This window comes from Nannobrachium achirus (assembly GCF_963921795.1).
Source record: "Nannobrachium achirus genome assembly, chromosome: 6".
NCBI classification, from domain to species: domain Eukaryota; kingdom Metazoa; phylum Chordata; class Actinopteri; order Myctophiformes; family Myctophidae; genus Nannobrachium; species Nannobrachium achirus.
In genome coordinates, this window is record NC_137815.1 from 63,857,537 (window position 1) to 63,992,897 (window position 135,361).

The 135,361-nt window shown below is 42.0% G+C and overlaps 4 protein-coding genes across 8 annotated transcripts in view; 3 read left to right on the forward strand and 1 right to left on the reverse strand.

The window, feature by feature from the left end:
- Positions 1-4,324: 4,324 nt before the first annotated feature.
- Positions 4,325-7,569, forward strand: LOC308287244 (E3 ubiquitin-protein ligase TRIM35-like; the record flags this gene model as incomplete). Its single annotated transcript, XM_080728360.1, has 2 exons — positions 4,325-5,591; positions 7,550-7,569. 2 exons carry the CDS (start codon positions 4,325-4,327, stop codon positions 7,567-7,569), a joined length of 1,287 nt encoding a protein of 428 aa, XP_080584486.1.
- dennd6a (DENN/MADD domain containing 6A) lies at positions 6,834-24,463 on the reverse strand. Its single transcript, XM_080727774.1, has 19 exons — positions 24,211-24,463; positions 23,671-23,709; positions 23,339-23,381; positions 21,828-21,940; positions 21,106-21,186; positions 20,862-20,967; positions 20,557-20,636; positions 20,356-20,415; positions 19,823-19,878; positions 17,753-17,875; positions 17,013-17,108; positions 16,722-16,816; positions 16,427-16,492; positions 16,214-16,278; positions 15,238-15,327; positions 13,697-13,860; positions 12,981-13,083; positions 12,548-12,622; positions 6,834-10,065 (listed from the first exon to the last, which is right to left on the reverse strand). Exons 1-19 carry the CDS (start codon positions 24,454-24,456, stop codon positions 9,934-9,936), a joined length of 1,833 nt encoding a protein of 610 aa, XP_080583900.1. The 5' UTR covers positions 24,457-24,463; the 3' UTR covers positions 6,834-9,933.
- A 6,786-nt stretch (positions 24,464-31,249) lies between these two features.
- slmapa (sarcolemma associated protein a) lies at positions 31,250-91,249 on the forward strand. 3 transcript variants are annotated; one of them, XM_080729176.1, is made up of 27 exons: positions 31,250-31,381; positions 31,609-32,981; positions 43,713-43,860; positions 44,046-44,118; positions 51,081-51,117; positions 52,154-52,216; positions 53,127-53,222; positions 53,537-53,608; positions 54,839-54,979; positions 56,415-56,552; positions 67,063-67,231; positions 68,124-68,174; positions 69,113-69,220; positions 70,067-70,129; positions 72,890-72,949; positions 73,561-73,641; positions 75,633-75,713; positions 76,347-76,406; positions 77,121-77,246; positions 77,509-77,583; positions 78,430-78,530; positions 78,938-79,142; positions 80,661-80,778; positions 82,789-82,960; positions 83,477-83,608; positions 84,838-84,925; positions 88,603-91,249. In XM_080729176.1, exons 2-26 carry the CDS (start codon positions 32,784-32,786, stop codon positions 84,919-84,921), a joined length of 2,652 nt encoding a protein of 883 aa, XP_080585302.1. In that variant the 5' UTR covers positions 31,250-31,381; positions 31,609-32,783; the 3' UTR covers positions 84,922-84,925; positions 88,603-91,249. The 3 variants fall into 3 exon arrangements, with proteins under 3 accessions (XP_080585302.1, XP_080585303.1, XP_080585304.1); XM_080729177.1 differs by lacking the exon at positions 69,113-69,220; XM_080729178.1 differs by lacking the exons at positions 31,250-31,381; positions 31,609-32,981; positions 43,713-43,860; positions 44,046-44,118 and adding an exon at positions 48,966-49,173.
- Positions 91,250-96,106: 4,857 nt separating this feature from the next.
- The window catches only part of flnba (filamin B a), a 101,782-nt gene continuing 62,527 nt past the window's right edge, over positions 96,107-135,361 (forward strand). For all 3 annotated transcript variants that reach the window (XM_080727674.1, XM_080727675.1, XM_080727676.1), the window contains exons 1-8: positions 96,107-96,522; positions 126,457-126,566; positions 127,230-127,365; positions 128,696-128,793; positions 130,044-130,191; positions 132,605-132,723; positions 133,278-133,352; positions 135,014-135,176. In XM_080727674.1, coding sequence (XP_080583800.1) covers positions 96,231-96,522; positions 126,457-126,566; positions 127,230-127,365; positions 128,696-128,793; positions 130,044-130,191; positions 132,605-132,723; positions 133,278-133,352; positions 135,014-135,176 — 1,141 coding nt within the window. In that variant the 5' untranslated portion in view covers positions 96,107-96,230. The remainder of the gene's footprint in view (positions 96,523-126,456; positions 126,567-127,229; positions 127,366-128,695; positions 128,794-130,043; positions 130,192-132,604; positions 132,724-133,277; positions 133,353-135,013; positions 135,177-135,361) is intronic.

The following is a 135,361-nucleotide window of genomic DNA, read 5'->3' on the forward strand; positions in this document are numbered from 1 at the left end:
GCTCTCAACGCATTGTGCTGCGAGAGCTTGTAGATCAGCTATTTTCGGAGTTGCACAACCCAGCACTCTTTAGCTAGTGGAGATGTGGTGTAACGACATGATTCGTAAATAAATTTGTTCAACTCAAAATGCTGTGTTCAAGTTCAGGAGACTTCGGAAAAAAGTAATACACCTGAATGCTGAGTTGTTTCCAATAATTGGTGTTAATAAAATGTTGCCTTGGCTCCCAGTGTGGCTATGCACCTTATTGTCTCTTTAAGATCCTTCTGCCGTGGGCCGGCAGAAGACTTAGGTGTGCGTAGCATTCCAGTGCACATCCTCATCATCCATCTACTACTACAATTCTTTGTTATCCTATGTTAAGGCCCAACAATACTATCCTGTTCAGAAATATTAAGGCCATGTTATTTAATGTTAAAGCAATTTTACTGTTGCTGTTTTTCCTGGGTAATTGTTTAATCAATCAGTAAAGTTCAGTACTCACTAATAGGTAGGTTAAAACACAGTTTGCTTTGACACATGAAGATATGGTCATCTGGTGTGACACTAAGTCATCTGGTGTGACATTCCAAATAGTGAGAAATCATACCTTTATTAATGATGAAACCGAAAAAATGTGTATGGTTTACATAGAAAATAGTATCAGGAAGAGTCACAAATATTTGTGTAATTTTAAAGAAAGTTTTTGTCAGAATAAAATTAAAATATGTTGAAAGATCGACAACATGGGCCTCACACAGAGTGTTGATTATGAAAAAAATATACAGATTCAATTAATTTTCACAAAACTATAGTGGATCACAGGTTAGTTATGATAAAGGACTTTGATAAAGTGAGTAACTTAAGAAAGGTGTACTCCATTTTCATTTTATGAACAATTATTGTCATGTCACACCAGATGACGGTTTTAGGCACAAGTACAACAAACTGCTCAATAAAGTCTGATTCCAATAAAATATATAAAAACAAAATGTGTTTCCATAAAGTTGAGAGTGAGTAGAACAAAAGTAAATAATTTTTATGCCTGCTATTTAAAGTTTTTTTAAAAACATGTTTTTTGGGGCGTCACGTCACTGACCCACATGCAAACTCCGCCTCCATACCTGTTTCTATCATTCCTGATTACAGTATAGTTGGCAATTTCAATGCTAGCATCCGTAAACGAGTCATCAAGTTTAGTTTCAGAGAAGGATAAAATCTTTGCCTTACCGTCATGAAACATTCCCTTAATTAACTCCAGCTTTTTGGGATTCAAGCTATTGATGTTTACTTGATTTGGCCACTGTGGGTATTTGCAGTGAGCAGATTATGGTAGATCTTTTATCCTGGCTAGTAGACCTAATTTCCTAGAATCAGTTGAAAAACTAAATAATAAAATGTTGTCCAACCTGAGTGTATTTTTTCCCTAGATTTACTAGACTAAACTTCCGGGCTCCAGTAACAGGCAACCCGTTGCTTCGCAGCTCGACTTTCTGGTCGTCTGTCAGTAGAGGCCGGCCTGGCATATGGATGTTGTTGTTCATGGAGCCCTCCGTGCAGGCTGCAACGACAGCCTCCGGTGGTTGAGCTCTTCAAGGTATATAATAGGCGGCGACTGCAGCTTCATTCCCTTTTATCATACTTTTTTTATATATATATTTTTTTTACGTGGCTTTGGCACTTTTAATTGAGAAAATAGATAATGCTACTCTAATCAGCCTAAAGCTTTCGGCTATTACTTCCAAGAAGTTCCTTGTGGTTTGCTAGTTGTGTTTCAAAATCAACATCATCAGATCATCAAAATCGGTGATTAAGAAATCTGAAGAAAAGAAAACAAGGTCTATTGCCTGAAATCATCAATTTCATGACAATGGGTCCCCCTAGTGTACAAAAGGCAATCCTACAGAAAGCAAATGGCTCTGTGCTTTGCATTGTGTCAAATAAAGCAGATTCTATTGATATATTCTATACAGGAGGAAAATACCCAGGAAAAGAAATCTGCTTTAAGTAGGATGTGAGGGGTCTAACTAGGGGTGTGTCATGATGCTGAATCCATTACAAGCATTTGTTTTGCAAAAAAAAAAAAAAAACATTCCTTGGGCTATCATGGCCAAAGAAAAAGCCCACAAAATGGTGAAAAGTGATGACTCATCACTTTTCATCACTAAACCATTGTTTTCTCGGGCCATTTATAGCCCAAGGAATGCTCTTTGTGCAAAACAAATGCTTGCATTGGATTCAGCATCGTGACAAACCCCTAGTTAGACCCCTTACATCCTACTTAAATACCCAGAAAAAAAAAAGTTTTTCGAAAAGTCGATGGGAGCCCAACTTGATTTGGCCTCTGTGGCGACCCCGAAGGTCGCCGACTCGGGCGCCCTAGCTAAATTATTAGAGCATGCCCTGGGCTACATCTGTGCAAAATTTGGCGCTTTTAGACTAATATAGCGCATATCCCTAACGCCCCTGACTAGTTAGGCTACAGGCATGAAACCGCTCCATTTTCATTGAAATCAGAGGTTTGACTGCTTGAATTGACCTGGATTCTGAAGAATTTAAATGAGGGACTCACAGATTTGATACTGATGTTGGATACACTGCAGACTGGTTCAAGGGAAGGGAAACGGAAAAGGTATGTTTTACTGGTTCTGATTCAAATCTGCTGCTGAGCCAATCAGACTAAGCTATGGGAAAATGAACCAGTCGGCCTACAGGAAACAGTGTGCCATCTTCTGGAAACCCGAAAGTGTCCTGTCTCTCCCTGGGTTATAGTGTCATAGTATCCTTGAGCAAGACACTCCTAAGCAAGACAACTCCTAACTGCTCCCATGTGAGAAAGTTTTTGCCTTGCTCCTCTGGCATTGTTAGGTGAATGTGTAATGCTCATTATAGTGCTTAGGATAAGGCCCTATAACTACACATTTTACCATCTGGATCGCAGAGTATTTGCTGAATATCATCTCTCCTGTCTCCCTTACTCCCCAAAAATAGCTGAATATCATCTCTCCTGTCTCCCTTACTCCCCAAAAATAACTTAAATTTTTTGTTTTTAATGGTATTTTATGCTTAGTTGGTGATGTTTCCATGTTCTACTTGAGTTAGAGGGACAAGTGAAGCGAAGTGTACTAACTGGCTAGCCTCGCAAGCCATCCCGAGCTACGTCATCACCAATGTGCTTCCTTTCTCGAGTCTGGCTGTTGCGAGGCTACTAACTGGCTCCACCCCCAATATGAAGTTCATTATTGTACTATCTACACATCCTCTATCTACTCATAACTAACTATAGAATACATCACTGCACCCTCATGCTTATTACCTTATGACATATTCACACTATTAAAATACTGCAATATGATTGTTTTATTTTATACTTGAAAATGAAATAAATGTCCAGTGCATGTGTGATTTTAGAACAGTTGCATCGCACGAAAACAGTGTTTTCTAAACATATCATGTTATTTATATCATCACAACAACTTAACTCTGGGACTGGTGGCGGTTTAATGTGTGTGTGTGGATATGTGTTGGATATAACAGAAGTTTTATTAAACCACAAGGTGTGAGGTAGACTATGAGCCCTGCAGCGAAACCCAAGTGTGATTAAATGCAATAAAACAGTGATAAAATGCAATAAAAAAGTATTTTCTGCACGACAAAGGACAAGGTCCATACAATAATCAATGAAATGGGTGTGATTTTAGTGGACAGTACCATGTTTGTCTTCATTAAATCCAGTCAGGGTCTCACACTAGGTTATGGTTAACATCTTAGATGTCATGTACAGTATCAGAGAGCTACAGGGGTTTTTGAATTGACAGATTTGTGTTAAGATGGAAACAGGAAAATAGGGAATTAAGAGACATGAGAAAAAGAGTGAAGTAGTAGACAGATAAAAAGACACACTAGCAGGGAATGAGAAAAAGGCAGATATGAGTTAGGGAAAGATTAATAATTCACCGCTTAACTAATCTAATCATCTGATTGCCATACAGAGATTCCGAGAACAAAGCTTCGCCCCACCCCGATACCTGAGTCATCTGAGAGAAACAGGAAACAGAAAGGTTAATCTTTAATACCTCACAGGCGACACACACAGACGCAAAGCAAGAGATTCACCTTGTCAGAGTCAGACTAACACAAAACTTTCACCAAGGAAGGATAAACTGTTTTTTCAGCTACAGGAGGGAACTTAATCTTCTGCTGTTGACTCCGTCAGCTGAAGGAGACATTTACAAACCACAGAAACCAGGATTCAAAGTGAACTTTAGGTGACTTTCTAAAGGAGGGGCTGTTACCAGGACCGACTGGATGCATTACTGCTACATTCTATGTAGCATCACTCAAGATGGCTTCCCTATTGTCTTTTTCAGAAGAGGAGTTTTCCTGTCCTGTGTGCTGTGATGTCTTTAAACAGCCAGTTGTCCTGACATGTAGCCACAGCTTCTGTAAGGCCTGTCTGCAGAAATGGTGGACAGAGAAGAAAATAAAGGAATGTCCTGTTTGTAGGGAGATATCAACAATAGAACCGGCCATAAACCTGGCTCTGAAAAACCTGTGTGAGACCTTCTTACAGGAGAGAAGTCGGGGAGATGTAGAAAGCGAGGGAGCTTCGACAGGATCTGAGGATGTTTGCAATCTGCACGCTGAGAAGCTCAAACTCTTCTGTGTGGAAGATCAACAGCCAGTCTGTGTCGTGTGTCGCGTTTCTAAAAATCACACCGGCCACAGATTCAGACCCATCAACGAAGCTGCACTGGATCACAAGGAGGACGTTCAGAAATCACTGAAGCTCTTACGGGAGAAGCTGGTGGTCTTTAATACAGTGAAAACAAACTGGGAACAAACAGGAGAACACGTTAAGGTCCAGGCACAGCACACTGAGCAACAGATCAATAAACTGTTTAAGAGGATTCGTCACTTTCTTCAAGAGGAAGAGGAGAACAGGGTCAATGCGCTGAGGGAGGAAGAGAAGCAGAAGAGTCAGATGATAAAGGATAAGATTGATCAACTGACCAAAGATATAGGAACCCTTTCACATACGATCGAAGCCTTAGATGAGGAGCTGAGAGCTGAACACGTCCCATTCCTGCACAACTACAAGGCCACAGTGAAGAGAGTCCAGCTCACTCCACAGGGCTCACAGCCGGTCTCAGGAGGAGCACTGATAGACGTGACCAAACACCTGGGGAATCTGACGTTGGGCGTCTGGGAAAGGATGAAAGACATTGTCTCCTACACTCCTGTGATTCTGGACCCCAACACCGCCCATCCAGTATACGTCCTGTCTGATGATCTGACCACTATCAGACGTGGAGAGAGACGACTGCTTCCTGACAATCCAGAGAGATTTGACCACTACGGAAACGTCTTGGGTTCTGAGGGCTTTGACTCAGGGACTCACAGGTGGGACGTTGAGGTGGGAGACAACACAGAGTGGGAACTGGGCGTGTTAGCCAAGTCGTACCCAAGGAAGGGAGACCGAGGGGGTCCGTACTGGAGAATAGAGTTGTACCAAGGCATGTACACGGCAGAATCCTTACTGGGACCAGCCACTGATCTCTCAGTGAAGCAGAGCCCCCGGAGGATCAGAGTCCAGCTGGACTGGAGCAGAGGTCAGCTGTCGTTCTGCGATTCTGATACTCGCACACACATACACACCTTCACACACACTTTCACTGACAAACTGTTTCCATACATGTACACTGCTTGTACTTCTCCACTGAAGATATTACCAGGGAAGGTCTCTGCAATTCCGGAATAGCACAATGTTGATGATTGAATGGTTGATAAGATCCATTACTAACAGTAGTTCTTGTTATGTATAGAATACAGTATAATATAGCATATACTGTATGTAATTTGGCAGAAATGGGTTTATTTTGTATAACCAGTGTGTCATATCTATGTTTATTTGAAATATAACATGACTTGGGTTTTTTTCTTTTCTTTTTGCTATTACTGTAAGTGTCATATTCTATAAATAAAGAAATCAATCAAATGTAAGACCAAATTGTAAATTGCAAATTTTTGGCTTTCAAACTTCTTTCTAATTAAAATATATCTTTAACCCTTGGACAACTTTGCTAAAGAAAAAAAGGATACATTTTGAGCGATAGTGATTGTACTGTGTATCATCATCATGATCATTAATTTAAAATGTGTAACATAAAAATACTACATGTGCATGCCATATAAGAACAACAGGGATAAGAAAGCGACAGTATATTTAGTTATATTCTTTGTTGTGCTCAACATGAAAGTCTAGGCCTAGGGTGTCAAATAAATGACATAAGGTGTGCTGTGAGGTAAACTATGATCTCAGCAGGAAGTCCAAGTGTGTTCAAATGCAATAAAACAATCTTCCTTTGCTCTACAAAGGAGCAAGTCCATACAATAATCAATGCAATGGATGTCGTTTGTCTTCCTTAACTCTGGCATTACTATCTCGAAAGATTTAAAAAAAATCCACTTTAACCAAGACAAAATATGCTACTTTGTTAAATCCTTCAATCACCCAAATGTGTTTGTCAATCATAGTATAGCAGCAGTAACAATAGGAGCAACAATAGGTATCTAGGTTATAGTAGTAGCAGTACATAGTGTTATCCCTCCACGATCTCACAGGCTCACACCGTATACTGTAGTTCAAAGAATAGAAGTAGAATCTAGACGACATTTCCATATCTTGTGTTTAATTCGACACCCATTGACATAGTAAAATAATTATAGTACATCATTGGATCTGGGTCACAATTTCCTTTCATAATATTATGTACAAAATCATTGTTAGTAGAGTGGAATATGAGAATAGCCCTCCATATAAAATTCAAACCCGTTACAATAAGGAGGATTTTTACAAATATAAAACTTAAGATGGTTGCTCAACAACCAGAAAATGTCATACGTTTTACAACCGGTAGAACTTTCCCCAAAATGTTTCCAAATGAATTATGAGACATAATCTGAAATGTGATGGTTTCATCCATAAAATGATCTGAAATCTTGTCTTTTGTTAAGTAAATTAAACGGTAAAAACACCAGAAACCTTTACTATATATAATCTATCATTTAATTTATATGTAATTGTCACTTCAACATTTTTTACTTTACTTAATACTTGAATTTAACTATTAACTTGTTATTGCTTTCAGTAATTAGTAGTATTTCTGACTTGTGCAAACTAGTTTGGGAGTTTTGCTGAGTGAGTCTTTGTGAGGTAATGTTTGTTCACATTTTCTTTTCTTTTTCACTCAACTCTGTGACTTTGATAAACGTTCAATATAAGTATTGTCATTGACACGGTCTATACTGCTGTGCTTTCTGATCTCAAGGCAACAGGCATCACACAAAGGTGCACAATGGTATGGTCATTGTTAAATATTCTATGACGTTTTCCAGGTGACCAAATGAACCCTTTAAGCTCGTCACCCATTTCAGGAGCTCAATCCATATTTTGACAAACATGCTTGCTAAAGTCTATGCATGAAGAGGAAAAGTCTTTGCGGTCTTTGGTTGTATTGCCATTTTCTTGTAGTGTTCTCTGTAATGCTTAATGTGTACTCTTGCTCAGCAAAAATAGTACATCCGTGACACGGACACCGCTGTACGACAAAGTATAAATCAGTTTTAAGGCACCGCCATCTTATGAAGCCAGACCGTTATATAATGCATCGCTGTCTGTGGAGGATAAGCCAACACTGTGCCACCTGCAGCAGTGGTCACCAGTTGTTGGACATGGAGGACCAAGGATATGCAGGTATTTATTCTAAGCAAAACCCCACGCCACCACTTAAGCTCTATTCAAAAATGTTCAAATAAGATCATAAAATATTTTCCCCCTAAAGTAGCCAAACTACAGGCTCACGATCTTGTAGATCAGTTCTTTTTGCCTGACACTCGCAAAATAGGGTGGACAGGGTTAATGTGGTTTACACAGTTTGATTCCTAAACATCTAACCAAGTTAGTCTACCTTGAAGACGGGATGTTGCCAAGATATGACAGTACATAAATCAAGAAGTAAAACCCTTTTATATAAAGAAAGAAATGTGTAACGTTCCTTCATTTGACTTAGTTTGCATCTTTTCAATGGGAGTTGAATCAAATGACATAATCTAGCAGCCAGTTTTCATTCAGAGGTCCCATTCTATTTTATTCTAAGAATCCTGCTTGCAGAACCACAGAGTCATGATAAAATGTCTTAAATTGTGGAACCTTATTTTACCCGTCCATATATTGGAATAGCCAAATCTCTAATAAAATGCTCTAGACCAAAATACAATGCTGACAAAGCCCAAGACCGTTTTTAACAGAATCCATCAAGTCAGGGTAAGTCAGTGCTTATAGATTGCAGTAAAATAAATCATCAACTATTAAATAGATTGAGATTTTGAAGATGTTTTCAGTGGTCAACTACATTCATCACTTTAGGATGGATGAAAAAAAAAAACAAGATTAGCTACTGTGTCAATATTGTTAAAATACATTTCTATATAAAGAATCCTAACATTTTGTATGTTAGTGCATTATTTCCTGTCTCCCTCAGAGTTCAAAGTACCAGTTATCTTGTACAGTATAAGTGGAGTTATAGAGAACAGCATATCATTTGGTTACCTGTACATGTGTACACTCGAGTTAAAAAAAGGATGGACTGACTGTGTACTGCATACAGTGGTGACCATGTTGTGCATTGATCCTGCATTAGTACAGTATACTGTATCACCACTGCTGTCAATTCATAGTTGAACATTGTTGTCAGAGTAGATCATCAGTCAGTCTTGTAGTTATTGGAAATCACAAGTTAACTGGAACATTTCGGGACATCATTTCTAACATTTGTCGCATCCGTTATTGCCTGTTGTGATAGGACACAGTAAGATCACCTGACTTAAATGCCCAGGATCCTGAGAACAGCTGGATATCAGCCAATAGGGTAGCCACAAACTTCTAACAGGGTAAAATACATGAAATTAATTGAAAGGGTGATATTGCCAGGATAGTAGGTAGAGCTGGTGCTTAATGGTGTTTCGAGTTCAATAAGTCCAACAGGCAATACTTATTGTACATTGATAAAAGCACTTCTTGGTCCAGACATTCAACAAAAGGTTTATGTTGCATGTGTGTGAGCTGAAATAATGGTGGTGGTAGTTGTAGTATGCACGCAGGTGCGGTGAAGTGCACTTCTTAAAGAAAACCAAACCTAATAATTTAAACCAGGTCCACTGAGTTTAGTTCAGCTGGACTGGAGCTGCCCTCTCGTCAAGTTCAAAGTAAAAAAATAAATTAATTTAAAAACCTTTTTTTTTTTTTTTTTTTTTTTTTAAGAGTTAAAGGTCAAGGGTCAGAGCCAAGGGGTCTACTTGTGTGGCTAAAAACAAAAAGAATGTACAACTAAAATACTGTGGTTGTCCATGGCGACACATGGACCTCTGCTGGTCTAGGGTAAGATCCCAGTCTTCCCTCCCGTTTATCTCCTACACAGTGTCTCTCTCTCTCTCTCTCTCACCTTTTTTTAACTGCATGTCTTTTACAGTTTCCCTCTCAGCTCAAAATACAAAAGGTGATTAAACGGTCCACTGTCCTTTGAAACCGTTTGGACCTTGATTAAAACGGAATATCAATCAGGTTCTTAATTATTGACCGATCTTCGAATGCTGTCCCACTGTCAGTAGCCCCGGTGTAAAGTTATTAATGCTATGCTGAAATACCAGACGATAGGCTCCATCCACATGACAAACAGAGTGACGCATTCTGCATAACACTGGAGAAGAAACCCTGACGCTGGGTTATCCTGGGATCCAGTTTGGAGATGTCGCACCAAATGTGGAGCCAAATTGGGTCGCCAAAGGAACAAGGCCCGTTGAGATACGTTTCATCTCATAATGCGGACTACAGTCAGTTCAGACCCATGAACCATGAAAGGAGTGCTGGTCTACCAGGGGTCCAGGGTTCAGGGGTCATGGTGTGGGTGGTTTGTGCAGAATGCCCTGTAGGTCCTCGGGTAAGGCCTGGATGACCGCCTGGATGTGAGCCTGCAGCTTGGCCAGTGTCCCTGGTTGCACCGGGAGCTGTTCCCTCTCTGCCTGGCTCTGGAGACACAACAATACTCATATTAACAGACTGTCCATCATCTTTCCATGTTTGATTCTATTGTGTTATATTGCAGGGGTCTTCAACGTTTCAGGCCAAGGACCCCTTAGTTGAGAGAGAGATGAAGCAGGGACCCCTACAACCTCATCATAGATTCCATATAGTTTCATTGTTTGACCACAGAATCATCAGTATATTTTGGATTCATGTCAATTTGTGTTTTCAGATATTTAACCACTTGAACCGTCAATACTTAATAAACTTGACCTTTCACTCTGTACTTAGTCTGCTCTTTTTCCCCTATACACCAAGCCGAAAATAGCCGATCTACCAGCTCACAACGCCTCGCGCTGTGAGCTTGTAGATCTGCTATTTTTGGCTTAAGTTCTCAGGATATGGACACTAGGGTTCAAGTGTTTAATATAAAAAAGGAAAAAAACAAACAAAAAAAAAACGTTCTATCACTTGGAGGACCCACTGTAGTAACTCTGAGGACCCGCTAGGGCATTCACGAATAGTGATTTTTTGAATTCGAATTATTCGACCTCAAAGTATTCGAATAGTCGGAATTCGACGGGAATTATATATATATTTTTTCATCCAATAAAAACGAGCCATTCTCGGCCTCTCAATCATTGATGCGCTGTTTCAAGTCTTGAACACAACATGCGAGTGAGGGTTAACCACTGGAGGCGGGACAGACCTGAAGGTTAGTGAAATACGATTGGCTATTGACCGTGGCATTTACAAATGAGCCGCGACCTGATTGGACTAAGCGACCAGCAAGTATGGGTGCGCTCAGTGCTTCCCCTGGAACAGTACATTTGACAGCTGTATAGTTTGCCTGCATCACAGCGCAACAGTTTCTAATCAGTTTCTCTTTCATGCTCTAAAATAAAAAGACTTTAACCCAGCGGTTCACATTACCAAACAGTTTAGCCCGTGACCCAAAATAGAAATTAGACAATCGCCCAGGACCCAAACTAGTGAAAACAGCAGATCTACAAGCTCACAACGCCGCGGCTCGCACCGTGAGCTGGTGGAAATAATAATAAAAAATGACTGTTCAAACAAATCTATAATCAGCAACAGGCAGTTAGGGTCGATCCATACCGTTATAATTTCGGTTCGGGAGGACGCCCCGACCCGAAATTATTTAGGTTCGGGGGAAGTTCATTCATACTTTATTAACGGCTAGTGCCCAAGTCGCTTGTAAATATTGGAGGTCCGTGGCATGACGATGTTTGTGGCCGATGAATGAGCATTGCAGGGCGGATACTAGCTCTGGTCCATCGCGTCGGAGCGATGCGGGAGGTGACGCGATGGACCAGAGCTAGGCGGATACATAATTCTGACTACACTGAATGACTGGAGGTCCAGTGAGTAGCAGCTCCAGCAGGCAGCAGCACCAGCGGGCCGGGGTCTCTTCTCTCTCACTCACACTCACAAACGCTCGGCTCGAGCTCTGTCAAAAACATTTAATCTACAAGCTCACATTATAGACGTGCCGCCTCCCTTGCTGCATGTCATCACGCAGTCACAACTCGTCGTGGAAAAGGAAAACATATCAACACGGAACACTAGCAATTAGCAAAGTTGTGTTTAAGCTCCTCTTTTCTCTTTAAAGCGGTCGGCGACGCGTTAGCAGCGATTAACCTCGCCTACCAGGCTTTCTCCCGCAGCAATACACGCAGCAAAGGCGCGCGTGTGTGTGTGTGTGTGTGTGTGTGTGTGTGTCGCGCGCGCGCCTCCCAGTCCAGCAGCTGAATATGTATCCGCTCTCTGATGCCCAATACACGGCCACACAAGCATTTGGAAGTCGGCGTGTCTCCCACTCAAACGACGTCTGTTTCCTTGGATTCACAGCCGAGAATATGAACGTGAAGCCGGGATGAATGAATGAGAAGACACCGCTGAGTACCGAAATTAAGTCGGGAGGTCACAACATCAGCAAGCATCATGACATCAGTATATAGACTGCACCAATTCATCCACCAGGGGCATTGACAAATCATCTTTTATGACTTCCTATCTAGCCAAGCTGTATGAACCATGAATAAACAATAATAATGATAATAATTTAAAAAAAAAAAAAAAAAAAAAAAAAAAGAGTAAAAAAAATATTTTAAAAAAATAAGCGATTTTCGAATTCAGTTTACCAAGTCGAATAGTGACGTTAGTATTCGAATATTCGAATATTCGGTGAATGCCCTAGGACCCGCTAGGGGTCCCGGACCCCCTGTTGAAGACCCATGTTCTATTGCATTTCCATTGGGTTCCCGTTGTGTTTCTACTGTTGGCTCTATCGTGCCTCCATTGGGTTTCTGTTGTTGTTTCTACTGTTGGCTCCATCGTGCCTCCATTGGGTTTCTGTTGTTGTTTCTACTGTTGGCTCTATCGTGCCTCCATTGGGTTTCTGTTGTGTTTAACTGGTGTTTCTGTAGAGTTTCTATTGAGTAGAATGCAGAGGTTCATACTGACCAGTTTGTCCTTGAGTTTCAGCACCAGGTCCACTGTCTCTACTTCTGTATGTCTCTGTACCCTCTGCTGCAAGTCCTGCACACACACGAGCACACAATATTTTATAACTCTGTACATGAAGTGATACCACTATCATCCATTCTGTTGTACTGCATTCATCTAAACATTTCTTCATCCTGCCGTCTTTTTAGGATTAGGGTTTACTTATGGGTCTGCAGGTGTCGCACTTCGAGTAAATAAAATAATGTCCGTCTGGTGGACATACGTACAGTACATTATTTTCTGGACAAAATGTGTCTTTTACACAAAGGCTGGGGTTCCGTCATTTCTCTTTCTTCCTCTTCATCCCTCCCTCTAATCCCCTTTTCTCATTTCTCCTTCACCCCTCACCCTCCCTTCCTGGGAGAGGAATGTCATCTCTCTCTCTCCTCACCTCTTCACAGAGGGCCTCCAGATGTAATGCCTCTAATTTTTGAGTCATTTCTCTCCGTCTGTTTCTGAACCAGCCATCAAAGTTAGGAGACTTCAGGAATTGCCTGTGCACATACGAGAACACACACACACACACACACACACACACACACACACACACACACACACACACACACACACACACACACACACACACACACACACACACACACACACACACACACACACACACACACACACACACACACACACACACACACACACACACGTGTTCTTCAATAATAGCAGCGTTTCTGTGTGGTGATGACTGAATGGGACAGATTGGTGGTAGCATTCCTTCTGACAGACAGCTATAGCTAGATGCAGACCACAGGATGACTTGAGTTTTAAATGTGTTTGTTGTTACATATTACAAAATACAACTGTAGAAAGATTATAGGCAGTGACATTCTTGCTTCCTCAACAATGTGGATAGTACAATTAAATGAAATAAGATAAAATAAGGTCATGAGGTAATAAAAATACAATATTTTAGGAATAAAAATAGCAATACAACTAGCCATATATCAATAATCCTGTACAGTAGTATACTACATAATAGTTTTGGGGAAAATGCCAATTGTCCCAAACTCCTGAAAGATTGCTGCCATTTGTTTCAAAAAGCTTTATACCCTTTTATGCTTTATATGCGTGCGTGGCGTGCGTGCGTGCACCTACCTGTACAGTCCTATCCAGTCTCCCTTCAGTCTAGATGTGAGTTGTGGTCCAGCTTTCTCCAGAGTTTTCATGAAGTCTTCCTGTTTGAAGGCTCTGATTTGAGGAGGACTCTTCCATGGACAGATACTCTTCTGGAGGGGCATCAGACTGGCTACATACCGTTCCTACACATACACAGATCAGACATTTTACATTTTCAAAGGGCCTACCATTGGTGCTTCAGTGGGAAGTCCAAGCCTTGTCATGGAGAAAAGGGGTGCCTTGTGTCCGACATTTGTAGCTGGTACAAAATCTACAATACAAGTAGAGCTGGCTTTAACGGCAGCTACAAAACGACCATAGAAGCAACTTTGCTGCTATGGTCAGGGCAAGCAGAGAGCTAGTGGCAAGGATACATTTAATTGTGCAAGTACTGCGTTCGGCTGCATATGTATGTATGTATGTATGTAGGTAGGTAGCTGTGTGTGTTTGAGCCCATAGCCCAATCAGGGACCAGCATTTCTGGCAAAGTCATCATTCACAGCCAATGGGGGACCAGCATTCCTGGTGATGCCAGTGGTGATGTAAGGCTAAGCAGAGTTTGGTATATAAGAGCATTCCTTGTAATCATATTAACAGCCAATGAGGCCAGCAGAGTGCACCTCATGGCGCACTTTGATGGCTCACAAGTAGGCCACGTATGCCCTACTTGTGCACAAGACGTAAGTTGGCACATCGACAGAGTGCAGTTGTAGTTGTATAGCATTATCCTGGTTAACATAACTAGCACTGCCTGGTAAGGTTATCCATATCCATGCAGTAGTGCTTATTTGTTACAAACCTGACAACCCCGATTGAAACCTCAAGTGTCATCATGCACAGTTATTCATTTATTTATTTAAATCCCGGTGGTCCCGAATGTTTGGTCCAACTCTGGTCCATTCACATTCAGTCAGACCACTCTGTGCTATTGGCTACATTTGGCTGAGGTTGAATGGTCAAGTCAGTGGCTTTTCGTTCCCCCGCCACAAGATGGCATCATGGCACAATGATGCCATCTAATCTTTGACTCCATCCAACCTGGGAAACATGTTGAGCGGTGCCAGCCACTCCAACACTAGACCGAGTGTGTATGTCTGTCTGTCATTATCAGTAAAGCCTCAACAGCTGCAATAGCACTGGGTGAAGTGTTTGAAGTGATACTGTGTAGTGTGTACTATGGTACTCCCAATGGGTGGGATCATTTTAACAACTTAAAAAACCCTATAAGTTGACTGAATTCTTATAGGCCATTATAGTAAATTGAAGTTACAAAAATTCTGTGCTTCTCGACTAAACCCTGAAATGATCCCATTCGATCATTACTGATGAATGAACATTTTGGACACCAAGAAGCTCATGATTAAGACATTTAAAAAGTAGGTACATTTGTGTGAAAGGGGCATTTTTGGCTTCTGTGTGCTTTGCAGATGCAGAGTAGTATGAGAATTATAGCATGTTATTATCACTCAATACCAGTTTCAGCAATAGTACAGTGTGTGAGATTGTTCAACGGTTGTTACCAGCGGGATGATGAAGCTCTGAGTCAGTTCCAGGAAGTAACGTCTGAGAATTGCATTCTGGGCTGCTGAGGGCCTCTTCTGCTGCACACCCTGATAAAGAGATAATCAATCTATGATCCTAAAAGACATTTCAGACCTCCCAAAACAACAAGTTAGGTTGATCCACAAGTTCCACCCCGACTCATTTTAGGCTCAGAGTGGAGCAGAGAGTGTTGTTTATGAAAATGTGTATGGTCCACAGGATTCTAATAAAATAGACCAGGTCAACCTGGTTGTGCCAGACCCCCTGTCTGTCATCATCATTTATGACATCATGCCTTTTGTAGGCATGTCATCATCATGTCATCATCATATATACCCTTTATATAGAAAAGGGACAGACCGACATTTGCTTATGTAGGCCTACCCATTTCATGGGTCTGGCAAATAGGCACCCAAGTACGTATGCAAATACTTTATTGGGGTTTATGATCTACAACTAGGGGTGGCGCCACTAATTATTTTCCATGCAAAGTTAAAAGTGGTTTTGTCACATGGAATGTGTTGCCTATGGTCACAAAATGTATTGGAAATACTACTAGCTTTAAAAATCTATTAGAAATACACACTGTCCTGATTCTTTTAAACTAAATTCTATGCATTTTATACATGAGCTGTCAGGCTTTATTGTGAAATCCTTTGTTATGTACGCTTGCTGTCAATAAATCAATCCCAAATATTCAATAAATAGTATAAATATAATAGAAAACCATTACAATGATCAATAACATATTAATGTTAACAACCACCTCAATATAGGTGATACCAAAACATTTAGCAGGTATTACTTTTGCCCAATGGAAAACCAAAAAAGGCGAGTAGAGTCGAGTTAAGCCGGTTATGGTACCTAGTCCTATATCCATCCAGTTATAGCATGGCTAATGCTAACAATAGAAGGAACACTGTATGTGCGTGACTGTAGGAGATAAGATTGTACCTTCTGAAGCTGTTTGATAATTTCCTCATCTTTGTTCAGGAAGGGTTTATACGCAGTGTACACACCTAGAATAACACACACACACACACACACACACACACACGCACACACACACAAAACTGTGGGGTTGGTATTTGGTACTGGCCAAAGACCGACATATTAGAGCAACCAGGAAGGAAAGAGACAGACAGAAAAACAGCAGTAGAGTGATACCTGGTTTAGAGTCGAGAGTCTTCAAGTTTTTAAGTTTCTTTACTTTCATCTGCTTGGTCACCTCTCCTAACAGACAGACAGGTAGATACAGATAGAGGAAGACAGAAAATAGATAAACTCCGACTATTAACTAATTTCAACTTCTACAATATTACAAATACAGGTATTACTCTTGTATTACTACTATTGTTATTACTGCTACAAATACTTAACAATTATTACTGTACAACTACAAATAATAAAACTACTGTACTAAAAGTGATGATAATAATATAACAACAACAGAAATGTCTACCTGTTTGCGTCATGTCTCCATTGCGTATGATGTGTGGCCAATGCTGGAGGGTTTTAGCAAAGAATGGATTGGTCACCCCTAGAATAACGGATGGACTGATAGCCAGAGATAGAGAGAGAGAGAATGAGCGAAAGGGAAAAGGGGAGAATGATGAGAGAGGGAAAGAATGAGGGAAGAAGGGAGAAAGTGAAAAAATATACACGTACAGTATATGAATTGTTTAATAAAATGCATGATTTTCCAGTGGAATCGCCATTTATAATATGGTTGTAAGGTGTGTTTGTTACTTACGGTGCCTGCGTTCTGGTTGTATATTCTTTAAACTCACTATCATGGATGGTGAAGTACGGTCTGAAATCACTACAGTACCTCAGAGGAGATATGCAGCTGCGCACACACACACACACACACACACACACACACACACACACACACACACACACACACACACACACACACACACACACACACACACACACACACACACACACACACACACACACACACACACACACACACACACACACACACACACACACACAGTATTACTACATATAATGTATTGCTTTCATTATTGTGTTGGTGCATAGAATAACAAACAGTCACATACTCACTGAAGCTAGACTACACTGTATGTGTCTCTGGTCCAACCTGGATTAACTCTTGTCTATATGTATCCATTCTCTCGAGACAGAGTCTGATAGCTTACGCGTCTGAGGGACAAACCGAGTGGGCGTTCCCTTTTCTTTGACGATGGCTAGCCAGATTCATATGTATCAGGTCCAAGTCAAACCTAGACTAATATGTATCAGGTCCAAACTAGACTAACTCTGTCTATATGTCTCTGGTACAACCTAGACTAACTGTGTTTGTCTCTGTAACTTGCTTGTTCACAATTGCTTTTATCTGATGAAGGCTTGCACCAATCCTCAACTAGCACTGAGCTCATCATCTCAGTTTTCCCTTATGACTCTGGTGCAACCTGGATTAACTCTGTGTGTCTGCTTCTGACCACACCCCCTCCTGCTCACCTGATCAATGCCAGCACAGTATCTGAGGACTCTGCCGGTGATGGCGCCATGACGACAAGCGCCTCCCCTAGCAACACCAGCTCCCACAACATCTGGATGTGGAAGAAGACTGGACAGAAACATCTGGACGCACACAGAACATATGACAGCATAAATGTCTCTCAGTGACCTTCATGAAAATGTTCCAGTACAGATAAAACACAACAGAAAGGAATTTATGAAAGAAGACAATATTTACTTTATTATATACAAATGTTGTATATCTGGTGTTGTTTTACTATGCTAGAATCCAAAGAGAGATTTGGTTGTCATGGCAGCCACAACACAGTCAGACTGCAGAGGGTAGCAAACTAAAGTTATAATGGAACCATTGAGCTGTGTTCAACACCACCAAAAAAAAAAAGAAAAAGAAAAAAAAGTACTATGAGAAACGGCACAGCTTGTCTGGACATGTACACTTTTTTACGTTATGTCAGAGTGGCAAACCCATAGACATATAAAGGTAGACGCCTCCTCCGCTCTGGAGCGCTGGTAAAAGAGGACTGGCAAGCTTCCGGGAATTCTGAAGGACGCTTCCTTGTGCGTCACAGAATGGGATGCTCGGTAGGCCAATCAGATGCGGGACTCCCTCTTTCCCCCTGCAGGGGGCGTGCCTTGGAGTGCCTTCCACAGTTCCACAGTTACGCACTTCCGCCAGTCCTGTTTTACCAGTCCGCCAATGAACTGCAGCAGCGGATGAAGCATCTAGCTTTTTATATCAGTGGGAAAACCCATTCTGTTAACTCTCCTACTGCCAGATTATTTATTTATTTATTGGGTCTGGTGCCATCAAAAAGCGGCTTACCTTTGCGACGTTATAGTAGATAGACAGACAGACATTTATTTATTTATTTTTATTTTTTTTGGTTGTGCAATAGTGCACTTTGGTCTGCCAGGCAGCAGAGGGCGGCGTCATGCGAGAATGAATGTGAATTTGCCTGTTATGTGTTGAAGAAGAAGAAGACCAGTCACTGGCCCCAGAGCCTTACAGCCAGAGGAAATCAACAAGGAAGTGAATTGTTCTCCGTTGATCTAACGCATAATGGATTTTTTACACCATCACCGCGGAAAATGTGTTTACAGTAGGCGGCCGCGCGACCCCTCATCAGCTTACAGTCATCAGACGAACGAACCGAACGAGCGCCGTATTGGCGGAGAGGTCTTGCGAAATCGGGCGAACGTGAACGTTCAAAGCGTTGGGAGAGTTAAGAGTGGTTCCCCTGACATCACAGTGACATCAGAGCATGATGTCAGAGCAGCAAACCCATAGACCGTAAAAATGTGTACACGTCTACACGTCCAGACAGACGGACATGGACAAGCTGTGACGTTTCATATAGTAAACTGCGACCTTCGGTCACAATAATACTACTATACTACTGTTACTGCTACATCCATTACTCATGGTACTAATACTATTATAATACTATTAATGGTACATATAGACAGTCACAGAAATTAAAGGGAAACGTGAATAAATGAGTTGAGGAACGTGCTAATGCTTCCAAACAGGTGTACTGTACTGCATATACTTAAGTAATTAACGCCCTATCATGATCTGTGGTATGTATAGTTTGGACTTTTGAGCAAAGTAAGCAGACCCAGTTGACTGCGATTTTTTAATCAAGATGGTCAAGAGTAAGTAAATAAAAGTGTTCACTATTGGGGCATGGATGGCAGGAGCTTCAGTCACAAAGACTTGCTGTAGTTTCAAAAAAGAACAGTGACTAAACTAACTTCTGCATTTTGATCTAAGGGAAAGTCATCAGTAAATAGGGATGTGTAAACTGTGGTCGAAAGTGGACATTTGATGACCGTGATGCTTGTGTATTTATAGTAAGGTGTAAGGAGGGAAAAAAAGAGGAGCAACTCTTCCTCAGGTGACTGAGGAGTCAATGCAGGATGCAAATGTTAAAAAACCTTCTTGTGTCATGTGAACAAACAAACACCTCTTGTGAGAAAGACCAAGGTCCAGCCTGGCCAACATGAATTAAAACGTCATATTGAAGAGTTGTATTAAACAGGTCTCACCTGAACAGATCGACCTCATGGATGGTAGGAAGGACGATAGACACCAAGCTATCAGTCTGGAAGAGGAGAGGACATTGTCACTCAAATAATTGCGATTAACGATTTAATTGCGTTTCTGTCATTGACAATTACATTGCTGTTTGGCTTGTAGGCTTTGAAGTTGCACACGGCAGATATGACACATAACCTAAATATACAAAGAAATTTACATATTTGACAACTTTATACTTCCACACTATTTCCACTACTTTTTGATAGTGTTTGAAACTATATTAACATTTCTCAACATGGAAATGATTAAGACGATTATACAAAATAATTGCGATTACCTCAAATAATTACGACTAGACGATTATGTAATAATTTTGACAGTCCTAGACATTGACAAATAACTTTTACAATATCTCGGTGTGTGTGTGTGTGTGTGTGTGTGTGTGTGTGTGTGTGTGTGTATTTGATATATTTACCTAAGTGGACATGAGTAAATATTTCAAGGGCTTGTGCATGTCTGTGTGCATGCATGTTGTAATCACCTGTGAAGACTGGACTAGTTGTGATGTTCCTGGTTTATCGTAACAAGTTGGGGTTCGAATCTGCAAATACAAAGCCCAACACATGACATCAACCATCAGTAACACACCGATTACAGTAACCCTCTTTGATGTCCAGCTGTCTATCTCAGATAATATCAAGTGTGAGAGTGCATGAGAGAGAGCGTGAGTGTTGAGTGTTACCTTGATAACTATGCCCATTATGGGAAGGGTTAGGACACGACCAGGATGGGGCATTGGCCAACGGTCAATGTCGTTACAGGCTGTCAATCACAAACCACAACGACCAATCAGCAACAATCTAAACAACCAAATAAATACCAATAGTTTTCGAACACATGTATTAGAAGACAGACAGTCACTGACAGACGGGAAAAAGAGACAGAAGGGAAGACAGACATACAGGTAGAAAGGTAGAAGGGACAAAGAGAGAAGGACAGACTGGCTTTTACGCACGCACGCACACACACACACACACACACACTGACCAGCCTCTAGGCAGGGTTCGAGCTTCTCAAAGTATTCTGGAGCCATGATCTTCAACAGACAGTGGAAGAATGTCACATAGGGCAACCGACTTATCAACACCAGAGACTAATGGAGAGAGAGAGAGAGAGAGAGGAGAGATGGTACCACTATAGTTACTTGTTTCAGTGTTCAATTCAAGATTATTATTATTCATGATAATATTTAACGTTTAAGGCCGTTTGACAATATTTCATAATCACCAACCTTTTGGAAGTATCCTCTTTTCAGAGTCTTGTCTCTCACTTGACGAAAATACACATACCCATAGTAATAGCCCTGGTCTCTCTGGAACACATACACACACACCTCATCATCATCATTGCAGCAGCATGCATTTTATGTTTTTTAGTCTTTATAGACTTTCCAAGGTACCTAGGTGTCTGTATTAAAAGGCTGCAAGCCTGGTACGATGACACACTGATCTTTTTGGGACGGGGCAATCAGGGTTGTCTCCCATACAACCCTGATTGGCCAACCCTTGAAGCTGGTTGAGGAAATAGAATCTCAATGCATCGGTTCCAGACTGTACTACAACACCACTACCACCAGGGGGTGTTGTTGTGTTCGGTACTCAAGCTAATTTTGTGAACAGAAATCATTCATTTCTCAGAAACTTTACAGCAGACTAAGTACAGAGTGAAAGGCCAAGTTTATTAATTATGACCGTTCAAGTGGTTAGATATTTGAAAACTTACATTAACATGAATCCAAAATACACTGATGATTGTGCTGTCAAACAATGAAACTATATAGAATCTATGAAAAGGCTGTGGGGGTCGCTGCTTAATCTCTCTCTCAACTAAGTGGTCCCTGGCCTGAAAACGTTGAAGACCCCTGGTTGAATGTAATGCACATTGAAAGCGTTTTGGATAAAGGCGCTATATAAATGCACCATGTATGTGTGTAGGTGTGTTGTGGGCGCTGACCTTCAGACAGACAGGTGCGTCTCTGTCGGTGGTGTCCAGGAAGCAGCCCAGGGAAGACTTCCTGTTGGAACCCTGGCGGAAACGGAAGCAGAACTGCGTGTCTCCCAGGCACCCTGGAACACACCACCACATTGAAAAACTGAGTAATAGTGTTTAGAACACATTAATACTTATGTCATACTAATTTGCAACACATCAAATGTTTCTGTTCATATGAACCCAATAACCTGAGAAATGTTTTCATGTGTCAATTTAACTGTGTGTGTGTGTGTGTGTGTGTGTGTGTGTGTGTGTGTGTGTGTGTGTGTGTGTGTGTGTGTGTGTGTGTGTGTGTAAACAAGGTCAAGAGGGCTGGATTCAACAAAATGCTATGTCCAAACAGGAAGGGGAAGCAGAGGAAACGGGCAACTGAGTCATCAATCAGCCGTCACCTCAATGTGACCTGGACATTTCCACAACACATACTCACACACATTCTAGCAGTCTCTCATACTCTCTCTCACTCACACTCTCTCACACACACACACACACACACACACACACACACACACACACTTCGTTTTGGGAAGAGAGTCTGGGATTTCAGGAAGAGCTTTCATTTCTGGGGGGCGGGCAAAAGCCTAGTGACGCGAGCCCCAAACCACATGCCCCAAGCATACAACCCTGATTGGCCAACCCTTGAAGCTGGTTGAGGAAATAGAATCTCAATGGATCGGTTCCAGACTGTACTACAACACCACTACCACCAGGGGGTGTTGTTGTGTTCGGTCTGGTTTATTAACCAGGCAACTGTCATACATGACGGAACACAATCTTCTGTTGTGGTTGTGTTGAAAGTGATACAGTAACACTATGCGTCTGCGATTGTGTGCATATTCATGAGGTTGTATGTGAGGGAGTGTATCTGTGTAACGTATGAGTATGTCTGTGTGTCAGTGAGGTGTGTGTGTAAGAAGAAAGTGAAAGCCAAGATAAGAAAATAAAGTAACACCTCCAGCCTAGCTCAATGCATTCTCATTCTCTAAAACACAAGTCAGTCTAAACTGACTTGTATCACTGATGTAAACAGACAGGGTGTGACATATCAGCTAATAGAGAGAAAGAGAGTTTGTGTAACACAATATGCACTGTTAAGGTGAGTTCAGAGTGTCAGACCGAAGTATATTTTATCTTTCTAGTCGCCTGAATCACTTCACTTTGGTTCCTAGGTGACAAAAGTGACGTGTTCTTTCAGCTACATGGACGAGCGTAACTTGAAACTTGCAGTCTCCCAGACGAGACCATCTGCTGAGGAAGTACAGGTCCTAAGGTCTCACGAGAACTCACAAGGTAGATTTTATTGCTTCACATCTTAATGTTTACAGTTGAATGTAACTTGAATTTTAATATTCAAAAATATTCTAATTTTTCATTTACAACACTGGTAAGAGGTAGCCAAGTAAACAACCTAGGTAAGAGGTCCAACCAGCTTAACACTGTAGAAATAAAGAAAGATTAAATAAGGAACTCACCTGAATTAGAGTCAGGAAAGGATAGATAGCAGATACTCGTTTTCTGGAAAGAAAGTTTCCAAGTTGTTACAACATTCGTAATAACAAGCTCACGACACAATTCTGGACACAATGCGACACACAGTACAACATAACATAGCTTGCTGAACACTATTATCAGAATTGTATTACAGCGTCATGAGTGCATATATTTGTATATTTTGAAAGTGGGAAGCCATATCGAAAACAAACATGCATTGCATACAGATAAATGGGGACTTGCCCATAAGTCCTACATAAATAAGCCACCTAAGTAGCATTGTTCCAGTATGACTTCCAGTCGGTTAACTCACCTCTTTCTCTGACAGTTTTGAATGATGTGGATAGATAACCTATAAAAACAAAACAGTATACGTTTATCACTTGAACTCTGCAAGCCTACAAGAGTAACTACAGCTAGCTTAAATTACATCAGATCGTTGTGGAACGTCGACTTTAAATGACCCCAGACCATCCAAAACACAAGACAAAGAAAAGTAATCCCCCCCCCCCCTCCCCCTCCCCCCAAATACAACTCCTGGTCAACCACATATAACAGCTTAGAATTCCATCAGGTTCCATTTGTATACTGTCAAGAGTTAAGGGGAGACCTTGAAATGTTAAAGTTTGAGAACCACTGGCCTACAGCACTGCAACATTCGTTAGATTAGCCTCTATCAACACAAAGTTAGTGTAAGCCTTAAATGTCTTTCTCCCTCGCCTAAAAAAAAGTTAAGTTCACGTTTAATTCGCTTTTAGTGACATGTGCAATCTCACAATATTTAAGGGATCATTTATTTAATCGCTGCATCAGAGAGCATGTTTTGTTATGGTTGGAAGTGGAAGTGATCTACCTCCACAGCCTGGCCCAGCTCCAGGTCGAAGCCGACCACACAGATGCAGTGCACCCATGCAGAGAAGCGGTCCCAGGGCAGGAAGACGGGCTCCTCGGGCTCGTCGTCCGCGCCTCCAGGCCCGCCCGGCAGCGTCATCTCCTCGGCCGGAGAGATGCTGCTGCCGCCGTCCTGGTCCTGCTCGTCCGTTAGGTCCTCCGACTCCTCCACTTGTTCAACAAGTTCCTCTGGGCCCTGCAGAGCCATGGCGACGACTGGACCGACGACCCTTTTCTGGAACTTTGAGCCGTTCCTGTCTAAACTTGCGGCGTTGTGTTGGTAGTTCGACGTCCGTGGTTTTGAAGAACAATGTAAGGTAGAATTGGTTATGGACGCTGGTCGAGGTTAGCGGGTTAGCTCACTGCTAGCAGCACAGCACAGCAGCAAGCGAAGCAAGAAGACTCACGTCGCACGCAGTGATGGTACGTAGTTGTGTGCGGCGTGATGGCGTTTTAATGAGTAATGACGCAGCCACGCAGGATTCTCGGCGCGCGCGTGTGTGTGCGCGCGCGCGTGCGTGCGTGCGTGTGCGTGTGTGCGCGCGCGCGCGCGCGCGTGTGTGTGTGTGTGTGTGTGTGTGTGTGTGTGTGTGTGTGTGTGTGTGGAAAGTATGATCTGAATCATTTCCAGATAACTGTAAGGAAATAAGAAAAGAAAGTGGTGTGGTATAGCCTATTGCCTTGGCCTTACCAAATCCACACATCCACCACCACCACCAAAATGTGGCAATATCTTTTAATTGCATAATTATACAGAGCATCACGGTCACAAATAACATTGTGACAAAAGCTTGTGTGAAGTTATGCAGTGCCAGTGATGTAGTTATCAGAAGAATAAACTCTAATAAAATATCTGCATAAGGAAACCATACTTTGACTGTATTCATTGTCATTTCAAAGAACACAGTGAATAAACAAGGTTGCCATGAACCATGAACAGTATACATTATTCAACTTTTATTATTGACTCATTTACGGTTCTTATTTTTAAAAGAGACTAATATGGGAGAACAATGATATATTATTTATAGGACTGCAGTGGTTAGTCCCTTTTGGGCAGAGTGTGACTTTATATGTTTGGTCATTTTATCCTCTAATCAGGCTTTATTTAGATATTTGATATTAATTTTATCAGACATGCCCCCTTCCTATATAAACCCATTTCAAACTCTATTTTAACCATGATAAAGTCAATGAAAAAAATGTACTTTTTTTTCCTGGTGACTTCTGATGCCCTCCTAATACGTGAGCTGTTTTTCAAAGTTAAATATCCCTTTAAGTGGTTTATTGATTTGTATGAGACAGTAGCCTGCCTAGGTACTGTCTCATACAATTTGCAATCTTGAAATTATTTAGCAATCCTACTAATAAAGGAGCAAACTCACGCTCTAACGCTCTAACGCTCATGCTTATCTACGTTTATCTATTCACTCGCTTCAGCAACTGATCCCAAAGTTCACATGGTATTAGCCATTAGCATTATACCAACGGTGACGGAGCCCGAATTTAATTTCTCCCAAATTAAAGCTGTTTATTAGCGTTTTCTACTGTCTGTTGCCAGGGTTACGGTCCGTTCCTCCAGGCCATGGGATCTGTAGCCCCACACACACACACACACATCTCCCTCTCTCACAGTTAGGAATGTGCATTCTCTCTCTCTCTCTCTCTCTCTCTCTCTCTCTCTCTCTCTCTCTCTCTCTCACGCTTTCACCAGGTGCATTTGATGTGTGTCTCATCTTCCAACGGGTATGAAAAAAAAGGACAATTATTTGTATCCATCATAAATATACACTCCTCCATGAGCTGCTCCTTACATTATGATGCTCCCACATATTCTCACGCACGCACCAGTTACAGTAACTTTCCCCACAACCCACACTCTGCACATATTTTGGAGCACATATCGTCGAACGGGTAAGGTCTAGTATAATAGAATATACACATAGCAGAATGGAAGATATTGCACATTAACAGTTAGATTTTATTTTAAAAACATTAAGTTAGGCTATACACATCAAGCTCTTTGTACTCACTACTCAGCAAATGTGAGTGTGTATTTCCTCCCAGCACTTTGTCTAGCATAGTGAGACACAGGCAACGCAGGCAAACATAACAACTGTTATTAACAACTCACGGCATTGCTGCTGTACAGATGGTACTAAGACTCTTCCCATATCAAGCTGGGACCCATTGTGTGTTTTGTAAGCCACTCATCACCACCAAAATATATTTTGACTGCACTAGAAATAGGCAAGAGCAAGACATGCTCGACCCACACAAGCCACAAGCACGGTATGTCCATGGCCTGTTACGAATAGAATACAACTATAGCTTTTGCTTAATTAATAACTTATCTCCTCACATCATTTCACTTGATTTCATGACACTAAAAGGGTAATGCAGCAGTTCTTATTGAGTCAGTGCCCCCTATTTTTCTATGGATGTTATCAGAGCTGATAGGAAAGGAGCTGGAGCAGCTGCCTTATTTAATGATCTATTCCATTATATCAGCCTGGCAAAAGTGCAAGCCAACCCATCGTTTGGATATTATTATTTAAGATATTGGGGTTTTCTGCCTTTACTGGATAGTAGCTGACAGTTGAGAATGACATGCAGGAAACAGGGAGAGAGAGAGACAGGGACAGTGACACGCAGCAAAGGTCAAAGGCTACTATTTTGCCCATCTATTTACAGGACACGGGCCACCCAAATACTTGACTGAATTATTTACAGTATATTATTTACTTGTGACTTTGATGTTCATTTAGATGAAGTAACAATAACCCTTTACCATTTTTGACACTTTTAGACTGTCAGCATGGGAAAAGGCCCAACAATTGGGCACACCTTAGATTTGATTATGACAAAAGATAAGATTGTTAGTTTTTTACAATTGACCTAGCCATATCTGATCCTTTCTGTTTACTCTAATATGTCTATTACTTCGGACATCCAAACTAGATCATCATCTGATCTTCTCATATCACACACCCAATACCACACATTCTGCTTTCATTACATTATACATTTTCACTCCCACACACACACTGACACACATACAGTACACTCTCCTCTCACACACATATTTGCACTCTCACACACACATATTCTCCTCTCAGAATCAGAATAAACTTTATTGTCACATCACAGGTTTACAGACACACACACGCGCGCGCGCGCGCGTGTGCGCGCGCGCACACACACACACACACACACACACACACACACACACACACACACACACACACACACACACACACACACACACACACACTTTATTTGGTTCCACAAATTACATTTCATAAACAGGGAAACAAATATATCAGGGTTAATCAATACTGAGCACTTATGGGTACACATAGCACCGCCTTCTCCACACTACTAAGCTGGCAATAATAGCTGAGACAGAGCAGTACTTAACACTTGTTTGGCTCTTGTCTTTGTCAAGCCAGCAATCTGCAGGCCTCTTGTGGTCCATTAATGTACATGTCCACACACACACACACACACACACACACACACACACACACACACACACACACACACACACACACACACACACACACACACACATACATTACAGCTTAAGAACTCAATGTTAAGTAGGCTAATTATTGAATAATTGATAATAATAATTAATTGAGGCTTAAGTAACGATTAACTGATGAAAACCATGACCTGGAGGCTCCCCTGAGACCACCGGGCCTATCCATGTGAGCCAGTCCAACTTGGGAGACCCCAGTCAGCCTAACACAAAGCAACGCACGCGCACCACATGGATGTTTTGGAGCAGCTACAGAGCGACTCTCCTTGCTACTCCTTCTCTGAGAAGTACTACTACTCACCTGGGCATTGAAGCCACCAAAAAAAACAGATCTACAAACTGTGTGGCCCACTGGCCCTTAACTAATGACATATTAACTTTGATTAGTGACTTCATCATTTAATAATTAACAGCAATTAATTAGTGTTTGAGTTCATCATTATGCCTTAATTACATTACTTTGCCCATTACGACAAAGTGTTACACTACCACTCATTGGGCATTGATTTGTTTGTATAAGGCAAACTTTATACAATAAAAGCTTTCAGGAAAAAAAGGCCAGTGCATATTTCACAGTGACACCTGAAATAATCTTTGTGTGTAGACCTAATAAATAATTCACTGAATAGAGGAGATCATATTCTGGATTATAGCCTACTATTGTTTATTATTAGTAATTATCATGATTTTGAAAAATTCCGGTTGGTTGCTATTATTATGGCATGTGGTGTGGGTGAAGAGGCAGCTGAACGCAGTGGCAGTGCTCCAGTGGTACGCCGGAATTGTCAACCTAGTGAATTCCATGACTCGAGAGGTCACTGTTTTACTGTTGCAATATGTGCGATAACGGCAGAAGCCGGTTTTCCACAGGCCCAACTCCACACCACTCCACACCACAGAACACCTTACATGGCTGGTGTTTGAGGTTAGTCAGTCAGGTCACTGTGAGTGTGAGGGGGTGACTTGTGGTAAAATGAATAGTTCCCCAGTTAGGCAGGTTTTTCTATTCTATTTTCCTCAACATTCATCTAAAGCAGGGGTCTTCAATGTTATACAGTAACAGGCCAATGGCCGTGGCCCCAATAAGCTGAGAGAGATGAAGCAGGGGACCCCAACATTGTATAACATTGTGTTGCAGATTAAACTCATATTCATGGATAGCTTCATAGACTTGTTTGAAAGCGCTATCAATGTTGTGTCAATTTTTGTTGATTTCAGATATTTGCACTTCTATAATTACTGACAAACACTATATCAAAATGTGGAAATGACCTCAAAACTAACCTTACATCCTGTCCTTAAACATAGTTTAACTCCTTGAACACCTTAGTTGAATCCTCTGCCCCCCACTGACCGCCACACATCCTTTCTCTGTAAATATACCTGTGATTCTACTGAGCTTTATGCCACTATGTTTTGTATTGTACAGTAGGCCTATTGTATTATTGTCTCCACCAGCCGAAGGCAGGGGGAGAGTATGTTTTCGCCCCTGTCCATCTGTCCGTCCGTCCGTCCGTGCGTCCGTCCTCCAAGTTTGTTACCAGCTAATCTCCGGCACCGTTGGCCCGGTCGCTGCCAAAATGAGCACACACACTCCCTGGATGCAAATTCAGAACCTCTGCCCCACATTTTTCAAATGGCCATGTTCTAGCGCCACCATGAGGCCAATGTTTGCAAAACACATTTCTGTACACTACTCCTACAGATTTTGTCAAAAAATCACACAAATCAGTACACAGTATCTCTACAGTCATATGATCAAGACAGATCTGTCCCATATTAAATATTCCATCCTGATTGGCTAAGATTGGCCTCCAAACTTTGCAGGATTGATCCGTTTGAACAAAATGCCTCAAATCAAACACAGCGTGCAATTGTAATGAAATTGTGCACGCACATGCACATTCGCAAAAGGCCAAGGAAGAAATTACACTACAAAATGTTCAAATCAGCCTCATGGTGGCGCCATGAAAGGTCTAAGATTGGTGAAGAACACATGCTACCCTTTTTACATTTGCCTTTTATAGCACCACCAGGACGCCTGGCCTGGTGGAGACCTGTGCTCGGAAGAGCACTTCTTCTAGTTATTACTGATTTGCATAAAACAGCCATGCCCATGTTGACAATATACACAGAGCTGTGACTTTGAGACTCGGCAAGTACATCCCATCTTGATCACCGAGACAATGCAGATGATATTGCCCTAACACAGCAGAGAAAGGACGGGATATAGGCCTACTGTTGGCAGTAGAAATGGGGTGCAGGAAAACCTGCCTCAAGATCAATGCATGAAGGTCCGGAGGACTTGGAATGATGTGGATGTGGAGTGTGAGGAAATGGGACATGACCTCAAGAGGTGGCTGTTTGGCTACAGTACAATCAGTGCTGCTGTACGGGCTAAGACATCTCAGCACAGAAAAGGACCTAGGATGGTGTGTATAAGAATGGCTCGAATGGTACTTGATGTCACATGGGAGGACCACATCAGGAACGTGGACCTCTCCCGGGGCCTCCCGCCAAGGTCAGAGAGAGAAGGATGAGGCTGGCTGGGCACTTTGTCAGGCACCCTGGCCTGACCTGATGGCAAGCCATCTGACTGGGGACCCAACCTAACTCAAGGCAAAGCTATGGGGAAAGGGGTGCACTACCAAGTGGACACACTGCGGTGACAGCAAAGCCAGCAACACTGCAGAGCTCTGCACCCTGCTGGAGAGATTGGAGTGGAAGCTAGTCCACAATCTCTGCAGTCCACAGCACTTGTATAGGACCTTTATGGCTTTATCCTAAAGCCTTTATTCATTTTAATTTCCATGTTTTATATCATAACTTGTTTTTTTGCGACCATAGGTCGCATTTAGTATGAAAACCTGCAGATCATGAGTGTGCTTGCGTCACGCCTCAGCCACATACAGTATATGGACATATTGTGTCAGTGTCATGTGGTCTATAACGTCAGACATCTATGATGTCAGACATCAGTCATCTCCATATTTGGGAAATATGGCCACATTTTGTCCAACTTAAACAACCAACCGCGATGCGAGTCACACTTGAAATGAATTCCGTCCTTTTGTGGAGATCCCTGATGTCATCAATATTAAGCCTGGGAATGCCCATATATGGACATATTGTGTCAGTCTGCTCTCTAAAGGGCGAGGTCGCTTCTCGCCCATAGGGCGTCTTATTCTAATGTTGCTTTTCTTTTCTTTTCTCTTCTTTTCTTATTTCTTTATTCTCTTCTCGGTATCATGCTCAAATCCCCGTCATTATACGCTATACATTGCTGTTCATTCATCTGTTTTATTTGTATTGCGCTTATTAAAGTTTACTGTGACATTTTGTACTTGATTGGAATTTGAATTGGCCGAAATAGCAAAACAGCGGCTCAAGTGAAGTCGCGAGTTACAGAATTCGATAGGTCAACAGTGTGCGTGTGACAGCTGGCTGTCTGTGTGTGTTTCAGTATGGCGGACCAGACTTGCGGAGGAGGATAACTTCTTCCAAATTCCTTCCAGCAACAGCAACAGCAGCAGCAGCACCACCACAGTGGACAGGCGACAACTTCAGTATAACTCCCAAACTAACCCGGGTAAAAGATGCTTTTTTACAACCAAGACTTAAAACAACACCACCAACAGCACGGCGTCAAATGAGGCTTTTAATCGTGACATAATTTGTACCAGGCAGGCGGCTGCGTGTAGAAGCCGCAAGCCGAGAAACTCTACTCATTTTCCGCGACTGTTTCTGTCAGTTAGCCGGTCCTTATAGCCCACATACTAAATACTATTGTCTCTTTTTATCGTTTCTCTCGCGCAGGGTTTCAGGAGAGATGGATTACATTCAACCTGTATGATGATTCTGAGCCAACTGGACGAGAAGAATGGTCAAGAAAACAATCTGTGAGGCTCTGCAGGTTGACAAGTTTGCCAGCACTCATTAGCCTAGCATTAGCCTAGCCGACGTCACAGTTAGCCAGTTAGCTTGGCAGAAGAAGGTCCGTTAATCCCAACATATTCAGCCGGGCCAGGTCGTGGTTAGTAGCAAAGCCTCCTGGTGGATATTTAACCGTGAAGAGTCTTAAGTGGCCCAGGCTTCTGTGGCGCTTTATAGTGGTTTAACGAGCATAGCTTGCTAGCTAACGTTATCCAGGTTGTTGTATAGGTGTGTTTTGGGAAGGGAGTGGTGGATAGCAGGCTGAGGTTTGCCTTTTATCAAAGCCAACAAGGTCACTGACAATGTATTATGTTGTGAGATGACAAGTAGATTAACAGGGGACAGATTAGCCAGCGGCGAGAGGGTTATAAATATTGAGGCTGTGTGGCTACTGGCTACTATTAGCTCACTGAAAGCCAGGGCACAGTTATAGTTTGACAGACTGCTCCTGCTGCCTTCTCTGGTGATCCGAGTTGATAATCCCTTAAAAGTATTATTCTACATAATCTTATCGATGTGATTGAGGCAGATCGATTCGTCCTTGTTGCTATCCTCATGGGCTAAAAGGGCTGTATTGCACTGACGGACCCGAATGACTGGAGTTGACTGGCGTTCCCAACATTGGACTGGTTTTGATGGACGTGGGAGGCTGTCAGCGCCCTTCTCTTCAGTCATGGCTGTCTTGACACATGGCACCTTGATCTGTACATAGCCGGCTGTCATATTAACATGTCGTTATGTAGCTCAGATAGACAGCCAGTCAGCAGAATGTCTTTATGTGTTCGTTATACCTGTTAGATTGTGTTTTGATAAGTATTGTTGAGTCCCAAGTTGAAAAGCACTGCAAATGCAGGCTCTGCACAGTTGGAAAATTAAAGATGTACAGTAGTTGGTGCCTAGATAAAATATTCCAGATCTAGCCGACACATACAGGTCGGTTACTGTGGGGTTTTGTATATTTTTGTTTGGATTATTATAAACCCAACCCCGCCACTCTGGATCCGGAAAGCCTGCCTTTCGTCTCTGGTTGGAGCAGCGCGACTCTGAAGCCATCATCCATGCCTTCTGCCCTGGCCGTGTTCGCGTGTCGGCCCAACTCGCACCCATTCCAGGAGAGACATGTCTACCTGGATGAACCGGTCAAGATCGGCCGCTCTGTGGCCCGGTGCCGCCCGGCACAAAACAACGCCACCTTCGACTGCAAGGTGTTGTCACGGAACCACGCCCTCGTCTGGTTTGACCACAAGACTGGCAAGGTGAGGAATGTAGAGTACACACACTGGGTGTTATTGTGATGCTTTGTTTTTGCCAGTGTTGCAGGGGTTGTGAGCAGGGACGTGCAGAGAATGTTAGAGAGGCAGGGGCTAAAATGTCTGAAAGGGCCCTTTGGTGAAAATAGCAGACCTCCAAGCTCATAACGCGACGCGTTGTGAGCTTGGAGGTCGGCTATTTTCAGTACGTGATACCACACTAAACAAGCACAATCAACAGAGTACAATTCTTTCAACACAAGATGCTGCATTCAAGTTCAGGAGAGTTTGTACCAGGCAATTCTCTTGAATGCTGCCTTCAGGTATGGCATGGAAAGGGGGCATTTGCATTTCTTTCACCATAGTAAAAACTGCATTCATGGTCTGGAGAGGGCACTTTTTACAGACGGATAAAAGGGCAGGGGCTCCAGCCCCCTTTGATGTCTGTGTGCACGTGCCTGGTTGTAAGTGATGCAGTGTGACTGACCTAAGAGGGAGACTCAAACTCATTTAACAAGTTTCACTAACAATGTTGGAAATGCCTTCCTAAATGAGAGATGAAGTGTGAGGATGCACAGATGGATAGGACACGAACAAACAGGAAAAGTTGGAAGGGACACTAACAAATGGACAGACTGGCAGACATTCACTGTTGAGGCCTTGTGTGTGATGTGCTGTGTGTAATACATCCCCTCTTTAACCCCTCCTCTCTAACGTCTAAAGCAGCTCCCACAGAGACGATGACATCATCTCACCCCTGTCCATTCCCAAACACACGCATGTACAGACAGACTGTTATTTTTTTTTATTTTTTTTATCCATGTCGGTTACCAGATCGCAATCGATAAAATCTCAGTGACCTGTTTCTATGAGTGCATCTTGGTGTGTGCGTGTGTGAGTGTATGTGTGGAACAGGTCAAACAGGAGGGACCAGAGAGGGATTGCCTCCTTCTCACGCATGCACTTTCTCTCTCTATGAAATGCCTACCTTCTGTATGTGTGTCTTGCAAGTACAATATCTTTGGCTTTTGTCTTGTATCTGCATTGGGCAATTTGTGTGTGTGTGTGTGTGTGTGTGTGTGTGTGTGTGTGTGTGTGTGTGTGTGTGTGTGTGTGTGTGTGTGTGTGTGTGTGTGGTTTCTTGAAGTGCTCATGAAGTATCATCCTTTCCCGTCCTGGAGGATACAAATCAAATTTTAAACTTTATAAAGCACATTTGCAACAATCAAAATTGACCAAAGTGCCGTACAACAAAACACAAAACCATCAACAACAATAATGTACGTAAGTGCAACGAGACAAAGTTACACATCAAGTACAACAAACATCAGATACAACAGGTGAACAAACTCACTCACCCACTCACTCTCACTCAATACATTCCTTCCACTGGCGGAAGACTATGGTTGTACTGGACAGCTCCCAGTAACAAACAATAGAAGACTGGTGGTACTGTGTATAGCGTCCAGTAACCACCGGTAGAAGACTGTTTGTGTACTGGTTTTTGGACAGTTCCCATTGACCCAACAGTAGAAGACTGTGTTTATACTTGATCGCTCCCATTAACCAACAATAGAATACTGTGTTTGTACTGGACAGTTCCCATTGACCAACAGTAGAAGACTGTGGTTGTACTGGACAGCACCCATTGACAAACAGTAGAAGACAGTGGTTGTACTGGACAGCACCTTGTGACCAACACTAGAAGATGGATCATTTAAGTAGCTGAATCACAGATGGTGGTTAATCTATCTCAGGGGCTTCTGAACTGTGTGTGTGTGTGTGTGTGTGTGTGCGTGTGCGTGTGCGTGTGGTCCCAGCTCTATGCTTCTTTCTAATCTCATTCCTCTCCCCAGGTTGTCATGTAGCAACTAAGGCAATCAACCAGTCAGTCTGTCAGCCAGTCAGTTAATCAGTCAACCAGTTAGCATTTTGTAGGTTTAAACATTGTGAAGGAAGTAGTTGTAACAGAATGTCTCAAACCAGTGTTAGGTAAGACACACTTGTGTAACATGCACGCTCGCGTGCACGCACACACACACACGCGTGAGCACGCATGTACATGCATATCTGTGTGTGTTTTGCTGAGGTACATGCTACAGTAGCTGCAGGTCTAAGCCTGTATGCTTCTCTGTGCGTGCAATGCATGCATGCGTGTGTGTATTATGCAGTGTAGTGATGGCGACTGCAGTCTGATCTAGGTATCTGTCCTTATCTTTGTATGTATGTGACTTGTGAATCTACTAGTGGTGGAGCGGTTTTACGGTTTAAAACCGAACCATACGGTTCGCCCCGGAACGTTTCAATATGCCTTTATGGACCGTGCTTTTTTTTGCTAAAAAATTAATAAATAATGATTGACCCAAGTAAATCGCCAAAAACAGACGATCCACAAGCATCATCACACATTCATTTCGGAGCCTGTAGATGGTCTATATTCGGCGGGCGGCATGCATCGGATTAATAAATGAGCATAATGATTAGTCTATTGATGCCGTTGTGGTTTCCACGCTTCGTAGCAGGAGCTCATTAAAAGTTATTTCCGTCAGACAAGTCACAACAAAACACTCAATGACTGACAGGAACTCTTCGTGAATCATTATAAACATAACATCCTTAAATCCTTCTGCAGAGATTAAATGTCTTAAATGTTTAATTGCGGTAAACTAAACCTTGGTTTTGTCTTTGCGACACAGTCTCCCTCCTCCCGTTCCCTGTACACGTGAAATGCATAGTGACATAAGGTGCACTTTTTTGCCTTGAGCATAATACCGAAAGGAAGGAAATAAGTAAAGTCAGTGATATAAGGTAATAATAATGAAATGCAGAAATACTGGAATGTGTCTCAATAGATAGATTTTTTTGATTGATAAAACTTAAAATAGTACAGAACATTTTGGAAATATATATCTAACTATTTATTTACAGAATGTCTGTCTGTCTGTCTGTCTGTCTGTCTGTCTGTCCGTCCGCCTTCTGTCCGCATGCTGACATAACTGATACTAAACAGTGTCCCCGCCATGGTAACAGCTGCATGCTGAAACAATGCCCGACATCACTGACTGACATTGCTGACTGACATCATGGGACACCATATATGGGCAATGGGAATACTTGGGTGAAACAGTCTGCAAGCTGACATCACTGATATTAAACAGTGTCGCCACCATGGTAACAGCCACATGCTGAAACCATGCCCAAATAATGTCTGTCTGACATGATGAAACAAGTGACCAAATTTGGAGATGACTGACATCACTGACTGACATCACTACAGTGCCCAAATTTGGAGATATGCCCATATATATGGGCATAAAAGGGAGCCAGACAGACAGAGATAAGCGATCTCCGTATAATATATATGGGCATGAATGGGACACAGACCGACAAACGGATACAACGGGTATTGCATAACTGGACGTCAATGGTTTTTCTTACTTCTGAAGACTCCTCAGGGACATTCAAGCCCTCATTTACTGTGCACTCATATACTGTGCACACCCCCGGGCACGGGATGTAACTACAGTAGTACACACACACACACACACACACACACACACACACACACACACACACACACACACACACACACACACACACACACACACACACACTGTATATACAGAGTGTGTGTATATACAGTAAGTATGTTCATGCAGATTGAAAAGCATCAGCATTTTAGACATAATTTTGTAACCCTAATATACATTGTATATATATATTTATATGCAAGTTGGTGTGTTACTCAAACACCCAGGCAGGGACACCTGTACTGCATGCACACATGTGCCTTTACCGAGTGAGTCAGGCTGCAGGTGGAGCAGAGAGAGAACACTGCTGTTGTGAGCATTATGTGTTCTAGTTAAGTAGTTATGTCTAGGACTGTGTCGATAATTCTACAGTGCAGCCTATGTGATTTAGTGTGCTTGTGATTTGGGGTGTGTGATTCAAAGTGCAAGCGATTTAGTCTGTGTAATGTGTATGGGATTTAGTTTGCTTTTAGATGGGGGCGTAATTTAGTGTGTGTGTTTGCGCGTGTGCTGTGGTACGTGGAATGTGTTGGTGACGCAGTGTTTGATTAAGGTGTGTCTACAGGCTCCATATTTATCAAGCATCAGAATCACTCCTAGGCTAGATGACGTCTTTTTATTGGCCTGGCCAACCCGGACGTTAGCTCCTCCATGTGTTCCCATTAAACGTTCCGATTAAAATTTTGTGTTGGATTTTGGATATAAGCAAATAAGCTCTATAGAAAACAAAGGTCCACATCTTTTGCTCAACAAGATTTTCTTATTTTTCAGCATAAATAGAATACTCTACGGTAAAAAAAAAATAAAGCTTAAACTTTTCTTTTTTTTATGTGGACTGACTGAACAGGTAAATGTCATTATGAGACATGCTGCCAAGTTAAATAATCTACAAAAGCAACCCTTGCTGATGATGTCATGTTTACTTAGATGACAATAAATCCAACTCGTATTGCATTAGTAATAAGCATTTATGACAATGAATGTGATTAACATTGTTTGATTACAAATGGAGCCTTGCCCCGGGATTTGTTGGGAATCAACGTGTAATGTAGGGCTGCACTGTGGATCATTGTTCTAATCTATACATGATGACTCGAGGTTGAGTGTAGTTTACTTTGTTGTACAACACATGGCAGGTGTGGATGCTATAGTTCTACACATCAAACATAATTATTTTTAACTATGCTAAAGGGACTAGAAGGGAATTACTCTGAGCTGACCCAACAGAAAAAAAAGAAGAAGAAAAACACTTGCCAAAAAGTTGTTTATTTCCACAATTTATAAATAATTATATTTGATAAATATGCATGGAAGACTACAAGTCAATATTGGCCTGTCACCCATGATATTAAACCTTAAAATAATTCTAATAAAAAAGCTTCAGAATCAGTTTTATTTGTCGCAACAGTTTTTTTTTAGGTTTAAAGCGGTGGGTGAAATTATTTTATTTTTGTGCACACTCCATGGTTTTGTAGTATTCCGTGAGAAGAAAGAGGACAGAGTTGGGTTGGGAGAGAAGGGACACAAAGGGATAGAAAACAGGTTAAATGGAACAAATAAATAAAGCTTCATTAGACCATGGGTAATGTAGTTTATATCCCACAACTTGTGTGTTGATGCTGTACTATCGCTTTCAATTCACATATGGACCGGAAAATAAATGAATTAACGGAGGGATTTGAAAGACCAACACAATTGTGATTTATGACCTGAAATTAGAAATTATTGGCAGTGACGGCCCCAAATGACAACCGTTGGATTTTCCCTTTCCCACGTTTTAAGTAGAACTATGGTTATGCGGAAAGGGAAGGGGTTTATTTTGTGGATAGAAATAATTCATTACACACTCCAAATTAAATTATATATATTTAACCAGTAAGACTCCCTAATTGGGAGATAAGTGACCGTCAGGTCGGCAACCTCATGGTGGAGCTAGAAGAGGGCCATGTAAGAAACGAGGGGTGGAGGTTTTGGTTTGCCAGCCAAGGGGGATTGTGCAAAGTTTGGCATGGATAGGGGCAACAGTGCCGGAGATAAGAGTAACGTGACGTGACGTTACGGACAGACTGACAGACTGACTGACTGACTGACTGACTGAGGGACAGCCGGTGGAGCTTTTCATAGTAACTTGCGACCTGATGGTCGCAACAAGCTCATTGTTTCCATGCAACCTTTTCTACATCATCCACATCTAAGCCTTTTTCAGCAGCAATGATAAATTACCTGTTCTGGCTGCTGGGGGCACTGTTGTGGGAACTTTCAATGACAATCATTTTTTTGGAAGCTTTACCCACACTGTGGGTGGGAACACCTTTACCCAAACATGGCCAAGCTTTCCCCACAATGTGCCTGACCCTGTGTGAGTGTGATTCCTGCTACTTCCGCTTTGCCGTGATCTTTCTTAGTTTCATCATTAAACAAACTGCTGCCTTCTGTGGAAAAACATTATCTTTTATTCCTACCCTGTTTTATCATCGTAGGTGTTTTCTTTTTAATGATCACATTTACTTTTCATTCAATGCTTTTTCACTACAAATGTCACCTGGCTTTGTCCCACCATTGTATGCTGAATTCATTTGGAGAGAGAGAATGAGAGAGGGGAATAGAGAGAAAGACAGACTGTTGCAAGGTGATTAGACAGTTTGTAAGGTTTATACTGGCTGAGGAAATGAAGAAAGAATTTCTACACACACACACACACACACACACACACACACACACACACACACACACACACACACACACACACACACAAATACCATGCGCACGTGCACACCAAAAAAGGAGGACTGACCTTTGTAGAAAACAGGTTTATGATGTTCACTTCCTTAGCTCAACAAGATTTTCATATTTTCTTAATAAATTGAATACCCTATGGTTAAAAAAAAAGGTTAAACCGCCTTTATTTTATGTGGACTGACTGAACCAGTAAATGTCATTATGAGACATGCTGGCAAGTTAAAAAGTCTACAAAAGCAACTCTTGCTGAGCTGATGACGTCATGTTTACTTACTGTAGATGACGATAAATACAACTTATTGTTTTGCATTAGTAATATGCGATATGACAATGTGATTAACATTGTATGTGTACAAATGGAACCTTGCCCCCCGGGCTTTGTACTGTGGATCATGGTCCTATATGTGACTAGAGGTTGTGTGTAGTTTGTAGTACCAGGTGTGGATGCCATAGTTCTGCACACCAAACACAAAAACATTTAAAATTACGCCAAAAGAACTATCAGAAGAATAAGCACAGATTGACTGGCTGATTACGGTTGTTGTTTGTCGTTCACTCTGTCCGGCAGCCCCCAGGCAGTGGACGTTTCTCTGCTGACTGTATTACATTGCTGGGACTTAATTAAACACACACTATCGCTGCTAATTATTCTATAGCGATTCTCTTGTTTGATCGCTGTTTACTTTTACTTTATAGTAGATAAACGGCTAACCCATAGAGAGATACTGTATACAGTCCATAATATCCTTTCCAGCCCATTCCTGCTGTCCCTTCCGGCTTTCAATAGTATCAAATTCCATCACTGCCATACTATGGAACATACATACAGTAGTACATACTATTTTAAGCCTGGCTTTATCTAGTTACAATTCAGACGGTGACTTATACCCATTTACTGTTCCAGTTCATTTTCCCGTAGCTTTGTTTTGATTGGCTCAGCAGCACATTTGAACTGGAAAAACTTGGTGAAATTAACTGGAACAGGAAACCGGTGTGCCACCTTCTGAAAACCTGTAGTTAGAAATGTATGGATTGATAGTGTGGTTTCCTACAGGGCAACCAGACAATAGTTCTTGTTCGTCTTTGTTATTATTTAATCTAGAGTAACCCCAAAACCCCTGTCTGTTAGAGTTCAATGGACTCTGGCAACCACCCTTGCAATTTCTCAGAATTGCACCTTAGTTATTGCGACCGAAGGTCGCATATACTCTGAAGAATCGTGTCGCTTGAGTGTCCGAAGCCTCGTGACCGTCCTTCCGAAGCCTCTGTGATGTCAGTGTGATGTCAGCGAGTTGTGACATCACTTCCTGTACAGGGCAGCTACACGAAATGTGGATAACACTATATATGGAGATAGTCCAGTCCATCATGTCATATGGGACTACCGTCATAGAAAGTAGCCATTGTTAGGCCGGAGTCAATGGCTGTCTGTCTGACTGCCAAGTCTGCCATTGACTTGCAGCGCATGAACGCCGCACTGGAGCGTGAAAACCAACAGGCCTGATGGAAAATGATACATGGCCGCAGGCTTTGTGACGTCCCACATCTTATGTGCTGGGCATACTACTAACCGACGCCAAGGACCTCCAGAGGCCATACAAAGAGTATCTAACCCGAGGCGACTTACTAAGTAGCATACATTTACAACATACCTTCTCCAAAAACATCAATATTGAACTCTATATGGATACATACATGTATTTTTATTAATAAAGGATAAAATAAAATAAAAATGCCATAGATGGGCATTCCCAAAAGCAAAATCCCTTTATGCCCATATATGGGGATTTCTGATGTCATCAATCTCTGACCCTAACTAGCTCAAAAGCCTGCTTTACTCTGATTTACACCCTACCTTTCCAGATGATGACCTATTGGGTACACACTTATGTCCAAATATAGAAATCCCAAGGCATCAAACCTAAGCTTGGCTTTACTAATTAACATATGTTTCATGCCCATATATGGAGATCCCTGTCCCAATGTTATCAATATTAAGGACATATCTGGAAATGCCCATATTTGGTAATGTCCACATATGGGCATGTTTTGACATAACATAGTCAGGGAACTCCATGTATGGGCATAACATTGATTCTGTGAGTGTGCCATGATTCTGTGAGTGTGCTGAGCTCCTAGGGTTGATACCCTCACAAAAACATGAACAAACTCCCCCCAGAATGACAACAACTAGAATCGTCAGAGAAACGCTGTGGTTGGCCAGATTGTCAAGAATTGGCGCGACCTCGCCCTTTAGGGCGAGGTTGCATGTCACCCTGAGGTCGCATTCCACCCTTGGGTGTCTTACTAGTAATAGTTATACTTATAACCATGAGTGAGCCCATATCAAAAGAACATATTATTTTAGGGCCAGTGATTTTACTTATTCTTTGTTGATGGCAGGGCCAATACATGTGGAAAGTCACTGAGGCCAGACATCCATTACAAAATGCTGTTCATTGTCAACCTCCCTAGTCTATGTTTAAGTTAGTGGACTTGATTGACACTGATACTTAGCCTGGAACCAGACGAATCTGCCAGTGAAAAAAAAAAAAAAAAGGTGTGATATAGTCTGGCCACGTGAGGCTAACTGACAGCCACATGACTGTTACCCCAGTGCATCACAGGAGATTTGAAAGGTTAATTCAGTCCCTCCCTTCGAGAGAGATACATAATAAGTGTGCACACATGCTGTGCACACACACATACATAGCATTTATTTTAAATGTTTGCTGTGTTTTTGTGTCTGTTTCCTTGAGTGCTTGTACGCACACATGTGGTATTTGAGCGTGTTCAATTCATATACAGTCATATGTTGCATGTGTGCACACAAGTTCATTTGCGTGCACGACTGCACGTTGCTGTGTGAAAGGCTCTATAGTTAGTCCCTGCCTCTGAGTTACCATGGGGACAGGAGGGAACCGTTGATGTGTGTGTGTGTGTGTGTGTTGTGTGTGTGTGTGTGTGTGTGTGTATGTATGTGTTTTAACTCTGTGTGTGTGTGGATGAGACAGAGTTGAGAGAGATGTGAGATGAGGGAGATCAGGGGAGATGATATGAGGGGAGAGAGATGAGGTGAGGCAGTGGTTCTCAACCTTTTCAGGCCATGACCTCCAAAATAATCACATTTTAACTGGGGACCCCCCACCCTGACGAGCACTAAGAGTTGAGGCGTTACATTTTGTAGAACACGGTTCTATTGTGAAAATAGCAGATCTACATGCTCACAACGCCTCGCGTTTTGCGAGGCGTTGTGAGCATGTAGATCTGCTATTTTCACAATTTCTGCCTCTTAATATTTTACAGTGTGGCCAATGTTTAATTTGTCATTTTAGATGTATTAAAAAGTCCTTAAATTGTCACTTTAGAAATGTGCATATACCTTATACCCTCTAAAACGTTATGTTGGTTTGTTTACCGTAAAATAATGTTGCACGTTAAGTTAATCATCTGGGGACCCCCCAAAATAATTTTGGGGGGGGGGGTCCCGACCCACATGTTGAGAACCAACGAGGTGAGGTATGAGATGGGGGAGGGATGTGATGAGGGCAGAGAAGATAGGAGAGCTGGGATGAAGGGAGAGATTATGAGAGAGTTGAGAGGAGGTTAGAGAATGATGAGGGGAGAGATTGTATTGTATGTAGTTGTTTTATTATTTTGAATTGAGACAAAATCCCCATTGTAAAATGTGCTGTTCAGATCTAAGATTCACAACGAGACAAAATGTAACGTGTCAAAGCAACAAGCACAAATGTAGTTGTTTTCATTCCGCATCAGGCACTTGCACACATAGACATCAAAGGGGGCTTGAGCCCCTGCCCTTTTATCCGTCTGTAAAAAGTGCCCTCTCCAGACCATGAATGCAGTTTTTACTATGGTTAAAGAAATGCAAATGTCCTCTTTCCCTGCTATATTTGAAGGCAGCATTCTAGAGAATTGCCTTGTTCAAACTCTCCTGAACTTGAATGCAGCATCTTATGTTGAAATAATTGCCCTCTGTGTAGAAACCCATGCCCTTACGCTTACATAACCCTAACCCTCCAGTATTAACTTGATTATGGTTAGTTTAGTGTGGTATCAAGCACCGAAAATAGCCGACCTCCAAGCTCACAACGTGTCTCGGCGCGATGCGTTGTGAGCTTGGAGGTCTGCTATTTTCAACATTTTCACCAAAAGGCCCTTTTAGAAAGTTCAGCCCCTGCCTCTCTAATATTCTCTGCACGTCCCTGTACAGCATTGAGAATCTGTGAACACTGAAGCCAATTTGCGATGTTCTGTGGCGATCTCTAGTTTACAATGCTGCAATTTTATTGTACTACTGAAATGCTTTCATCTTGTTGTGAGTCTTTGATTTGAAATGCTCATATCTTATTTTATCAGAACTGGGTTCAGCTATGTTCTATCTATGCTGATTGTTCTCTGACATTCTTTCTGATGTGTTTCTGTCTGTGTTGTGTCTGTTCTGTAGTTCTACCTGCAGGACACAAAGAGCAGCAATGGAACGTTTATCAACAGCCAGCGGTTGAGTCGCGGTTCGGAGGAGAGCCCGCCGTGCGAGGTTCTCTCTGGTGACATCATCCAGTTTGGAGTTGATGTCACGGAGAACACACGCAAAGGTCAGACATCAAAACATACTGAAAAAAACATACTTCTCTGACATACAACATGCTGATACCACAGCACACTAACACACACATGCTATCAAGAAGCGATAAACTGAGATAATAATAATACACAGATCAGTAGCTTTAGATTGCTGACACTAATAATAATGATAATCATAATGTTGTCTTCCATCCAGTTACTCATGGCTGTATCGTGTCGACTATCAAACTCTTTCTACCAGATGGAATGGAGGCACGCAGACGAGCTGAGTAAGTACTGCAATCTCATATGGGCCAATTCTAATTAGTTAATTATTCCCATTGTCTTATGCTGAAAAGATGAATCCTTGCTAGCAGTACGTGAAACGAATTGGTGAAAACTCTCAAAAGAAGCATTTTAACTATTCCCTCAGGCACCAAGTTTGTGACTAACAAGTCAAGACTCCTGTTGTGAATGGGGAGAGACATCTGTGTCTAAAGCAGTGTTTCTCAAACCTTTTTAGCTTGAGTACCCCCTTTCCCTGATGTTTGAATCCAAGTACCCCCTTTACCTGACACCATCATTTTCATAGTGGTATATGATGCTATGATAACCCCCCTTTTCAAGAATATATCATCACAAAAAATGATAAAGGGAGTGAGAGTTTCAAACGGTGCCTCCTGAACAAATTTATTTTCACATTTCAGTCCAGTTTTCATGTCAATATTACATTCAAACAACATTCAAAACACATCCCAGTTGCCTGGTACCATGTCATTTGGTTATGTTTGCAACTGTCAAGCTCACAAGAAGTTTCTCTTAAGTGTCATCAGTAAACATAACAATATGTTTTTTTTCTCCTTCTAATTCAGTTGTAGTTAATTATTTAACTATGAATAATATTATCATGATTACATTTTTTTCTTTTTGGATCATTTTCTCCAGTACCCCCTGCTGTACTAACACATGCCCCTAGGGGTACGCGTACCCCCATTTAAAAGAAACACTGATCTAAAGTTCTGACACATTACATTTCATACGAGCTGTTAAATTGTAAGCAACAATGGAATTTTAAAATATGTCCCAAAGGACACAGTTTAATTGGTGTCATGTGTTAAGCTTTCTTTCTCGTTCTAGTAGCCGTTTGAATACTTAATTAACAGTTTGCAAAAGGTACAAAGGTACAATAATTCTAAAAGGACAACACAAAAAGGACCATTGTGGTCCTATGTTTTGAATGAGTTGGCTGTCTGACAACTCTTTTTGGGGTGACCTGAAAAATGACCATAGCAGCATGTTTCACGGTCTATGATTGATAGATTTTATTCAAGATATACAGCCAAAGGTGTGTGCATCAATTGTTCAGTTGGATAGCATCTTACGCGGTTGGTACCATCATCTTTAGTATTTCAAATGTTATCTATTCTGAAGAAGGCCCTTGACTGAAACGATGCATTAAAAATATATCTATCTTTATCAAGCAAGTGACGACAGTGTGCTTTTTTCTTTTTATTTTCTTTTAATTTTATATGTACATGCACCTGTCACTAAGATTTTATCCAAGCATGCAGAAGACTTTACATAAAAGTGCCCAATCTCCTCTAATTTGGGGAGACGGCATGAGTTGGTTTGTTAACATTTTTTAGAATTTTCATTGCTGTTGAATGTATTGGTGATATAGATTCTTATTGTTTAGTACTGAGGATACAAGTAAGAAATAAGAGTTTACTTCTTTCAAGTAAAAACATACTCTTTGAGAGCAGCAAATCAGTGTACGGACTCTTATTTATTATTTGTATACTATTTATTAGTCCAGCACCCAGCCTACATGGCCTTTGGCTGTTTTTCAGCCTCTATATTAACTAATAGTACTGAAAATAGAACATTCTCAGTGGGTCACTAGTAGTGTTGACATGTTAAGCTCAGTTTAGGGATGGCCAATTAATCGGTCGTTATATGGGTATCGGCCGACGTTGGCTTTAAAATGCAATATCGTATTAACAGATATCAAAATGATATATCGGTTTTAGCAAATATTTATAATAATTATGTTGAAAATTGTAAACAAAAGAAGCCTGAAAAGCCTTTTGTGATGATGAATGCTGCAGATTCTATCAGTGTTTTCTGGGGACGCTTTCAAGGGTCAACAAGTTGGAAAATGTTTAAATAAAAATACTACATTCAAGCTGCTGCATCCCTAGTTTTGGATTAAAGAGGCATTGTTTTTTTTTTCAAATTCAGTGTTTATATGCCTTATTCAGAATGGACAAATGATTATTCTTTTTTGAGCGGTGCTAACCGCTCCTACATCTGGCTTTGTCTGTTTGTATGTATGTATGTCCCACACTTGGCATAATGAAATGAAAGCACGCTCACTTCACAATTGTGTGATTTTATTTATTTTGTAATACAGAATGAGATCATATCGATTGGTTTATATTGGCTATCGGACATAATAGCAATTAATTATATCGGATGTCGATATTGTCCAGAAATGTCATATCGCCCATCCCTAGTTAAATTTTATGATTGCCAAAGTGAAGCTGGATTATTTGTTGATCCTGTGGGTGAAACTCAGTCACCATACTAATGGTATAGCTCTGCATGCTGGCTGCATGATTGCAAGCACCCATGCTCATAAACACACGCACATTCACACACACATGGTTGTATAGTGATGTGATTAGTGTCGGTCTACTTGGTGTCGAGGTCACCCCGTCTGTGATTTGACTGGAAGAAAGTGATAATAGGTGTGTGAGAGCGAATGAGTGTGTGTTAAACCCAGGGCTGACAAAGAATATTCCAGTATGAAGAATATTCCAAATAAACAAATGTTGAATGTGAAAATTATGGTTACTTTGAATTAAAACTAACATTATAATCAACCTCACAATAATGTTTTAACGCGTACCAAAATTGGTTGGAATGGTTTGAGTATGTGTAAAAAATAAAAAGAGGATAAAAAAAGAGGATATTCAACCATTTTTAGCCAACTGTGACATCCCTAGTAGGGCTGTCACAATTATGACATTTTACATGACTTTTAATTGTCACTCAAATAATTGCGTCAAATAATTGTGTTTTTGTCGTTGACAATTACATTTCTGTTTGGCTTGTAGGCTTTGAATTTGCACATGGCAGACATGACACATAACCTAACATATAACCTGACATATTTCACAACTTTACACTTTAAAAAGAACATTGATAGTGGAAATAGCCGATCTACAAGCTCAAAACGTTGTGGGCTTGTAGATCTGCTATTTCCACTATTATTTTAAAACTTTTGAACGTATATAAACATCTCTCAACATGTAAACGATTATGACGATTATCACAAAATAATTGTGATTATGTCAAATAATTGCGATTAGATGATTATGTAATAATTGTGACAGACCCTAGTGTCAGTTTACTTGGAGGTTGAGGCCACCAAGGCTGTTGTTTGACTGGGGGAAAGCGTCTAATGTGTGTGCTTGTGTATGGGTGATAATACTGTAACTGTAGGTGTGTGTGTGTGTGTAAGAGGGAAACACATGGACATTGTGGTTTTTGGACAGTCATATGGGCAATATCAGACCATCAGTTGACCCAGTATGGAGTCGTTACTGTGCTGGTGGTTTCCATCTGTATGTGTTTATGGTCAGCTACTCTAGATGCCATGCGCTTGTGTGTGTGTGTGTGTGTGTGTGTGTGTGTGTGTGTGTGTGTGTGTGTGTGTGTGTGTGTGTGTGTGTGTGTGTGTGTGTGTGTGTGTGTGTGTGTGTGTGTGTGTGTGTGTGTGTGTGTGTGTGTGTGTGTGTGTGTGTGTGTCCATTGACTTGTGTTGCTGCACCATCTGCTGTCATGCTGTCTTCTGGTTTTTATCCATAATTACAAATTATAGGGATGTTAATGGTGAGCTGTTTTGCCAGAAATTGGTAGCCTGTTATTACTAGCGGATAAACGGTTAATTTATTACTATTCATCATGCTTTAATTGTGTTGGTACAAAGCAATTATTTGGAAGCAGCTGCAACCACTTTATGATTGCTGCCTATGATGCAAAAGTGAACCTTACGCAATTCAGGAAGTTACATCCATGGGATTTTTAATTCAAAACATTGTCTTTTCACAGAATAAAATATTTATATTCATAGTTGATTTGGGGTAATTTTCAGACAAACCTATTGACCATATTCACCTGGCGGTCATGTTTGAAATTTGCATTGAAACCGGGTGGCAACTGGGGTGGCATTTCATTATCTTAATGGCAAGATGGCTGCCGTTTGAATATGGTCAATTCTCCTTTTGCACAAAGTAGTGCATTGCAAGATAGAGGGCGCCAGATCCCTTTGAGTCACACCCTACCACTACTTCCTGTTCATCCACAGAGCATTGATTCTAGTTGTTTTCTCCTTTAGATTAAAGTGCTTTCTTTTCACTTTTTTCAACTTTAATTACTTGTCAAAACACATTTTATTTGTCTGCCTCATCTTTTTACCATCCCAAGTAATAAAAGTTGTAAGAAGTGAAAAGAAATCTAATGGAGAAAACAACTAGAATCAATACTCTGTGGATGAACAGGAAGTAGTGGTAGGGTGTGACTCAAAGGGATCTGGCGCCCTCTATCTTGCAATGCACTGCTTTGTGCAAAAGGAGCATGGCCACAGCAAGATGCTATGTCTCTTTGGGGGTCCTTGGCATTGAGAAGTTAAGGAACCCCTGATGTAGACTTTCCTAAGACAAGGACTGTACCTAGCTTTAGAAACATAGTGATAACACAGCATAGAACTTCTCTTCTAGTGTGTGTGTGTGTGTGTGCGTGCGTGTGTGTGCACAGTCTGCGCACACACAGGCACACACACGTGGTTTCTGTTTTAATAGTGTGTGTGTGTCTGTTTACAACAGGCTGGTATTCTCCATATCTGTTATCACCTGACACACAAACTAGTTTCACCATCACCGCAAGAGTCACAGGGTCATGCGGTCATGCGTTTTCAAACCCTGTTTGTCCTGGGTGGGAGGGGCATTTTACCTACTGGCCTGCTAAAGGCAGGTCCGATGTAAAAACAAACTCCTCCCAATCGCTCCACTCCAGGCTACTAATCCAACAAACATTTGTCTTCCAAGGCAGAGGAGGGTTAGAGAGTTGAGGAAGGAGGAGCTTGTTTCTCATATCATTAAGTATGCCAGGAGGTAGGGAGGGTTATAAGAATGTCTGCGGAAGTGAAGGAGAGAAATCAGCTGTTGTACTCTGAACGAGAGAGGAACCAAATAAACGGGTGTTTGCTCTAGACAGAGAGTCATGTAGAGAAGGTCTGGCCTAGAAACCTGTGATAAAGACACTACAGTGGCAGCTGACAGGTAAAATATAAGTTTTGTTAACAGGCTTTAACATTTGTGTTGTCGGCTAAATGACCTTCTGTATTTGGCTGTGGGTTTGTGCTCATATTTGTGTGTGTTTACGCATGCGATCGTGCACGTCCATTGTCCATGTATATGCTGATCTGTGTTTTAGATTTCCAAAACAATAAAATAAATTATATGTTGATGTATTCTCTCAAATATGATAATTTGCATAGAAAATGCATGCTCCAGGGAAAGGTGATGTGCTTCATATTGAAATACATTTCAAGCATCTACCTCTTTATATCAAAGTTCTACTTTACTCTTATTTCACTTTCTCCCCTACCTCTGTTCTTCTACTCATGGCTGTTTGATTAGCTCTCATTCTCTTTCTATTTCTAGTTACAGATTAACAGAGGAAAGTTCATCTTAATTCTAATGTCAGCAGCAGCAAAACATTGCATTAACCCTTTTACTTCCAAAAGAATGTGTCTCTGTATTGTTTTTTTTTATGACAGTTACGCAATTTAGCTGCATGTTTTTATGGGTTTATTTACTGGGATCAAACTTCAAAGTGGAGTTTTAGTTGTTTAATCAGATCTTTATCTGAACTTGTAAATGTAAAATAATGTAATGACCAAATATTCATTTGAGCTTTCCTCTAGCCACAAACACCCACAGGCCAAAAGGTCATCTTTGCCCACAAAGCATCTCATGATGTAATGGGCAAATCGCAGGATTAACACCACAGATTTTTGGTGATCACAAGGCCTTTCCACTCGCACCGCACCCTTATGCCAGAAGCTCCACTTGTTTTCAGTTTTAAAGGCACCCTGTAGCAGTTTAATTATGGCAATATATTTTATGAAACTTAGCATTGCCATTGACATGCCTGCGGCCAAAGTCTGCACAAATCCCTGTTAACTGTGTGTGTGTGTGTGTGTCTGTCTTTCTTTCTTTCTTTCTTTATTAGGATCCCCATTAGCTTCCACAAGTGGTCGCTAGTCTTCCTGGGGTCCACACAATAATTCATACAGTAAAACAGACAATAGTAAAAATGTTGCTATCTAAAATAGACACAAATCGAGTTAATAGCAAAAACAGTGACATCTCTCTGCATAAAAAACAGAACAATAACCAATAATCACAAATACAGTGTTTACAGGAAATACATAAATAAAAATAAGGTACAAAAGTAGAGAACACAAACATCTATGAAGGACTCGTCAATTTATGTTTGAGTAACCTTTTAAAAGAAAATCTGGTGTGTGTGTGTGTGTGTGTGTGTGTGTGTGTGTGTGTGTGTGTGTGTGTGTGTGTGTGTGTGTGTGTGTGTGTGTGTGTGTGTGTGTGTGTGTGTGTGTGTGTGTGTGTGTGTGTGTGTGTGTGTGTGTGTGTGTGTGTGTGTGTGTGTGTGTGTGTGTGTGTGTGTGTGTGTGTGTGTGTGTGTGTGTGTGTCTGTGTGTGTGTGTCCGTCCGTCCGTCCGTCCGTCCGTCCGTCCGTCCGTCCGTCCAGAGCTCGATCAGCGAGAGAGGTAGAGGGGGAGTTAGAGCGGTAGGGAGGTTGTGTGTGACTTCAGTCCAGCGCGCGATCAGAGAGGGAGAGTAGTGAGCGGGGAAGGCTGTTTTCACCATGCACTAACCTGGCCAATGCTGGGTGCGGAAACCTGAACCCGCAGATCAATATATGTCGCTAAGAAACATGCTGTCCGTGCAATAACCCCGGTGTTGCTGGGAAAGCTGATAACTGCTTGTAGCGTTACAGTATGAGCTGTATATTAAAGCCAATGTGACTCCACTTTGATTTGTCGCGTGCTGACTGTGGAAAATGATGTCACTGTTGTTGTCGTCGCTGCAGCTGTTCCCATGGTAACCAGCCTGTCCCTGTCTTTCTCTGTCGGTCTCTCTGCCTGTCTCCCTCACAGTGTCATCCAGGCTCCTTTACCACTACCTGTAGACAAGGTAAGGCGGTACAGTGTATGAGTATGCAATAGCTACACTCGACTGACTGGTTTACTGATTGATTGACTGACTGGTTTGCTGACTGTTTCTATCTGACCCACTACATGGCTGTTTGACTGCATGGTTTACTGACTGGATTACTAATTGTCTGTCTGTCGTTCTGAATTGTTTTAACCCATTCAGAACGGGTACACTATATTGTGTATCATTATTTTATGCTTTAACTATTGAAAAATAGCAGATATACAAGCTTTTTTGAAAAACCTGTTTCTATGTCAGCAATCTGGCTCGCCATCGTCAAAGAAAAGGTCCTTTTCACTTAAATGGAGCTCAGTCTGTTCTTGAGAGACTACTATGTCAGTGGTTCTCAAACGTTTTCATGTGAAGGACCCCCAAAATGATATGTATTTGGCCACGGACCCCCATCTCAAAATATTTAGTTCCAGGGACCACCCAGAAGCAAAATTTGAGTTACAAACGTTCGCTTTGAAAATACATATATTCAAAGATTTGCACACATTTTCACGACTATTTCAAAAATAGCAGATCTACAAGCTTGTGCCGCGTGAGCTTGTATATCTGCTATTTTTCACTGGTTAAAGCATTCAATAATTCTAGGCCTAAATGGGTGTTAATGTCTGACTGGTGAGTTTGTTCTCGGATGAGATGAGAGCAAGTCTCAGATCAGTCATGTGTCTGTGTCTCTGCTAGATCTACTGTCTATGAGGAATGTAGACCAGGAGAGGGAGAGAGAGAGAAAGCGAGAGTGTGGACGTGTGATTAGATTTGAACCGGTTCTCTAATGTAGTTAGTTTTAAAGAACACTGACTGTACCTCCACTGTCACATGCACCCACACACACACACACACACACACACACACACACACACACACACGCATGCATACACACATTCTTATTATCACTTACTATAGTTACTAGAGTGTTGTGTTTATGAACAGTATTAGCACCAGTATTCAGTGTGAGCTCTGACCGTGTGTGTGTATGTGTGTCTTTGTGACTGTGTTTGTATACCAGGTTGCTGCCAATACTCCCAGTATGTATTCTCAGGAACTATTCCAGCTCTCCCAGTATCTACAGGTAACACACTGACACCTACTGGTCACTCACTGCAACAACATTATATGTACTACTGCTGTGTAACCTATAGAGCATCAGCGGAAGTTGATTCCTGGGGTCACTTAATATTCCCCATTCATTTTCGCCATAGACTTTTACAAAAATATTTATAACAATTATGTTAAGCCTCGAACCAAGCCATCCAGGATGGAGGTGAATCATGACCATATAACCTTTTTTTCTATGAAAAGAACATTTTGAAAATCACTAAACAAAGGGTAGTTATTAAATGTAGTATATCAAATAATGTAATATTAAAATATGTTTTCACATGGGATGAAAGGTTTTATGGTCATGATTCACCTCCATCCTGGATGGCTTGGTTCGAGGCTTAACATAATTGTTATAAATATTTTTGTAAAAGTCTATGGCGAAAATGAATGGGGAATATTAAGTGACCCCAGGAATCAACTTCCGCTGCGATGCTCTATAGAGAAACACTGGCAGTGGGGTGACTGATAACTAGTAGAGTAGACATTAGACAGTGTGAACGGTGCTTATCCCATACATTTTCAATTGTTGGGGCAGTGCATGTTTGATTGCATATAAAATGTGTATAGAATATCTGTTTGTGGCTTGCATTCTTTTAAAACCATATGCGTACTGAATTTCATATTCAAAATAAAGGTTCACGTTCTGTGAATTTGGCAAGCATTTGCATCGTTCCAGGTTTTGGATTCATCATCTGATACACCTGTGATCTGCACAAATCCAGGCTTTATACACCTTTTCATTGCACGTCGGTCTTTACTTAGGCAAAAAAATTACACTAAAATATAGTAGATAATTTACACACTGCTTTGTGAAGGAGGCCCACTTGTGTGTCTATAACGTTTCTAATATTTGTACACTTGTTTTTTTTTGTCTCTAGGAGGCCTTACACAGAGAGCAGATGTTGGAGCAGAAGTTAGCGACTCTACAGCGCCTCTTAGCTACAACACAAGAGGCTTCAGAAAGCAGCTGGCAGGTATTTCACGCTACCATACTATTACATTTGCAACCCCTTTATGCTCTTTAGATCGGCTATTTTTTGGCAAAGACATTTGACAGAGTGGAAAAAAGACTATATCAAGTACTTTTTACTAAAGGGTTTAAGTGGTACCGGATATGCAGCTCGAGCAAATAAAAGGTGAATTGATCCCAGTGCATGACGGAGGACGATATCACGATAAATTAAATCTCCACAATACGATTATCGCGAGTGTTTATTTTATCACGATAAACCATAATATGGCGTATGGTCCCATCCCTATCTCTGACCCCTCTGTCTGTTTCTGGCAGGCTCTGATCGATGAGGACCGTCTGCTGTCCAGACTGGAGGTGATGGGGAGTCAACTACAGGCTTACTCTAAGGTGACAACACATGCACATTCCACTGCTTACATGCTTACTCCTATCTTCACTTCCCTATACACGTTTCCTGTCTGTTTTAGGACTGATTTTTAAGGCCCATTATTACAACTTTGAGTAATTTAACCCCTTAGACCAGGGGTCTTCAACGTTTTCAGGCCAAGGACCCCTTAGTTGAGAGAGAGATGAAGCAGGGACCCACCCACAACCCATACATACCATATAGTTTCATCGTTTGACAGCACAATCATCAGTGTATTTTGGGTTCTGTTTCCAGATATTTAACCACTTGAACCTTCAGTACTTAATAAACTTGACCTAGAATAAACAAACATGCAGAGGATGAGGTTACTCAAACATTACCCAAAGAGATCCTTTGCATTTTTCAGTCTTCTCTGTTTAGAGACTCTGCAGTGCCTTCAGGGAAAGGTCAGCCCGGCAGCCAAGAACAATACATCTTTCATTGACTAATTTACTGGACATTTTATGTTAACTCGAGTTCAAGTGGCTTATTGTCTCTTGCACACAATACAGCTGGTAGCAACACTGCAGACAGACAGTCCCAAAATATTGTACTGCAAGCTTTTCTCAATGGTGTGAACACTCTAGGAACTCCAATTTCACCTTCAACTTAAGTTGAATTTTAACTTGCTCTGGCACAGCTACAACTTTGATGCCATTAACTTCATTCCAGGGCAGCTCAAACCGATGACATTCTAAATAACTTGTGAAACAGGGAGAACATTTTGTGTAGCTTAATTGAAAAACAGCACATAGAGCAAGACAAGTTTTAAATGTAAATATTTGAAACTTCTTAAGGCAACACTCCTAAGTAAGCACTGCAATATCAACTGATATTTCATGCATGAACTGTATTCATTTATAAAATGTTTAGATAGATATAGAAGTTGTGCAAATCTCTGTGCTGCAATGGAGGAGGGACATGATGATTTGTGGCAGATTTACAAGTGTCTGTATACCGGTAATACTGTATATTATATAACAATAACAATTATATAATCAAATTAAATTATTCTGCCAAGTGCACTCTCCACTGTATTCTCCAATGTTACATTTGTGCTCCTTAAAGACAGCCATTGTTGTATTTGTGCGTCAAGGATGGCCGCGCGCGTGCGTGCGTGCGTGGCTCAATTTCAGAGTTGCCTACATGTGTCCAGAAGACACAGACACATGTAATATATGAAGCTTGTTAAAGTTGTCCTCCTCTCTCAGTCCCAGACAGAGGAGGGTATTCGTAAGGAGTTGCTGGCTCTACAGGAAGACAAACATAACTATGAAACAACTGCAAAGGAGTCACTGAGAAGAGTGCTACAGGAGAAGATAGAGGTGGTCCGGAAACTCTCTGAAGTAGAGGTACTACTATACTACATACTACAACTATTAATGTATACTAAACTCAGCACAAAAATATGATTTTTATCCTTGATTTGTCACCTTTACAAGGAGGTACAGTTTGTAAGCATCGGGCATTCGTGGAATGAGCACCACAGCCAAACGTGTGGGTAGCGCCGACCCAAATTTGCCAACATTCGGTCCGTTATATCTCCCCTATAATTATGCCAAATGGTATTGTGTTTGATATCATTGTTATCGTTGCTTTGACACCTTCACAACAAGGGACAGATTGTAAAGATCTGGAATTCATGGAATGAGCAACACAGCCAAATGTGTGGGTAGCGCCCCTCCAAAAATGGTCAAAAGGGCCTGGCAGGCCTGCAATACTGTTCTTTTGGTGTTCACCTTTGTTGCTTGGTGCATTGAATGGTTGCACTCTCCCACAGTAATAAGGAAAACAAAAAACCACACATATTGGCCATTTTTACACTTTGTTAATTTTAAGTTCAGTGTCAGGGAAGCCCAAAGCTAGAGTAAATGCTAGCAGAACAGTATTGCAAGCCATTTTGGCAAAACTTTGGTTGGCGCTACCCACACGTTTGGCTGTGTAGCTCATGCCTCGAATGACCGATGCTTACAAGCTGTACATCGTTATAAAGGTGACGAATCAACAATGAAAATGATATAACACACAATACAAATTGGTATTATTAAAGGGGAGATATAATGGACCGAAGTCAAGTTTCCTTTCTTTTTGTGCTGAGTTTATTATAATTGTTATATTAGCAACTTAGACACTTTCTAAACTGGAATCCTATCATTCTACTTTGAGGAGGACATGAACATTTGACACATTTCATTAACTCATCTGCTGCCATTTAACAATACCTTCGTACTCTCATATGACAAACTGTCTCCATAGACTTCCATGTAATTCATAGTGCACGGATCATGCACACCCATGCCTAGATAATGCACCACGTGTGTCCACATTGTTCACAGCTTTCAAACAAAAAAATCCGAATGGAAATCCGTTCAGGCATTCATGAGATAGCAGCCATTATGTTTTCCTAAAATGTAAACAAAGATGGCTGCCATGTTTGAAAGATGGGGTTGCTATGGGGGTTAAACATGCAATTTCGCGTTCGCTATCATGCCTACTACATTTTTTGGGGTAAAACATTTTTTTTTTTTTTAAATGTTTTTTGAAAAAAAAATGTTTTTTTTTTTTTTTTTTTTTTTTGAAAAAATTCTCGGGTTCCTCGGGCGTGGCAGGGCGGGACAACGGGATTTTTTCGGGCTCCTCGGCCATGGCAGCATATGAGTTAAAGAGAACATTTCATTACATAACAATATACAGTATCCACAGAAGCGTGCCCTCATCCAAAGATATCAAACTTGTCCTGTCGCTCTCGGTCTCTGCATCTCTGTCTCCCTCTCTTTGTGTCTGCAGCGGTCCCTCAGTAATACAGAGGATGAATGTACTCATCTGAAAGAGATGTCAGAGCGTTCTCAGGAAGAGCTCAGAGAACTGGCCAATAAATATAACGCTGCCATCAACCAGATCAAAGAACTCACCGACAAAATCAAGGTACAGTACACAGGACATTTTAACCAATATTCAAACGATACAAATTGGTTTAAAAAAGAAAAGAAAACTAAAAGCAGTGCTCTTCCGAGCACAGGTCTCCACCAGGTCAGGCAGGTCCTGGTGGCGCTAAATGTGAAAAGGGTGCCATGTCTTCTTTGGCCTTAAATGGCAATGTGACGCTACATGCATGATTTGAGGCATTTTGTTCCAAAAATTAGTTTGACAAAAGTTGACCTGGTGGTGGCGCTATAACAGGCCAATGTGAAAGTAATTTGTTTATAGACAAGTGCCATGAAAGTGCTTATATACTGTTCAACCACAGCCAGTGAAACCTTTTTTTTACTGTAACCGGACTACATGTTGTAGTTATAAACTTGTGTGTGTGTTATAGGTGACACAACTCAGTATTAGGGTTTGTATTCCACATCAACAGCAATGAAACCCTATGAGGATGTTGGTATGTTAAAGGAGTAGTTCACCACTTTTCAACCTGTCTTCATATAATAGGTCCTCACTAATGTTCATAATAAAATAGCACAATTTTTTTCTATTCAGTCTGGGTCTCATAGGAGAGCTGTCAAATATATATATATATATATATATATATATATATCCACGAGTTTCCTACGCCCCATAGTGCATTGCGCAAACGTCTGCATCGATCTTCCGCCGCCGATTTACAAGCTCACAACGGGTTGCATCTGCGGTGCGACGTGAGCTTGTATGTCTGCTGTTAAACCCGGAAGTTTGGTCCTGATAGTCTCCAGTAAACTCCTGCGGAAACTTGTGGATATATATATATATATATGTTACAGTATGTTCAAGAAACCAGTAAAAGTTGTCAAGGAGCACTCGTTTTGACGTTCACCACACACTAATCACCACCAGATGGCGACGTCAGCCACTGCTCTGCCATTCACCAGAGTGTATATAAGAGAGTTACGTCACGCTTTGAACTCGCCGCAGACCGGAAGTGTTTACTCTTTATTTACTAGCCTAGCCTAGCCTAGCCTAGCCTAGCCTAGCCATTAGCTCCATTGTAGTCACTTGGACAGGGCGTTTAACGTGCGCTTGCCCAGGCCTTACGGCCTGGGCATAAATATAACGATTGCATTCACCACGGCTTCGTAACTCGCGCGGCGCTCCGCCGGCCGCGCGGCCCTGGCCCGCTCTTCGCGGCCACTCGCGCCTGCGGCGCTCGGGGGCGAAGAGCAGGACCAAGGTCCGCTGGCCTTCGCGCCGCTTGGGGCTTCGTGGACCCAGGGGGGCCTCGTAACTCGTTTGGGCTTCGTGGATACAGGGGGGCTTCGGTAGCCGCTCGCAGTGTCGTGGACAATAGAGCGGCGCACCGCCTGGAGTACGTTGTTGTGGCGACCGCTTGCTCCGCCCCGTGCCGCACCACGAGTGCTCCGCGTCTCGAATGTGCTGTTTCTCTAATATACTATGACATATATATATATATATATATATCAGAGGTTGCGCTAGGATTTTTAACAGCCGGTCATCGTGACCGGCATGATTAAAATTTATCGGACATCTGATAAAAATACCGGACATAATAATTTGAATGCATGGATGACAAGCAGGTGCAAAAACATAGCCAATAACAACAGTTTAAGTCCTGCTGTATAGTTGGGACTGAACTAATTGAATGTAAAGGAGTAGTAGGCTGTACAAAAAACATACAGCTTCCGAAGCTGTATGTTTTTTTTTTTTTGTTATCAATTATTTTTATTTTCCATAACATAAAATTAGAGACATACATATGAATAGAACAAGAAAAAGTAAAACATTAATCAAAAGAAAAATGCAATTAACAGACAAACACAAACAATAGCAAAACAAGAAAAGGAAAAGAAAACCCACCCACCCCCTTTCCCCGGACCAACACGGAATGTACAATAGTGCATGCCTGTGCTAGGCTGTTACCACTATATAGTGATTTCTTGAATCATAGCCTTAAGCTTATCTGCAATGTCCGACCACATATTAATGTTTTCTTCTTTTGCTCCGTGTAACCTTGCTATCGACTGCTCTAAATATACTATATCTAGAAAGGTTAAGGCCCACTGGCGAAACGTTAACGTATGAGGAGGTTTCCACCGCGTAGCTACCATCTTCTTCGCCGCCGTTAATCCAGCAAAGAAGATGCGCTTGCGTATATTGTTTAGTTGCAACTGTGAGACGTCATTTAATAAAAATAAAGAAGGAGAAGATATGATATTAATACTAAAAATAGTTGAAAGTTTTGAGGCAACCATATTCCAGAATGACGACACATTTGGGCATTCCCAAACCATGTGAAGGAAGGTACCAATACTATTTGAGGCGCAGAGAGTGCAGTTGGGATTATTCAAAATCCTCATAGCACATAGTCTGCGGGGAGTTAAATAAGTCCGATGAACAAAATTTAAATGAATTTGTTGATGGTCTGGATTTCTAGAAGATAGCCTAATGTTAGACCACACTGTGTCCCAACAAAAGTCAGGGTCCAAATTTGGTACATCATTCCTCCAAACAGTATCAACAGATAGGGGCCCATAACTACAGTCTAATAAAAAACCATAGAGGGTGGAAACCAAACCTCTTGTTCTGTTACCATCACAGATAAACTCATGGAAGGGGTGCAATCTAAGGGGAGCTTGCCATGGGACCCCATAGGTCCTCATGGACAATCTCAGTTGGAAGTAGAAAAAAAGGGTATTTCCAGGCAGATTGAAGATGTCACACAAATCTCGAAAAGGTCGTAAACCATTTCTATCAAATAAGTCCCCTAATGTACGAATCCCCTTAGCCCTCCACCTTGGAAAGCGAATGGGGCGATCCTCGATTAAAAGTCTTTGATTATTGAACACTGGGGAAAATAAGTTCCATTTACAATCAATCTTACACATCTTTTCAGCTGCTCTCCATACTGCCACTAAATGAGAAATGATAGGTCCAAAGCGAACTTTGCATTGATGTGTAGTTATGTTTGAATAGATAAGATCTCTCAATTCAACAGGCTGCACTAAACTCTCCTCAAGCTCTCTCCAAGAAACCTTATTTGCTGGGTTAAACCAATTTAAAAGGGGGCGGAGCGTGAAGGCCCAATAATAAAATTTAAAGTTGGGCAATGAAAGGCCGCCATCATCTCTAGCACGCTGTAATAGAGAAAGTTTAAGACGAGGGCGTTTCCCTTTCCACACAAACTTAGATATCAAAGAGTGAAGCTTATTCCAGTATTGCGGCGGTGGTGGCAAAGGGAGCATAGAGCTTACAAAGTTAACCCTAGGAAGAACATTCATCTTTATGATTGAAACTCGAGCTTGGAGAGAGTTGGGCAAAGATGACCATCTATCTAAATCAAGACAAATCTTATTTAGAGTGTCACCATAGTTGTTCTTAACAATAGCCTGAAGAGAGGGGAAAATATCTATGCCAAGATATTTGAATTGGCTTACTACTGGGATTATGGGCGGCAGGATAGCAGATCTCATCTGATCATTTAGAGGTAGAAGGGCTGACTTCGTCCAATTAATTTTGTAGCCGGAAATGGAACTGAACTGATCAAAGATTTGAAGGACATGAGTAATTGACTGTGGTGCATTCTCAATGAACAGTAGAATATCGTCAGCATATAGGGAAATGCGATGCTGTGTGTTGTTAATCGAAACAGGAGTAATATCTGCAGACTGACGCACTGTCTGAGCCAAGGGTTCGAGTGAAAGTGCGAAAAGGAGAGGACTAAGGGGACAACCCTGCCTCGAAGATCTGCCAATCGTGAATAGCGGCGAACAGATCTTACCGGTTAGGACCATCGCTGACGGATTAGAATAAAGTACTTTAACAAAATGTATGAATGAAGCACCAAATCCCATTTTATCTAGTACAGCCCACAGGTAAGACCATTCCAGACGATCAAATGCCTTCAACGCATCGAGCGACAACACTGCGGCGGGGGTCCTCAGCTCCTTAGCCCTATCGATGATATGCAATAGTCGTCTAGCATTATCAGAGGCTAGTCTAGTTCCTATGAAACCTGTCTGATCACAGTGTACTAAGGTGGTCATAAAACCCTGCAAGCGACGCGCAAGCACCTTAGCAAAAACTTTTAGATCAGAATTCAAAAGTGAAAGCGGTCTATAGCTTGCGCAATCTGTGGGATCCTTGTTCTTCTTCAACAATAATGATATAATAGCTACATTCACATCCCTGGAGAAAGAGCCACTTTCAATTGCATATCGAAACATGTCTAGCATCAGCTGACCTAGATCTTCCCAAAAGATGGCATAAAGTTCAGGGGGTATCCCATCCAAACCAGGCGACTTGCCCCTACGCATTGCGAGCACAGCTTCCTGTAATTCCGCCAGATGGAGCGGTCTATCTAAGGCTTCCGCATCCGCCTCGCTAAGGGTTGGTAACTGTATGTTGGATAAAAAATTATTGCATACTGCATCATCGTGAATGACCTCGGAGGTGTAGAGCTCATCATAAAAAGCACGAAACGTGGCATTGACCTCTTTGGGTTCTGTAACCATGGCTCCCGTTGTTGATTTGACACTAACAATATCAGCAAAATGCTCATTGGATCTAAGACGTAAAGCCAGTAAGTGACTGGGTCTTGCACTATTAAAATAGTAGTTTTGCCTTGTGCGTTTCATTTGAAATTCTGAGCGGCGCTTGAGAATGGAGTTAATTTCTTTCTTAACTAGCTCCCTCTGAGTTGCTGTACTAACATCAAAGTTATTTTGGAGAGAATTATCCAAAGTAGAAAACCGAGATTCCAATTCCACCAGTTTGGCTGACCTTAATTTTCTCTGAGTGGACGCATAGAGGGTTGTATTACTCCTGATAAAGCCTTTAATTGCATCCCAAAGAATTCTGGGATCCTCAACTGAGCCTGTATTGATATTTATAAATTCACGCAAACCAGTTTGAAACTGAGCTACGAATGCCGCATCGCGCAGCAGTGTGGTGTTAAACCGCCATCTAGGAGCTCTATCTATAACCTGTTTCAGTGAAGCAACACACAGCACCGCCTTGTGATCCGAGAGTGACATTGGGAGCAACTCTACCTTGGCAATTTTATGAAACAAGCTAACAGGGGCAAAAACGTAATCGATCCTAGAGAATGAAGCATGCCTACCCGACAGAAAAGAAAAATCTCTAACCGTTGGGTTCATTAAACGCCAGATGTCGAGTAAGCCAGTTGAGTTTGCCCAAGCACGTAGTTCTGCAGACGCTAGTGCTTGTTCTCTGCTTTCTACCCCAGTGGATCTATCTAGGTTATGTTGCCATGTTGCATTGAAGTCAGCACCAACAATGATTTTGAAATCCGTCAGTTCCAATAAGGTTTTAGTTAGTAATTTGTAAAACTCTTTGTCTAAAACATTTGGAGCATACACAGAGACTAGTGCTAGCATTTTACCCTCCAAGCGGATTTTAGCAACAGCTATCCTCCCGTCACTGTCAGACCAATCACCCAAAGAATCCAACCTAAGGTTACGTCTAGCCAATATGGCTACTCCCTTGGTTTTGGAAGAAGCAGCTGAAAAGGCTAAAACACGATAATGTTTATTAGCCAATCGGTTGGAATGCTCTTTTAAAAGATGAGACTCCTGTATAAATGCAAAGTCAATTGATTTAGATCGCAAAACCCCCAAAATGCTGGTTCGCTTATGCGGTATATTCGCTCCCCTTACATTGAAACTTAGAAATTTATATTCTGTCATAATTGTGGTTCAAACCATACGCACAGCAAGCACAGTAGAACATTTTAGAATTTCCTAGTTGGTCCCTCACAACAAACCTTCCCAACAGAAAAACAAAACAACCCCAAAAGGAACAGAAAGGAAAAAGCAACATCAAACGAACATAAAAAAACACATAACATTGAAGCTTGAGGGGGAAAACCCCATTAGCATCAGAATGCACAAAAACAGTTCCCCACCCCATCAACCTATTAGTCAACCTTCATTTCACTCTGTCAGAGAGTGCAAACAAGTAACTGCCCAAAAGTAACCATACATTGCCCTCTGGTGGTTATGTAAATATATAACAGATCACCAAAGTAAAAACAACAACAACAAAAAAGTGCCTTCTTGTGGCTGAATAGCTCTCAAACATTCCATCAGCTCAAATTATGATCAATCTCCCCACTTCATATCACTTAAATAAATGAGAATGGTATGTTAACATTTCTAGTAAAGAAGGGGGAGAGAAAAAAGAAAAGAATAAAGGGAAAAAAAAAAATTGAGGGGACTATAACAACTGTAATAATAATAATCAGTCCAGCATTAGGCCCACTTAGAATGTGATAAAGCCCTATAAGCCACGCTAATGCAAATAACCAAACACTTGTGACAGATAAGTGGAAATAAGGCTGTCACCACGACAAGGCACTAATATAATATTAATAATAAAAATAAATAAAAAAGGAAATCAGTGTATATGATATAAAAATATATGCACTTACATATGTAGTTAGAAATAGAAATTAAAAGCACATCCGGGGGGCCATATGCAGCAAAGCACACACAGTGTTAATGCATACTGCGCCACATACAGCCCCCCCATGCATCCATGCATACAAACCACAATTACTAATTAGAAGGGGGAAAAAAAGGAAAGAAAAGAAAAGTCTGTATACATAAGTATTTACATAAAACACAGTTATGTATGATCAGGAAACCATATACAACACAGCACACATAATGCATACTGCGCCATATACAGCTCCCTGTACATGCCCAAAAGGCCAGTGCAAACTTAGATAAATGTCAATCATATTAGTTAAGTCTGTTTCCGTCTTAAACAGTAAACTACCATACTTCAAACAGTGAACCTACCCAATCACGACTACAAAATAAATATCCCAATACAGAGCTCCCCTCTCCCCCCATCAAGAAATTAACATTTTAACAAGTAAATTAACATTTTAACAAGTAAAGTAGGTAAATAACTACCCCCCCCCCCCCCCCCCCCCCCAGACAGCGGATCCACAAGCACGTAGAGCCAACGCGCCACGAGATCGTACATCCGCCAGCTATTGAGATTAGAAAAAAAAGGAAAAAAAAAGAACGAGTCAATGAGCCAGGGAGAGAGAGAGAGAGAGAGAGAGAGAGAGAGAGAGAGGAGAAGCAGAGATAGGTAGAGAGACATAGAGAAAGGGCGGGAGAGCGAGTGGTCTCTGGAACCGCGGAGCCTTCACAATTTAGACCATATTATTTATATCTGTTTCACCTTAAACAGTAGGCTACATTACTCAATACAAAGGCCAAAGCCCAGTCTCGCCCTCCTACCCGAAAAAGTAGCGTTTTAGGCGGCATAAACGAACCATAAACTAACAACCAACATAGCCGCCATTACCTAACAGAAAGAGAGAGAGAGAGAGAGAGAGAGAGAGAGAGAAAGACACACACACACACACACACACACACACACACACACACAGCGAGAGAGAGAGCCAGAGAGAGAGAGAGAGAGAGAGAGAGAGAGAGAGAGAGAGAGAGAGGGAAAGCCGAGATAGATAGAGAGACATAGAGGGAAGACGATAGAGAGAGCAGGCTCCGTCCGAACCGCGACACGGAACACGTTAGACAAAGCCTAACAGAGAGAGATAAAACCCTCTAGACCTATATAGTAAGCAGCACAACGCTCAATAAGAGCAAAGAAAAGGAATACAATAATAACAAGAACAATGTCCATTATATTCAAACAAAAAAGACAGTGAATTATGCTTATAGCTTTAGCAGCCCTAAATCCTCTCTCCTTGCGGTAACCTAAATTAAAACGAGTAACACCCATCTGCTTACAGATCTTGTTAAAAAATAAAACAAATAAAATAGGTATTATGAAACGAAACACTTGAAAACACAACGTCAAGTCAGATGATGAGTCCAAAACAATAAGTAGGCTTACATTAACAACTCACCCTTTGGGGAGGAGGAGGAGGAGAGAGTGAGGAAAGAAAGACGCTGCGTAAAAGTCATCTCCAAAGTCCCAGCCAGCTTACCAACAGTCCATTAAAGGCAAAAGGATATCACATCGGCAGAATGTGTTTGAAAGCACGCGATCACGAAAGCAAAAGTGTCCCTGGTAAAAGTTAGTTCTCTGTAACTGTCGTCTCATCATCCTGCGTAGCTAGAGTCTCGTCCGCAGCACCTGGAGTCTTGAACTTATCCTTGCAAAAGGCCAGAGCTTCCTTGGGTGAGTTGAAAGTAGAAGTCGCCTCATCCACGGTTATCCAGAATTTGCTCGGGTGCCTTATTCCGTATTTAACCCCTTCCGCGGTGATGGAACGTAGGAATTCCTTTACTGGCCCGAAAGCTGCCCTTCTCTTTGATGTTTCAGCAGACCAGTCGGGGAAAATATACACCTTTTTGCCATTGTATGTCAGTTGGCCTGCTTTCCTGGAGAGCTGGAGTATGCGTTCCTTTACCCGGAAAAAATGGATCCTTGCCAGGAAAGCCCTTGGCTTATCAGAACGTGGATTGCCGGTCCGATGAGCACGATCCACCTCCGGGGGGGAGTCGGGAAACTCGTCGGGGAATGTTTTCTGCAAAAAAGACTGGATAAAGGCCACTGGGTCAGCCTTTTCTAGCCCAGGAGAGATCCCAATCACTCTTATGTTGTTCCTACGACTCCGGTCTTCTGCTATGACGAGCTTCTCCTCCAGATTAGCACATCTTCTCTCCAATTCAGTGATACACATCTGCAAACTGTCCATGGAGGAACCAAAGTTCTCAATGGCCTCCCCCTGTTCAGCCACGGTCGTGTTCAGCGTGGCGACTGCAGGACGCAGCTCCTTTCCGAAGTCATCAATCTTCTTCAGTAATTTCTTCTCCAAGCCAAGCATCATGGGTTGAATAAAACCATCCATAAACTCTTTCAGTGATTCCTTGAGGACCTCGCGCAGCATGCTCTTTGTAACCGGAGCGTCAGCGTCGCCCTGCATTGCGCCGGCCATGTTGTCGGCGTTTGCGGTCGGAGACCTGGTACTCCTCGACCTCGTGTTAATCGTATTCGGCATGAAACACGAAACAACTGCAAAAACAGACGCTCACCAGTGTTTTGGGCGTTTAAAGTCTCGAAAGAACTATAAAGGCAGTAAAAAATGGGCTTAAAAAATGTGAAAACTATGCACCTCCACAGAGCTCAACAAACGCGTCCTACTCGGTCGCCATCTTGTCGGAACTCCCCGAAGCTGTATGTTTTGATGATGATCGATCATCTTGCATAAGGAAATTAATTATATTGGACTACTCAGGCAGGCTGTGTGTTTGCACAGATACTGCATGGTTTCATAACAAGTTGTTTCTGTTCTGCATCATATTTCAGGCCAACACATAATAATGTACAGAATAATGAGAAATAGTCTGAAAGTGGGGTCTGCGCAATGTTTCATAGGTTGATAGATTAATCTGGCCAGAAAGGAATCAATTATAGACTGACTACTCACTAGTATGGTCGAGTGGTCACGATCATCCTGCATCTCTGTTATGCAACTTTGGGAAGGTTGAAAAGGCTTTGGTGGTGATCTTGTACAGTTTCCATAACATCTCCTCATAAAGAACTTCAATCGAGTGTATAAAGTTTGTTTTATATGGGTTGTAGTTGTCCTGCGTGCCTTCAATAATTCCCATGGGTTCACAGTGCGCATTGCAAAATGACGCTGAAATGGACTGCTGTCTTCTCTCTCCCCCAGCGCCCCGTTCGCAAATTAATGTTTAGGCTAAACAGTTCTGATAATACAACTTATTTTTGACTGTCCATTCATGTACTATAACTTAAACTGCGCGCTCATATTCCAAAACCAAGGCAGCTCATAGAGAGCATAGCGACAACATAACAAACCGACAACTAGGCCTACCCAGCAACAACTATCATTTCCTGTCTTACCTTCACAATAAAGTGTCTCCCGTTTACCTCCCAATGCAGCTTATTTCACACAGGTTATTATTAACAGGAAAAAGTGTACTTAACCCGTGTGTGTTTGTGCAACCAGACGTGCATGTGAGAGAGAGACAGTGATGAGGGGGAGAGAGAGAGAGAGAGAGACATTGAGAGAGAGAGAGAGATTTGCGGTGAACTGCCGTGTCATTTTCAATCGGTCCTTATGTCCGATGAGGTTTATATTTTCCGGTCTTTGTCATTATAAATCGGTCAAATCCGTCAATTTCCGGTCTAACGCAATCTCTGATATATATATATATAATATATATATAATATATATATTTAGATTATTATTATCACGAGAACAATTCCTTCCACTTTAACATTGCAACTTTTTCAGGAATAGAAAGCCTGCAGTTTCTATTAGCTTGCATTTCCCATTGATGATGTCACCGGTAGAAGGATTTGACCCACCCGCTCTCCTATGAGACCCAAACTGAGTAGAAAAAAATTGTGATATTTTATCATGAACATTAGTGAGGACCTATTATATGAAGATAGGTTGAAAAGGGTTGGAGTGCCCCTTTAAGTAATTTTTCTGACTTTGTCTCTCTGCCATTCTGTCTGTCTTCAGGTAGCAGAGGGCCATCATGAGGAGTTGACTCAGAGGGGAGAGACGGAGAAGAAGGAGCTGGAGCAGAGGATAGGAGAGATGGAGGACAAGGAACAAGCTCTGCAGGCGCGCATCGAAGCCCTGCAGGCCGATAACGACTTCACTAATGAGAGACTGACCGCTTTACAGGGTAATTTGCACACACACACTTCACACATACAAATGCACGTTGAACACAGAGACGGGTTATCACCTGTCTTTCTGTTCAGTGTGCCTATTTGGGCACATTCCTCACACAAACTACTAAAAGGTAACAACATGTTTAAATATAATGCAGGGCTGAATAACACTTGATTAAAACGATAAAACACAACAACAATTGTAAATCAGTTGAATCACATTGAATCACGCTGATGCATGCGAGTGATTCCCCAAGCAAGTTGAGCTCAAAACCCGCCCCAAATCACTGTGATTGGCTGAGATTACGCGGATGGAGATTTAAAAGATCACTCATTTGCACATACGTAAGAGGGATTTTGAGTGAACCAAAACAATTACTCCCTGCACTTTTGTCAGCCTTAACACAGTGCATCGGAGCTCAACTCTCTTTGGAATCGGATGCCACTCTTGACAGCTAACCAGACATTGCTTAGATCAGGGGTTCCCAAACGTTTTAGCTCAGGGCACCCCTAAAAATATTATTTTCATCCGAGGCACCCCTACATTATATTCATAATTTTCACTCCCAACACCTTATATTTATGACACATTTTAGCGATTATGTTGCGAGGAAAACGTCGAGATAATAGCTATTTTGGTTAGAAGTGACTGAAAATAACTTTGTACTTAATTAGTAAACGATACTAAATAAGTGTCCAAATAAATTCCAAATATTATCAAATTATCTCGCGGCACCCTTGGACTGCCGTCACGGCACCCCAGGGTGCCCCGTCACCCACTTTGAAAACCCCTGGCTTAGATGTCCTGCTCGAGTTGCTTTGTGTCTAGTATGTTTGGTCAGTGTACAGTATAAACCTCCTTGCGATACTGGCGTTCTCTTATGAAACTGCTATTGTTTCCAGTTCGGTTGGAACAAATTCAGGAGAAAAGTATCAAAGAAAACAACAGTCTGGGTGAGTCAACGCCGTGCCCTAATGCCATACCCATAACCATCTATCTGGGTGACACTTCCTCCTCTTAATACACTAACTGTGCATGATCACTTCCTGCATGACTACCTTCTACTTCCTATCACTGGCTCTGAGGCTTTTCTCCACGCTTTTCTTTTTTAAACTTTGGTTAATTATATTTTCTGTCTGTCTGTCTGGCCGGCCGTCCGTCCAGCTGTGTGGAAAGTGTGATTGTTCTTTGTCTCTCCATCTTATTTGTCTTTTTCTTTAAACTACAGTCCTAACATGTCCTCTGGTGTTGAAGTCAATGATAATAATAATAATAATCATCTTAAACCATTTTCTGTATTTCTTGGTTAAAGTTACATCTAACAATAATAGTTGTCTATCTGTAGTCAGTGAATATCTGATTCTGAGGCGTTGTTTAGTTTGTCTCCTCTGCTGTTAAAGTTAGTGTATTTTGCAGTTGAGGCGGTAATCAAGTAAATATGTTACTCTAATAACAATCATTAATCGGATTGATATCACTATGGCTTGGTTTTAATTGGTCCTGGGTTGTGTGGTTGCACGTCTGTCTCTTGGTATTGTCGTCTGTGGTTGTGGAAGATAAAGATGATTACAGATTAATTGAGTAGAAACAAATGTATTCAGAAGAAGAGGTTAGAACCGCTCTGTGGCTCAACTGGTGTGGAGTCTGCTGACCACACAAATGACCACTTGTAGTTTTGAATCCCTCTCACTTTGCGGTCTATCTCTCTACATTAAATGAGGGCAAAAATCAATCAGTCTAATGACTAAATTAATAAACAAATGAAATTAAATGAGGTATGGGATTTATGTCTGTACCTGAACATAATTATGATCATTCATTCTGTAAGTCTCTCTGGATGAGAGCATCACAGCTGTGTGTGTGTAATATGTGTGTGTGTATATGGATGTAGTAATGCAGTCTGTAGAGGACAAAGAGAACGAGAACCAGATCAAACACCCGGAGGAAGAGGAAGAAGATTCAGACACAGACGAAGGGCCTGGTGATGAAGATGATGATGGTATAGATATAGTTTTACTGGTGATATCATCTGGGACGAGGGTCTTTCTATTCTGAGGTGGTGGTGGTCTGCTAATGGTGTGATGATGGTACTTGGAAATGAGATTAGATTTAATCAATCACATATAAAAGATATTGTGGGAATATTCTTCAATTTCTCTAAAGAGAGACTCACTGAAGTATTGATAAATGATGGTTATTGAGAGCTAATCTGGGTTGATGATGGTAGTTTGATCATAATCCGGAGGTGTTTGGTTGTTATCTGGGATGTGGGATCTTTTTTTTTCTGATCATCAGATTAGATCCATTCATATTAGATGAGAGCACTTCACTTGGCTGCTGGTGCTCATCTCATAATGATGGTGATAATGACAGTCATGAAGATGACAATTAACAATTGGAATGTCAGTCTACCTCTCTTTATGTGTCAGACTTGTACTAATAATAGCAGTAAGTAAGATGATGGCAGCTTGTGTCTCTCCAGTGTTGATGAACATCGGCTAGAATCTGACGAAAAACACATATTTATGTGTTTATTATTAATAATACCATTGAATCTGTAACTGTACTGTTGTACTGAATCTGGAGGACACGAAGAGGACTCTCAAACATTCATTGCTGCTATGACTGTATTGTCTGTCTGACCGCCTGCCTGTCTGTCTGTCTGTCTGTCTGTCAGTCTGTCTGCCCGCCTGCCTGCCTGCCTGTTACATTTTCTGCATGTCTTATTTTAGGCTTCCATGTCCTTCCATCCAGCTGTAGCTTGATATTTACGATGGCATTGATTGTTGGGTATGTGTGAAGTTGTGTTTTGCCTGTGAGTAATATCTAGTTGTGTTCCTGTTAGATAACTGTCATGTAAACAGTGGTGGAGACTCTACTAGAATACAACAACTTATAGACTGTCAACGTGAGTACACTGTACAAGGAGCTTTTATTTTCTATTCATGGTGGCGGGTCATCTCTGTTCCTCCATCCTAGACTCGCTTAGCCAGGTGACCTGTGATCTGCACCTACCAAAATGTCTGGAGACATCTAAACTAAATCTATGTGGATATCTGAAAAACCGGGATATATGAAAAATCCAGCTCCGTGTAGCCATGGCCTCAATAATAGCGAGTTTAAGCTAGATGGTTTGCAATACGGCAACGCCAGGCGGACTACGGCTGCTATGACGTAATCGCCGTAGCGATCAAAATGGTTAAGCAAAGCCTCGGCGGCGACGGGTTCCCACCCCTTTCACTGAACGCTTTGGTTCCCATGGCGACGCGTACACGCAGCAGACGGAGTAGACGCTACGTGGGAAGGGACCTTCTGCCGTAGTAGAGGCGGCCGTGGCGACGGCAGGTTTATCTATCGAGCGCGGATCATTTCCGATTACCGTTGTCATCTGCTGTTGCCGTAGCGAGCTTAAACTCGCTATTGAGGCTAGAACCTACAGCCTGTCTGCCTGGTTGCTGACTGTTAAAATGTCTGCATGTTTTACATTGGGTTCCCATATCCTGCCCTTCTGCACAGTTGTAGCTTGGTGTTCATGATCGTTCAAGTTTTCTTTAAATTGGTTTTCAAAGCAATTGGTTTGTTGGCTTGTTAGCGGCCGTTCTGGTCCCCACATTGAATTTAGATGTCTCAAGGAGTTTCGGTATGCTGAGATCTCGGGTCGTCTGGCTAAGCAGGACTACCTCCATCCTGTCTGTTCAAATCACCACTCACCAGTGTATCGTTGGCCTGAAAACGTCTGCATTTCCGTCATCTCATTGCCAACAAGTAATCGCCCATTAAGTGACTATTGGACAGAATGTGTCCTCTCACCAAGTTTCAGCATAATCTACCATAGTCCAAGGTTGTAGGCAGTGTCACACACATGAAGTACTGCGCAAACATCGCTGTTAATCCATAGTTACTGGTTGGGATATTATTATATAAACTGACTGTGTTGGAACAGCGTCATTTATGCACAGTTGAGTTCGGTTGGACTCGTAAAGACCTCCAGACACTGCAGACAGTAATCAATGGTATTGCCAATGTTTACACATTGGTGCATCTTTAATGTCAGCCATGCAGCCTGCCATGTTATTACCCTTTTTTGAGCGGTGGTCACACCGTCTCCATAGCGTGGCCGTGTGTGTAGGTATGTTTGTTTGTATGTATGTGGGTGGGTGGGTCTGTATGTAGCCTCAAGCCTGTGTAGTACCTTTAGTGGCCACACATGTTAAGGGAGGGGCGCTGTTGTCCAGGCCACACACACACACACACACACACACACACACACACACACGGGGGGGGGGGGGGAGAGAACCACCGCTCAGTTCACACGGGTGTGATTTTTTTATTAAATCTTAACTGGAAATCAAACTACAAAATCAGCCTAGAGTCTCATTTCCCTTTAATGCTAAGTCCATGATGGCTTGTGGGGGGATGTACACAACAGTAACAATTTGTGTAGTAAAACCCCCAGGTAGCCCACCCCACCCCCAAAGGAAAGCATATACCAAAGGAAAGTTAAGCTTTCCTTTGGTTACACCAAGAATTGTTGATCATGAGACGTACTCCTCTCAGAAGATCTTAACGAGAGAAAGCCTTTGTTCTGTCTGCTCGTAACAGTGAGAAACCCAGTGGCCCGATCGATGAATCTGAGATCCTTGGTTTCCTGATGGATTAGATATGCACCCATACGTCACATAATTATCGCAGGACTGTACATTTGCCAGTGGAATGGCAGGCAGAGTGAGCTCTCTGGCCCAATGTCTCCGTCGAAACACAATTAACGCAGTTTTGTCCCTGGTTTCCTGGTGGAATTAGATATGCTTCCAGACTTCGTATAATTCACCCTTTGTTAGCCTCCTGATTGGTCCTTGACTGACCAACCAGCAGGCTCTATCTGCCTTGTCCCGCCCTGGTTCCGCCTTTTTTATGTTGAATTAGCTAAAACATAATTTTTTGAGAAATACAAACATTTAAAAACATGCTGATTCACTATGCTGCCTCTGAGCAGCTCCAATTGACTGAAACAAAGTTTGAAATTAGAATTGAGCACACAGAATAACAATATGAAGCAACTGAATTAACATGGCAGTGGATGGAATGTCCCACTGAATGTCCCACCAAGACACAGCAACCAATGGGTGTGGAGAGGGGCAGGACAATGGGCGGGACTTGACAAAGGGTGAATTGTGCTGGCAACGGCCGTGATTGTACATTTGCCAGTAGAGTGGGTTTTCAGCTGAGTTCTGTCTCAGCCTTTTCTTTGCAGACACTTACTTGTTTTTGTCTGTTATGTTTTCTATCATATGTGTTGGTGCAGCAAAAAAAGTAACCATTAAAAGTACAATATTCCATAAACTCAGCTGTCGGTTGAGGGTTAGCAAAACTCTGAAAGAAAATGAATGTTTGGTCTTTTCTCTTCTCTTACACCTACTGTAGTATGGTAACTCAGCATACATTTCTTTAGTCATCCCTTTCATTGGCTTGTCTTTTATTCTTTATTTTCTATGTAATGTCAAGCTTTGATAAAATAACTCATCATCATTCGTAACTCTGGTTCTCTGGCTGTGTTGAATCTACAGGGAAATGGATTTATAGGATGACCTTTCTGTGCATTCTAAAGGTCATAGGTCATGGCAGATTTGTGTATATACTTTATTGACATGAAATCTCTCCTTCCATCCAGCGGTCAAACAGCTAAAAGCAGCTGTAGGATCTACAATCCACAAACTGACCAACTTTGACGGTAAGAGCTGATCTGAGGTGAACTCAGTGTGTGTGTGGGTTAGGGCTGCAAGGATTAATCGTAATCAAATCGATTATTCAATTAGTTGCCAACTAATTTAGTAATCGTAATGGAATTGGCAATCGCAGAATTTTTTATTAATACTGTGCAGGAATATAGGGTCAAGAACAAATAATATGACTTGAATATTTATTTTTTAATTACCTATTTGAAAAGAATACTGTTACCCTTTAGCCTGACAAAATGTCTAGCTATTCTTTAATCAGTATGCAGTCAGAAAAGGGTATTTCTTTTTTGTCTTTTATTAGGAACCCAATCGGCAGCTGAGCAAAATGTAATAAATGATGTGTTTTTTAAAGCATGTCTACAAGAAACTCAAATTGAAGGTATAATGTAATAGCGAAATAAATGCCACGATCCGAATAATCGTTTAAATAATTGACCGATTAATCGATTATGAAAATAATCGTTAGTTGCAGCCCTAGTGTGGATATATGCATGCAAACATTGAGTGTGCTACGTTGTGTGTGTGCTTATATTGTAATCTGTGTTGAAAAGTATGTATGTACTGTATGTAATGATTAAATAATCTGTATGTTTTGTGTGTTTAGAAGTGATTGATGCTCACCTTCAGAACAACCAGACAGCAGAACTTGAAGACAACAGCTTGGCCAGTCCTGACAGACTCAGAGGTACACTTTACCACATAAATGTAAAGATAAACTGTCACTGATCACAAAACTCTTAATTAAATGATTTGTTTCATCATGTGTCTGTCTGTACCAGTTGTGCACAAACTGTGGATCCAGACTAGAGCTCTTAACGGGTCTAAAACAGCTGACCCCAACCCTGACATTATATCTGACTTCCGAGATATCTGGTTCCGAGATTCTTTTCAAATAACGGAACCAAACCCGAGTTGACCTACAGTATGACAATTTGGTCAGAGATCTTAGTCGTTGAGACTTTTTTCCTTCCGACACTGACCTGATCCCAGGTCAGTGTAACCATCATCGCGTAGCACTTCATGCTTTTCTCTACCGATCCGTAATGAGTCTGGGTCTTTTCGGATCGACTCGGGTATTGTACATAATGATAAACAGGTCAGAGATAATAGAGCCGAAACCGACCCGTGTCTGACTGATTATGGTATTGATAATGATATATATACCTGTAGCACTTTTCCAAACAAGGTCACCAAGTGGTTTACATATAAAAGAGCAGCATAATAGTCATACAATTTGAGACGGCATACAAAATGCAAAACACAAATTATTAAAACGAATTACATAGCCAAGTAATTACAAAAATACTTTGATAAATGTTCACTTTTAAACTTAACATTTTAACTCTTTCTGTGCCAAATGCCAAAATGGCTCCAAGGTTCATGTGCCACCCATGAATTTTGAATTTTTTTTTGAAATTTTTTGAAATGATTTTTTTTTTTTTTTTCTATACAAAAAACACAAAAGACGTCATTGGCACCCAGGGCTTTTGAAAAAATTGGCACTGAATGAGTTAAAGAAACTTCACAAAAACATTAGTTTGCCGTTCTTTGTCAAAACATGTCCTGAGTGCACTGAAAGAAAAAAAAAAGAACATGGCTCTTTTCAACAGCCAGACAATTAATAGTCATTATGATGAATAAATACTAGGTTAGGTTAGGTTACAACAAACATGAATCAATATTGATGAGTCATTGCTGAAATAATTTGTGCACACCTGTAGCACCAGCTAATTGCTAAAAGTTGGGGTGTTTAGTCACTAAAGCCAACCATGTAAATAATGTGTTTGAAACTAAATCCATTTGCATTGTTGCTGCTACATCTTTACAAGGTCAATTGTACATGGTGTTCTAATACAAAATTGCTACTTGCCGGGGCATGTCTTTGTCCAATGGGCTGTGCTCAAGTGAAGCCATACAAATCTACAAGGTCACAATGCTTTGCGATTTGTCAATAGCTTGTAGATTAGCTATTATTAAGTATTATGCTTAAACCATACTTGTTGCACAGTCAGGCTAAAAACTGTTTAAAGCCCAGAGAGAAGTTGAGTCCGTTTGGAAGAACCTTTCAATCTGGCTTCAGCTTTAAAAGTAACAATGCCCTCTTCAAATTACACACACCCACACACAGTGTCCACATGCTTCCATACACACCACACACATAGCATACATGGAGAGCTGTTACAAAGTTGAAAGGCATTTTCAAGGCACGGTAGTATTACAAAGTTCGTTGCTCACGGATCCATTCAAAACAAGCCTACCTTACAGAACCATCCAGCATTTCTGACAACTCAAATATATATTAAATATATGAAACTTTTTGGATTTGAACTTTAAAGCTGATGCTGCTGTCTGCCTTTGTTGGATAGCTGTGTGTGTGTGTGTGTGTGTGTGTGTGTGTGTGTGTGTGTGTGTGTGTGTGTGTGTGTGTGTGTGTGTGTGTGTGTGTGTGTGTGTGTGTGTGTTCGTGTTCAGGGGACCATAAACGGACGATGATACCATTGTCCTATTTGAAAATCCCCTCCGTTCACAGATAATGGTATCTCCCTCTCCTGTGTGTGTGCTTTTGCTCATTCCTGTTTTTCTTTATTTCACGTGTGTGTGTGTGTGTGTGTGTGTGTGTGTGTGTGTGTGTGTGTGTGTGTGTGTGTGTGTGTGTGTGTGTGTGTGTCTATATAGAGAATCTGATGGAGTCTAAAGAGTCGGACATGTCAGACACTCTGAGTCCCAGCAAAGACCGCAGCAGTGATGACACCTCAGGTAGGAAACCAGTTAAAAGCTTGTGTGTGTGTGTGATGAATTTAATTTCAATATGATTGTAAATACTGTACTGTTTAACATTTTTACTTGTTTTTAACAAATAGATTATATTCACTATCACCTGTCCTATTTAACGATTCATGGAGCTAATAACAATCAACTTTATCTTTTAAAATGATGGCAGAAAACATCATTGCTGTTCATAATACAATTACAGTGGTTATTACTATTTGTATTATTATTACAGTTATGTTGTGATAATTATGGCATTAGTTTTGTTAATTCTTACGGTATTGGGTCACAGTCTAACCAGTTAAACTCTAATGTTTTTAGTAAAAAGATGAATTTTAAATCTTTGCCGTGCCCAAAATTGGATGCCATACTGTAGCTCAGTGGTTCTCAACCTTTTCAGGCCACGACCCCCCAAAACAATCACATTTGAGCTGGGGACCCGCCACCCTGACAAGCACATGGAATTGTAGGAGTTGAGGCATTACATTTAGTTTGACCCGGTTACTTTTTTGTTAGGTATTAAAAGTCCTTAAAGTGTCACTTTACTGTCATCTGGGGGTCCCGACCCACAGGTTGAGAAGCACTGCTGTAGCTAATGTATTTATTGTTCATGTGTTCCAGATGGCAACATGGATGATCAGGAGCTCATTGAGCCTCAGAACAGAGTCTCTTTACTCAAAGGTAACAATGGCAACTCTTTATAGCAGGGGTTCCCAAACTTTTTTCTCTCAGGGCACCCAATAAATATTTGTTTTAATCCGAGGCACCCCTACATTATAATTTTCACTCCCAGCACCTTATATTTATAGCATATCATCGTTGTCGGGTGGAAACCTTGTATGTCCAAAACTGTTCATTTTGTATTTATCATCTATAAAATGTACTAAACTAAAGCAACGCCTCGCATCGCGAGGCGTTGTGTGCTTGTAGATCTGCTGTTTTCACTAGTTTTGTGCGACAGTCTTGTACGATGAAGCAGGGCTTTGCTTCACCAAAAGACGTACACATTTGAATCGTGGAGATACAAGGTTTCTGCCCAACAGTGACTATATTTTAGTGATTTTGTTGCGCGGAAAACGTTGAGATAATAGCCATTTTGGTTAGAACTGACTGAAAATAACTTTGTACTTCATGTTTAAAATTATACTAAATATTTTTTAAATTTAAATATTATCAAGTTATCTCGCGGCACCCCTGGACTGCTGTCGTGGCACCTCCCACTTTGAAAACCCCTGCTTTATAGTACACTTTTATTTTGTTCTCTACTCTGTTTTTATTGCTCTTTGCTACAGTGTGTTCAACAAATTGACTTCATTGAACACAGACATTCACTCCATAATTCCTTCCTCCGTCTTGATAAATGAATTGTTTACTCTCTTTCCTGTTCCTGTATAGATGAGTTGCGTCGGGCCGGTCTCGAGCTGGGAGACACAGAGCAGGTCATCAACCATCTCCACAGAGAACTACTGGAAGCACAGGAATTAGCCAACACTGGCAAGCAGAAATGTCTGGAGCTACAAGGTAGGATTACTACTGGTAAAGGGTTCTGTTCAATATTTATGGGAGGGTCCAGGTGAGGGTCTTATAGGTTTGAATCAATCAAATATGAAATACATTATATATACAGTATACACATTAAAGAGTGAAGAAACCTTTCCCTTTGACAGAATGTTGAATAACGGTTTCATAACTCACCTAAACTGTAATTGAGAGAGTGTTTGTGGACTTCTAGTATACATTAAATCTTAATTATGAGTCACTTGTTGTACCTGTTTGTTTGTAGCTCTGCTGGAGGAAGAGAGAAGATCTAACAGACACCAGACTGAAGAGTCGGCTAAACAGATCAACTATCTACAGAGTAAGCACACACACACTTAAGGCAATAGCTACAAAGTTGGCACAGACACATTCACTTTGATTGATTGATTGATTGATTGAAGACTTTATTAGAAGTTTGCATAGTAAACGGTACAGTTTCATGACAGTACAGTTCACTGGTACAAGGTCAACAAAAAAGGAGATCCTAGAAAAGCACTTGGCTTATTTCCACAGGAAACCATTTCACTATTTTCAACAAGGACGGTGTGCATATAGTTAAAGTTATACCATGTAACTTTTTTTATAAAACAAATCTTAAAATGGTCCTAGCTGTTAAATCGCTAAAGTTTTAGAACCCCCACTCCGTTATTTTCAGCTTCTAAAGCCTTCTCTTTATATGTTTTCTATGATCCCTGCCCGGGACCGGTTTTCGCAGAAAAATTGCGTCATCACACTACCGGCCAATCACAGCGAGGGTTATACACTGCCGGCCAATCACAGCGCAGAACATACACTGCCGGGCTCTCTGGTGGGTTTAGGAAACACGCCTTCAGGAAGTACACTGCAGTGTTTACACTGGAGGAGTCTAGCATGTAACTACCCAACCGCTGCTCGTAGAAGGACACGGGAGACCTCGTTGAAAGCGTCTCGGCGAGGCGAGGCGGACGCGGTGGTCTGACGGCCCGGTCCGCGAGCGAAAAACGGACGAAAAAAGCAAACGCGACCGCGGTTTGCTATACTGCTACAGACCACCAGTTGAGCAACTTACACAGTATAGCTTTAAGTTTACAGGGGGATAAAAACGAAATTTAAAATAATTTGTTCCAAAGTGAAGAACAGATGATGTGTTTCATGTGTATGTGTGATTGTGGTTTGTTCATTCCAGCCCAGCTAGCTAAGCTGCAGGCGGATATGGAGGCTCTCAGAGAGCAGAGAGAGAACTCCATCAGCTACACCAGAGAGGAGCTGTACTCTGCACAGGAAGAGGTACACACACACACACACACACACACACACACACACACACACACACACACACACACACACACACCATACACACATATACTGTATGTCGCTATTGTCGGGTGGAAACCTTGTATGTCCAAAACTTTCCTTTTTTGCTCTTATTTTAAAAACGATTTAAAATAGGGAAAATAGCCGATCTATGTGAGGTGTTGTGTGCTTGTGGATCTGATATTTTCACTCCTTTTGTCTGACACTTTTGTATGATGATGTAGGGCTTTAAAACGTTTGAGAACCACTGCTATAGAGATTAAGACAGCGACATAAGATTGGATCGCATGAGATTGGAAAAACAGTGGATTATTTATATTTAATAACGATGTCACCGTTTTAATGTTGATGATGTCCCTGTGTTAATGTGCACAATCTAGGTCCTTGTCCTACGTCATGCCATGGAATCTGCCACAACAGAAAGAGAGAGGGAGATGGCCTCCCTGCATACTAACCTGGGAACAGTTCGTTCTGAGCTGGAGCACTGGCACAGCACTGCAGATAAATATGAACAAGAGATCAACACACTGCAACACACGCTCACACAACACACGCAACACCATCAAAAAGCCAGCCAGCTACAGGGTAAGAAAGTGTCTGTTTGTGTGTATGTATTAAAGGAGGTTTCATATTAATAATAATTATAGAAATACACATAACAGCTATATTAAAAATACTAGCCCTTACCCGTTCAAAGATATGAGCTCCAAAATTATGTGCAGTGTGTGGGTTATGGGATGTGCACTGTGCATACAGTATATGAGGGATGGAAAGTAACTTTAACTGGTGCTTGCATGATAATATGTAGGAGCATCAATGTAAGAAATACCCGTTTCGTTTAATGGCTACCCCCCCCCCCCCCCCCCACCCGCCTGCGCACACACCCGCCTGCCTGCCTGCGCACACACACACACACACACACACACACACACACACACACACACACACACACACACACACACACACAGAGAGAGCTGGTTAAACATGTTGCCTCATGCTAGATGCAGAATAGATGTGCCTCATGCTAGATGCAGATACACCAGTAGTAGATACACCATAAAAATGCTAATATACAGTATATGATTTGTGAAAGTGACAAACGGGCTTCACAGTTATGTTAGGTGTGTTCATATGCTAATGGTGATGCGATTTCAGATCAATTGCTCCAGCCACTGAGGAGAAACGCTGTTTCAGACAGACAGACAGACACTCACTCACTCACTCACTCACTCACTCACTCACTCAGACATTCGCAAAATTATAGTATAGATATTAAAGTCGCAAATTCGCAATATTTACTCCATGTAGAATAGAATCTCCATATCGCCTGAGTTTGTAGTCCCAAAACCCGGAAACGAGTTGGCATTTTGCACTTCCTGGTTCTCTCAAAGTATATGGGTTTGTTTTATTGGGTTTTTGGTTAAATGCCTGAACTAAAGTCTGTGGTTTACATGGGTTTTTTACAACATAAAAAAGTAAGTACCCTACTCGTGCATTTAAAAGATTTTATGGGTCTTAAAAAGCAGTTGCTAATTAAGTGAAACCACAGACATTGTTGTCACATTACACGTCATCATGCCGAACACATGGTGGTGACATTGAATATACTGTATACGAGTCGACCATTGTGTAGTTTGTTCATTCACCGCATAATGTTAGATTTTCACTTGGTGAATGATTGCATTTAATCCTCAAAATCATTAAGGAGTGGAGATTATTTTGCGGAAGTACATTTTTAAGTACAGTATCATTAACTTTTATTTGCAGAGCTTATTTTCGCCAAGAATTATTTTGGGCTCTTGGCAGGGCTAAAAGAAAGGGACACAATGTATACAACAACAGGAAGTACAAATGTGTGTGACAGTGTTGCACATCTGTTGGTAATTTATTTCAAACTGAGAACATTCGAATCCCCCAAGCAGATATACTGTATAAATGAACAATGACTTCCCTCTCGCTTCAGAGTTTAGCCAATTTTACAGTAAATTTTTCTCCCTTGAAGGCATGAATGCATTATTGAAAATAAATAATCCTATTAATGCCAACTGTAACAAAATGTTGAAAAGATAAAATAACCCTCCTTATTTCTTTCTGTGTGTGCAGTGGAGTGTGAGTCTCTACAGAAGCAGTGTGTGTGTCTGCAGCAGGACTGTGAAGGTCTGAGAGGGGAGAGGACAACACTGCTGGACAGACTCCAGACCCTGGAGACAGAGCTAGACAGGTACACACACACACACACACACAACCGGCGGTTAACTCCTCGCTAGCGAACGAACGAATGCTCTCTCCGTTTGAAAAAGGATTTAACACATCTAATTCATCCGCCTCTGCCTGGGTTTTTCAGTGTTTTAACTTTTTTCCCCCGCCGGCAACAGAAACGCACCATGTGGCCAGGATGTAAACCAGTAAGATTCCCTAATCGGGAGATAAGCGACCATCACGTCGCATACACAAACCTTAGAAGGCAGTCGTAGCCAATCAGGAGGGAATATGGGAAATGGGACAGATCCATGTTGATGACATGACTTTAGAGATATTGTGTAGCGCTTTGCGTGATTTTAGGCCAAAACCTGTAGGAGCAGTGTCCAAAAATGTGTTTTGCAAAAAGAGCACATGGCCAGGCAGACAATGTATTTTCTTTCACCCAGAAAAGAAAAACTATCCACTATCCGCGATGATGATTCCTTAATTGTGGGTCTGTAGAAAAAAAGCTTGTTTTGACCAAAAACTCAATCTGGGAAAAGAATCCAAGATAATGGATTTTTCCAAATCGAATAACCTGGAAGTGAATGGAGCAAAAAATCTCCTATAAACCTAGCACCATTCATACGTTGGCGAAGTGCGCCCTCTAGCATAATCAGTTAATCACTGAAAACCCTGAAATTATGATTTATGAGTTATTTCTCTATGGCAGTAAATCTGTTAAAACATGACCCTGTATTTTTGTCCGTCGTTTCAACATTGGGGGACGGATGTCGCCAGCTGTATATAATGCTTTGGAAATTAGGTATTTCAAGGTACTGAATTGAAATTGGACTACAACACGATACACACTGACACTCCTACACTGCGTCCCTCTCAGCTGTTCTGCTCCGCCTCTAAAAATAATACCATGTGGACAGACTCTCTCTCTCTCAGAGCAGAGAGAGGGAGAGGGAGAGAGAGAGAGAGAGGTGAAGAGCTGACAGGGTGAGCGAGATAAAAGAGAGGTAGCAGGGCAGACAGATGAAGGTAAAGAGCTGACAGGGGGAGAGACGGACACAAATTGAATGATGAAAGGGTGGGAGCAGTGGGTGGACAGAAGGGCTGACGGAGAGAGAAGCTGATGAAAGGATTGTTGGTGTGTGTGTGTGTGTGTGTGTGTGTGTGTGTGTGGCGAGTGTAATTTTTCAACTAGTTCTCAGAGATCATATTTGTGGGTTTGGTCTTAAAGCCTCCATTCATCACCTTCCTTCCCTTTCTGTGTGAGGACACAACTGTGGGTGCTCAGGAAGACCAAGAAGCGGTCTTTAGATCTGAGTGAGCGGGAGAGGGGGGGGGGGGTGTAGGGTTGGATCAGACCTTGAAGATATGGGGGTGCCATACATTTGCTCTGTACGCCAACATCAGTGTTTTGTACATTGCTGCAACACAGAGCTGTAAATCACTGTATTTTACCTTCTTTATAACATAACACAATGACGGCTTAAAAGAAAATACTTCTTAAAAGGAATGGTTCACAGTATGACTTAAAATTCAAGGACCCCCAGCTACAGTACACTCATTTAAAACTATTCTATAAAGCAGTGGTTCTCAAAGTGGATTCCAGGGACTCTGGGTTCCTTTAGGGGGGGTCTAAATTGACCCTTACACATATGTAACTCTGACAGTGTACAAATGGAACCAAATGGACCCGTTCTGTCAGAGTTAAGAGGAGACCTTGAAATGTAAATGTTTGAGAAACACTGCTATAAAAAATACACACGTTAACACTTTATAGGGAACGTACCACCTAAACCCCCGGCTCCACCGGAGCTGTCGAGCATCGTGTCGGCGTCAACGCTGTGAACGCTCCCTTAAATCAATGAAGGGTGCTCCACTGCCGACGTTGACGCCAGACACCCAAATTCCCCCCGGTACATTTTTTGACGCCGGCACGACGCAATCTTTTTACTGTTCTGCTGTTCTTTGTTGTTCTAGTTGTAATAGTGTTGTATTATGGTTCCTAACAGTGGTGTTGTTATGGTTCCAGTACCAGGGAACAGAGTCAGGTCCTGAGCAGCAGCCTGGAGGTTCTGGAGAAGAGGGAGGGGGTTCTGCAGGACAGACTGGGTTCTCTGGAGAACAAACACCAGCAGGATGCCACCAACCTGAGGACGCAGCTAGACCAGGCTACGCAACGAACACACAGCCTGCAGAGAGAGGTACACACACTCACACGCGCGCACACACAATAAGTTAAACCAGGGGTCTTCAACGTTTTCAGGCCAAGGACCCCTTAGTTGAGAGAGAGATGAAGCAGGGACCCCCACAACCTTTTCATAGATTCCATATAGTTTCGTCGTTTGACAGCACAATCATCAGTGTATTTTGGATTCATGTCAATTTGTGTTTTCAGATATTTAACCACTTGAGCCGTCATTACCTAATAAATTTGACCTTTTACTCTGTACTTAGTTTGCTCTTTTTCCCCTCTACACCAAACCGGCGTTGTGAGCTTGTAGATCTGCTGTTTTTGGCTACAGTTCTCAGAATATGGACACTAGGGTTCAAGTTGTTAATATAAAACTGATTGGAGGATTTGGAGGACCCCCTGCAGTAACTCTGAGGACCCCCTAAGGGTCCCGGGCCCCCTGTTGAAGACCCCTGAGGTTAAACAAATACAGTGAAATGAACAAAGGTCCAACACACATTTTTGAAAACGCTTGTGTGTCTGTCAGTATGAGGACACACGGGAGCAGCTGTCGGACCTGCGTCAACGCTATGAGAAAACGGAGCAGGAGAAACACAACATTCACCATGAACTACAACAATGTCAACACAGCCTGAAGATACTACAGGACAAGACTAATGTAAGACACACACACACAAACACACTCTCTGATGTAAGATGTTTAAAGTGTGTGTACTCTGCAGTTTCTCTCCTCCTCTCTGGATGGATCCATCCATCCGTCAGGGTTTGAGTGACAGGTGACGGCAGATGGATGGATGGAGGGAGGGAGGGAGGGAATGTAGTTTAGAGAGGATGGGAAAAGAAGAGAGCATGGCGGTTTCTTTCGGAACGAAATTCCTAATTGAATATTAGATTAGATTAGACATTGCTATTTTGTTTCTACATTATTTATCATTTATCTCCCAATTTTGCGTAAAATAAATTATACCCTTCATCTGTCTCTCTCTCTCTCTCTCTCACACACACACACACACACACACACACACACACACACACACACACACACACACACACACACACACACACACACACACACACACACACACACACACACACGCGCGCGCACACACAGCTGGTTTCTCTAGTCTAAGGGAGTCAAAAGACAGCTTAATGAAAACGTATCAACTTGGCATGAACATGTCCTGGGTCTGTATTTGCTGTCGCTGTCCACTGACTTTTAATCTTAGCTGATCTTTAAGCTGATCAATAAGACCTTTCTGATCAATAAGACAGTATGGTGTCTTTCTCGTCTTGCTTTCTTTGTGTCTACTTAGAAGTCCTCTACTCGCCTCTCCTTTTAGTCTTTACTTTGTCTACTAGCCTACAGTGGTTGTATGTGCTGTGTACCATAGTCATATCGACCAGGTTCTATCTTCTTATAATAGATGTACAACAAATATAAGTTGAATGCATTAGATATTATAGGTTTAATAGATCCTAAACAAATAGGAGTTGAATTGATCTACAACAAATGTAGTTCATAGATGTAGAAAGAATATAAATAGATCTAGAACAAAGACGTTTATTAAACGTGGAACAATTACGAACAAGTTCAATCGATCTAGAACAGAATAGATATGATTTCAAGACATTTATATTTGAATATATGGTATATAGAACAAATATGTTTGACAGATCTAGAACAGTTTAAATATAACTGATCAATATGTTAAATGGATATAGAGCAAGTATAATATCTCTCCAATCTCTCCCCCTCCCTCCCTCTCCCTGGCTGTAGCTGCTCCATGCTCCATGTTGGGTTTTTCATTGATTATTATTATTATTTTGCCTAGGCTGATGATCTTGTTTTCCCTCCTCCCTCCCTCCCTCCCTCTCTCCTACCTGTAGCCACCCATTCTGCAGCCTGTTCAAGCCATATTCATAGGCCTTGTCCTGGCTCTGCTGTACTGCTGTTACAGTCAGTTGTGGTAGAAAGGTAGCTATACAACCGCAAGAACAACTTCACCGTTGTCTGTCTGTCTGTCTGTCTGTCTGTCTGACGGTCTGTCTTTCCATGTCTTTCTCTCCTTCTCTGTCGGTCTATCCGATCCATCTGTCATATCTGTCTGTCTGTGGTCTGTCACTCCATCATCTGTCCGTGTGTGGGATGAGAGAATGACAACATTGTAGAGAGCGATGGTGATCGGTGATCAGACATTGTGAATATGTGGGACCGTCATCGTTCTAGAACCACTGTGGTTACTGACGTAATATGGGGTTCTTGATCTACCATGGTAACCATTGCCCAGTGTCTAGAACTGGACTTCTAAAATTCGGTTATATATTTGTTTTTCCTTTTAATCTCATTATTATGAAGAACTGATGAGGTCATTTAAAAGAACACATATCTTGTCGTTACTACTGATTGGCTGAGACGATGTTGTCTCCTCCAACATTTTGCTTCAACACCCTTCTTCGTTGTCTTCAATATCAGCATCATCATCATCATTATCACCTTCATCGTGGTCGCTCCGATTGTGTATCTTCTGGTGGAAACAGTACTCACTACTAAAGCATGCCTGCCTGCCTGTCTGTCTTGCCTGCCTGCCTGCATGTCAACTCTGTTTTCATACAAGTCTGTGGCTAACACTACACACTGGTCTTAAACGTAAGGGGCTACCTTCCATACCTCCCATTAACATTACACCACAGGGGTTGGTTGACACTAAGGTCTCGGAGGCAGTTGCCCGTCGGACAAGTACAGATCATGTTCTACTTGCCCAAATGTCACAACCACTTAAAAGGGAATTGTTCATTATAAGATTATGGTCAAATGTGCGCTTGTAGAACAAATTAATGTTAGATTCCAGTTACTTTGAAAAAAACAGAATGAGTTTTCTCTCCTGTTTATTTATAAAGAATCATTACTAATTATGACCTATGACTCATTACTGCTGTTTGAGTTTGGAGTCATAAAGTTTAAACATTGCTGGTCCCCTTGGGGCGAGGTGACCTATAAAGTCTCAACTGACCGAAATGTGCACTGGCATTGACTTTAGGGCCACTAGTTTGAGGGTGGTAAACTACTGCACTCAGCCTGTAACTGAGTGCTATGTAGTAATATAGCGAGACACGGCACATTCACCTACAATTGAGACAGCGCCACAACTATGGTGTAAAGATGGAACCCATTTAGGGCCCTTAGGAATCCACTGTAATTCTCCCTCCTACATTGAACTCGAGACAATATTGATTTGAATAAAAAATATTCCAAATTCATGGTGTTTCCTAATCAACATATATTGATTATAGATAGATTGTGTTTTATATTTATTTTGCCACTCAAATGAGTTACCTGAAATGCTAACAGTATAGTATATTGTGGTTGTGTATTGAGATGACAGAAAAGTCACATTAAAAACGATAAATCTAACATATGGGAATCTTCATTAGACCACACAAACAAATAACTATGGCCTCGGTCGTCAACCAGTGAAAAAACTGTATTTTTCAATGTCTCTCATAGACCATTGCAATACACTGTTCTTCCCTTACCCCAGAGTCCTGGCACTTTCTCAGTAGTAGGCTTTCTGTTTGTCTCTACTGCAGCAGTATTCTGCTGACAATGTGACAATTTTGACCAATGACAGCCATATTTAACTTTAAAATCTAGCGTTAAAAATAAAGTATTTTATTTGGAGAACCACATAGACTGTATCCAGTGCACTGACAAAACAGACAAAATAAAATGGCGATAAAAAAAAAAAAAAAAAAAAAAACAATAACAGCCAGTGTTCCTGTGATGGGTTATCCATTTTTATTTGCCCACCTTTCAGTCCATTTGTTAGTTTTGCTGCTGTGTCCAACATACCAACCCATTGCTTTATTACTGCTGTACAGCTAGAGGCAGAACTTAACTCATAACTGCACCTGCAGAGAAGTCAGGTCAAGCAGAAAAGTCCTTAAACACCATCACATCCACATGTCATATTTGATTAATTGTCAAAAGAATGACTCAACTTCTAGTTTCCTAGTCCTGCCAAAGGAAGAGAACATATTCAAAAGATATTATAAATCATAATCGGCTCGTTCTGTCCAAGATTCGGGCTGAACCTGGCTGGTCTAGTCTTGTTTTTCCAGCTCATGTACACATTACACATGTACTAAAGTTGGTGTTCCACTAACATGTAAACCAACATGCTTGCCAAATCAACTGGTTTCAGAAATATTTTATTTTCTTCATTTTCTGTTGTCTGCTATTGCTATCTAGCTAGCTGGTGTCCACTTAGTAGGTAGCTTGTCAGCTACAAGCTGAATTGAAGGGAAAGTTAAAATGCTTTTCTTTTAAAGAAAATACCCTTTTTCATATATTTGGCAGACGTACTTACACTAAAGAAAATGCTTATGATAATTCTTGGCTGTTTATAAACCACAAACAAAGAAAATGTACGCAGCACAATAGGAATAAGTTTGACACCGGGACCATTTTATACACTACTTTTGAACCACAAAATAAGTATTCACAGACATCGAAGACGACAGAAAGTTGTCTTCTTAACATTGCTGACAATGGTGAGAAAAGAGAAGTATGTCTGCCATGTTTCTGAAAAACCTTTACGGTGAAACATTTCATAGTATCTGAAAAATGTTCCCCTTTGAGTGCATGGTGGCGCAGTCGATAGCGCTGTCGCCTCACAGCTAGAAGGTCCAGGGTTTGATTTGCGCTGGGGGCGTGTTCTCTAGTGCCCATACCCTGGGTGGGGTTGGCGAAAGGGCCTTTCTGCAGCTCTTTGGAGCCACCTGTAAAAAGGTATTGGCGGAAGTGTCGAATGCACGCTCAAAGTGACTACAGGCCAATCACAGTGCCTCTTTTCCGGGACTTATATTCAAAGGAGTTTATAGGCATGAGGAAACAAGTTTACATTGCCAAAGTAATGCCTCTGGGAAAGAGGGAGTCCCGCATCTGATTGGCCTACCGAACTCCCTGTTTCTGCGGCGCACACGGAAGGATTCCCTAAAAAAATCCCAAAACCTTTTTACAGACACCCCAGAGCCGGGGAGTCATCTACCTCAACTGTCATGGTCCGTAGGGTAGGTACTCTCACAGAAAACATGCAGTAATCCTGGTCTCTATACTGCCTCCCCGCATTGAAGGAAGTATGAGTTCAGTTCTGGGCTCTCCCCTGTTTGGCAGAGGGAGAGTAGCGCCAGGATTACAGTTAAGGCAATTGGCACTGGCTGAAAAATGGGTTACAAAATTGTGCGATAACAAATTAATTAAAAAAACTACTGCCTGTCTGACCATCTCCACAGAGAAGACCCCGTTGCTTCCACTAACTTCATTCACTTCTGTTCGGTTCTACTTTAACTGAACTACAGATTTATTTTAAATCTGTCCTACCCATTTCTTCTTCTCCGTATTCATTCTTTAAGTTAATTTCAATACGTTTGCCTTGTGCATCATCTATCTCTCCCTGCAGGACGACCCTTCATTTCATCTCATTCAACTTGTATTCATGTCATTGCTTCAATGACTGCATTCCCTCCTTTCTTTTTCCTTTAATTTGTCACTGGTCGTTTACTTTGCTCTTTCTATATCGGAATGTCACTCTTGATATGAAAATATAACATGCACTTAACTCGTGCCTTTCTCTTTTGTTTTCTGTCTGACAGAGCGCCTGGAGCCCCTGGATGCCGGTGGTGGTGGTGATGGCTGCTGTGACTGCAGCGGTCCTCTACCCAAACCTCTCCAAGAGCAGCTCCACTTAAAACACTCACACATTCACGCATGGGTGTGTGTGCGTCCGCTCACACATAACAGACACACACCACATGTAATGCACACCATGTGAGTTTCGGAGTGGACAGTGTATCCTGCCAGCATGTTGGCTGCATCATACACACACACACACACACACACACACACACACACACACACACACACACACACACACACACACACACACACACACACACGCACTTAAACACACATTGCGCTGTGAGGAGAGCAACACTGCTTTATTGTACAAAGTGTAATTGTATATAATTCTAGAGAGAGAGAGATGAGGGGTGTGATATAAAAGTTATAATTTCTACCATAGAATCAGTTGTTGTTATGTACCTACAGGGGGCACTATGGGGCTTGATTTGTTGTTTTATATATCGGTTTAGTGTTGGTGGGAAGATCCCAGGCTTTCCATGTCTCTGTCTGACATGCCAATCCTGGGCCACGTCTTCCCAAACTAACCCAGGTGTTTTTTTGTTCTTCTGTCTTTGCTGGGCACCACACACCGTTCTGGGATCTGTTTCCCTTCCTGGTCTTTGGACTTTTCATCTTGTCTAATTAACATATCATACCGACAATTATTGAACTCAGAAGAGGCGTACATGTGGTTTTGGAATACCATCTTTGTTGTGTTCTGTGTTTCCAGCAATCATTACTGTCATGGACCCACACTATCAGGATTGTGTTAACCCTAAATTGATCTGTGACGTTTTGGCTTGAACTTCGGTCTAAACTTTGTTTTGGGAAAACCAGTCTTTCGTGTGCTGACTTTTCTTATGGGCGTCATACTACTTTTGTGATTCACAGATTCTTGTAAGTTTATAGTGGAACTTTTTTCTAAATTACTATTATTTGTTTCCTAAAACAAACTTTAGACAAAGTTTAACCATCCATGTCCCATTGTAATTAAATGTAATAGATTTGGTGTAAACATTATAATGAGAAACTTAGCTTTGTTCTGTTCTGTTTCTCCATAATATTAACAATAATGATTAAAGAAATGGGTGGTATTTGGTTCAGAACACAATTTTTAGCCCAAGTTCAATTTACCTCATTGTAAAGAACAGAGCAAAGACAAACTGAAGTCTAGTCCATGTTAGTTAAACAGTCACAAAGAGAGAGGTGGTAAAGGGCATTGGTGGTTCCGTATCTTGCTCAAGGTAGGGGTGGACGATATGGTGATAATTATCGTTGAAACGATACAATGTCTCCACGATATGCTGCCTTTTCAGCGATATCGTATATATCGTGATACAATTGATGGAGCCTTTTAAAAAATCATGTTTAATACAGATTCATTGCAGAATTCATTTAAACCTGCATTTTGGTCTAAATCAGTAGTTCTGAAACTTTAAAATGTCAAGGTCTCCACTTAACTCTGACAGTATACAAACAGGTCCATTTGGTTTCATTTGTATACTGTCAGAGTTACATACTTGTAAAGTTCAATTTAGACCTCCCAAAAGAAACCCAGAGAGTCTAGTAACTTGAAAAATAACCATAAAAACTAACGTGAAAAAGAATCGTGATAAAATCGTGTATCGTGGATTCGTGATGCAGCTTGGAAAAATATCGTGATATTGTATTTTTACATATCGCTCACCTCTAGCTCAAGGGCACTTTGACAGAACATTTCATGTACATTTAACTGTTTCAGTGGGTGAACCTGTGCCCTTACAGGTACAGGACATTACCTCTCAACCCTGATTAGCCCATCAACCTGCCCGTCTAAAGATGTGGTTTTGGGGAAACAGAAGCCCTGGTCTGTTCTCTTCTGTTCCGTTTTTTTTTTAAAGATGGCTCTGTTGTCAATTAGCCATGTTAAATAGTTGCCATGGCAATCCTCATTATTCAAAGGTGTGTGTGTTGGGGGAGGGGGGAAATTAAAGCCAAATTAAAAATGTTTGATTTCTTTTATGTATCATTTCCTTTTTTGGGGGCACAAAAGGGGTTTTAAGTGCCTCTTGTTTTAACTAACACCAGTTTGTGTATGTGTGTAGACAAAATAATACACAATCTTACACACACACGCGTGGTGTGTTCACACACAGACAGACACACACTCCTGGTCTGTTGGAAGTGCCACTCGTGTACGCGTTGACGCGTCCTTGCTGGAAACTTAAGTTATGTGGCCGTGAAACGAGTCGGTGAACTTCTGTGTGTGTGTGTGTGTCCTTACGAGTATGTGTGTGAGAGTGTGTGTCTGAGAGACCGTCGATGAGAAGAGGCGTGTGTGTCGGTCAGACCAGGCACACACACTCACACCACCCTCCTCTTTGTCAATGTATATCCGTCTTGTCTGTGTTTAAAAAAATAAAAGATCAAATTATTCCTGATGTTCCAGTGAAATACACTACAGACAGAGAGAAAGAGAATTGTAAAATAAATAAATAAACATTAAAGTTATGAGATGGTGTGCTTACTAGACTTATTTTGTTAAAAGATATGGAGATATGAGAGATAGTAAGGTTATGAAGATGATGTATTGAATATGCAGATGTTTTGGATTAAAGTTGTAGCAAGCTGACCCACCAACGCAACTCATGTCTTCTGTTTGTCTCAATGGGATGTATATTATGTTGCACTGTGTTTATACCAAAATACCCACCGTCACACTAACACAGGGATTTTCATTGAATCATTTAGCTCAAATCTGAGACCTACAGTACATGTGTGGTTCAGATCCCAGATCAGCAATATCACAAGCAAACACGGGTGTTTTACTCAAACATAACTTGTTAGCTAATAAGGATAAGTAGGGGAGGGTAATGCACCTTGAGATACATCCAGCCTCTATGAAAGTTGCTTTACAAATAAACTCATGGTTGTCCACAGGACCATTGGATCAGCGCTTCTGGTTCTGGCTGGAGCAGCTCCTCTTGTGACTAGAGTCCAATATGGGACTGGCTGTCCTGACACAGCTCACAGATGAAATAAAGCGGTGTCAGAGGGACTGCCACTCCCATATACAGCATTATTATTGGTATTAAAGGGAATCATTTCTCTACCCATGCCTATAAATAGAGTTGAGGTTCTGTTTCCTCTAGGAGGCTGAGCGAGACAGATAATGAATATCGTTGAATATGTCTCTCCCCGTCTCCCTCAAGTTTTTTCTCCAATATTAACGGTTGTCTCTGCTGTCTCTCACATCAAGACATTACACAATAACTAGTAAGACGCCTCAGGGCGACATGCGACCTTGCCCTAAAGGGCGAGGTCGCGCCAATTCTTTGCCATCTGGCCAGTGATGTATATCGGACCAGTTACCCATATGGAGACCCCTGGTACCCATATATATGGAGATCCATGCACTGTATGGAGATATGCTGCGAGAGCCCAAACATGCTTACTCAGTTATTCGTTATGTGAAAGTCCTATGATGTCTATGACATCTGACATCATACCCTTTTATGCCCATACATGGAGATCCCTGTCTGTAGAACCAGCCACACATATAGGATGGGCTGTCTTGGCCATCTGTCTTGGCCATATATGGATTCTGTTAGTGTGTTATGTGGCCAATGTGGCCTACTCCTGTTAGATATGGGCTTAATATTGATGACACCAGGGAACTCCTTATATGGGCATAAAAGAGTTTCTGTTAGTGTGCCATCAAAGTGAAGCCAGAGCGTGATGTCAGAGCAGCAAACCAGTTCTGTTAAGAGTGGTTCCCCTGACATCACAGCTGTGATGTCACAGTGATGTGTCAGGGGAAACCACAGTGTCAGGCGTGACCTACAGAGATATGCGGATAAGATGTGCCGGTTTTCATAGTTAACTGCGACCTACGGTCACTAATAAAAGACCCTCAAAATGAAAGATTAATAAAATGAAAGAAGAGAATAAAAAGAGATGGGAGCGAGAGAGAGGGACGAGAGGGATAAGTGTAATGACACACAAGGCCGTGGGGATAAAGAGGGTGGGGTTTGGACCTCAGCCCAACGAGCTGTCACTCTGAATCACTATGGTTATGCATGGGCGAGGACATGAGTTGGAGAACATCCATAGTCGACACGCACATGGTCATACATTTGTTCACACAGTCTCTCCAGAAAGGAAGTTCTAATCATCACCACCCAATAAGATAACACACACACACACACACACACACACACACACACACACACACACACACATACACCTAGCCCTGAGGCGGGTTCAAAGAGTTGAAATGTGTGTGTGAGTGTGTGTCATGTAACATAAAGGCTACAGCCTGATGACAGCACTGTTGACAGTAAATGGATTTAAAATACAGACCTCTACTCAAGTATATGTGCATGACATCACACACACACACACACACACACACACACACACACACACACACACACACACACACACATAGATCCAAACAACAGATGATCATAGAGAATTAGTGAAATAGCTCTAAACACAGACTCTATAGACATACTGTCTGGACACGAATATGACGTAACCACACATACATATGCACACACACACACACACACACACACACAGACCCATGCACTCAGACGCCTACACATGGGTTTATAACAGCATGTGCATAAATTATTACCACCTCACACACGCACAATTCAGAGTTCAAAAGGAGATTAGATCATTAGATAGTGCATGATGTGTGTTTAGGCTACATCTTCATGTTGTTGCGTAGTTGACCGTGGGTTCAACTTCACACACAACACAACATCATGTGTTCACATCCCACCTCCTCCAACACCAAAAGCAACATCATAACGGCATCATTTAAACGTTCCCAGGGAGTCAGGGACCGGCTGTGCTGGTCACAAGTCATGACTAGGACATTACACCATTATTATGTGCACACGCCCCACACACACACTCACTCACACATACACACACAAACACACTACACGAAGAGAGACACAAACACAGAGACACGAACAGGCTGCTATAAGCGCTCATATGCAGTGGTGTAAAGTATAATAGGCCTACATTTACAAAAGTACAGTAGGCCTATACTTTAGTACAATTTTGAGGCATTTTTACTGGAGTATTTCCAATTTGCAATACTTTCACTCCACTACAAATATTTGAAAACTTTAGTTAGTTATTCTGTAGATTTTGTTTATCTCTCTCTCTCTCACACACACACACACACACACACACACACACACACACACACACACACACGCATACACACACACACACACACACACACACTCTCTTTCTTTAGTTTCCTGTTGTAACATTTATTTATGATATAGATGCTGCTGTTTGCCTCGGTGTGTCTCAAATGTGTATGTACTGTATGTGTATGTGTATGATGTCATCTTTATGAGTGAGAGATGGTCTGAACATGCAGAGCTGGCACTCTGACAGATAGATGAGTGTTTCCTTCGTCACTTTGTCTGTCTCTTTCTTATCACTCTCAGGGAGGGAGGGTTTCACTGTACAATGGTCCTGTACACAGTCACAGTGACATGGAGCACAGTCCAGTGTAACACATACAGAAGAGTTGGATTTCAATGCATTTATATCACTCTTCTTGTCTATGTAGCCTACCCTCCCTGAAACCTTCAAATTAACATGAAAACACATCTTTGCATTATATCTATCTATCTATCTATCTATCTATCTATCTATATATCTATCTATACTTCAAGCAACTCTGACTTCAGAAGGTTGACATTTCTCTAATATAAATCCTTGATTTGAGTAGTGCAATGTATCTAGAATATATGAAAGTTTCAAGAAATATATGAATGTTTCAAGAATATTTACTCTTAATTCGTGACCTTTATGGCACGCAGGTTAATTCTAATGAATTGGAAACAAGCTCAGCCTCCTGCATTTAAAATGCTGGTTAATGATGTCATGCAGCACCTTAAGTTAGAAAAACTAAGATTTACTCTACGCCGGGGTTCTATAGAAAAGTTTTTTAAAACCTGGCAACCTTTCATGGACTATGTAAAGGCCAGGTGTTGAATCTCTTCTGGCTTACGGTGGTTCGAAAATGGGCCAATGGTCATCACGGAGAACACATGAAGAATATATAATGATGAAAATGTAACCTTCATGCATTGTCTTTTTTTCTTTTTATTTTGTCTCGTCTTTGGCTCGGTTGTGTGTTTTTTCCTTTTTGTTCTGTTTAATGTATATGTCTGATGTATGTTTCTGGGGTGGGGGGGAGGAGGGTGTGTGTTTGTTTTGTGTGGTATACTCATCTACAAAGTATAACCAATATTGTATAGATTCATTTGTATGCCTGTATGTCCTTAAAAAACCTGTATAAAACCAATAAACAGATTTAAAAAAAATAATAATAATATTTACTCTTACGAAATATTCTAATTTTCTGAGATTGATCTGTATCTGTCTGTCTGTCTGTCTGTCTGTCTGTGGCTATGTGCGCACATATGCTATCAGTGGTCCACTAATAGAGGGTATGCGCATGCATAAAGTGAATGGCAAATCGAGTGGCACATCGAGTGGCAAAGTGAGTGGCAAAGTGAGTTTAACATTGTTTAACGTTGTTTAATGCAATCAGATAGGACTTTTCTCTTTAGTGTATGGGCTGTCAAGTCCAGAAAGTAGTTTTTTTGCCACTCAGTAGGCGTTCTGCATAACTTCCTGGTATGATGATGATGTCACATGCATACCCTCTATTATTTTACAGCTTTAGTTACTAGTTTATAGATTCTGATTAACCACTTCACTTCTGAAATGCTGCATAATGAGAACTTGTTGTTTTGTAGGCCTACTTTAAGTATATTTTGATGCCAATACTTTTGTTCTTTTACTCAAGTAGCCTACATTTGGAATACACGACTTTTACTTGTAAAATACACGGTTCTAATCTGTAACCTGTTGAACACTTGAACATGACCGAGCGACCATGAACACATGACGTCATAATTAGGCCACCACGCAGGCGCAAAAAAAAAAAAACACCTCAAACTAAAGTGTCCTTCGGTGGCGTCAGTTCTGAAAAAGCTAAGGTATGGCAACATGACTGGTGTTTTGCACGCAGACACCAGTCATGTTGCCATACCTTAGCAACAGGCACGATTAATTCATTTTAAGAAGTACATTGTATGTGTTTCCCCTGTAGTGTAGCCATACCTATACCTTGCCATACCCAATTGACGCCTCTGGTGTCCCCTTGTCCCACTCACTCACTCACGCACGCACGCGCGCGCACAGTCGCACGAACGAACTGGAATAGCGCTCGCTGAGAGAAAGGATGGAGGAGAGAGAGAGAGAGAGAGAGAGAGAGAGAGAGAGAGAGAGAGAGAGAGAGAGAGAGAGAGAGAGAGAGAGAGTGTGCTGGGAAAAGAGAGAGACAATCGAGAGAGAGAACAGTGAAAGAAAAGTGACTACCGCGCAGGCGCGCACAAACTTCTCCTCCCCTTCTCCAAGTGTCCAGACTGGAGTAGAGCGAGAGAGAGAGAGTGCATTCACAACTAGACAGCTCACACACACATACACATTACACACTCTCTCCTCTCGCTCCCTTTAACGCTACTTTCCTGTCAGTTTAACTGTAATAAACCTAAACACACACACACACACCATGCCCGCCACCGAGAAGGACCTGGCCGACGACGCGCCGTGGAAGAAGATCCAGCAGAACACGTTCACGCGCTGGTGCAACGAGCACCTCAAGTGCGTCAACAAGCGGATCGCGGACCTGCAGTGCGACCTGAGCGACGGGCTGCGGCTCATCGCGCTGCTGGAGGTGCTGAGCCAGAAGAGCATGTGCAGGAAGTACCACGCGCGGCCCACCTTCAGGCAGATGCGGCTGGAGAACGTGTCCGTGGCCCTGGAGTTCCTGGACAAGGAGAACATCAAGCTGGTGTCCATAGGTGAGTCAGTCAGTCAGTGGGTGGGGTGGTGGTGGGTGTGTGGACTCAGGTCTCCTTTGTGTTGACATTAGTACTGTGGCGTTACACATCTCCATTCAGAAACATTGCCATTCAGAAGATTGACTTCCATTATTCTATGGAGGTGTCACCTAAACCTAACCTTAACCCTAACCCTAACCTCAGTGGGGGTATTTCTGAATGGGGATGTTTCTTCTAACAAGTGGGGATGTTTCTGAATGGAGGTCTGCCCCCACCTACAGCAGTGTTTCTCAAACTTTCAAATGTCAAGGTCTCCCCTTAACTCTGACAGTGTACAAATGCAGGGTTCATTTGGTTCCATTTCTACACTGTCAGAGTTACAGTTACAGACTATATGGGTCAAATTAGACCCCCCCAAAGGAACCCACAGACACAGAGTCCCTGGAATCCACTTTGAGAACCACTGGCCTATTAGGACAACACACTATTTTTCTATTCCAACTTTATAGAGTATAAGTAACACTTTATATAGAGCAGTGTTTCTCAAACGTTCAATTGTCAAGGTCTCCCCTTAACTCTGACAGTGTACAAATTGACTTGTAAGGGTCAATTTAGACCCCCATAAATTAACCCACAGAGTCCCTGCAATCCACTTTGAGAAACACTGATATAGAGTATAAACCCTAAAACACTTTATAGAGTAGTAGACCCCCAAATCCCCTTGAGTTCAATGGAGGAGAACTAGTAATGAACTAACCTCCTTGGTGGTTGTCCCTTGCCTAAGTAATGAGAAATAATGTCAACACAAAATGCGTGTCCAACATGTGAATGGATTTATTCAAAATTTTATTTTTGAGCTTTGTGTGTGTGTGTGTGTGTGTCTGTGTGTGTGTGTGTGTGTGTGTGTGTGTGTGTGTGTGGGGGGGGGGGGGGGGTGACACGGTCATACTGCTAAGTATTAGGGCCCATTATGTTATGAGGGGGAAACCCCCAATAAATGAGTGACTTTTTGTTGCGGTCACTGACTGTCAGTGTCCCCAGAGGGCTGCGTGCTTGCGGGGTGTTTGAGGTGTAGGTTGGAAATCTGCATTTCACTGGTTTGGGGGTTGAATTATAGTTAGAACTTTTCTAACACATCCTTTTAAATGTTACATATTGCATTGAAATATGTGTAACGTGTTCTTTAACGGGGGACAAACAGTATTTTGTCCTGTCTTGAGTAACTGCTTGAACGTGAGAGAAAGTGAACAATGGCTCCAGTCACCTCGCCCCAAGGCACCTGGGCTGGAACATGCTTTGTTGAACATTAACAAGCGAACTTTATAAGTATTTTAAAGTCTTAGTTCCTGGCGTATGGATACTTTATGCCAGTGGTGTGTTTTGATTTGCCTACTTAACACCTGTCGATTTTCATATTGCCTGGATCAATGACCAACTATGGTGAACTGAACTTTGCTCATATTATGAATGAATTTTCTATAGCCCGCTACGTCAGAATGCCTGTCTGCCTTGCCAGCAGGTATGTGTAGGCTATTATGTTATAGCTTTCTGTCCCTGCATGGTTTCTTTGAGTAGCCTGATTTCAGACTCTGCGCTGAAGCAGTCCACTCAGAGAGTGGGCGGGTCTATTGGCTGGAGCCAGAAGTTAACCTTTAACTAGGTGTGTCAAGGGTCTTCAACAGGGGGTCTGGGACCCCTAGGGGGTCCTCAGAGTTGCTACAGGGGGTCCTCCAAATCTCTGTGTGATAGAAACCTTTTTTCTCCTTTTTTATATTAACCACTTGAACCCTAGCATCCATATTCTGAGAACTTTAGCCAAAAATAGCAGATCTACAAGCTTGTAGATCGTCTATTTTTGTCAAAGAGGTTTGGGGAAAAAGAACAGTCTAAGTACAGAGTGAAAGATCAAGCTTATAAAGTATTGACGGTTCAAGTGGTTAAATATCTGAAAACACAAATTGACATGAATCCAAAATACACTGATGATTCTGCTGTCAAACAATGAAACTATATGGAATCTATGAAAAAGTTGTGGGGGTCCCTGCTTCATTTCTCTCTCAACTAAGGGGTCCTTGGCCTGAAAACGTTGAAGACCCCTGGTGTAGATACAACCTGGGTCTGTATGCTGGTCATTGGTCATATGATATATGTTTTCCATATCCTATTGGTTATCCTATTTGTGTGTGTGTGTGTGTGCGTGCCAGTGTGCATGCCTATGAATGTAGCCTGCACTTAATCAGCTTTACTTATAGACAACTCTATGATAAAACACGCACCTCAGACATCCTGTCAGCCCAGATCTCCCCTCCCCTTGTTCGTGCACGCACACACACACGCACACACACACACACACACACACACACACACACACACACACACACACACACACGCACACAGCTCATAGACATAAAATGTAGCTGTGGTAACAGGCATGCACAGAATGACATCACCTCTCAGATGTTTCAGCTTTGGCTGGTGGGCAACCGCAGGTGTGTGTGTGTGTGTGTGTGTGTGTGTGTGTGTGTGTGTGTGCGTGTGCGTGTGCGTGTGTGTGTGTGCGCGCGTGCGTGCGCGTGTGTGCGTGTGCGTGTGTGCACACATGAGTATGTGCATCAAAGTCAGGAATCTTGTCTTCCTGCCAATGGTATGGAATTTTGTTTTTAATAAGATTATTGTTTTTCATTCAAGCTAAGATGTCTGATTTATGACTGGCTGTTAAAGCTAGGCCATTTCTATTGCACATCTCAAAACAATGCAATTCAGAGTAGACAAAACATTTGTACACAAAGCATTAAGACAGTGCAAAGCATTATAAAAGGACATTTGAATACACTAAGTTAAAGAATAAAACAAAGAGAATAAAATTACTTAAAGTGTTCATCTTTAAAAGAACAGAGTAGTAGCATATCTGCAGTTTTCTGGGAGTCTCTGGGCTCAAAAAGCAGTCAAAGCAGACGAAGTGACAGTCTACAATCTCTATATACATTTTAGATTAATTTGTTATAATTGTAGTTAAATGTGGCCATATTGACTGCTTAGAGTCTTGCTTGCATAACTTGCTGGCGGTCACATTGGGACTCATTCACAAAACCTGTTTCTAGGAGCATCCTCCACATGCCGAAGAGTCCTTGAGCAAGACTCTGACCCCAAGTTGCTCCCGGTGAGTTGGTTGGTGCCTTGCATGGTTTCCTCCGCCATCGGTGTATGAATGTGTGTGTGAATGGGTGAATGTAATGCACAATCTACCGGTATGTAAAGCGCCCTGGATAAAGGCACTATACAAATGCACCATTTACCATTTTCGTCTGATTCATCATTCAAGGAACAAATTAATAACTGCAGAATTTGTAGAAAACTCATGTTCTCTCATAGACATGCCCTATGCCTTTGGAAACATAGGCATGTTATATCTCAGGAGTCAGGACGTCTTCTCGTTCCCTTTTGTGGAACAATGGAGTTTGCACTAAAACTAATTTCACCCACTGCTTTACGCCTGTAAACCTGTGACGGGACAATAAAGTTGATTCTGATTGTGAGGACATGCAGAGGAAGATACCACCTAGTGTATGCCTGTTGTCGCTGTTACACAGTTACATTGTGAACCTCCTGTGATGTCATTACGTGCGCATCCCGCATCAAAAACTCATTCAAGTCATCCAGGGACTCATTCATGTCATGGTCCTGGGGTCCCGGGGATGCGCCTCCATTGGAGTCCATGTTAAAATAATTTACCGCGTCGCGGTAAAAGAAAAACATTTTAAAATTCCATTGTTCATGGGTGAAAGCATCCTACTTTACCTTACGTTAACACAAATAAAATCCACGTAGAAAGTCTTAAACAGGCGATAGAAACGTCAATGTTTTGATTCCACCGACGTCTGACGCCATTTTGCGCGCCCGAATTCATTAGGGGCACATGTTTTAGTAGTTTTAGTAGTTCTAAGTTCAAACATTAACCAAATTGTAAAATAAATATAAGAAATAGGCAAACATTTTGAAAATAGCCGATCTACAAGCTCACAGCGCTTGAAAACATTGTATTGAGGACTTTTCTGGGACCCATTTGAATGACCACCTGTGGGTCCCGGGACCCATTACATTGAAAACCTAGTAACATCACTGCTCTAATATCAATTGTCCAACTTGTTGACCACACGAATGTCATACAAATACAATTCATAGTCTTACCATCTGATGAAGATGCAGCCTGGATAACATCTGACTGAGTCCAGTCCCAATACAAGACAGTACCTAGAAAAGTTAGGATTGGTTAAATGCAAAGGACCGTCAGTTATCAATAAAGCTCTTATCCTTGTAGGATAGCGGTGTTCCAGACCAGTGTCTTGCATTTCAGCTTCTTATATAATATATATCTAATATATGTCCTTAAGTTGTAATAATAAAATCAAGTTAACCCCAAATCTTCCCTAATCCCTAATCTTAAAATTTCTGAAAAACAAAAACAATTGTATTAAAAAAAAGAAAAAGAAAATAATGATCATGTTGCTATAGCAACATCTAAAATTACACAGATACTTTCTCGGATTGAAAGGTATAACAACAACAATGTATAGGCTTTCCAGGTCTAAATGGGTTAAGAATCTTTATATTTTTCCCGAACTGAACTGACTGCCATGCTTCATTAGATACACCTGTGGTACGCACAAATCAAGGCTGTTGCACACATTTCATGAATCCAATACAACAACACACCACTAGTTTGGTGAATGAGGACCATTCTGATTAGCTTTCACACTTTGGTTGTTGTGGGGATTGAACCTTTGTGTGGAAAAAACCTAAACCCATTGTGAGTGTGACCCTTTACCTCTCCTATCCAGAATGAGTGGAGGGTTCTCACACGCACACATGCACACGCACACACGCGACTCATGATCCCATCATTCCTGTTGACTACACAGGAAGTGTCTGACAGGTTCAGTGGGAGGGGCTAACCCAGAACCCATCCTTCCTGTTGTTTTGGATCAAAGAGGAGAGGAAGACATTCTGGAAAAAGGATCTGCGTGTGTGCGTACGCGTGCATGCTTGTGTGTGTGTGTGTGTGTGTGTGTGTGTGTGTACTCTGGCCTGTCTAAACAGAGTAATACCTGTCAATATTTACATGTAAATTAGGGATCATGGTCCGATCAGGTTTTTTGGAACCGATCAGCGAGCACCGATCACAAAAGTTTGATCACCTTATACCGATCAATCACCGATCCGATCAAGTTATTATTTATATTTTCTAAATGTTAATGTTTTAACTTTAATTCATTCATTCACTCATGTATTCATTTATATATTTGCCTTATAGTTATTTACCAGCATTACTATGTATTTATTATCATAGCAGTAACTAATTATTCCTTCAGCACTGTGGAAATCAATACCCCAAAATGGCCTCAAGTGGGCATACTGAACGGCTGGTTGATCGGATGCACCGATCCGATCCGATCGGTGAATTTACCTTTTGATCTAAACCACCGATTATCGCCGATCACGCTTTGATCGGCCCGATCCGATCCATTGCCGATTGATCGGTAACATCATTCTGGAGAACATCTTTATTATACTTTATTCTATAGCAGGTAGTTTTACGTAGTCCGAGGAGACCAGCCTTCTCTGTGAACCACTTTCAACCTGCGTGCCTGTTGGGAAATTAATTCCTTAGAAAGTAATCAATTACTAGAAGACTCAGTTTCCCCAAAAATGTAAACTACAGTCCACGCAAGGAAGAGACACCTCACCAAATAAGGCTGTTTCAAGTAATTGTATTAAATCAATCAGCATACAAAATAATGTCCAGTGGTACAATAATCATGTTTCTCCTCCTTCTGATTAATAGACAGTTGACAAGGTTTTTATATGATCAACAAGACAATAGGATTGTATGATGTCATATCGTGCCAAGTGCCCCATGTCAGCCTGTGACATGACCTTCATCAGTGGATAGAATACAACAGAGCTGTCAATGTGATGGTTGGTGTAATCTTGTTGCCGTCCTAAAACAGACCTGACCAGTGAAATGTCAGACAAGCGTCAAGGTAGCAGATTTACGATGTTTTAATAACAATGTTAGAACAAACAAGTTTTTGTTTTGGAACACACAGAGTGGCAACAAACACGATTAAAAGATGATCTGTTCTGTACTTTAGACCATTAGACAAAATTGTACACAAATCAATAATAATTATTAACCATTACCATAAACCTTTTTATCAATGCCATCCCTATTTTGGGCACCGTAAGGTGAAATATTCAAACATTTTCAAAGGCCTCTGGACATTTTTGAATAGGGCTTAGGGACGTCCGTGCCCTGAGTTGAGCCTCACAGGCAGCACTTATTCCCAGGCTGTGTGCTGCTCCCACCGAGCTCCACCAATCAAGTTGTTATATTTAGTAAGAGATGGTTACGCGAGGTTTAGTCTGATGCTTGGGGGGTCTGGCAATCCTTAGGAGTCTGGAAGGAAGTGGTCCCATCTGCAACCTCCTGGTCAATTCAGAGGCCTTAGAAATGTCTTACTGTGTTCTATGGATGGAGTTGTGTTGATTTTGGTTTCTTGCGCTGTTGGGACAGAGGTAGCGGATTGACAGCACAGACCAAGGCTGGTGCTGTTGTGCCAGTGGCGTATTATAGTTCCCTAACCCTGGAGTCTTCCGAAACCTGGCAACTTTAAATGTTCTACACCATGCATTTAAAAATAATTTATATAACATTGTTTGTGTCCCAAAAACGTTTTTCAAAAGGTTTGAGGCCAAATTACCACTCTTGAATACAGAGCCCCCGTTCTGAGACCTGCTTACATAGATCTGCCCATAAACTGAGAAAGACACAATAGTCAGAAATACTTTGTGAGGATAGAACGTGCTGGTGGGACACCAAAAAATACATAAAAATTGGAAAAATGTAAATTCATGGTGAAGTCCCTTTAAGTCAGGAGGGTGAGTTCAGTGTCATTAAACAACAATATTATGTTCATTCATATGCTTATTTTAATATGAGAATGTGTTTCCTAGTTCTGTAACATGGATTGAGTTTGTGTCCATCAAATAAGCAGGGTGTGTATGTGGTGTTGTTCCTGTGTGTGTGCGTGCGTGCGTGTGTGCGTGCGTGCGTGCGTGCGTGCGTGTGTGTGTGTGTGTGCGCGCCCCTATGAATAGATTCTGTGGGCAGTTTGATGTGGGCGGGGCTGGGAGTGGGTGTGGCTGGGAATGGAACCCACTCAGTGATGTCAGGACTCTGTACATTTGGTTTTCCACAGCAAACAGGAAATGACATAGGTGCACACACGCACGCACGCGCGCACACACACACACACACACACACACACACACACCACACCACACCACACCACACCACACCACACCACACCACACCACACCACACCACACCACACCACACCACACCACACACACACACGCGCGCGCATGCAAAGAAATATTCACTGGACCGGGAAGAGATTAGGTAGGTTCACATTCAATATTGTTGAATGAGTTTAACATTCATGAAACTAGTTGACTAGATCAGGGGTCTTCAACAGGGGGTCCTCAGAGTTACTACAGGGGGTCCTGATGATACACTGATGATTGTGCTGTCAAACGACAAAACTATATGGAATCTCCCTGCTTCATCTCTCTCTCTCTCAGTCAAGGAGTTCCTGGCCTGAAAACGTTTAAGAGCCTTGGACTAGATAGTTAGTCAGCAACCAGTTTGCCAGTCAGCCCAGCTGGCAGTCTGCCAGTAATCAGTGTGCCAGCTAGTCAGCCAGTCTGTCATTCAGAGGCGAGTGCAGGGTGAGAGAGAGAGAACAGAGGAGAGGCTGTGTTTCTGTCCATATAGTGTTGATTTGTCACATATCACAACTGCATGATGGAGAACGAGAGAGGGAGGGAGAGAAGCAAGAAACCCAAGGAAGAGCATAGCAGGCGTATGTGTGTGCATATAGCAGCCTGTCTGTTCGATAACATATCTCTTTTTTTCTCTGTGTTTGTGTCTCCCTTTGTCTCTTTGTGTGTTTGTGTGTTCATGGGTGTCACAAGGGGGGTGGGGGGGAGTGGGACTGAGTTACTAGGGCTCAAGGTGGAGGGGCCTGGAATTATTTTATACTTTAGCTATTGAAAAATAGCAGATATACAAGCTCACAACGCGGCATCGAGTGCCGCACTGTGACCTTGTAGAACTGCTATTTTTGAAAAGTCGTGAAATGTGTGCAAATCTTCGAATATATGTATTTTTTAAGCGAACATTTGTAACTAAAATTTTGCTTCTGGGGGGTCCCTGGAACTAAATATTTTGACCACTGACGTAGAAACAGGTTTTTCAAAAAAACCTTAGAAGGATTTGAAATAATCAAAGACTTGCACACATTTTCATGATTTTTCTAAAATAGCAAATCTACAAGCTTGCAGCGCGGCACTCTGTGCCACGCTGTGAGCTTGTATATCTTCTATTTTTCAAAAGTTAAAGTACCCAGGGCCCAGAATTTGGTGCGACACCCCTGTTTGTGTATGTATGTGTGTGTATATATTTAATAAGAAGTCGTTGCGTTGATTAATTGTTAACTGTCATGCAGACTCCTTTGCCCGGGCCCCTGCTCTTTGTCTGCCACACAAAGAAGGAGGTCTGCTGAACCCTGCCAATGTTCTGCTCTACCTCCACCACACAGCAACATTCCATACATACTTCAGCAAGCAACCAAACAACATAACCACAACAACACAACACACCAAACCACTGCACACCAAATGACAGCAACACACCAAAATACCATGGACCAAACAACAGCACAAATCACAGCACATCAAACCTACGGCGATCAGACGTCCCCATTTGTACGGGGATTGTCTTATTTTCAAACTGACGAATTGGAAGTCCTGACAAATTTCTCTGAAACATTAAAATGTCCCATTTTCAACGTTTATTAGCAAATTGTCCCGGTTTTCACCACAATTAGAACCAGTAAGACGCCCTAAGGGCGAGCAGCAACCTCCCCCTAAAGACATAGTCTGGGCCAGGCCTTTCGGCCTGGCGGAGACAATCATATCATGTTCTTTTCTGTTGAAAGGTGCAGTCACTAGGAGTGCTAGGGCTAATAAATTGTCTTGATGAACACACCAAATAAATATAAAGACTCAAGAAAGTCAAAAGCAGCAAAAATAGCATAATTATTTATTTTTGGAATTACTAAGAGGTAAAGCTTCGAACGCCATTACTGGCTTGACCGTGCAGTTGCTTTTTACGAAACTCGGCAATATGGTAGAGGGCCATGCGAAACGGCGAAAACACGAAACTCGCAACAATTGGCCAAAGGGTGGCGTTGTTGAAAGTGCAAACTTTGAACAGGTATAGCTCATGCCCTGTTTGACATACAGCCATGACACCCTTACACACATATGCGTCTCCTCATGCCGAATAACTTTGTTACCATGACCTCTGACCTTTGGGTCTCCCACCATTTTATAATTATGTGAAAAACAGTTCAAATCTATCTTCTCCTGGGACTTTCGTGTAATTTGCACAAACATTTTTTAACATGAACTTTGGACCAATATAAATACTCAGGCTATGGGGTGAGAAGTTTGTATGTGAAAGAATAAAGTTTTAATAATTCAATGAATATTGCGGTTTTATGAAAATTATTCTTCTGCCCCTAAAACATACATGCAAAGTCACATTTTCACAATAATTTGCGAACATGTAGAGGATTAGTCCAAATATCACTGAAACCAATCTTATTCCAATTTAATAGGGAGAGGAGGTGGGCGGTGGTGGGTTAAAGTGGGTGCAGATGGGTGGAGGTGGGTGGGTGTGAGTGGATGGAGGTACAGACGGGAAATACACTATCTGTATTCCAGTATCTGTAAGTAGGTTGCATTCCTCAGGTTGTGAGGTGACAATGGCTCCACCAGTCTGGAAAACTGGGGTACATGAGGGAAACCCTGTACATCAATGGGGACTCACTTACTGTATGCACGACAAACTATCAACAATATGCAAAACCTTGCATCTCCATATTTACTTTTATGATTTATTCATGAATGAATGCCCCATTGTATGCTTTGTCATAAGACAGTATAGCAGATCTACAAGCTCACAGCATGTCACAATGCGATGTGCCCAAAATGGGGTGACGTCATGTTCAAAGTGAGTTGCCCATATATGGAGATCTCATCTGTCAGTTCTTGCCCATTTTATGCCCATATACAATATGGAGATCGCTGATGTCATTAGTATACCGTTATGCCTTTATATGGGCATGCCCACTTTTGTGCCCATATATGGAGCTGACTAATTTGTTTGCACCTGATGCCATGATGTTGACACTTTCTTTTTGTCAAATATGTTTTATTGCCAACAGATTGTGTTATACAATATAACGAAGTGTACTAGTCATTTCATTGAGCCAATGTTTAAACGCAGGGGCTTCCTCTTTTTTCCATTGAGACAAAATTAACTTCTTTGCTGTAATCAGACCGTAAGAAAGGAGTTGTCGTTGTGATCTTGTCAAATTAGAAATGGGGTCTGATATTCCCAGAATAATTAGTATTGGATCAGGGTATCCAAAATATCAGAGAGTGTCTCAAAGATCTTAATCCAGTATCTCTGTATTTGAGGGCAAAACTATGCAGGAGATTTGCTTCTGTTGTGTTGTATTTGTCACTGTGTGGAGAAACATCCGGAAATATTTTATGTTGTTTAGATTTGGAATAGTGAAGCCTAGTATGTATAATTCGAAATTGAATGAGGCAGTGTCTGGAGTTAACAGAGCAAGTATTAACTTCTTCCAGACTGTCTTCCCAGGGTGCCTCTGATATTTGAGTCCCCAACTCATTATCCCATGCCAACTTAACTGCTGATGTAGTAGGGAGGTTTACAGCTCGTAATGACTCATAAAAGTGTGATACAGTGTATTCATGTCTTGTCCTTGATAGCTTAGTTTTTCGTACCCCATATCTATCGGACAGTGAAATAATTATTGACATAAATAAACGGAGGAAACGTTATAATAGTATTTGGGTTTATTCCAGGAAAGGGCTCTTACAAGCATCAGAACGACATGGTTCCAGATCAATTCTTCCTACGTTAACACAGTGATGCAAAGGTTTTATACACAATGCGGGTTACGTAAGACGTCTTCACGTCAAGCCGTCAGTCGACATATTAATGTGCTCCGTTTCCTAGGCAACTAGGGCTGGTGTGACACCAAAACATTAAACAACTCCGGGGTTAACTTGATATTATGGCTTTCTGTGAGAGATTCTACCAAAACAATGCTGATAACAGCCTGGGAGGCACAGACATTTTAACCAAACGGATACTTGATAACAGCCTCAGAGGCACAGACATTTTAACCAAATGGATACTCCATAGACATGCTGCCTACCTAATATGAACGAGCAAGGGATCTATACAAGAGGAACTATCTATCAGGATACAGGAACTTATGTAAAGGTGTGGATGATGCTCTCGCAAAGTAACGGATACAATTACAGACTCTAAAGGCCCTTTTCCACCGGCAGCGATAATGATGACGATAACAATTTAAAAAAGTGGGTTTTCAATTGAAGTGGATCGGCAGCATCCACCCAACACCGATAAAGACAAGATAGCCGACAACTACATCGTTAGGATCAACAACGATGTGGTTAAGATCACAGTGATATGAAACTGGGTCTCTGACAAACAGCTCGAGGTGCGCTCTGCGCGAGCGGCTGTTAATTGGCGCCTCTTCTCATTGATGTCCGATAACTTTATCGGACATCAATGTGAAGGCATAATTATCGCTGTGATATTTCATGGCTATCGTCATCGTTATCGCTGCCGGTGGAAAAGGGCCTTTACTTGTAGAATCATCAAAAATGACTCATAGGGAGTCCAAAAATTACTCCTAGGGAGTCAAAATCTTTCCTGCAATTGAGCAAATGAGACGTTTTGGACAAGCTTTAAGGATAAGTCTGTGCACTGGCTGAGCCCCCCGGGCACACCGTGCTCGTGTGGTCTGTAGTCAGTCTGGTCTCCATGGTGCACTGCTGACTGACCCTTGCACTCCTTCTTAAGCCCCATCTATGCTTCCGCAAATTTCAGAGGGGGAGACGGATGGTGGGTGGGGCCGTGCATGCTTTCTACGCCAGTGGTTCTCAACCTGTGGGTCGGGACATTAACTTAAGATGATTAGCTTAATGTGAAACATGGTTTTCTCACTCAACAGTAAACAAACCAACATAACGTTTAAAGGGGCACTCCACCACTTTTCAACTTATGTTCATATAATTGGTCCTCACTCAAAAATAGCCTTTCTTTTTTTTTTCTCAGAGGGGGCTGTGGGCAGGTCAGAAACCCATCGTCTTGTGACATCATCGATTGCCAATCCAGCTTATAGAAACTGCAGGCTTTCTATTCCTGAAAAGTTGCAATTTTCAAGTGGAAGCCATTGTTCTCGTGATAATAAAAATCTAAATATTTTTTTCAAAAATATTGATTAAATTTTGTTTTTGGAAAATGATGATGTCACAAGACGATGGATTCTGAACTTCCCACAGCTCTCCTAGGAGACTTGGACTGAGTAGAAAAAAATTGTGATATTTTATCATGAACATTAGTGAGGACCTATTATATGAAGACAGGTTGAAAAGTGGTGAACTACTCCTTTAAGTGTATAGAGGATATATGCACATTTCAATTTAAGGACTTTTTTAATACCTCTAAAATGACAAATAAAACATTGACCAAATTGTCAAATATTAGAGGCTGAAATTGTGAAAATAGCAGATCACAACGCCTCGCAAATGCGAGGCGTTGTGAGCATGTATTCTTGTGAGCATGTATTTTCACAATAGAACCGTGTTACACAAAATGTAATGCCTCAACTCTTAGTGCTCGTCGGGGAGGGGGGGTCCCCAGTTAAAATATGATTATTTTGGGGGTCGCGTACTGTAAAGTTTGAGAACCACTGTTCTACGTGACCACTGGATCATGCCCCATAGTATAGAGCAGTGGTTCTGTGTCAAGGACCCCCAAATGTATATGTATTTGGCCACGACCTCCCAAAATAGTTTGTGCCAGGGACCCCCATTCAAGATATGTATGTTTAAAACATAAAATGTGTGTGTGTGTGTGTGTGTGTTTGTGTGTGTTTGTGTGTGTGCGTGTGTGTGCGTGTGTGCGTGTGTGCATGTGCGCGTGTGCGTGTGTGTGTGTGTGTGTGTGTGTGTGTGGCTGAGGATGTTGTAACTGTTAGACTGTGATTGTGTTATTGTCACATTGTGAAACCTGCTGGCCTGGGTGGGTGTGTGAGTTTTACTGAATGAACACACCTAGGGTTTGGGCTGTACCCTGCGTGTGTTTGCCTTTGTGGGTGTGTTTGCCTTTGTGGGTGTGTTCGCTTGTCCATACATGGTGTATATGGTTTGTGTGTCCATGCACATGTCTGCTTGCTCACTGAGTGGGAGACTGGGCTGTGTACTGGATTTCTGCTTTGTTCATCTCCCTGTTTTTGTTTTTGTCCTGGCTTGTTATGAAACACAATCTGATGATGAATAATGCTAATTACTGTTTACTATTTAGATGACAGGAAACTGTAATTTGCAAGTTTCCCTTTTGGGAGCATACTAAAATTAAGGAAACACACACACACACACAGGTCGCATGGTTGCCATGCTACTGTGTCTTTGTTTAAGCAGTCATTCTATTGGTCAGTGGGTAGATAAACACCTGCTCTTTTAATTTCCTGTCCATGTACAAAATCATGTTCACAATATTCTACAGCCTTTGAGTATATACAATACATACTGTAAATACTTGTATGTATGTGTATTATATTCTGCTTATAAAGCTGTATAATTATAGTTATAATAACTCATTAATGCTCTATAACAATAGTCACAGCACATTATAAAGCATTCTATAATTACTTACAGTATATAAAAGGTTAACTATTATGATTGTCTCTATAATCTGTTAAAGCAACAAATTACAACTTAGAGTGAATGTTAATGACACTATAATGCATTTTAACAGTGACACAGCTGTTTATCATTTACTAATTAGTTAAGTATAAAGTACAGTTTAAGTAATTAACATGAAACGATTCTTAAATAATAAATGTTGGACGTGATTCTGACAAGTTATTGGCTCAATTCACTTCCAGACAAACTGTTTACTCAGGTTGCCAGGACGACAAGTGGAATGCTCTCTTTTTCTCTCTCTCTCCCCCCCCTGTTTGTCTGTCTGTCTGTCTGTCTGTCTGTCTGTCTGTCTGTCAGGACCAATTGATTTCCTCTCTGCTGTCTGGACACCTTTTGTCAGCCAATTAAACGTTAAACCATTTCTACTGACTCAAACAGTTACACATGCACGCACGCATGCATACACACACACACACACACACACACACACACACACACACACACACACACACACACACACACACACACACACACACTCTCGCTCAACACACAGGTACTGAGATACGCACAAGCACAGAATTTAGAGAGAGAGAGACAGAGATGGCTTGAAAAAAGCCAGCTAGAGAAGTGAGATCTATACAGCTTTGAATCGCTATTCCTCCCCCAGGTTAGGGATACGGCAGGATCCTCCTGAAATTCGGCCCCATCCCCTGCGGTGCTCCTGAATTGTCATTTCTCCTGAATTTCTCCTGGATTCGGTATCAAACTCCCCAAATTCACCAGAACACAGGAAATTACATTTTGGCCCAATTCCAATCCGCTCCCTTACTGACTCATTGACTTAGGTGCGCGTTCACGTTGAGGGCTAGAGGGCTGTTCCAATTGAAATTGGTAACACGCTAAATTTAACAGAACACAGGAAAATATATATATCTGTTAAGAAGTTTTGGGGGGAGGACCCCCAGACCCCGGTGGGGGAAAAAAAAACTCCTAAATTCAGACAGTCCAATGTTGGCAACCCTGCCCCAGGGACAAGAGACTGAGTGCATTTCTCTCTGCCTGTAACTCGCATAAACAACAGCAGAGGTTCTCAAACTATGGATCGGGGGCTGTTTTATGTGTTTAAAATAAGCATAGCCCGTGAATGCATTTACTTCACTATGTCTTCTTGTTGCGACCGTTAGGTCGCAGTTTAGTATCAAAACCTCCACCGGCTGTCCGTCCGTCCGTCCGTCCGTCGGTCACACGTCACACGTCACACCTTTGTTTGTGTACGGTGTGATGTCATACTGATGTCAGCAGTGTGATGTCATACTGATGTCAGCAGCTATGTCTCTATATATGGAGTTATATGTTGTTCGTGTCCAAATATGGGGCTTGTGAGGTCAGACTTAGTGAGATTCGTCGGTTATCTCCATATATGGAGGGAGAACCAGCTTATGAGCCGATGAGTTGTGTCAGAGTCGAGATCCTGCTTGCATCTAATCTGTCGGTAGATAATGCCGGTCTTATATAAGGGTCATTTGTGTACGGTATGATGTCATACTGATGTCAGCAGTGTGATGTCATACTGATGTCAGCAGCTATGTCTCTATATACTGTATGGAGTTATATGTTGTTCGTGTCCAAATATGGGGCTTGTGAGGTCAGACTTAGTGAGATTCGTCGGTTATATTTGTGGAGATAAGCGACCAACGGTCGCTTATCTCCCGATTAGGGAGTCTTACTGGTCTTGTTTCTTTTGTTTTGACAACAGATATACAGTATAGGCTACATACAATATATGCTTTGCACACACGTGCTTGCGCGCAGACACACACAAAAACTTCAAAGCTGTGTTCTATACCTCACAGTGAATCACATTTCAGACTTCAGCGTTACTGTCTCTCTCTCTTCTCTCCCTCCCTTTGTCTTTTCTCCGCTTTCTCCTCTGTCTATTGGGGAAGACTAGAGACCGTCTGTGTGTGTGACTGTGTGTGTGTAGGAGTACACAGAGGTTCTGTGTGTTTAAATGTAACTTGAGAGAACAGCATGCAGATATACTTACCACACACACACACACACACACACACACACACACACACACACACACACACACACACACACACACACACCTACACACACACACACACACACACACACACACACACACACACACACACACACACACACACACACACACAGAGACTCTGGTGTGTTGTTGGTTTAAGGTCATTCTCGTGCCGTCTGTCTCAGTTGTCCCTGTTGTCTTGGAAACGTTTGAGTGTGGAAGCCTGGAAGGGACAAATGTAACGGTGGATGTTTTTATTTCCTTTTATTATGTCTTTTAGCGTAACACTTATGTAATCTCGTGCCTCGTGCTGCCTGGAGCTGTGACATCACAGTATCCATGGACGAGACACATTCATCACCTCAGTCCACCTTAAAAGTTTTCACATCAGCCTCATAACAGACCACTTTACAGGCAGGTGCACAGTGCACACATAGACGTCAAAGGGGGCTTGAGCCCCTGCCCATTAACCCGTCTGTAAAAAGTGCCCTCTCCAGAACCATGAATGCAGTTTTTACTGCGGTGAAAGAAATGCAAATGCGTCCATGCCATACCTGAAGGCAGCACTCAAGAGCATTGCCTTGTCCAAACTCTCCTGAACTTGAAGGCAGCATCTTATTTTGAAAGAATTGCCCTCACTGTAGAAATCCATGCTGTACACCCATATCTCCAGTATTGCCTTTGTTATGCTTAGTTTAGTGTGGTATCCAGTACTGACAATAGCCGACCTCCAAGCTCACAACGCGTCGCGACGCGTTGTGAGCTTGGAGGTCTGCTAATTTCAATATTTTCACCAAAGGGCCCCTTTAGAAATGTCAGCCCCTGCCTCTCTAACATTCTCTGCACGTCCCTGCCACTTACATATAACTCAATCAAATCAAAACACTTGGATCATGATGCAACTCCCCAAAAAGGCCATGCCCAGTTCCACCTAACTTGATTTTCCACGATTATTTTTCCTTCCAAATCTCACTTTTTGCATAAAAATGTATTCATAAAAAAGCTGTACAAATTATGTCATATTCATATTCCAGCGATTGGCTATGAATTGGTTGAATTCGGCACCAATTAGTCTGCTAGTCTTGTAGTTTCTGTCTTTCTCCTACTAGGCTGTCTGTGTCTGTATGTCTGTCTTCTAGCCCATCTGCAAGCCACGCACAGGCACACACACTGCATCTTTCCTGTCATCATGGACCCACATCACCTCACCTCACAAATATGTAATTTAACACACAAGTGTGTGTGATTGATAACGGTGGTGGTTTACCCCCTGCAGCCTGGATTCTTGTCTTCTGTTCTCCACCTCCCACACATGTGTACACGCACGCACGCACGCACGCACACACACACACACACACACACACACACACACACACACACACACACACACACCACTGCAGTGGTCCTCTCTTCATGGTTGGTTGTGTGATGACATCATTGCCTGGGAATCAGACAAGAAGGGTGAGGTCATGTAAGGCCAAGTGTGTGTGTGTGTGTGTGTGTGTGTGTGTGTGTGTGTGTGTGTGTGTGTGTGTGTGTGTGTGTGCGTGTGCGTGTGCGTGCGCGCGTGTGTGTGTACACTACACTTTCATGTCTCTTTGGTAGACGTCATGCCAGATGTGAATTTGAATGTGTGTCTGTGTGCTTGCATTTGTGTGTGTGCTTGTGTGTACATGTATTCATAGAATACAGAAAATCTGAAATACAAATACATGTCCCTGTCCACTTATTACATGATAAAAAAGTATTGTAATTCCCACATGTTTTGTGTAGTCTTGCCACTGCTACTCTACTGTCTCACCTAACAGTTAGCCAGCACACCTACCCTCCACCCTTAGTAGTCCACGTGGTTCAACACCACCCCCGCGTATAGGACAACACAGTGCTAGTATGTTCCCTTAGTCAAGCCTTAAGGTACTGCTGAGTGTTCAAACTCATGTAATAAATAACGTGTGTAATAAATACACTATATAATCCAAGGCAAGCTGTTGGGAAATGAATTCCTTAGAAAGTAATCAATTTCCAGAAGACTCTGTTTCCCCCAAGAATGTAACTCACAGTCCACGCAAGGAAGAGACACCACACCAATAAGTCAGTTTTAAGTAATTTTATTAACAGAATCCAATAATCAGACAGCCAGTGGTACATCAATATTCTTCTTCTGTATAATAGACCAGGGGTTCCCAAACTTTTTTGTCTCAGGTCACCCCATGAATATATTTTTAATCCGAGCCACCCCTGCATTATAATTTTCACTCCCAGCACCTTATATTTATAGCATATTGTCCTTGTCGCGTGGAAACCTGGTATGTCCAAAATTGTTCGTTTTGTATATCATCTATAAAATGTACTAAACTAGTGAATACAGCAGCTCTACAAGCACACAACGCATCGTGAGGCATTGTGTGCTTGTGTGCGTTGTGTTGTGTGCTTGTGTGCTTGTGTGCTTGTGTGCTTGCAGCTGTTTTCACTAGTTTGTGCAAGAGTATTGTATGGTGAAGCAGGGCTTTGCTTTACCAAAAGACTTGGAGACAGACAATTGGACTCGAGTCATGATGACTCGACTTGACTTGACTTGGGAGTCATATTTTGACGACTTGGACTTGACTCGGACATAAGGACAAAAACTTGAGACTTGACTTGACTTGGAAGACAATGACTCGCGACTCGACTCGACTTGAGACACGCTGACTCGGACGACTTGCCGCTACGCCACTCACCAAAGCAGTCGTGAACGGCCACGCTAGGTTCACACTTTTATTGATTGATTGGAGACAGGCATGTAAGCAAGAGCACAAGCACGGAAACAGCCAAACTGCAATGATCAGACTGGGCAGTGGGCACCAGACACACACAGCACGAATGGCTACTGCTGCCCCAGAGCCCTCCACTGCTGGTGGTTCTGCAGCCACTGCAGTTCCAAAAGTAGTGCAGTTTGCATACAAAAACTACCACACAGATGGTAAACAGAGGAACGCGCAATGCAAAATATGCAACAGTAAAATCAAAGACAAAGAGGGAACGACGTCTAACTTCATCCGCCACAAGTGAAACCAAACATACGAAGATAACATTAGAACTAAGTGTGTGTGCGCGTGTGCATGTGTGTGTTGGTGATTTACTGTCGGTCGATCGTGTTTTGAACATTAATAAGACAACGATTTCACTCACCAGTGTCACGAACGTTGATCTGTGACTGCATTAATAATATCCATTCATGGTAGCAAGTAGTAAGCCTCCGTCTTCCAAGTTCCACCACTTTCTCACTTTTCATAACATACATCCAGTCCTCAGCAGGGTTAAGAACTCCCACGCAAAAGCTTTATTCCTTCTCATTTAGCCCCCGACAAGTTTTGCTCCAGCTATATAGTTGAATTTAGTCCACTCACTGTTATTCTCCAGTTAGTCGCTGGAGCGTGTCGCTGTTACTACATGTCATCTTTTCGACACCCGACTCTATGGTCGAAATAATGTCCGTTCGTAAAAGTGAGATCCTTTTGGGACCAGCAGGACCCCATGCCAGCAAAACAATAGCACGTGGAGTAGGCAGCTAAATTTGTGCCTGATGAGAAATGACATTAAAATATACTGTAGTACTAGTAATAGCCTACAAAACAAAGCATGCACGTTAAGATTATTGTGTTTGTTTTTGTTTTTAAAGCAATAGGCCTGTAGCAATTTTGTAGTATAGCTTTTTTTAATTACATTTTTTTCAGAGCATATAAAGCTCACAATAAAGCTTGCAATTTAAATGTTGCAAAAATGTTGCAAAAATGTTGAAAATAAACATTTGTGTCAAACATGCCACTTCTTTAATGGAATGTAGCCTTTGCCATCTACCTAGGTTCTAAATGATCAGACATGTAATGTATACTGGTTTAATTCATGCAGTGTTGCAGACTAATCTACATGGTATTTTTTGACATTTACTTTAGGAAGAAAGGCTTCGCTCTTCAAGATATAAACCTGAGATATAACCTGTGACTCGACTTGAAAAGCTTGTGACTTGACTCGACTTGACAACTTGGTGACTCGACTCGACTCGAGGCGACTTGACTCGACGCGACTTGAAATGACAACCTTGTGACTCGACTCGACTTGACTTGACAACCTTGTGACTCGACTTGACTTGACTTGCCCACAACAGAACAACTTGAGACTTGCTTGAGACTTGGACCAAATGACTTGTGACTCGACTTTGACTCGGATCAGAGGGACTTGTACAATTGTCTGCTTGGAGATACAATGTTTCTGCCCAACAGTGATTATGTTGCGAGGTAAACATTGAGATAAAAGCCATTTTGGTTAGAACTGACTGAAAATAACTTTGCACTTCAAGTTTAAAATTATACTAAATATTTTTGTGTCCACATAAATTCCAAATATTATCAAATGATCTCGTGGCACCCATGGACTGCCGTCGCGGCACCCCAGGGTGCCCCGTCACCCACTTTGAAAACCCCTGTAATAGACAGTGACAAGGTTTTTATATGATGAAGACAATAGGATGGTATGATGTCATATAGTGCCAAGTCCCCGTTATCGTTGTCTCCATGTCAGCCTGTGACATGTCCTTCGTGATGGTGTAATCTTGTTGTTGACGGCTCCTGCTGTCCTAAAACAGACCTGAAACCTCTCATAAGGGTAAAGATTGTACCAGTGTAATGTCAGACACTTGTACAGTGTCACGGTAGCAGATTTAAGAGGTTTTACAATGTTAGAACAAACAGATTTTGTTTTGGAACACGCAGAGCGGCTACAAACACGATTAAAAGATGATCTGTTATGTACTTTGACCATTATACCAAATTGGTACACAAATCAATACTAATTGTTAACCAAAAACCTTTCTATCACAAGCCATTACTGTAACGGGTCCTGGACTCCAACATAATGACACTTAATTAAACAGACCATATGTTTTAATGCTGCTGTATGACACGGTGTCATTAACAGGCGTGACCCAGGGTGTGTGAAGCACAATGAGCTCAGAACAATGATGATATTGGGGTCAAAGTGTGAGTGTGCGCTGCGCGTGTGCGGGGGTGGGTGATGTCACACTTAGGAATCTTTCTATTGGTCTTGGCGTGTGCACACACACACACACACACACACACACACACACACACACACACACACACACACACACACACACACACACAGTGATACTGTGTGTTTAAGGGCACCGATCTGCATCCTGTTGACTTCTTCAGCTACTTCCTCTCTTCGCTGGATAGAACACACACTAATACAAAGCCCAGGACTGAACTGGGAACATTAAGATTCCCAGATGGCCACTCCACTTCTGATTCACTGCCACCCCGTGTACAAATGTTCTACGGTATATCCTGTCTGTGAACAGCCGAACTCCAGCACAGTTGGGCTGATCTGCGGGAAACTTGCACACACACTACCAGTAGGCCAAGAAATAACAAGCAAATGTTTTCAAATCGGCCTCAAATCGCTATAACGTTGCCATAACAGGCAGCTTCATGTTTTGGCCTATAACTCTTGAACAGCAGGTCTCCTCTGAGGTCGCCAGCTCTTCATTTCACCTGACAGTGTGGAGGATTGGTAGCCTGGCCAGCCAGCCTCATACTGTGCATTCACTTGTTCACTCGTTCCTTCCCACAATATAAGTCTGGCCTTTTGGGCTATAGGCAGCTTGAAAAGTGGGCGGGAGTACTTGCCTTGACAGACAGACAGACTCCTCTAAACAATCAGCGTAGCAAAACATCTCTCAGACAGTCGTAAGAACGGCAAACAAACACATCTTTTCGGCCGATGAACTCCGCTAGCGCATGCTCCTGGTCCTTTTTAATTGTTATAAATAGAGGGTATGCACGTGACATCATCATCGTACCAGGAAGTTATGCTGGAACGCCTACTGAGTGGCAAACCACTTTCTGGCCTTGAAAGCCCATAGCAAGTCCTATCTGATTGCTTTAAACGATGTTAAACGACATTAAACTCACTTTGCCACTCACATTGCCACTCGATTTGCCATTCACTTTATGCATGCGCATACCCTCTATTGATTCCAACTCTGAAATAACTTCACTTATTGCTTGTTTTATTGTTACAGTGTTAACTGTTACACTTATTGCATCGAGGGCAGTTGTTTTGAAAATACTGCAGCAAGCATCTACGTCACCATCTACACATGGACCAATCAGGGGAAGCTTTTCACTTGTTGTGCGGACAGCAGTTGAAACGCAGTCACTGATTGGCCCCCGATCAGAAAATGATCGGGGCCAACTTCTCATACTCGGTGCCTATCTGCTGAAGTCCAGACCTCATACTGTGGGAAGGAGGAATGAGTGAACGCAGTATGAGGGATGGCCCGCCAGGCTAGAGGATTGGAGGAACACGTTATCCCCTTTTGAACAGATCCCCTGACCCACCTTTATAGTGCCGTGTCAGTGTCCTCCCTCCCCGCCCAGCTTCCCGCCTGCAAAACACGGTTCATTGAGCTTGTCGGAGCGCCCGATACAGGCCAGATTAGGGCATTCACCAAATATTCGAATATCAAAGTCACTATTCGACATTGTTCACTGAAGTCGAATATTCGCTCATTTTTGTATTTTTTTTTTTATAGTTTTCTCTTCAAAAAAGATATAGTTTATAAAGCTTGGCTAGATAGGAAGTCATAAGAAAGAGTTGTCAATGCCCCTGCTGGATGAATTTGTTAATGCTCTATACCAGGTGTTCTCAAACCTTTTTAGGCCGGGACCCCCAAAATAAACATATTTGAACTGGGGACCCCCACCCTGATAAGCACTTGGAATTGTACGTATTACATTTAATGTGACTCGGTTCCGCAGATAAATGTTGTGAAAATAGCAGTCTACATGCTCACAACGCCTCGCAACGCGAGGCGTTGTGAGCTATTTTCACAGTGTTTGCCTCTTGCTTACTTAATATTTGACAGTTTGGCTAGTCCTGTCGAATATTCGACTATTCGAATACTTTGAGGTCGAATAATTCGAATACTAAAAATCACTATTCGTGAATGCCCTAGGCCAGATACACTGTGGAGGATTCCAAGCCCAGTAACTTTACCAGTGCAGCGCCCAGATGACCCCTTATGGGATGTTTTTAAAGGTGTTTCCGAAAAAGATAAATTGTGAAATGAGAAATATGTGTCAGTCAGTGTGTATGTCAGCAATTCTGCCCTCTGGCTCCAACTGTTTATACAAACAACAACCTGTTTGTGTGTGTGTTCACCTGACTCACCCACCTGATGGCAAGATGAGTCTGAGGTTTTATGTGTGTGTGTGTGTGTGTGTGTGTGTGTGTGTGTGTGTGTGTGTGTGTGTGTGTGTGTGTGTGTGCGTGTGCGTGTGCGTGCGTGTGTGTGTGTGTGTGTGTGTGTGGCCTAGCACAGCTAAACAATCCACCCATGTTAAAACAAGGTGGGGATATATACTGCAGTTAGTTAGCTGCATTAGTATATAGTCTGGCCAAGCAAGGCGTGCGTGTGTGTGCGTGCGTGTGTGTGTGTGTGTGTGCACCTACTGTATGACTTGACTTGATACTTGTCTTGTATCATTCATTTAATGTCTAAAATAATCCATAATCGTCGTAATCGTGAATGTTGAAAAATGTTCATACATTTTCAGAAATAGTGGAAATAGCAGATCTAAGCTTGTAGATCGGCTATTTCCACTATCAATGTTATTTTTTAAGTAATAAGATGTCAAATATGTCAGTATTTTCTTTGTGTATTTAGGTTATGTGTCATATCTACCATGTGCAACTTCAAAGTCTAAAAGTCAAACAGAAATGTAATGTAATTATCAACGACAAAAACTCAAATCGGTAATCGCAATTATTTGAGTGACAATTAATCGCCATGTAAAATGTCATAATCGTGACAGCCCTACACCCATACTTGTGTTTTGAATATGCAAGGTAGTAGTAATATTGTATGGATTTTTTTTTTGTGTAGCTTGAGTGTGTGTAATGTATGTGTGCTGTAGGCGTAATGCTGCAGTGTGTTATACTGCCGCTGTTGTGTGGTATGTTGTGTAGTGTGTTGGTGGAACAGGGTGTGTTGCACTGATAAGACAACGACCATTGTCTTCTAACCTGATTTACACCTCTCTCTCACACACACACACACACACACACGCACACACACACACACACACACAGACACACACACACACACACACACACACACACACACACTCTCCTTGTATCTCCTCCCTCCCTCTCTCTCTCTCTCCGCGTTTCTCTTCTCAGTAGTATCGGTGCTTTGTGTGAACTCTGTCTACTTTCTCTCTCTCTCTCACCCCTCCTCTCCAGAAGTATCAATGTTTTGCTTTTTATTGTTGCCGCCTCCATGGTAACTGGTCAACAAATGAGCAGGTACTTGCCGTAATCCAATACACACACACGCGCACACCCACACACAGACAGACTGTACAGAGGTCGATTTAAACCCTCGCTAAAAACCCCAGGTCAAAAATCCACTCGTCCTCCTAGACAATTAGCCCTCCTGGCCCCCAACTGTGGAATAAACTCCCTGTCGCAATTAGAACTACTGACTCACTCCCTAGCTTCCACCGTGGACTAAAGACTCACCTCTTCAGACTCCACCTAGGCCCATAGCACTTACTGTAGCACTCGCCTACCCTTCATGTATGGGAAAGCATAGCTTTCCCATACATGAAAGCTAGATAGCATTTCTTTTTAATTATTAGGTGCATGTTCTACCTACGTTATTTGTTCTAGATTGATATTTCTATGCATTTGGTGTATTGTTGTTGATGTATTGATGTATTACCTTGCTTATAGAGGGTATGCACATGAATAAAGTGAATGGCAAATCGAGTTGCAAAGTAAGTTTAACGTTGTTTAACTTTGTTTAATGCAATCAGATAGGTAGTTTCTGTATGGATTTATGGGCTGTCATGGCCAGGAAGTAGTTTTTTGCCACTCAATATGCTTTCCCGCATAACTTCCAGGTATGATGATGATGTCACGCGCATACCCTCTATTGAATTGATGTATTACCTGCTTATTGTAAGTTGCTCTGGATTAAGAGCGTCTGCTAAATGCCTAAATTGTAAATTGTATATGAAATCTGAACCGTGACCTGTGACCCTTCAAACTCAGGTACGATAGAATATTCTTGAATAATAACATTTGAGAAGGCACAAGAGAAGGCTAACAGCAGTGACGTTAGCCAGAAATGCAAAGAAAAAAAGGGAGAGAAAGAAAAGACCTGATCTCTCAACTTCATCTTCCCTGGTTCCACCTTTTGGGGTCATAACTAGTTTTCTTTTTTTTCTTCTTCTTCTTTTAAACACACTTGGGTGGGGAATCTGTTCCTTTCTCCTTGGACTTTGTCGAAGCATGCCCAGAGGGGCCCAGATCTCTCTAGGGCCTCTCCTATTGGGCCCATGGCAGGGCAGGGCAATCAATCAACCAGATGGATATAATTGGTAACTCAGAGGCCAGATACACACATATGGTACAGAGCTTGCGTGCGTGCGTGCGTGCGTGCGTGCATGCGTGCGTGCGTGCGTGCGTGCGTGCGTGCGTGCGTGCGTGTGTGTGTGCGTGTGTGTGTGTGTGTGCGGCTGTGTGCACGTGTGGGGAGGGGGCGGGGGGTGAAGTGTTAAAATGGCATTTTTATGTGGACGCTCTCCCAACCTTTCATTAGGAATACCAGGTTGGGCCAGTTTGGACCACCCACATTCATACCTACTTTCATATCTGCTGCTACCACCAGCACAAGAGACTGAGGTACTCTGCCTTTTTATTTTATTGCGACCGTAGGGAGCAAGTTTACTATGAGAAACGTCACAGCTCGTCCTAATGCTTATGCTTACCACAACATGTTCTGACTGTCTATCACCGCTCTGAATGTGGTGCTGACCAAATGCATGTTCGTCCACTATAATATAAATACCTAATAGCAATCTTTTAAAACACTTCTGTCATTAAAGATGGCTGTACAACAACAACACTGCTGGTGTAACTAACGACATTAGCTGATGCCTGCAAGGAATAGGATATTTCATCCATAGATTACACAGATTTCCCAGATTTCCTGGTCTTTGTGTGTGATTCAGACGAGGTCTGATAAGAGACGAGGCCTGGACCACTGGCCTAGCGGTCTGGGCACCTATAGACTCTAATATATCCTGACAGTTCATTGCGGGTTCGAGTCCCGTTTCCTGTCCATCTTCACTGAATGTAAAAAAAAATATATATATATATATATATATATATATATATATATATATATATATATATATATATATATATATATATATATATATATATATACTGTGTGTGTGTGTGTGTGTGTGTGTGTGTGTGTGTGTGTGTGTGTGTGTGTATATATATATATATATATATATATATATATATAATACAAAGAAATAAATAAAAAGAAACCGAAAATACACAGGAAGAGATCCTCGCACATTTGAATCACGCTGGGTGGTTCTAGAGTCTAGACGATTAATGTCGACTCATAGCTTCAGTGGCATCTTATACTTACCCCAAGTAAAGGAGTTCAAGTATCTCTGAGTCTTGTTCATGAGTTAGGGGAGGACGGAGCAGGAGGTCAGCCAGTGAGTCAGAGCAGCAGGAGCAGTCCTGTGCTCACTGTACCCCCACTGGTGTGATGAAAAACTAGGGCTGAGCCAGAAGGCAAAGCTCTGGATCTGCCGGTCAATCTTCGACCCTACTTTCTTGTATGGTCATAAAATGTGGGTCATGACCGACAGAACGTGATCGCAGATAAACATGGCCAAAATGAGTTTCCTCAGCAGGGTGGCTGTCAGCCGCTGCTCCTTCACATATAAAGGAGAGAGTTGTGGTGGTTCACACATCAAATACAAATGGTTCCTGGGCACCTCAATACAGAGACATTTTCCACACACTTCTAGCTGGAAAGAGACCACAGGGCACACCAAGGGCAGGGGTCTTCATCTCTCTCTCGGCTAAGGGGTCCTTGGCCTGAAAACATTGAAGCAGGGACCCCCACTACATATCGTATAAAATGTGTGTTGCAGATGTTCATCGATTTCTTGTACAGCTTAGACTTGTTTGACAGCACTGTAGCATCTGTGTAGGTTGGATTAATATGTATTTTCATACATTTAACCACTTGAACTGTCAATACCTACTAGTCTGTTTTTTTCCCTCTACACCAATCCTCTGTGCCAAAAAGTAGCCGATCTACAAGCTCACAATGCCTCGCAGCACAAGGCGTGAGCTTGTAGATCTGCTATTTTTTTGGCTAATGTTCCACTAAGAATAGGGACGCTATTCAAGTGATTCATGTAAAAAACATGATCCTATCACACAAAGATTTGGCGGCCCCCCTGTAGTAACTCTGAGGACCCCCTATAGGGGTCCCGGACCCCCTGTTGAAGACCTCTGACATAGGGGGATCTTTCTCTCTTTCTCTCTCTCTCTCTGTTTCTCTCTCTCTCTCTCTCTCTCTCTCTCTCTCTCTCTCTCTCTCTGTTGTAATTGAAAAGCTGAAGTCTGTTTTCTCTCACTCCTCTCCACATGTTATCTTCTCCTCTCTCCGTCATGCTGTCATCATCTGAGTGTGCACTTCTCTGAGTAGACCACCTCTTTATCTGTGTGAATAACAAGCCTTGTTATCCCAGCCCCCCATACACACACACACACACACGCACACGCACACAGATACACACAAATGGAGTTGAGCGTGTGTGTGTGTGTGTGTGTGTGTGTGTGTGTGTGTGTGTGTGTGTGTGTCAGGTCAGTAGTCTGTGTGTCAGGTCAGTAGTCTAACTGATCAGGACGCACACACGCACGCACACACGCACACACACACGCACGCACACACAGTCGCACACACAGTCGCACACAGATGGTGTGAACAGAGCAGTATGTCTACAGAGACCAAGGTCATCATGAGTTCAAACCCCTTCCTGGATCAGTGTTTTGGCTAACGTTAGCTCTGACCTTAAATAACATTTTACACACACACACACACACACACACACACACACACACACACACACACACACACACACACAGCATAAGCTCAGGAACACAGGGAAATGTACCGTTACACCTGAATGAATACATTGTGTGCACGTACTTGTATAAACATCCTGTCATTGAACCACTTGCAACAATAGATCCACTCGGTGACCTTCATTCTGTGCACGTGCGCACACACACAGGCACACACACAATTTTACACACAAACCTTCTCAGGTGAAGGTGCAGGTGTGGCAGCAATGCTTGTGAGAGAGAGAGAGCGAGAGATTGAATGAAAGAGAAGAGAATGAGGAAGAATGAAATGGAAAAACTCCAAAAATGCAACCACGCTGCGCATAACATTTCTACAAACAGACCTCAGGGGTTAAATTTCTCAGGCCTTGGGACTGATTTCAGTCTAGAGGATTCCATAGGGGCTATTAGTGAGATCAGTGCAGATCCGCCAAAAAAGTAAATAAAGAAAATAAGGGGGAGGTGTAACGATGGCCGCGGCGTGAATGACAAAGTCGTCAAAACATTAGTCAAGTTATCTTCAAACTAAAAAGCAGTTATAATTTCAAGATATGAGTATTTGAATTGGCCAGACTAACATAGAATACAACAGAACTTCAGAAGATACTTCTGTAAAATGAAGCATGGTTTGGCACACACACATTCAGTGAAGGCAGTTCAAAACTTCAGGGAAACACCCCAAGTATTAATTGGTGTGCGCTGTGCGTGCCTTGTTTCAAAAAGCACATATTGGGACATGGTCTGAAAATAAATTTCAGTCTTGTGATTTCTTTTGGCTTTAACCCCTGAGACCTACATTGAGGACTACATGTCCCACAATGCCTTGCTGGCATGGACAGCACTCAACGCGAGGCAAAAACATAAGACACATACAGGCATGCGTGCACGTAGCAGGACAAAGTGGAGGTGTTTTTTTCTATTGTATGTATGGAGGACGAGAGATGAAAGAAGGAGAGAGAAATTAAGAATGTGTGGAATGTTTTGTCTGCTTCAGTCTTCTGCACTCAGTGAACTACAGTAAAAGATTAGTCAAGGTTACTGTGTGTGTGTGTGTGTGTGTGTGTGTGTGTGTGTGTGTGTGTGTGTGTGTGTGTGTGTGTGTGTGTGTGTGTGTGTGTGTGTGTGTGTGTGTGTGTGTGTGTGTGTGTGTGTGTGTGCATGTAATCTGTGTGTACTGTACTGTGTTAGGTACCAGCTGGTACAGTGAGTTGACAGACAGGGTACGTTACCTCACAGCATTGTATTCTACTCTGCTGAAAACACCCTGCAAAAGTACCCTGCAAAACATTAACAATACGTCTAAAAATACATGTTCCAATAATGAAAGAAAGGTCAGGCCTTCATTATTTTATTTTTTAGCTATTGAAAAATAGTAGATATACAAGCTCACAGCGCGGCACCGACTGCTGCGCTGCGAGCTTGTAGATCTGCTATTTTTGAAAAGTCGTGAAAATGTGTGTAAATCTTTGAATATATGTATTTTTTAAGCGAACATTTCAAATTTTGCTTCTGGGGGGTCCCTGGAACAAAATATTTTGAGATGGGCGTCCGTGGTCAAATACATATAATTTTGGGGGTCCTTCTCATGAAAAAGTTTGAGCACCACTGTCTGACATAGAAACATAGGTTTTTGAAAAAACCTTCAAAGATTTTCACGATTTTTCAAAAATAGCAGATCTACAAGCTCGCAGCGCGGCACCGTGAGCTTGTATATCTGCTATTTTTCAATAGTTAAAGCACAAGATAACGCAGTGAATCTTTGTACCCAGGGCCCAGAATTTGGTGCGACACCCCTGATAACAAGCCTGTTGCTATCCGACGCAACAGTGTACTCACCGTCCACGCTTGGACACAAAGGGCCTTGGCTGCTGGTGGCTGGTAGCCAGACTGCTGGGTGTTTGTTTATTGCTACACACGATAGCCTACTGTACATAATGTCTGTCTGTCTGACCGACCGACCTCTCTGTCTGTCTTACTCTCTGTAGACTCCAAGGCAATAGTGGACGGTAACCTGAAGCTGATCCTAGGTGTGATATGGACCCTGATTCTACACTACTCTATTTCCATGCCAGTCTGGGAAGACGAGGGGGATGAGGTACACACACACACACACGTGCACACACACGTGCGCGCACACACACACACACACACACACACACACACACACACACACACACGTGCACACACAACCACATGTGCGAGTAGTGCACACACATACAGTACGTAGAGCAGTGGTTCCCAAACTTTTTATCCCGTGACCCAAAAGAAAAAAATAGATGTTTGCCTGGACCCAAATTAGTGATCTAGCCGATAGCCGATCTGCAAGCTCACAGCACGTCACTGAGTTCGCGCTGCGTTGTGAGCTTGTAGATCGGCTATTTTCTCTACTTCTTAAACATTTGTTTTCTAATTTATGGAATTTCTTAGCTTTTTCTTTTACTTGTGAATAAAATGACTTGATCATTGCATTTCGTTTTTCATGAAAATCTTGGGGAATGTTTTTGAATATGTTTTGAAATAACGATAATAAAATAAAACAATATTTAGGAAACCAAGAATTAAGGGACCCATAAAAATGTGTTCCGCGACCCACAAAGGGGTCCCGACCCAGTGTTTGGGAGCCAGTGACGTAGAGTTGGTTTGAGTAACAATATTTGAGTGTACACATAGATTAATGTTGACGTGAGGTTTGTGTTATTAATATTAAGGCGTTGACTTCATGTTAAGATGTTAATGAAGATGTTAATGTTTTGTTCAGGCAGAGAATAAGACACCCAAGCAGCGTCTTCTGGGCTGGATCCAAAACAAAGTCCCAGACCTTCCAATCACCAACTTCAGCAGGGACTGGCAAGATGGCAAGGCACTGGGGGCCCTGGTGGACAGCTGTGCACCTGGTAAGTGTGTGAGTGTGCGTGTGCGCTTGTAGATCTGCTACTTTTGAAAATCGTGAACATTTGTGCAGGTCTTTGAATATTTTTGACACAATTCTATAAATGTCTTCAAATTTTCCTTTTTTTTTTTTCTTTTTTTTTTTTCGAAAAACCTAAGTTTCGGTCAGTGTTGCTCAAATATATTCATGTGAAGGACCCCCAGAATGATATGTATTTGGCCACGGACACCCATCTCAAAATATTTAGTTCCAGGGACCCCCCAGAAGCAAAGTTTTTGTTACAAATGTTCACTTAAAAAATACATGTATTCAAAGATTTGCACACATTTTCATGACTTTTCAAAAATAGCAGATCTACAAACTCGCAGCATGGCACTCGGTGCCGTGCTGTGAGCTTGTAGATCTGCTATATTTCAATAGCTAAGTAGTATCACAAAATAATTGCCATTATTTCAAATAATTGCCATTATTTCAAATAATTGCGATTAGACGATTATGTAATAATTGTGACAGCCCTAGGTGGGGTCATTTCTGGTGTTAAGCTTAGACTTTTCTAGTGCAATTTGTGTGTATAAACCATGTTGGTTTATGTTCTGATTTGCATAGCAAATCTACAAGCTCGAGCTTGTAGATCAGCTATTTCCACTATCGATGTTCTTTTTGAGCGGTGGTCACACCGTCTCCATAGCGTGGCCGTGTGTGTATCCGTGTGTGTCTGTCTGTCTGTCTGTCTGTAGCCTGAGGTGTATGTAGCCTCAGTACCTCTGGTGACCAGAGAGGTGCTGTTGAGTCTAGCTTACCCTGAGCATCAACTGCAACCAGTTGGGGCCTGAGTGAGCAAGTATGGCTCACACTCTCTCTCTCTCTCACGCACACGCGCACACCCCCCCCCCCCCCCCCCCACACACACACACACACACTCCAGCTGGGTGAGCAACGCACACACGCACGCACACACACACACCTCTGTGAGCAACACACACACACACACACATGCACGCACGCACGCACGCACGCACACACACCCCCACCCCCACACACGTGCAGGCACCACCGCTCACTTCAAACTTGGGTTTGATTTTTTAAGTACAGTATAAAGTTCTAAAATATGTCAGTCATTTCTTTGTATATTTAGGTTATGTGTCATATCTGCCATGTGCAACCTCAAAGCCTAAAAGCCAAACAGAAATGTAATTGTCAACGACAAAAACACAATTAAGTCGTTAATCGCAATAATTTGAGTGACAATTAATCGTCATTTAAAATGTCATGATCGTGACATCCCTATGTGTGTGTGTGTGTGTGTGTGTGTGTGTGTGTGTGTGTGTGTGCAGGTCTCTGTCCAGACTGGGAGACGTGGGACAATGTGAAACCAGCAGACAACGCCAGTGAAGCCATGCAGTTGGCAGACGACTGGCTAGGAATACCACAGGTTAGCATGTTCTCCTCTTCTCTTCCTTTATCACAGTTTAGATCAGTGGTTCTCAACCTTTTCAGGCCGCGACCCCCAAAATAATCATATTTTAACTGGGGACCCCCCACCCTAACCAACACTAAGAGTTGAGCCTTTGCATTTTGTATAACACGGCTGTGAAAATACTATTTTCACAATTTCTGCCTCTAATATTTGACATTTTGGCCAGTGTTTCATTTGTCATTTTAGAGGTATTAAAAAGTCCTTAAGTCACTTTAGAAATGTGCAGATGCCCTCTATACACTTAAAAGTTATGTTTGTTTGTTTACTGTTGAGTGAGAAAACAATGTTTCACATTAAGCTAATCATCTGGGGACCCCCCCAAAATAATCTGGGGACCTCCCTGGAGGTCCTGACCCACAGGTTGAGAACCACTGGTCTAGATGGCAATTTCCATATGTTCTGTGTGTCCTCAGCTCAACCATTTGTTTGTCTAAGAGGTGTTTGCTACACACACACACACACACACACACACACACACACACACACACACACACACACACACACACACACACACACACCTACACAATAATACACCTGAATCACACCTGTACAAACATAGGATTAAAAGAAAAAATACTTTAACATTTAGCAAGCCATTTACAGTAGCTGAATGAGGACAAATAGTCTAACAGGTTTGAATGGAATGTTTGTCTGTCTATACTATACTATCAGGTACACACCTATCATAGCCTGATCTCAGACTCAGCTCACGCAGTAGTCTGAAACTGTGCCCTATTGTGGGCGATTTCTGGAAGGGAGGGGGGTGGGAGGTGCTTTGATTTAAAAAAGAAAAAAAAAATCACTACAGGTCTCCTCGTGATCACCCACGTGAGCACCTCGTCTTCTAATGATGACGCTCTGATGATGACGTCGCTTGAAAAAACGGGCTGCAGCGTGGATTGGATATTCGTTAGACCCACCCCCACCCCCCGCACTCATTGGATCAGCCGAAAATGTACCATTCTATCTGTCCGCCAGTGTCCGGCTATTCTGTGATCAAACCAATATGTGCTTCTCTTGTTCTTTTTTCTTGCTGTCTGCCTATATTAATATTTATCCCTCCATCTGTGTGTGTGTGTGTGTGTGTGTGTGTGTGTGTGTGTGTGTGTGTGTGTGTGTGTGTGTGTGTGTGTGTGTGTGTGTGTGTGTGTGTGTGTGTGTGTGTGTGTGTGTCTGTGTCTGTGTCTGTGTCTGTGCGTGTGTAGGTGATCGCTCCAGAGGAGATAATAGACCCCAGTGTAGATGAACAGTCTGTGATGACCTACCTGTCACAGTTCCCTAAAGCCAAACTGAAACCTGGAGCTCCTCTCAAACCCAAACTCAACCCCAAGAAAGCCCGTGCATACGGACCAGGTAACACACACACACACACACACACACACACACACACACACACACACACACACACACACACACACACACACACACACACACACACAATGAACTAAAATGACACGTGCAATCATGTTCCTTTTATTGCAAATTCAGCTCTCTTTCACTGAGCCCAAGCAAAAGATATGGTTAACGTTATTGAAGTGTGCTCCAGTGAAGGGTTAACATTCAGACCCATAACCCAGTTTCTGTTTTTGTAGGGGAAGGTACGTTTTCTAAGTGTCGATGGTTCCCAAACTTTTCAGCTGGAGACCCAAAAGAGAAATTTGGAGTCTCCCCCGAGACCCAAACTACTTCTTAAGAGTATTGTAATTTCTTAATTAATATGGGAGCATATTGATATTGAGCGCATATGCTCTGCGACAGCTCTGCGTGAATGGACATAATGTTACTGATGTCAAAGTTGTACCGGTGTCCCAGCAAGCACGGTCAGGACCTGGACCAATCAGTGATGTCACGATTGGGGCCAGATCAAGTCAAACCATGACTAGTCATATCTGGCCTAAAATATCACCTGATATCAACCAACATAAATCCTGCCCACGAAAACGGACATCCTGAATTAATCAGAGAGGGTCCGATCTAGTCAGATATATCCCAACCTTACATGCTCATATTTCAACTAACATTACAAACAATAACAATAATCCATAATATGTCCATATGATGTCCTGGTAATGACGTCAAGATCATCCCCATATGGGCTGTGATCTGGCCTAGTTCTGAACGTCACCGGAGTCACCGGCAGACGTTATCATAACGTCATCATGGCGTCATTTGACTTAAAGGGGTGGAAGATCTATCGGCACGTAAAACGCCTATATGCTTGGTTTTATTTAATCTCACATTGCTATCGCAGTATTCAACAAGTTTATGAAACATTGCAAACTTTCTCCATATTATACAGCCTATATAATTATTACAAACCACAGCTTCTTCCAAATCACTGAAGACCACAATGACCCTTATCTCTTAATTGACATGTTTTCTATCAACGTTTAATGGGCAGGTTTTCTATTTATGTTCATGGACAGGTTTTCCATTGGTGATAATGGACAGGTTTACAACGTGAATATGTGTGAAATGATGTTGGTCAATGGAAAACGGTCTAACGGAAAAACAATGTGAGGAAATGAGTTGCTGGAATCTTAACAATAGACTGAGCTAACTACAGGACCTTAGTACAGGACCTGACACACGCACCACAGGATGCATCCAGCGCACGCCCGCACGGGCACACACATGCAGAGTCATAACAGACACACAAACATAAGAGTCACACAGGCACACACACACACACACATGCACGCACGCACGCACGCACGCACGCACACACACACACACACACAAGAAACACATTGATAGTTTTTCCATGGTGGAGGTACAGTAGCCCCCCAACAGCCAGACTCTCCCAGTGACAGGTCCAGTCAGTAGCCACCAGCGCATCAAAACATCGTCGGCAGAACAGCAAATACATCTTTTCCAGACAGAAATTCCAAAAGTGCAAACTGTTGTTCTTCTTTAAGTTCTGAGATGGCGTTGATTTCAGATAAAACTTTGCTTAATGTAGCTTTTATTTGCGATTTGTGAACTCGCTTCGGGTATGGGGACCGCCATGTTTGTTTTCAAAATGTGAGAGGTGCAGCAGCAGCTCGACCAATCAGGAGCGGTGTGAGGTGGGTAGCTCCAAATGCCGCCATTTGATTGGAAATTAGGAAATCATTTCTCATAATGAGACTATGGGAGGGACCCCAGAACGAGAAAGGAAGCACATTTGTGATGACGTATCTTGGGATGGCCGTGCCAGGCTAGAGGTACAGCTTTACCCCAGTGCAACCCCATAAGAAGATACAGCAGCCCAACAATCAGCACACGCTTATCACCCTCTCTGTCCGACCCCTATCATCACCCCATCAATCCAGGGCAGATAAATGGCAGTGGTGTGATAAATATCCTTATCTTTATTGTCTGTTTCAAACAATCCAAAGAAAATCATTCACCAGACCCGAATCTTCTCCCTTTCTCCCTTCTATCTTTGTTTTTCTACCACTTTTTGTGGTCACATGTTCAGATACTGGATTCTGATTGGCTTAAAACAGTGGTAAATCAGTCAACAACCTTGAGTTGGCTCATGGACCCCGCCCACTGAAACAATTAATGATTGTAACTAAATAACCTTGCAAGTTACAACTGTGTTTTCTTTCATTTATATGGTAGAAGTGGTAGAAAAGCAATTTACCATTCGAGGGTCGTTCGAGGGTCGTTTGACACTCGGCTTCGCCTCGTGCCACAACCCTGAAACAGTGGTAAATCAGCCAACAACCCACTCCCTCTCATGGTAAATGGCTTACTTTTCACTTGTCTGTCCTTCCAGGTATCGAGCCAGTAGGGAACCGTGTCATGCGTCCTGCTGTGTTCACGGTGGACACCTTCAGTGCAGGACAGGGCCATGTGACCGTGTACCTGGAGGACCCCGAAGGCAGGAGGGAGGAGGTACGCTTTATATTCCTCACTGTCTGGCCAAAACCTCTTAACTCCATTTTGAGGTTTTTGATTTTTTTTTGGCATAAATCAGGGCTATTGAACACCCTTTACAGCTGGTTAAAATAATATTGAACCATTGGAAAGTAGTAAAAAGTGCTTGGGACAAAACCTCCAACTCCACACTTTATGCCAAACCAGCTAACTCCAGCCGATTGGCCCTCTCTTTTTTTCATAAATATGTGCTATTGAACACCCTTTACATCTGTGTGTTGGTTAAAATAATATTGAACCAATGAAAAGTAGTAAAAAGCCCTTCGGTCAAAACCTCCTAACTCCACTTGAGCTCATTTTCCTGAAAATGAACATTTTGGAGTTAGGAGGTTTTGGCCCGACAGCAGATTTATTCTCTGATTTGACAGGAGAGACTGAGAGAGACGAGGAGTATACATGTACCTTTAACTGTGTGTGTGTGCGTGTGTGTGTGTGTGTGTGTGTGTGTGTGTGTGTGTGCGTGCGTGTGCGTGCGTGTGCGTGTGTGTGTGTGCGTGTGTGTGTGTGTTCAGCTGAAAGCAGAGCCCAATGAGGGTAAGAAGACATACTGTGTGACGTACGTCCCCCAGGTGATGGGAAATCATAAGGTGAGACAGTGGTAGTGAACGGTTCCTAGATCAGTAACATCCACCTATAGTGAGCAGGATCAGAGCTCTATATCTGCAATATTACGATCAAGTGCAAGGATCAGTGACACACAATTTACAAAGAGCAGCCAAATAACATTGGAAAAGGCCTGAAGTTTAACCTGACTCCGCCAGATGGTTGCAGCAGTGTGTAATGCGTATGCCTGCATAACGCTCTGCCTTACAATCTGGGATTGCTCGGGCAGACCCGATGTAAGGGGCGGGCCATTTTTTCAAATTCTTTAGCAGGTGATTGGATGGGGCCGTCTGTCTATCACAGTCTGGGAGTGCCAACTCCAACCACTCATATTGGCCTGTCTGCATGACGTTACACCCCGAATCCGCCTCCTGGGTTTCCTTGTGGTCTACAATCAGACTCTATTGGCTCAGAGCCGTTCAGAGCCCGCCCGTAGCTGCCGCTGATTGGTCCGGGACTTTACGGGTGTTATCAACTCTCCCCGAGAGATCTCAGATGGTAAAGGCAGAGCGTTATGCAGGCACACGCACTGCTGCCACCATCTGGCGCAGTCAGGTTACCTTCACATTGTATTTGTAAAGCACACATAATGAGAAAATATGCTGTTGTTTATTGTTATTGGCCACCCAACTGTATCCAGAGGACCAAAACATTTTCACCGTTCTACCTGTCTGTCTGTGAGGGTGGCACAATGTCGGCTCTCTGCTCTACGTGTAAAGTGTCTGGGAAAACTTGTTGTGATTTGACACTTTAATATAGGGGTCTTCAATGTTTCCAGGCCAAGGACCCCTTAGTTGAGAGAGAGGTGAAGCAGAGACCCCCCACAACCTTATCATAGATTCCATATAGTTTCATTGTTTGACAGCACAATCATCAGTGTATTTTGGATTCATGTCAATTTGTGTTTTCAGATATTCAACCACTTGGACCGTCAATACTTAACTCATTCGCTGCTTTTAAAAAAATGGCTGCCAAGTGCCAGGATGCCCCCAGTCTCCATAGACTTCCATGTAATTCATAGTGCACGGATCATGCACGCCCATGCCTAGATCATGCACCATGTGTGTGCACGCTGTTCACAGCTTTCAAACAAAAAAATCTGCTTGGAAATCCGTTCAGGCATTCATGAGATAGCAGCCATTATGTTTTCTTCATATGTAAACAAATATGGCTGCCATGTTTGAAAGATGGGGTTGGTATGGGGGTTAAACATGCAATTCTGCGATCGGGATTGTGCCTGGAGGTTATGAGGAGGTCCAAAAAATATTTTTGAAATTTTCTTTTTTCTTTTCTTTTTTTCTTTTTTTTTCTTCAAAAAACGGCCCAAAACTCGGGAAACTAACTCGTGGTAAAGCACTATTTTTCCCCTCTTCACCAAACCTCTTTGCCGAAAATAGCCGATCTACAAGCTCACAAGCCTCGCAGCGCGAGGCGTTGTGAGCTTGTAGATCTGCTATTTTTGGCTAAAGTTCTCAGAATATGGACACTAGGGTTCAAGTGGTTAATATAAAAAAGGAGAAAAAAAACTTTCTATCACTCAAAGATTTGGAGGACCCCCTGTAGTAACTCTGAGGACCCCCTAGAATCCCCCTAAAATCAAATTGAATTGTCTCTCTGTTGTTTGTTTTGTGGTTTCCTGCTGTAGGTGACAGTGTTGTTCGCGGGACAGCAGATTCCAAAGAGCCCGTTCGAGGTGTCCGTGGACAAAGCCCTGGGCGACCCGTCCAAGGTCACCGCCAAGGGCCCTGGAATTGAGCCCACGGGCAACATCGCCAACAGACCCACGTACTTTGACATCTACACTGCAGGTTGGTGCTGTGGAATAGTTACTGACGTGAGGGAAAAGTCAATGTGATCCATCTTCTGCTCCTGATTTTGTTAGTTTGTGTCTTGGTCAGTCTTTAGTGCTGTCTTTTACAAACATTGTGCATAACTAATGTCACAGTAATAACATTTTATTGCGACCGTCAGGTCGCAAGTTACTATGAAAAGC

What these genes read in the sequence shown, in the direction of transcription:
- dennd6a (XM_080727774.1), bottom strand. Translation starts at nt 24,456, where the DNA reads ATGGCTCTGCAGGGCCCAGAGGAACTTGTTGAACAAGTGGAGGAGTCG. An exon ending in AGCTGGGCCAGGCTGTGGAG is followed by an intron (nt 23,710 to 24,210) that starts GTAGATCACTTC and finishes TTGTTTTTATAG; the next exon opens with GTTATCTATCCACATCATTC. An exon ending in ACGCACCTGTCTGTCTGAAG is followed by an intron (nt 21,187 to 21,827) that starts GTCAGCGCCCAC and finishes TATGTGTTCCAG; the next exon opens with AGAGACCAGGGCTATTACTA.
- slmapa (XM_080729176.1), top strand. Translation starts at nt 32,784, where the DNA reads ATGCCTTCTGCCCTGGCCGTGTTCGCGTGTCGGCCCAACTCGCACCCA. An exon ending in GAGGCACGCAGACGAGCTGA is followed by an intron (nt 44,119 to 51,080) that starts GTAAGTACTGCA and finishes TCTCCCTCACAG; the next exon opens with TGTCATCCAGGCTCCTTTAC. An exon ending in CAAACTGACCAACTTTGACG is followed by an intron (nt 72,950 to 73,560) that starts GTAAGAGCTGAT and finishes TTGTGTGTTTAG; the next exon opens with AAGTGATTGATGCTCACCTT.